General features: G+C 42.7%; 5 protein-coding genes across 5 annotated transcripts; all 5 read right to left on the reverse strand.

Annotated features, from left to right (window-relative positions):
- Positions 1-15083: 15083 nt before the first annotated feature.
- On the reverse strand, positions 15084-15872 carry LOC309552981 (olfactory receptor 10A7-like; the record flags this gene model as incomplete). Its single annotated transcript, XM_082253887.1, has 1 exon — positions 15084-15872. The coding sequence occupies one exon, from the start codon at positions 15870-15872 to the stop codon at positions 15084-15086; it is 789 nt and encodes a 262-aa protein (XP_082110013.1).
- A 21449-nt stretch (positions 15873-37321) lies between these two features.
- Positions 37322-38068, reverse strand: LOC309555071 (olfactory receptor 5G25-like; the record flags this gene model as incomplete). The annotated part of the gene is made up of 1 exon (XM_082256897.1): positions 37322-38068. One exon carries the CDS (start codon positions 38066-38068, stop codon positions 37322-37324), a length of 747 nt encoding a protein of 248 aa, XP_082113023.1.
- An 8284-nt stretch (positions 38069-46352) lies between these two features.
- Positions 46353-59609, reverse strand: LOC309552982 (olfactory receptor 10A6-like; the record flags this gene model as incomplete). Its single annotated transcript, XM_082253888.1, has 3 exons — positions 46353-46372; positions 49876-50072; positions 58963-59609. 3 exons carry the CDS (start codon positions 59607-59609, stop codon positions 46353-46355), a joined length of 864 nt encoding a protein of 287 aa, XP_082110014.1.
- Positions 59610-85033: 25424 nt separating this feature from the next.
- Positions 85034-110209, reverse strand: LOC309552174 (olfactory receptor 5G25-like; the record flags this gene model as incomplete). The annotated part of the gene is made up of 2 exons (XM_082252987.1): positions 85034-85630; positions 110060-110209. 2 exons carry the CDS (start codon positions 110207-110209, stop codon positions 85034-85036), a joined length of 747 nt encoding a protein of 248 aa, XP_082109113.1.
- A 6461-nt stretch (positions 110210-116670) lies between these two features.
- Positions 116671-117417, reverse strand: LOC309552450 (olfactory receptor 5G25-like; the record flags this gene model as incomplete). The annotated part of the gene is made up of 1 exon (XM_082253409.1): positions 116671-117417. One exon carries the CDS (start codon positions 117415-117417, stop codon positions 116671-116673), a length of 747 nt encoding a protein of 248 aa, XP_082109535.1.
- Between the last annotated feature and the right edge of the window lie 26762 nt (positions 117418-144179).

A 144179-nucleotide genomic window follows, 5' to 3' on the forward strand; every position in this document is an offset into this window, starting at 1 on the left:
TGATATACTGTATATATTAGTGCACTGTTTTATATGGAGTGAAGGGGTTAACTGGGGAAGATCAAGGGGTTAAAAGTTTATTAGGGAATAGGTGGCGGGTGCCCTAACCCTATCTGGGCTTAGCGCAAGTGCAAATTAGGGTCACTAGTGACACTAAATACAGTGATCAGTATTTACCTATATACTGTATTTAGTGCACAGAGTAATAGGTAGTGAAGGGGTTAACTGGGGCTGATCAAGGGGTTAAAACTTTATTAGGGGATAGGTGGCGGGTACCCTAACCCTATTTGGGCCTAACGCAGGCGCAAACTACGCTCACAAGTGACACTTATACAGTGATCAGTAAAATATCTGTATACCACTGTATATAGTGTTCACTGTGAGGGGTTTTGGGGGTGATCAGGGGGTGATCAGAGGTGATGAAGGGGTTAAATGTGCCTATGTGAGGTGTGTCAGTGTAGTGTTGGTGGAAACTCACGTTTTTGGTGTGTCTCTGTCTCTCTCCTGGAACCGAAAGGACTCCAGGAAGGACAGTGACATCACTTCCCCTGTCTGTGTTTACATTACACAGACAGGGGACAGATTGTCATTGGTGGGGACCGATCTCCAGACACTGACCAAAAATCATTGGTCAGTATCTGGTGATTGATCGGTTCCCTACCGAATGCGATCGGTATCGGGACCTGCGGCGCGCGGGAGCGCGCTCTGGAGCCGCGATCGCGCATGACGTTAATACTACGTGGCTGGACGGTATCGTGCCGCACTGCCGCAGTAGTATTACCGCGCGCGGTCGTAAAGTGGTTAAGGATAGTTGAAACAATATAGATATATGATATAAAAATGAATATAAAAGGTGTTACAACATAGATGAAAACTACTACATAGGTCTGATTATGGATCCATGAAGTATCAGAGCAGGAAAGCTCTAGTATGGGTTCAAAGTCACAGATGAAGTGATTAATGATGTTTGATCCACAGTAGTATAGACTGCACAAAGAAATCAACGAATGTCATTGTAAAGCCCAGTAACCAAATGGTAATCACTGAATCAATGAAAATTGATTGGTTATGTAGCACTACTCCCTTGGGAGCTGCTAGTTACGGATTCCCCTGGGTTACCCATAGCAACAACTTGACAATAAAGCATGTTCAAAGTGCTTGGCTCAGTCAGAAAACAGTCTAGGGGTTTTGGTTTTTTGTAGTTTTATTTGAGAACTTGGAAAGGAGAAGGGATGAGTGGGATACTCCAACTGAATAAACTATGCACAATTGCTGGGACTTTCTGTTTAGCTGAATGCGGCAAGGCCGCAGCTTCACCTTGCCATTAAATTGAAGAAGAATTTGTTGAACTGTACTGCACTGTGAATTACTCTTCAGGGTCCTACTTGGCACCCACTTTGTCCTAACTCTTCAGGGCTCTACATGACACCCCTTTTTCTGTAACCCTCTGTGTGAGCTGGCCCCTTGATCCCCTGACGTCGATGGAGTGGTCCCCCTTCCTGGGCAGACCCTTTGGCAAGTCCCTTAGTACTCACGGACACTGTTTTTCCAGAGAGACTCTGCCAGCAGCTCCACCGGCAGCTACACCGGATCCTTTGCATCTCAGCTCCACACCTGGTTCATTAGGCTGACTGCCTATGACCACCTTCCTCATACACAGCAGGAGGAGAGACAGCTGTCTGCCTTCTCCTGGGACTCTGCTTCCCACCAACAACACCCTCTCACATGTCCCCTCAGCTTTTATGAGCAATCCCAGGATGCACTGCAAGAATGCCCTCCCACTGGGACTCCCACAAAAGCTAATGTGTCACTGGCTGGGTTTTCTCCACTGTCCAACAAGCTCCCTCATTGGATACAGTGGGGACACTCCCTCAGACCCAGTGAATCACACCCGGAAACATGCAACAGGCAACCTAATAGATTCTGCTTTCCGCCAAAGACACTTTGTCACATGTCCCCTCAGCTTTTATGAGCAATCCCAGGATGCATTGCAAGAATGCCCTTCCACTGGGACTCCCACTAAAGCCAATGTGCCACTGGCTGGGTTTTTTCCACTGTCCAACAAGCTCCCACATTGGATACAGTGGGGACACTCCCTCAGACCCAGTGAATCACACCTGAAAACATGCAACAGGCAACCTAATAGATCTGGCTCCCCTGGAGCAGTAAGCAAGGAGCAATAGATGCTTTTGCCTAGCACCTACTACCTAGGAGGGTGCTACTGTTAATTTTAGAGTTTTAATGCAGGGGCTTACAAATAGCCAAATACCGATCTTAGGACATCACAGTCAGTAGAAAGCACTCTGAGACCTCAGCATGGGCAAATAAAAAGAACTGGATAAAACATCCAGCAAGAGACATGGTACATCCATCATGTAAGATGATATAAAGAAGGTTGGGAAGAATATCTGTAGACAGAATTATATCAAGCAATGATAGTTGGGTGATGAAGAGGTACATGGGAGACTGAAGTGTTTTACTCAGATGAAATAAAACCACAATAAAAAGATTTCCAGAAATAGTAACACAATATATGAAACAATAGTAACACAATATATGAAAAACAGCACCAAGAAAAATTTAATTTTGATGTATTTTAGATTCAGAAAACCTGTTAGTACAATATAGGTTATGTTATTGTAATAGAGAATAAAAAAATACATAATCCTTTAAGTTGTAAAACCAAAAGAAAATCCACTATGTTCAATTCTAGTGGATGGCAAAACAAAAACAACATTAAGGCCCCTTTCACACATATGGTCCGTTTGTCCGTTTTTCATCCATCGTTAACTGATGAAAAACAGACATCAATGTATCTCTATGTAAAAATGGATGACAACGGATGATCATTCGTTAACATCCATTTTCATCCGCTTCCGTCAATGTCCATTTTTTTGAACAGATGAATGCCCTATTTTTCATCCGTCAAAAAACGGATCGGACGAAAAACGGATGACAACGGATGAAAAACAGATGACAACGGATGAAAACGGATGGCAACGGATGAAAAACGGATGAAAAACGGATGAAAAACAGATAAAAACTGATGAACTGAACGGACCGTATGTGTGAAAGGGGCCTTAAGCCTCGTACACACACACCGATTGTTGGCCGACCGGTCGGCCGACTTTTGTCCAGTGTTGTTGTGTTGGTTGAAATGTGCTCTAGACTGCACACAAATTTTTTCGGCCAACAACAACAACCAACTTCAGAAGTGATGTCACGTGATGGTTTACTTTCCGTGTGTTTTTTCTTCTCTGAGCATGCCCAGTCTTGCTCATCTGATTTTTGTCGGCCGAAATCTGTACTGACTGACGAACAATCGGCCGTTCTGTTGACGGCCAACAAAAATTTTATAGCATGCAAACCAGATTTTGTTCGGCCGAAAAGTCGCAGTCGGTTGTCGGAAGCATCATACTAACAAGCCGACAATCGGCCGATTGGACGTTGGCCGAAAATTTACGGCCAACAATCGGTGCGTGTGTACGGAGCTTTAATCTGACATTCATCCATTCAATTTTGCTAAGATCATTTTCTACATAATTCTGTGCTACCAGCAAAACATGGTCACGCTGCTTTCAGCTAATTAACACAAAAATTAAAACAACCAGGTCAATATTGTCTTGCATTCTGATAGGTCACCTAATAAGAGGATGTCAAGTTATTGAAACTTTAGATTGAAACAACATATTCCTCCATGGTAGTCAGCCTCACACATATAAAGTGGTCTTGGTCTAGTGAAATCAGGTAAAACCAGAAACACTTCCCCTTCCATTTCATTATCCAAGATTTTATTTTGTGAAGATCCTTTTTTAAAGTGTTGAGTTTTAGGAATGCTCCCTAAATATCAGCAAAACTGGTTAAATTATCATTGACTTTATGCTCCAGGTAATAATTGCAAAGATTAAAAACAAATAGGCCTAATAATATTCATTGTGGAGTATATTTCCACCATACTGTCTAGCACAGTGTTTTTCAACCTTTTTTCAGTCAAGGCACCCTTTAAAATTATGGACAGTCTCGAGCCACCCTATTCTAAAATGTAAAAATCTATTCTAATAGCTTTACATAATGCAACAACATCCACACGTAGGACACCCAGTGTTAGAGGGGATGTATTCTTCCAAACCAAATACACTTTTTTTACACTGGTACTAACTAGTATTCAAATGTTTCTCTTCTCCCTTAATTTCTCTCCATCAGTCAGCTAATTTCACCCCAGTGCTGATGGAGAGTGGTACGGAGAGTGGTACAGGAGGGTCAAACAATGATGCTGTGGAGGCAGCAGACATCCTCCTCATTAACTGATGACATCCTTGGTGGTTAGGATGCCGATGTCTAAAAAGTCATAATGGTGCATAATGAAAACTTGTGGCTTTGTGTAACTAAAGAAGACTAGATCCTCCTGCTGGCTTGTATACAATTTTTGATAAATTTTTAGGCATTTTGCCAAGGCACCCCTGAAGAAATGTCAAGGCAGCCCAAGGTTCCTGGGAACCCTGGTTGAAAAAAGCTGCACTAGTATATGGGAAAATAAAGTAAAGTGTTTAAAAACTATTTGGCTTTGTGTTGTACTATTTAATGTCTTTATCACTATTCTAAAAATCTTAGGAGTTTGATTTATTTTTTCCTAGATTTCATGTTCTTGAAAACATTTTGTATTCAATGTTGACCTCCAGTCAGCTATAAATGGCACAAATAATGCAGCTCCCTAATTACTTACATGTTTCTAAATATATTTTTTTCTTTTAATGCAAGCATTGTAAGTATCTCAATTTAATTTTATTTTTCCCCTTTCAGTCTCTGTACAGCAGAACTTAAATAAGTGAGTAAGAAGCAACACAAGTATCAGGTAATAAACATCTAAAAAAGTGGAGCACAAATAAACTGATACTGTGTCTTTAAATCATACAAAATAAATCAATAAATGACAACTCAATAATAAATAATAGTGCTAAAAAATTATGAATGCACAATAAACATTGTCCATAGAAAGTCCAAAGGCACAAAATGTAGAATATATACTGAACAAAATTTTAAACGCAACACTTGTTTTTGCCCCCATTTTTCATGAGCTGAACTCAAAGATCTAAGAAAACCAAGATTCATCCGTGAAGAAAACACCTCTCCAAAGTGCCAGACGCCATTGAATGTGAGCATTTGCCCACTCAAGTCAGTTACGATGATGAACTGCAGTCAGGTGGAGACCCCGATGAGGATGACGAGCATGCAGATGAGCTTCCCTGAGATGTTTTTTGACAGTTTGTGCAGAAATTCTTTGGTTATACAAAAAGATTGTTGCAGCAGCTGTCCGGGTGGCCGGTCTCAGACCATCTTGGAGGTGATGTGGAGCTGGATGCAGCTGGATGTGGAGGTCCTGGGCTGGTGTGGTTACACGTGGTCTGCGGTTGTGAGGCTGGTTGGATGTACTGCCAAATTGCTAAATTCTCTGAAATGCCTTTGCAGACGGCTTATGGTGGAGATAAAAGAATCTTCATAGTGAGGTACCTTCCAGCAGTGTTTATTAATAAAATTAAAGGTTACACTTACACAAACAAAGAAAAACCGGACGCCTTGTATGTATTTCCTGGTAGTGGACACTGCTTCCGTGTTCTGGTACTTGGTGGCAAAACCCTTCTTGGCAATCAGAGAGGTCAGACATTTCTTGTAGTTGTCCACCAGGTTTGCAGACATCTCAGGAGGGATTTTGTCCCACTCCTCTTTGCAGATCCTTTCCAAGTCATTAAGGTTTCTAGGCTGACGTTTGGTAACTTGAACCTTCAGCTCCCTCCACATATTTTCTATGGGAATAAGGTCTTGAGACTGGCTAGGCCACTCCAGGATCTTAATGTGCTTCTTCTTGAGCCACTTCTTTGTTGCCTTGGCTGTGTGTTTTGGGTCATTGTTATGCTGATATACTCATCCACGACCCATTTTCAATGCCCTGACTGAGAGAAGGAGGTTCTCACCCAAGATTTGACAGTACATGGCTCTGTCCATCATCCCTTTGATGCAGTTAAGTTGGGCTGACCCCTTAGCAGAAAAACACCCCCAAAGCATAATGTTTCCATTTCCATGTTTGATGATGGGGATGGTGTTCTTTGGGTCATAGGCAGCTTTCCTCCTCCTCCAAACACATTGAGTTGATGCCAAAGAGCTTGATTTAGATTTTTCACCCAGTTCTCCTTTGAATCATTCCGATGTTCAGTAGCAAACCTCAGAAGGGCCTGTACATGTGCTTTCTTGAACAGGGGGATCTTGCGGGCACTGCAGGGTTTCAGTTCCTCATAGTGTGTTATCAATTGTTTTCTAGATCATTATGGTCCCAGCTACCTTGAGATCATTGACAATATTCTCCCGTGTAGTTCTGGGCTGATTCCTCACCATTCCTATGATAATTGAAGATGAGATCTTGCACGGAGCCTCAGACCGAGGGAGATTGACAGTTTTTTGGTGTTTCTTCCATTCGTGAATAATCGCACCTACTATTGTCACCTTCTCACCAAGCTGCTTGGCGATGGTCTTTTAGCCAATTCCAGCCTTGTGTAGGTCTCCAAACATGTCACTGACATCCTTGGACAGCTCCTTGGTCTTGGCCATGGTGGAGAGATCGGAATCTTATTGATTGATTAATTGCTTCTGTGGCAAGATGTCTTTTATACAGGTAACAAGCCCTTTAAGAGAGTGCTCCTAATCTCAGCTTGTTACCTGTATAGAAGACACCTGGAAGCCAGAAATCTTGCTGAGTGATATGGGATCAAATACTTATATAACTCATTAAAATGTAAATCAATTTATAACTTTTTTGAAATGCGTTTTTTGTATATTTTTATTGTTATTCTGTCTCTTGCTGTTAAAATAAACCTACCATTGAAATAAAGACTGATCTTTTTTTTTTGTCAGTGGGCAAACATACAAAATCAGCAGGGGATCAAATACTTTTTCCCTCACTATATATATATATATATATATATATATATATATATATATATTGTGAGGGATTAGCTCGGTGGTAGGCGTGGATGACCCCTTTGGGGGTGCGTTTTCACAGAGAGATAGCCGATTAGAGGTTGAAAACAAGACTGATTTATTCATGCAATTTACTTAACACAATTGCAAGCATCAAAACAGCCAAAATAAAATAAAAGACAAAATAAATCCTTGCCTCTGTGGGCGGCTACCTTCTCACAGCTGGAACCTACCTAAGAAGTCTTTCCAACCTACTGTTGGGCCGACACTGCTGATCCTACAGCAGACACTCAAATGTCCATTTGTTTGCTTTTCACACAGCACAAACATTGTCCATTGAACATGTCCCTTTGTTTCTTTCACATCAGCACATGTTCATTTATAACAGGATCCTTTACTCTTCAGATTCTTCATATTGAACACAGTTCATTTAACAGGTCCCTTTACTCTTCACACTCTTCACATGGAACACTTCTCTTCACACTCTTCACATGGAACACTTTGTCTTCTCACCTTTGAGACGTCTTCACTCGTGGTTACCCTCCTTAGCTTCACATCGCTTTAGGGGGTCTTCTCCCATGCTCACCAGCTTGTCGGGAGGCACACATCCGACTGTCCCCCTCTCCCAGCCCACACGGCGACAGGCGGCAGCAGTCCTTCTCCCATGCCCACACGGCGTCGGGAGGTACACGTATGTCTGTCCTCCTCTTCCCAGCTCACACAGCGACAGGAGGCAGCACTCAATAGATTTTCTCTGGACAAATTATAGAGTCCTTGATCTCCTCATTCTGAACAGCTGAATGGTTTTCAACTTCCTGCTGGCTCTCTCTGCAGCCAACACCCTATAGTATCAGTGAACTTTCAAAGCAGGTGGGAATGTGTCTCCTCTCAGTGACTACATTCCCAGATTTACCTGACTTCCTGTCACATACCCCCCCCCTCTTGTTTCAACCCTAGGGTTGGGACACATATTTCCAGGCACGCATGTGTCAGGCACTGCTGACTCACTGATAAGCCTCCTATTATCCTCAAGCTTCCGGATGAAACTGTTTTGTCATCTTCATTGACAGATTTCTCATAACTGCCACACAGTTTGTCTCTCATCTCATATACACATTCTTCAACTGCATTTTTGGCATCATTTTGCTCCTTCTCGTTTCTGTCATCTTCATTGACAGCTTTCTCATAAATGTCAGACAGCTTGTCCCTCATAACCGTCTGTCCAATCCACCATGGAGGACCGTGATCCATAGGCAACTCAATTGGGCTAGTCTTAATGTCTTCAACATTCTTAAGACGCCTCTCTCTGCAATCCATAAATGTTTTCCACAAAACTTTGAGAACCTTTGCTTCACTAAGCTTTGTTCCAAGTAGGGACTCTTGACATCCCTCTGTGACTTGAGTTGCCTCTCCATACATCTGTACACAATCATTGACTTTTTGTTGTAAAAGGGAATGATCTTCCTTCTTGAGCTTTGCTTGCTCTAAGATGCTGTGCAGAGGATTTTCCAATTGAGACAACAGGCTGTCACACATTTCTTCAAAGTGACCCCTGTTCCTTTTCCCAGAGATATCAATATCATTCACCAAACATTTCATATTCATAGGCAGATCTGAAGCATTTGCACTCATCAACTTCTTAAACTTTTCGCCCTCCTGAGCGAGTCGCAGTAAAGGCCTACTATTTGATTTGATATTCAGTTTATATTTCTTGCCAAACTCTTCACAGAAGAAGCCAACCAGAACATCATCAACTTTCCTTCCACCAACATAGGGGTCAAAGGCAACAACACAGTTGAACCCAGCGATCTGGGTGGTATCCATTATAGACCTCCTCTCTGCATCAGTGAAGAAGCATGGAACTGCAACACATTCTTTTACAGGTTTCTTCAATGCACTTTCTGCTGAACTATTTGACCGCTCAAGGTCACCTAGTTCTTTTTCTCTATCTGAATTCCACATGGAATGCATCTCAAGATCACGATCAAACTTCTGCCACCCGTCTTTCACCAGTTCCATTTTGGAAACACTCCCTGAAAGGCACTTATTCATTTGCTTCACGTTTTCACCAACAGCCTTAGTTTTCTCCACTAGGTTTTCAGCCTGAACTGAGAAATCACCACATTTCTTACTCAGCTCCTTTGTTTGCTGAAGTTCTAATGATACATTTTCCAATGCTTGAAGTTTTTGAAGGAACGGTTTATTCCAAAGGGGTGATTCAAGCCACGTGTCATCACATTTCTGAGGCTCACTCAGGACAGACCCCAAAACACTGATCCTTTTAAAAACTGCATCAGGCACACTATCCCCTCTTTGGGACAGATCCTCTGTTGCCTGGAATTCCTCTTCCAGTTCCTGCAACGGAATCTTCATCTCTTCTACTTGCTGTTCTAAGGCTCGTTTAGACTTTTCTAGCTCCTGAACTCTTTTCACAACATCATCCTTGGAGCTGACCAATTCTTCCATTTCTGTACGCAGCTGTTTGTCAACACTTTCTAGTTCAGCCTTACACTCTAGAGCTTCCTCCAAAGAGCGAGCCAAGAACAGGGCTTTGCTCTCGTTATCACGCACCTCCGTTTCTGCACGGGCGCGTTCTTCTGCATATTTTGCAGACACAGTCTTCTCTTCACCAAGCATCTGATCAAACTTCTTTTTCACATCTTCAACACACTGTAATGAACCAACGCTTTCTTCCATGCGTTTTTTCATATCCGCTATCTGAGCTTGCAATGTTGCGACTTGCTCTGATAGGTTTTTCTTTGCTTCCGCCTCCTCTTTTAATTGTTCCAGGAAGCCATTTTTCTCATCTTCCATTTGTTTGAGCTTTGTGCTAAAACTCAGCCTTTGACACCTCTCTTCCTGTAAGAGTTCCTGCGTGTCTTGCAGCTGCGATTCCAAGATAGAAAAATCTTCCGCAATTTCTCTAGATTTGCTGTCTGCTTGAGAAAGCTGATTTGTAACATTGTCCAACTCAACCTGCAGTCGGTTTGCCTTCTCTGACAGCTTAGCACACAATCGGTCACCTTCTGACACCTTGACTTGCGATTCCAGAAGCTGTGCCTCTACTTTTTCCCTCTTATGTTCACAATCTCCTTTTCCCTGCATAAGAGCCTTCACCTCATTGGCTAGCATCTGGGAATAAGAATGTAATTCTGCCACACAGGCTTCTTTCTCCTTTAACTGCTGCTGGACACGTTGGGCTTCCCCTTTCCAACTTTCACAGTCCGCACGCCATTCATTTACCACATTGCTCAAAGTAGTGAGCTCATACACAGTACTCAGTAATTTAGCCTCTCTTTCACTTTTCTCGTTGTCGCTGAGAGACAATGTCGTTTTCAGAGCGACATTCTGTTCCTGCGACTCCTGCAGGTCTATTTTTGTAGCTCCCAAAGACTGAAGACTTTTTTCCAGCTGATTACGCAACTCCAACATATCAGCCATACTTTGCTTCTGCAAAGTCTGAATTTCACTTTCCTTTTCCATGAGGATGGTATCTTTCTCCATTATAGTCTCTCTGCGTTTTTGCAACTCGACCAAAAGAAGAGCAGTGGATTCTTCCCACTGTAACACATGAGACTTGAGTAGTTCATTCATTTCCTGCAAGTTTCTATGCTCCATTTTAAGCAATTCCAAGGCTTGTTCCTTTTCTTCCATTTTCCGTTGCAAGGCATCCAACTCAGCCCTGCACACATACTCGGTTTCCTCCAAACCGATGGCCTCCATTGGCTGCTGGCGTCTCTGTTTCCAGCCTGCCATGCTCTCTTGATGAGCCTTTTGTTGAGCTGCAAAGCTCTGCTGAAAATCCGCATTTGCCTGCTGTTGAGCTGCATTTGCTTGCTGTTGAGCTGCATTTGATATAATCAGATGTTTCAACATCTCCTCCATTTTGAGCTTACTTTTCATCTGAGCACACTGCGTCTCCATAGCAGTTTCATCAGTGTTGCTAGGGACAACAACCTTCCTCTTTAGTAGACTCTCTTTAGGCATGGATGGGGCTGGTTCAGACGGCAACATCCCCTCCATCCAAAGAATCCGGTCTCTCATTTCATCTATCTTTGCATTTTTCAGGCGTTTGGACCGCCCCATCTTCAATAACTCCACAAACAAATTTTTCACAGTCCAGCAAACAATTTTCAGACCACTGTCTCTTCAACACATGTAGTTTTTCTCTCTCTTGCAGGATCTCTTTTCCTGCGCACACAGTTTGTGCAGTCACTTGCACCAGACACAACAAAGTTCATCAAAAAATTTTGAGACCCCTGTCTCTTTAAAACACTTTTTTTTTTTTTTTTTTCTTCTGTCAGGATCTTCTCTCCTGCACACATAGATTGTGCAATCTCATGCACCAGACAAAGTTCATCAAACATTTGCACTTCCTTGCAGGGATCTTGCTGCTTCTGCCCACTGCATACCTCCACCATATGTGAGGGATTAGCTCGGTGGTAGGCGTGGATGACCCCTTTGGGGGTGCGTTTTCACAGAGAGATAGCCGATTAGAGGTTGAAAACAAGACTGATTTATTCATGCAATTTACTTAACACAATTGCAAGCATCAAAACAGCCAAAATAAAATAAAAGACAAAATAAATCCTTGCCTCTGTGGGCGGCTACCTTCTCACAGCTGGAACCTACCTAAGAAGTCTTTCCAACCTACTGTTGGGCCGACACTGCTGATCCTACAGCAGACACTCAAATGTCCATTTGTTTGCTTTTCACACAGCACAAACATTGTCCATTGAACATGTCCCTTTGTTTCTTTCACATCAGCACATGTTCATTTATAACAGGATCCTTTACTCTTCAGATTCTTCATATTGAACACAGTTCATTTAACAGGTCCCTTTACTCTTCACACTCTTCACATGGAACACTTCTCTTCACACTCTTCACATGGAACACTTTGTCTTCTCACCTTTGAGACGTCTTCACTCGTGGTTACCCTCCTTAGCTTCACATCGCTTTAGGGGGTCTTCTCCCATGCTCACCAGCTTGTCGGGAGGCACACATCCGACTGTCCCCCTCTCCCAGCCCACACGGCGACAGGCGGCAGCAGTCCTTCTCCCATGCCCACACGGCGTCGGGAGGTACACGTATGTCTGTCCTCCTCTTCCCAGCTCACACAGCGACAGGAGGCAGCACTCAATAGATTTTCTCTGGACAAATTATAGAGTCCTTGATCTCCTCATTCTGAACAGCTGAATGGTTTTCAACTTCCTGCTGGCTCTCTCTGCAGCCAACACCCTATAGTATCAGTGAACTTTCAAAGCAGGTGGGAATGTGTCTCCTCTCAGTGACTACATTCCCAGATTTACCTGACTTCCTGTCACAATATATATATATATATATATATATATATATATATATATATATATATATATATATATGTATATATATATATATATATGTTCAGTTTGCAATCATTGCATGTAGTGTGAATTCTTAATATTTTTACTTTCCTATTTTTACTCTCCCAAATCCTTACCTTATTGAATGGTACATTTCCTCAGTTAGTGTACTCTGCACTCAATTCCGTGCAATCTGAAATTGCCTTACAGTGTGCAGTTGCCCTTTGCCCCTAATAATAGCGCGACCAAGAGCGCAGCTGTTGGCATAATGCCTTACCATTATTTTTAGGTTCGGGAGAGAGAATTCTCACAATTCATGTGGTTATAATTGATGTGGTTTTATTCATGTAATGCATTCATTCTTAAACTTATTTTAAATATATATTTTTTAAAAATTTATATTTAAAAATATTTTCTACAGATCCATTTATTTATACATTGTTAACGTTTTTGCAGAATCAGTGAAAAAATAGAGCTATTATAATATTATTGCCGGCATACAAAGGGTTAGTCACTCCACCATTTGTTGTAGTAAAAAGGAGATAGTGTGGTTGCTGATTGGACTTGAAAAAGGAGGCCAAGCCCTCAAAAATGCATCATCATAGAAACCACTAACAACCACTAGCTGATCAGCTTCCCTTAGCAGGTGTCTGGAACACTGGCTTTTTCCATGGTGCCAGGTATGCACTCGATACTTTAGGCCAAGGGTCTTCAAACTATGGCCCTCCAGTTGTTCAGGAACTACTAGTCATGTCTGTGAATGTCAGAGTTTTACAATGCCTCATGGGATGTGTAGTTCTGCAACATCTGGAGGGCCATAGTTTGAGGATCCCTGCTAGGCGGTGGTCTGTCAGTGTGGAGAGCGGCCACTCTTAGGCACTCCATCCTGCTCTTCTCAAGGAAGAGGAATGCAGAGCTAAAAGAGGATCCATCCGGTGTGTCTGAGGGACTATAAGCGGTGTGTTTACCTTGATGAGCTATACATAAGATGTTCAGTTGTAAGTGCATTGGCATCTGTGTTATTATTCATTAAATACATTTTTTAGGGTTGGTGCCCACCAGAGCCTACTTTTTCTTAGGGTTGGTGCGCTCTCCACTTTGTTTTTGTTTTTACAGTTACTGGTTCCCACTGACATTGAAAGCTGCATGACCCGAAGGTGGAATAATGTGCACACTGCTGTTAATACACATGAATTAGGACTTTTTTAATAATTGCGCAGGTTCAATTGTCTCATTATGTGACACTAAAAATAAGTAACAAACAAAATAAATTAAAATGAAAAATAAAATCAATGGTTAAAAAACAGAAAAGTGATAGCTAAGGGGAGAAGGAGAGTAAGGAGCTAATTAGGGCTGATTTAAAAAAGGCGTTTTTTTTGGGCATTTTTTGGGGTCTTTGGAGGCAGGCAAAACATCTGAACTTCTGTATAGGGGTATATATACACACACACTTATATGTATTTATGTATTTATACACATACACATATATAGGTGTGATAGGAGCGGAGACATATGCCTGTTAATTATTTCATTAGCGCAATCATAGTGTTCTGCTATTTTCACACCTATATGTGTGTAGGTGTATATATTCATACATGTGTGTGTATATATACCCCTATACAGAAGTTCAGATGTCATGCCTGCCTCCAAAGACACCAAAAAAATGCCACAAAAAAACGCCTGCAATAACACACCTGGGCGTTTTTTTTTGGTGCAGGCGTTTTTTTGGGCATTTTTTTGGGGTCTTTGGAGGCAGGCAAAACATCTGAACTTCTGTATAGGGGTATATATACACACACACCTATATGTATTCATACACTTACACATATATAGGTGTTATATATATGTGTAGGTGTATATATACATACATGTGTGTGTATATATACCCCTATGCAGAAGTTCAGATGTCATGCCTGACTCCAAACATGTCCTCAAAAAAGCCCTATAAACGCCTGCAGCAAAAAGCAGGGTGACAGGCGAGAAGTCATATCCCTGTTCTATAAGTGACCTAAGAGAAACGATCTTTTCTCTATAGCGGTCACCCTGAAATGGAAGGGTTTGGTCACCCTGCCATAGCAGTCAGAGTCAGTTCACCCTACACTACACTACGGTCACCCTGGCACTTAACACTTTCCTAGAAGAACTAGGAAATAACTAGATTTTTGAATCTAACTAAAGTGGAAAATAGCACCCTAACTACACTAGATATCCCTTTCCTCACACTAATAATTGCTAAATGACACTTTGAAGCAGAAGTAACAGAACTGCTTCCACTCTCTTCCTCAGCCCCTGTATTACAATGCTAGGAATTTGGCGGGGCTATCTTATATACCGGGGGGGCGTATTCACTAATGATTGGCCTCTGGACCCCCTAGTCACTCCAATCACATTCCTAGCATTCTCCTGCCCCCTCAATTGGCTTTTACTGATGGTTCTGGTCCAATCACTGGATTTTAAAGCCCATTTCCTGTCCCATTGCATTTTGGTCGGTTCTGGTTGGCGAATTCCGAATGTTTTCAGCAAAAAGTTCGGAATTCGGCCGAATTTCGAACACCCAATGTTCTGGTCGAACCGATGGTCGACCCGAACTGTTCAATCATCCCTAGTGTGGATTGCATCAGCTTGCAATGAGAAGTCCAAGCATGCAAGGCCTTATAGTTGGAGGGGGCCATCCTGCTCAAAGCAATATTTATGCTATTGTACAACAGTATATATAGTGTATGGAGGTCATAAAGAAGTCTGACTGGTGAGATGGGTTTATTTTTATATTTACTCATCTTTTACCTTTGCATTTTTTTTAAAGAAATTTGAATAAAGTATGACTTTCTCAAAAGCTTTCTTAAAATCCTTGTTCCTGAATGTATAAATGATTGGATTAAGCAATGGAGTGATTACAGTATAAAAAAGAGAGAGGACCTTGCTCAGAATATCCGATTGTCCTTGGGTTGGAAACAAATACACAGCAGTTAGAGTTCCAAAAAAAATGCACACTACGGTCAAGTGAGAGCTGCAGGTTGTGAAGGCTTTTTGTCTTCCTGTGATTGATTTAATTGTAAGGATGGTTATAACAATATAGATATATGATATCACAATTATTATAAAAGGTACAATGACGCTCAAAAAAATTATTACATAAGTCTGAATACGAATCCATAAAGTATCAGAGCAGGAAAGCTCAAGTATGGGTTCGAAGTCACAGAAAAAGTGATGAATGATGTTTGGTCCACAGTAGTATAAACTGCACAAGGATATTGAATCAACTAACGTCATTTTAAAGCCCAGTAACCAAATGATAATCACTGATTTAATGCAAATTGATCGGTTTATTATAGAGTTGTAATGCAGAGGCTTGCAAATGGCCAAATGCCGGTCATAGGACATCACAGTCAGTAGAAAACACTCACAGAACTCAGGGAAGGCAAAGAATGAGAACTGGGTAATGCATTCAGAAAAAGACATGGTACATCCATCATGTAAGATGATATAAAGGAGGTTGGGAAGAATATTTGTAGACAGAATTATATCAAGCAATGATAGCTGGGTGATGAAGAGGTACATGGGAGACTGAAGTGTTTTACTCAGGTGAAATAAAACCACGATAAAAAGATTTCCAGAAATAGTAACACAATATATTAAAAACAGCATCATGAAAATTTGAATTTTTATGCATTCTAGATTTGAAAAGCCTTTTAGTACAATATAGGTTATGTTATTGTGATAGCCCATCTTGTAAGAGAATATGAAAATACATAAATTAGATTTAGAAGAAAAAACATCCCCCATGTTCAACTACTCACAATTCTGATGGAGGGCAAAACAAAAACAAAAAAATATAATCTGCCATTTATCCATAATCTACATAATTCTGTGTTATTGCCAAAATTGGTAACATTCATTTTACACAAAATTAATGGAAAAATTAAAAAAAAAACAGGCCCTCCTTCATATTTGGAGGACCCGCCCAGTGCTGGGCTGTTTCTTGTCCAGGGTCTTTTCTTTCAAAATATTTTATTAAGTTTTGGCAAACACAAGATACATAACGACAAATGAAATACAAAGGTCACTAAGTACAAAACATGCATAGTACAGTAGTTGATGCAGCATAACCATAAGAGGTAACAAGAAAAATATGAAAGACCCAGTGTGACCAAGTAGGGGGCTAATGGGGGTATGCAGCGCTCAGAAGGATCCCTCCCAGGGCCCAGACACCCCCGTGGGGATCATTCTGTGTCCGGACCGTAGAAAAGACCTCCAGGACAAGGATAGGCCTTCCGTATGGTATTCAGTTAAGAAAGGGTCAAAGAGGGGGCCCCTCCCATGGCAGGGAGTGAAACTTGGATAGGGGGGGGCAAGATGATCAAGGGCCAGTATGGATGGCTTATTAAAGTAGGTCATCAGTAGGGGGTACCAGGTAGGAAGGAAGAAAAGGAAGGAAACACAGGTAGAAAAGAAAGGCCGGAGGAGAAAGAGGAGGAAATCAGATGTACTGAGGAAGTACTAAGGTATAGGGATGAGCATATAGGGACAAGGGAAAATAACTACACGACAGACACTAGAATTGTGATTTTCAACCTGCAGCTGTTAGTAGGGCGGATGGGGTTAAGTAGGTCCAGGGTCTTTTCACTATTACGCACATGACTTGGAATACAAATTTTGAATTTGGTCCAATTTGAATTTCTGGCTTCTAAACTCAAAATCACCAAAGCTTGGAAGAAGCAATTTACTCATTTCTCTGAAGTTGAATCTCGCCTTCTTTATTAATGAACAACTAACCAGCATTCTCTTTTTAAACAATTTTATTTGAGAATAGTAAAAAGTAGTACAATATAATATCGTCATGTGATATACAGAGAGTATGAACAGTTCTCAGAAAACATATCATAAGAAACACATTATAACCAATAAGCAGGTAACAATAAAACTGGTTAAAGTGTGGTGCAACAGTTATGTCAATAACATAGGATAACCACAGGAATTAGGAGTGGGCAAGATTGTGGGGTATAGTTGTGGACTCAAGTATAACCTGGGTAAGGGGCCCAGTCACACTGGGTACACGGAGTAGGTACAGGGCTGTAGAGGGTGATAGGAAAAAAAAGGGGGGGGAGGGGGGTAAGGAGGGAACTAGGGTGAGGGGAAGGGAGAGTGCAGAGGAGGGCATAGTGGGTGCCCGCAGAGAGTCCCGCTCCACCACAATAGGCTCTGGCAGGCATGTAGGGCATAATAGTGAGGATCATAGTTTAAGAAAGTACAAAGGAGTTGTCAAAGCCTTGAGGTAGCCAGTTGTCAATCCAAGGCCTCCAGAGTTTTTCGTAAGGGGTCAGTTTGTCTAACTAACCAACATTCTCATCAACAGCCATGATAAGTTCTTTAAAATCAGGAGCCCATGGTTCACATCCTGACACCCAAAAATGTCCTCGGCGAGTCTGTGAGAAGCTTGTCTATATGTTGGAACCCCCCCCACCCACATCAAAGTCTCCCCTCTTCCCACCCCCCCCCCCAATCCTTTTCCTTTTTCCTCTTCCTCTTCTTTTCATTTCTCCCCTTTTCCTCTCTCTTTTTTCTTAAACCCAATTTTTTTTACAACAAATTAATTCCACTTCAATTGTCTCAGTCAATTAACTATTTTAGCATTACAGTTCCCATTTTTCTCTGCCTCATACTGATTACATATGAATAATAACACATTGCTATTTGTATTACTCTTGATGTGATCAATATCTTGTTTATTTTTTAGCTGCAAGATTTATAGGCATCTACTTGTATACTTTATTTGTATATCTCTTTATGACAAAATGACAAACAAAATTGGAAAGAAATAACAACCAGGCCCAATATTATTTGTTAATGTGCTCCTCTCTACCATATGGTCTAGCATTCTGATAGGTACCTAACAAGGCAATGGAAACATATTATTATTTTAATTTAAAACAAGACATGCACCTATTATATGCAATCGCACAAAACATAAGTAGGCTTTGGTCCAGGGAAAAGAAAATGGAAAACATCAAAATTTCACCTGCAATAGGATTATCCAAGATTCAGTTTTGTCAAGATCCTTTTGTAAGTGTCACAATCCAATTGAGTTAAAAAAAAAAAAAAAAAAATCCCTGATTTCTGTAAAAAACAGCCATATTAGTCGATATTTTATTTAACAGGTAATTAATGGAAAGATTAAAAACAACACGGCCAAATTGTATTCAGTGTGGTGTACCAATCATCCAAATTGTCTAACATATGTGAACAAACAGAAAAGAAAGACTTGAAAAAAGAAAAAATGTCAGCTTTTGCTTATGTTTTCTGCTCTTTAACCCCTTTATGACCATCCTACACATACGTGGTGGCAAAAGGTTGGGCTTTAACATCCACAACCCGCACATATGTGTTGCTGGGTGACAAATGTTTGTATACTGAGAGAAAACTCATCCATTGGCTCATCCCTACTTCCCAACAACAGATGAAAGCAAATTATTCCCTAGCCATTCAATACTGGCCACTTTTACTCCCTTACTGCCCAGGCCAAGTTTCAGCTTTCAGTGCTGTCACACTTTGAATGACAATTGTGCAATCATGCAACACTGTACCTATAGGGTACACCATTTAGTGGGAACCTGCCGACTTGGTTGGCAAGTGGTTATCCACCATTTTTTTTTTGCTAAATAAACAGAAAAACAACTGAAAAGTTTGGAAAAGACCTATTTATCATTGTTTCTGTTATAAAAGTTTGCAAATAAATAATTGTTCTTCATAAATTTAGGTCAAAATATATTCTGCTACATGTCTTTGGTAAAAAAAAAACCCAAATCAGTGTATATTATTTAGAAAATTATAGGGTCAACAAACTATGGTATATATATATATATATATATATATATATATATATATATATATATATATATATATATATATATATATATATATATATCTGAAAATGTATCAACCCTGATGTACTGACAGCCTATCTCATTTCTTGAGGCCCAAACATGCTAGGATAGTAGAAATATCCCCCAAATGTCCCCCTTTTGGAAAGTTTACAGTCCAAGGTATTTATTAAGAGGCATGGGGAATTTTTTGAAGTTGTAATTTTTTTCTCACAATTATTTGGAAAATGAAGGAATGAAAAGAAAAATGTGAAAAAAATTGACATTTTTTTTCTACATACTGTTACCAGTCCAGTACAGCAATATCATGTAACTGGTGTGGTGGTGATCAGGGGCACTGACTGGTAAGAGTATGTAAAAAAATGTTTTATATATATATATATATATATATATATATATATATATATTACATTTTGTTTCTTTTTTTACATTTTTTTTTACCAAGAGCAATACAGTGTTATCATAATAGCACTGTACTGCTCTGGGGGAGTGATTAGGATTTTTTTTTTTATTTACACATTATGATTGCATATACCAATGAATTTCATTGGTACAGTATAAGCAAGCATTTTTACTGAATTAAACTAGTTAGTTCAGTGTCTTTTGTTGTGATTTAAAATATTTGGAACAAAAAAAGAGCTTGTTTCCCCCATACCCATCTTCTCAAGCATAAGAAAATGGGAGGGGTAGGCCTCGTAGATATCCCTGACTATTAGGTTGCTACGCAGATGTCTCAATTGAGACAATGGTTCCTCGCTGCCCCAGACAACCTATATGTAGACATTGAGTCTACCCGCAGTTACCTGCTACACACCTCAGACCTCAAATTGATCCTCTTACTGGACATGTGGAAATGTATTGATTTATCCTCTTTTCCCACTACAATAAAATCTGCAATTCTAGCCTGGAATGCCTTCACCCGCCACAATACAGACAACACATACAAATCCACAGCCCTCATCCGCTTTAGAATCTCTCATCCCTCACATATCTATGAAAAGATTGCGGAATGCAGGCATTCGCTGGGTAGAGAACCTTCAACAAGGAACACACCTCAAACCCATGGACGACTTAATAAAAACCCATCATATCTCCCCAAAAGGTTTCCTCACCTATATGTGTATCCACGGTGCATCTGATGGGCAATCCTAAACCACACCTGCAAATACATTCCTCAGCATGGGAGTGTTTTACAAGTCATAATCCCAAATCTAAAGGCATATCATTGTTCTACTCTACTCCACTCTCCAAAATAAAAAAATATTTTCCAAGACCCCTCCTATGCTCCAGTGGAAATCTGACCTCCAACAAACTTTTACTTATGCCCAGTGGAAAACAGCTATTCGCTATTCCCAGACTGTTACCCACTGTATTAACTATTGGGAAATGTCTAAAACGATTCTATCCCACTAGTACTTATCTCCATAGCATTTAGAAAAGTTTTCTCCTGAGATCTCCTCCCTTTGTTGGAAGGGATGTAAACACAATGGCACTCTTCCCCCATGTACTCTGGGCTTGTAATGCCTCGTTTCCACTGAGCAGTACGGTGCGGATTGGTACAGTTCAGTACTTTTTGGTACGGTACACCTTGATCAGGCTTGCATTTCCACTGCCAACAGTACCTGAGCTCAACAGTACCTCAACAGTATTGCTCCACCCTGTTGGCACGGTACTAATGTGCTTGGTACCCCAACGAAAGGGTACCAAAAAAGTGGTACAGTACGGTTCGGGAATTAGGGTACCATTTACAACTTTTGACAATGGAAACAGCAAAAATTGCATACCGCATCGAACCGAACCGTACCATACTACTCAGTGGAAACGAGTAAAAGTCTTACTAACTACTGGAATAAAGTCTTACAACTTATTTCCCAAATTACTAGAATTTTCACTAAGCCTAACCCAGCACTAGTTTTACTAAACTTAGGAATTGAGAACCTACCCACCCAACTCCGCAGTATCGTTCTCATGTCTGCTTAGATGCTCCTCACCAGACTCTGGAAATCTGCACAAGCGCCCAATGTATCTGAGCTAGTAGCTCTGGTAAACTTAACCTACAACTATAAAAGGGGAAAGGTCTTAGAACAGATTCTATCTCCAAATTCAATCAGATGTGGACATCCCAATGACATCTCTTCATAGTGCTTGATGCACTTTATGAATATGGTATTAATGTCGTTTACTTACTATGCAACTTATGTTTGCCTTATCATGCCTTGTTGAGTATTCTGTTAATAACCTGATTGCTCTATGTCCCTTACAATGTGCAAAACATGTATACTTTCAAAACCAATAAACATGGAATGTTGGAAAAAAAGAAAGCCTGAGTAATAATGTCTGGCCTCTGCCAGCATGCTGTAGACATGGATCCTCGCTCTCTGTTTGGAAGCTATGGTCTCTCTGCAGAGGTCTGATACAACCCCTGACATTCAGAGCTATTACTTTTTATCCAGCATGGATCATGCAATTTGCTGAATGTGGAACTTTAGGTCTGTCTCATCATGTTAGACCTCTGAAAAGAAATCACTGCTTCCACACAGAAGACCAGTGTCCTTTTCTGAAGCATGCTGGCAGGAGACAGGATTTTCTTTATAGTCTGTGGCTTCTTGCCAAAGGGAACCAACCAAGACTTGGAACATCTATTGTTTTGTATACACCTGAAAAGTATTTAGCTCTGAGCTGTCCAACTTGTAGCCCAAGGGCCTGCATGTGCCCTTAGACGGCTGTGAATGCGGTCCAACAGAATTAATTATTTAAATGGTATTTCCTCCCCCACGGTCCTCTTCTCCTGATTTCTCTGTCAACATAAACGGCACAACTATCAACCCGTCCACCCATGCCAAGGTCCTAGGTATAATCCTGGACTCTGAACTATCCTTTCAGCCACACATCCAGTCACTGTCCAAAGCTTGCCGCCTCAACCTCCGCAACATCTCCAAGATACGTCCCTTCCTAACCAATGATACCACAAAGCTTCTAATCCACTCCCTGGTCATCTCTCATGTTGATTACTGCAACTCCATTCTCATTGGCTTACCTTTAAAAAGACTATCCCCCCTTCAGTCCATCATGAACGCTGCTGCCAGGCTCATCCACCTTGCCCATCCCCCACAGTTATTACCTCTTGTATCTCTTGACCGTCCCTCTTAGATTGTAAGCTCTAACGAGCAGGGTGCTCTGATTCCTTCTGTATTGAAGTGTATTGTATTTGTACTGTCTACCCTCAAGTTGTAAAGTGCTGCGTAAACTGTCGGCGCTATATAAATACTATATAATAATAATAATAATAATAAGATGTCACATTGACTTAAACTTGAACACACATTTTTTTGCAATCTTATTCTATTACATTTTTAAATACAAAAAAAAGGAAAGAGAAAGACATTCTGACATATCCAAAAACAAATACTGTAGATAAATCATAAATTGAAAATGGAAAATGTGAGCATAAGTATGTGATATTCACCTACTATGCAATTTTCCATGAAATTATAATTTAGAATAAATTAAAAATTAACACTCCTTACCCACTTCCAGACCAGGCCTTTTCTGGCACTTGTTTACATGTGACAATCAGTATTTATTTTTTTTGCTAGAAAATTACTTAGAACCCCCAAACATTATATACATTTTAAAATGTATACACATTAAAATAGTGGGTGCTGCATTTTTTTTTTAATGTCACACAGTATTTGCGCATTGATTTTTCAAATGAAATTTGTTTGAAAAGAAACAATATTTTGAATTTTAATGCAAAAAAAAAAATACTCACAATACATAACCCTTTAAAAAAATAAATAAATAAATTAAATAAAAAGATGATGTTACGCCAAGTAAATAGATTCCAAGCATGTAATCCTTTAAAATTGTGCAAGGGCAGGGTTTTCCTATATGTGCACCCTCCCGTCCTATACTTGTGAGCACAATAATAATAATAATAATCCTAAAAAGATGTTACTGAACTATGTTGTTTTTCTGCCTTTCTATATAACAATACACTGGACTAAACATGTACAATTTGTTTTGTTACAATTTCGTTTTCGGATGAAATTCGGCATTTTTGTTCATTCATGAGCATCCGAATGAATGAAAGACTCTTTTGAAAAATGCGTATAAAAATTAATTGTGAGAATGAAAACCGGAAAGAATGAAAATCCAAAAGAACAAAAATCCGAAAATACAAAAATCCTAGGTAACGAAAAACGATTCAACCTACGAGTTTAAAGAATCGATTACATACAGATGATTTTGTTTTTCGTATTTTCATTCTTTCCGACTATTGGTTATTACTGGATATAAAGAAATTAATGATGATGGCGTTCATATTCATATTTCTTTTGGATATATTTGGATTAATTTGATTTTCGGATGGGCAGTGTTAGTGTGTTATCTCTGGCCATTGAGCTTGTCCCTTATTACGAATGATCTGAAGTAACAAATGCCGTATGTCAATGAATGGATCGGAACGAATGCGAATGCATCTGAAGTTACAAATGATCAAAGTAACAAATGCTAATCATAAGGAATGAACCAATAAAATATAAAAAAATAAAAAAAAATGAAACGAAAACAAAACAAAACAAATTTTTCGGTAGACTAGACCAGGAAAATACAGAACGTAAATACATTTGTTGAGTTGAGTTGCAAATTGTAGTACAATGATGGAAAATTAGTATATTGGGTGGTGAAGGAGGTTAGGGGGTTAGGGTTAGGGTTAGGGGTTAGGGTTAGGGTTAGGGTTGCCTATTGCCTATACTTCTTATACTCCCACAGTCCTTCATCAGTATGGAAGCACAAAGAACAAGTCTATAGTGTGCCTGTGTTACATTTATCTTCAAACAATTGGTATATACTGTAACTCGATTCCATGCACATTTTTAGAGATGATATCCCGATCTAATAGTCTACTATGAAAATCCCCAGCAAACAATGTCAGATCAGCCATATTTTTTTGTGGAAATTATTTATTTTCTGAGTTGATCTGAAAACCTTTTTTACATTAACTTCTCCTCTGTGTTTTGCATTGCTAATTAATCTAATAGCTAATATTCTTCTAGGAATATTTTTTTATTTGTACGCTGGATTTCTCCTGACACACACCCTTTATTAATCTTATTGCGATTGTAAAGTCTAATTTAAAAAAATAAAATAAAAAATAACAAACATGTTATACTTACCTGCTCTGTGTAATGGTTTTGCACAGAGTGGCCTGGATCCCCCTCTTCTCCAGTCCCTCTTCTGTACTCCTGGCCCCTCCCACCTGTTGAGTGCTCTCGCAGCAAGCAGCTTGCTATAGGGGCACCCGAGCCGAGTCACAGCTCCCTGTGTCCATTTAGACATTGAGCTGTGACCTGGCCCGCCTCTCTCTCTCCTGATTGGCTGATTGACTTCCCACATGGAAGAAAAATATATTTAAAATATATTTTTTTTAAAAATTCATTTTTTCCCCCAAATATATTGGAAATATATTTGAAATGCTACAATTTTGGCCATATTCAATATATTTCTAAACATTTTTCCCTAAATATATTGGAAATATATTTGAAATGCTACAATTTTGGCCATATTCAATATATTTCTAAAAAAAATTTCCCTAAATATATTGGAAATATATTTTTCTTCCATATGGGTTTGATTGACACAGCAGGAACTAATTATGCCACGCTGCTGTCTCAGCCAATGAAGAGGGGAGTCACAGGCAGCTGAGACACTCCTGCAACATCGCTGGATAAAGATGGGCTCAGGTAAGTATTAGGGGGACTGAGGGGGGCTGCTGCACTCAAAAGGTTTTTTTTTATCTTAATGCATAGAATGCATTATGACAAAAAAAAAAAAAGAATCTGCCTTTACAATCCCTTTCAGGTAGTTCTAAAGGCAGGAGGTTTTTTACCTAAAGTCATTATATGCAAAAAAAAAAACCTTCTGTGTGAAGCCCCCCCCCCCAGCTTCCCTATACTTACCCGAGCCTTGCTGCTCTCTTTTTTCTCCTCTCTGTCAGAGGCAGCAGCAGGGACCATTACCTACACCAACGGCCAGTAAGGAGGGAGCAGTGGGCAATGCCAAACAGCACTGTGTGTGTCAATGCCAAAGTGCAGATTGGAAGCAAGACTGCATGAGTGCCCCCATAGCAAGTGGCTTACTATGGGACACTAAGCAGGGGGAAGGAGCCAGAAGCACTGGCGGGGGACCCAAGAAGAGGGAGATCGGGGCAGATCTGTGGATAATCAACTGCACAGAGGAGGTAAGTATAACATGTTTGTTAGTTTAAAAAGATTTTTACAATCACTTTAACTTCTTCCCATCCGTGCTACAGCCTATATATGGCTGCAGCGCGGACTTGAATTTTCGGGAGGCCGTTTTTAAACTGCCTCCCAGAAGCAGTCTCCCCGCGCGCTCCCGCGAGCGCGCATCGGGGAAAATCTGTTTCGGCCGTGTCCCTTGGACACAGCCGATCACAGATCGTGGTGAATGGCCAATCACAGAGGCCATTCACCACGTGATTGGACCGTCCAATGAAAGATGATCTCATATGTAAACATATGAGATCATCTCTCATCGCCGGCGCTCCTTCCTCACACGGAGCCTGCAGTGTGAGGAAGGAGGGAGAGCTGCACAGAGCTGGGGACAGAACAAATGTAATCAGGGCACCGATCACCAGTGCCCTGATTACTAGAGGTAAAAAAAAGCATACACACAGTGCCCGCCATCAGTGCCCCCATCAATGCCCACAGTCAGTGCCCATAGTGCTGTCAGTCAGTGCCCATCAGTGCCTGCTCATCTAGGCACTGATGAGCACTGACTGGCAGCACTATGGGCACTGAGTGTGGGCACTGATGGTGCTGAGGGGGGAGAGAAGTGGCGCAAACAGACAGTGGAGTGACTGCAAAAATATACTGTGGACAGGTGGTGGAATGTAATCCAATCGCTGGACACTTGGATGGCTGCAGGCCATTACAACGAGCGTATGGCTCCAACGTCTTCCTCGACCCCTACCAAGAAAGACATTGGAGCCATACGCTCGTCGTAACGCGTATAGGGGGGCGGAGCTTGCGTGACCGACGCCGAACATCTCTCGAGTGACACACGCTATTACTATTGCCATAACAGCAGGCACGGTGAAGTGCCCTGTACATGTGAGTAAACTTCTATTTTCCTCAATAAAGCCTGATTGTTGAAATGGAGAGCACTATATTTTCCCTTTTATATTTTGCATCGCATGTTCCGTGTCTTGAGACCTCCGGAGGTGAGAGGCTGGAGTGTCTTTCCAGGAGTCTGATACCCTCAGTACATGCTTTTGCAAGGCCCGTCTGGGTCCTGTTTGGAGGTGAGAGGCCAATCTAGCAGGTGGAGGGATTTCACAGATTGGTGTGCACTTTTCACCAGATTGCATTTCTGATTTGGACACTTGGACACTAATGCACATTTATTGGATTTTGAGCACAATCACAGCTTGTATGGACTTCAGATATTGATTATATTAACATCATTTATGTTTATTGGTGCACGTCTGGCGCAGCACATTTTTTGTATTTATTTTGATTCATTGTGGGATGTGAACACGATTGGTGTTTGCTGCTGGCTATATTTGTTTTATGCACAGTGATATTCAAGTACTTTTTCTGTACATTATTCACGCACAGTGTTTTTACCTATTTTGAGTGTTATATCACATATTTGGTTTTGCGCTGATAGTTTTTTTGTTATATTAGTCTGTATCGGTACGTGTGAGATACACCTTTCCAATTTTTGGGGCTCATCTCATACTGCCGAGGATTGCAGGGTGCTTCAGTCTGCCTCCTGCCTGTTCCGAACTCCTCCTACTCCTCATCCTGCCTTTGGGGGTACAAAAAATAGTAATTTGGGCCTAGTCTGGGTCTGTACGTTTGAGATACATATACCTTTTGATATCATATTTTCTATTCCGCTATTCAATCTACACCTTTGGGGTAAAAACAATTAAATTGCGGGATAGTCTGTATCGGTACGTGTGAGATACACCTTTCCAATTTTTGGGGCGCATCTCATACCGCCGAGGATTGCAGAGTGCTTCAGTCTGCCTCCTGCCTGTTCCGAACTCCTCCTACTCCTCATCCTGCCTTTGGGGGTACAAAAAATAGTAATTTTGGCCTAGTCTGGGTCTGTATGTGTGAGATACATACACCTTTTGATATCATATTTTCTATTCCGCTATTCAATCTACACCTTTTTGGTAAAAACAATTAAACTGCGGGATAGTCTGTATCGGTACGTGTGAGATACACCTTTCCAATTTTTGGGGCGCATCTCATACCGCCGAGGATTGCAGGGTGCTTCAGTGTGCCTCCTGCCTGTTCTGAACTCCTCCTACTCCTCATCCTGCCTTTGGGGGTACAAAAAATAGTCATTTGGGCCTAGTCTGGATCTGTACGTGTGAGATACACCTTTTTATATCATATTTTCTATTCCGCTATTCAATCTACACCCTTTGGGGTAAAAAGATTTAAATTGCGGCATAGTCTGTATCGGTACGTGTGAGATACACCTTCCAAATTTTTGGGCGCATCTTCCACTGCCGAGGATTGCAGGGTGCTTCAGTATGCCTCCTGTTCCGAACTCCTCCTACTCCTCATCCTGCCTTTAGGGTCCAAAAAATTGTAATCGGGGCCTAGTCTGTGTTTGTATGTGTGAGATCCACCACCGTTTTGTAAAATTTTTCCTATTCCGGTATTCAATATACACCCTGTTTGAGTGTAAAAAATTAAATTACGGCATAGTCTGTATCGGTACATGTGAGATACACCTTTTTAAATTTGTTTGGCGCATCTCCTTCCACCGTCGAGGATTGCAGGGAGCTTCAGTTTGCCTCCTGTTCCCAACTCCTCCTACTCCTCTTCCTCATCCTGCCTTTAGGGTACAAAAAATTGTAATCGGGGCCTAGTCTGTGGTTGTACGTGTGAGATACACCGTATTATAACATTTTTCCTATTCCGCTATTCAATATACACCCTTTTGGAGTGTAAAAAATTAAATTACGGCATAGTCTGTATCGGTACGTGTGAGATACACCTTTTAAATTTGTTTGGCGCATCTCCTTCCACCGCCAAGGATTGCAGGGCGCTTCAGTTTGCCTCCTGTTCCGAACTCCTCCTACTCTTCTTCTTCATCCTCCCTTTAGGGTACAAAAAATTTTAATCGGGGCCTAGTCTGTGTTTGTACGTGTGAGATACACCGTTTTTTATCCTTTTTTCTATTCCGCTATTCAATATACACCCTTTTGGGGTAAAAAAAACTGTGAGATACACCCGTGCGATACTGTTGTTGTTTTGTTCCGCTATTCAATAAACACCTTTCTAGGGCAAGATCATAAATTACAGAAATATGAGGAGACCGTCAAATAGGGGCCGTGGCCTGGGTTGTGGTGCTGCTGGTAGAGCTCCTGTTGCAAGGAGAGGACGTGGTCGATCTGTGCCAGCTACACGCACAAGTGAAACACCTTCCTCAAGTGTGAGTAGGCAACAGAACCTGCAGCAGTATTTGGTAGGGCATCATGCGCCTCTAGAAGTGATGAGGCCAGAAGAAGTACAGGTGATAGTAGATTGGGTTGCTGACAGTGCCTCCAGTTCCTTCACATTGTCTCCCACCCAGTCTACTGCAGAAAGGTCAGAGTTGTCACCTGCAGCCAATGTCCAACCGTCTTTCACCTCACCCCCTTGCAAATCAGGCAAGCAGTCTGAGCCCCAAGTCATGCAGCAGTCTCTTCTTCTTTTTGATGACTCTGTCAGCAGGGTTTCCCAGGGCCATCCACCTAGCCCTTACCCATAAGTGGAAGAGATTGAGTGCAGCGATGCCAAACCACTTATTTCTCAAGATGAGTACATGGAAGGACCATCGCAGCACGTCTCCGATGATGACGAAACGCAGGTGCCAACTGCTGCGGCATTCAGAATTGTGGAGACCGACAAGGAGGGCAGGGTTGAAGACTGGGTGGAAGATGATGTGGAGGACGATGAGGTCCTCGACCCCACATGGAATGAAGGTCATGCAGGTGACCTGAGTAGTTTGGAGGAAGAGGCAGCAAGGGAACGAGCGCACCAAAGCGAGCTCAAAGGAGTTCTCTAGAGTGGAAGTTCTTCAGAAAATGTGCTGATGACAGGACACGAGTGGTTTGCACCCTGTGCAATCAGAGCCTGAAGCGAGGCATAAACCTTCTCAACCTGAGCACAACCTGCATGATCAGGCATCTAAGTGCAAAGCACGAGCTGCAGTGGAGTAGACACCTTCAAAACCAAGAAAGGTCTCTGGCTCCTCCTGCTTCCTCTTCTGCTGCAGTCTCGGCCTCTCCATCCACATCTGTAGTGATACCGGCACCTGCCACCCCGCAAACAGACGATCTGTCAGCAACACCACCACCTGGGTCACCAACCATCTCCACAATGTCCCGTGGAAGCGTTCAGCTTTCCATCTCCCAAACACTTCAGAGGAAGAGGAAGTACCCCCCTACCCACCCGCGATCTCTGGCCCTGAATGCCAGCATTTCAAAATTATTGGCCTTTGAAATGCTGTCATTCCGTCTGGTGGAGACGCACAGTTTTAAAAACCTTATGTCGGTGGGTGTCCCACAGTACGTCGTGCCCAGGCACCACTACTTTTCCAGGCAAGCCATCCCTTCCCTGCACAACCAAGTGAGGGAAAAAATCAGGTGTGCACTGCGCAACGCCATCTGTGCCAAGGTCCACCTAACTACCGATACGTGGACCAGTAAGCACGGTCAGGGGCGTTATATCTCCCTAACGGCACACTGGGTAAATGCAGTGGTGGATGGGCCTGAGGCGGATATCAATTTGGAGCATGTCCTTCCACCACCGAGGATTGCGGGGCGCTTCAGTTTGCCTCCTGTTCCTAACTCCTCCTACTCCGCTTCCTCATCCTCTACTGCCTCCTCATCCGGTCAGCGTAACACCTTCACCACCAACTTCAGCACGGCCAGGGGTAAACGACAACAGGCAGTTTTAAAACTTGCCTGTTTGGGGGAAAAACCACACACCGCGCAGGAGTTGTGGAGGAGCATGGAACAGCAGACAAATGAGTGGTTGCTGCCAGCGAGCCTCAAGCCCGGCCTGGTGGTGTGCGATAACGGGCGAAATCTCATAGCAGCTCTGGGCCTAGCCAGTTTGACGCACATCCCTTGCCTGGCGCATGTGCTGAATTTGGTGGTGCAGAGGTTCCTTAAAAATTACCCCAATATGTCAGAGCTGCTGCAGAAAGTGCAGGCCATCTGTGCGCACTTTTGGTGTTCTCATCCTGCTGCTGCACACCTGTCAGCGCTGCAGCGTAACTTCGGCCTTCCCGCTCACCGCCTCATATGTGACGTGCCCGCAAGGTGGAACTCCACCTTGCACATGCTGGAAAGACTGTGCGAGCAGCAGCAGGCCATAGTGGAGTTTCAGCTGCAGCAAGCACGCGTGAGTTGCTCTGCGGAACAGCACCACTTCACCACCAATAACTGGGCCTCCATGTGAGACCTGTGTGCCTTGTTGCGCTGTTTTGAGTACTCCACCAACATGGCCAGTGCCGATGACGCCGTTGTCAGCTTAACTATCCCACTTCTATGCCTCCTTCAAAAAACGATTCGGGCAATGATGGAAGAGGATGTGGCACAGGATGATGAGGAGGAGGAGGAGGAGGATGAAGAGGTAACATTTCCAAGGCTTTCAGGGCAGTCATGTGGCTCCGAGGGTGGGTTCCTGCACCCACAAACGCCAGGGACACAATTGTCCAGCAGGGGCACAGTTCTGGAGGATGAGGAGGATGAGGAGGAGGAGATGGAGGAGGAGATGGAACCATGTTCACAGCAGGGTGGCACCCAGGCCAGCTCATGGCCATCACTGGTGCGTGGCTGGGGGGATACAGAGGACACAGACGATACACCTCCCACAGAGGACAGCCTTTCGTTGCCTCTGGGCAGCCTTGCACACATGAGCGATTACATGCTGCAGTGTCTCCACAACGACCGCCGAGTTGCCCACATTCTAACTTGTGCTGATTACTGGGTGGCCACGCTGCTGGATCCCCGTTACAAGGACAACGATTCACTTAATTCACTCACTGGAGCGCGATCGCAAGATGCGCGATTACAAGCGCACGCTGGTAGATGCGATGCTGCTGGCATTCCCACCTGACAGCGGGGCCACAGTGGAAGCACAAGGCCAAGGCAGAGGAGGAGGAGGAGGAGGAAGAGGTCGCCAACGCAACCAGGGCACCGCCAGCACCTCAGAAGGCAGGGTTAGCATGGCCGAAATGTGGAAAAGCTTTGTCAGCACGCCACAACAAACAGCAGCACCAGCAGCTCATATGGAACGTCTTAGCAGGAGGCAGCATTTCAGCAACATGGTGGAGCAGTATGTGTGCACACGCCTACATGTAGTGAATGACGGGTCTGCCCCCTTCAACTTCTGGGTCTCCAAATTGGGCACATGGCCTGAGCTTGCCCTTTACGCCTTGGAGGTGCTGGCGTGCCCTGCAGCCAGTGTATTATCTGAACGGGTATTTAGCACGGCTGGGGGCGTTATCACAGACAATCGCAGCCGCCTGTCCAGAGACAATGTGGACAAGCTCACGTTCATTAAAATGAACCAGGCATGGATCCCACAGGACTTTTCCGTACCCTGTGCAGAATAGAGATGGATACAGACCTTACCCAGCCATTGTTCTATTTTTGATCTTTCTCACTCTTTTGGGGTGTACCCTCATTTAAAATGACTGAAAAAAAGCAGTGTTGGCTACCTCGTCCTCCTCCACCGCCGCTTCCACCTACACAGCCCATAGGTGTGTGCAGCCTATTGCATTAGGGTGTGTGCCCCAAAGTTTAAATACACATGCATGTGTTTGCCTACATGTATATGGCCCCGGTACATTACTCTCCCTGCTGGCAAAGTGAAATAGAAGTGTGTGGCACTTCTCTTATGGCAGATCAGGTAAGAGGGAGATCTTTCCCATCTCCTCACTGGCAAACAGAGCGATAATGCTAATGTGCCCTAGGTGATTAGGGTGTGCCCAGGCACACCCGGCACACCCTGTGCGCATGCCTATGACACCGCCACATCCACCACCACCTCAACCTCCCTCCTACTCCATATGGGCCTCGTCCTTCACAGATGAAGAACATTGTTTTATTTTTATGTTTTTTTTGTTGTTTTAAGTTATTTCCCTATCCACATTTGTTTGCAGAGCACTCCCCAGGCTCTTAACTACGTTTTGCTGCCATTTGCAGCACTCTAGCCCTTTCCATTGGTGTTTTAGAGCCATTTTAGTGCCTGAAAGTTCGGGTCCCCATTCACTTCAATGGGGTTCGGTGTCCGGGTAAAGTTCGGAAAAAGTCCGGGACACGGACCCGGACTTTTTTTCCAAGTTTGGCCGAACCCACCGAACACGGACATCCAGGTGTCCGCTCAACTCTAATTAGGACGTCTGCCTTTATACACATGAACTTTAATGGCATCCCTGTCTTAGTTCGTAGGGTTCAATATTGAGTTGGCCCACACCCTTTGCAGCTATACCAGTTTCAACTCTTCTGAGAAGGCTGTCCACAAGGTTTAGGAGTGTGTCTATGGGAATGTTTGATCATTCTTCCAGAAGCACATTTGTGAGGTCAGGCACTGATGTTGGGATGAGAAGGCCTGACTCGCAGTCTCTGCTCCCAAAGGTGTTCTATCGGGTTGAGGTCAGGACTCTTTGCAGGTCAGTCAAGTTCCTCCACCCCAAACTCATTTATCAATGTCTTTATAGACCTTGCTTTGTGCACTGAACATGTTGGAACAGGAAGGGGCCATCCCCAAACTGTTCCTACAAAGTTGGGAGCATGAAATTGCCCAAAATGTCTTGGTATGCTGATGCCTTAAGAGTTTCCTTCACTGGAACTAAGGGGCCAAGCGCAACTACTGAAAAACAACCCCACACCATATTCTCCCGTCCACCAAGTGATTGGGACCAGTGCACAAGGCAAGGTCCATAAAGACATGGATGAAGGAGTTTAGGGCGGAGGAAATTGACTTAAATGCACAGAGTCCTGACCTCAACCCAATAGAACACCTTTGGGATGAATCTGTGTGGAGACTGCGAGCCAGGCCTTCTCGTCCAAATCAGTGCCTTCTGGAAGAATGGTCAAACATTCCCATAGACACACTCCTAAAACTTGTGGACAGCCTTCTCAGGAGAGTTAAAACTGTTATAGCTGCAAAGGGTGAGCCAACTCAATATTGAACCCTATGGACTAAGACTGGGATGCCATTAAAGTTAATGTGCGTATAAAGGCAGGCACTTTTGGTATTATAGTGTGTGCATACATACATGTATGTATGTATATATATATATATATATATATATATATATATATATATATATATAGTGCATTGCAAAAGTATTCGGCCCCCTTGCACATTTCAACCTTTTGCCACATTTCAAGCTTCAAACATAAAGATATAAAACTGTAATTTTTTTGTGAAGAATCAACAAGTGGGACACAATCATGAAGTGGAACACAAATGATTGGATATTTCAAACTTTGTTAACAAATAAAAAACTGAAAAATTGGGCGTTCAAAATTATTCAGCCCCATTACTTTCAGTGCAGCAAACTCTCTCCAGAAGTTCAGTGAGGATCTTTGAATGATCTAATGTTGACCTAAATGACTAATGATGATAAATAGAATCCACCTGTGTGTAATCAAGTCTCTGTATAAATGCACCTGCACTGTGATAGTCTCAGGGGTCAGTTTAAAGCGCAGAGAGCATCATGAAGAACAAGGAACACACCAGGCAGGTCCGAGATACTGTTGTGGAGAAGTTTAAACCCGGATTTGGATACAAAAAGATTTCCCAAGCTTTAAACATCCCAAGGAGCACTGTGCAAGCGATAATATTGAAATGGAAAGAGTATCAGACCACTGCAAATCTACAAAGACCTGGCCATCCCTCTAAACTTTCAGCTCAAAATGTTTTGTTTTATTTTTGTTTCTCTTCGTTTACTGTCAGGAAATAATGTTCATCGATTTTGAGTATTTTATCCCATGATGAATATTTTTAAATATTTTTAAATATTGAATGGTTTTTATATCGGTTTTATATTTTCCTAATAATAAAGTGGAGGTTTGTATGGTTCTTCACTTCTTTCTAAGAGCCTCCTAGGATTGCCGCAATATAGATGGACTTCTCAGATTGATTTTAGAGAGAAAATTTGAGCACCGGAAGATTGGGGAAGTTATTTCCTGTCACGGTCCGGTGTCACGAGAAGTGCTTCCTGCTAGTGACCGCTGGTATAGGCTTGTAATGATACCAGAAGTGCGTCATAGCACTTCCGGGTCCCCGCCGTGGCCGCCCCGGAAGTCTCCATTCCTTAACTTATTTATGAGAGAGAACAGCAGCATGGCTTCAGCTCCAGTCCCAGAAGCTGACTTATTAGTGGAAACCTGTCGGGGGGAGCCAGCCGTGCTGCTATATGTCCCGGATCGCACTGCAGGCGACCGTGACTATATCGAGTGTATGCTGTATATCGTTTTGGATTTTGTAAGTGTTATTCCACTTTATTTTAACAATAAATTTGGAGGTAATGCACTATTAGTCTCTTCTTCTCTTTGGTATGATCTCCCTGGTGGCATCCTCACCCCTGGAAGCCTATAGATCCCCCTAACCGGGAAGCTGACGATTGATCCATTCCATTTGGGATTCCATTCCATCTAGATGACCAATTGGACTCTTGGATACCACAGTATATGCTTCCATCTCTCTCAAATGTGGTAAGAGTCCACTCACATAACCGGGTGTCATCACAAAATTGTATTTTTGTTTCAAGTCACTTTTTTGGATTGTTTTCTGGGAAGAGGTTACACCCACCCTTCATCACTTCCGAACATCCATCATTCATCAGTTGGTTTTCCTGTATTAATTTGGGAACACTTTCTCCTGGATGCAAAAGACTTTATTTCAAGTTGTTGATTCACTTTTGATTTCACATATATGGACAGTTTTGTTCTCTTGTTTCATATTAGCGCACTTTTGTAACTTATTTTATATGGTACATTTTTTTTGCATTTCTAATTATTCACAGTGCTGCTTTTAAACTTAGTCACATTGGATGGCGCACCTTTTTTTCATTCACAAATTATCACATACAAGGAGAAGACTGATCAGAGATGCAGCCAAGAGGCCCATGATCACTCTGGATGAACTGCAGAGATCTACAGCTGAGGTGGGAGACTCTGTCCATAGGACAACAATCAGTCGTATACTGCACAAATCTGGCCTTTATGGAAGAGTGGCAAGAAGAAAGCCATTTCTTAAAGTTATCCATAAAAAGTGTAGTTTAAAGTTTGCCGCAAGCCACCTGGGAGACACACCAAACATGAGGAAGAAGGTGCTCTGGTCAGATGAAACCAAAATCAAACTTTTTAGCAACAATGCAAAACGTTATGTTTGGCGTAAAAGCAACACAGCTCATCACCCTGAACACACCATCCCCACTGTCAAACATGGTGGTGGCAGCATCATGGTTTAGACCTGCTTTTCTTCAGCAGGGACAGGGAAGATGGTTAAAATTGATGGGAAGATGGATGGAGCCAACTACAGGACCATTCTGGAAGAAAACCTGATGGAGTCTGCAAAAGACCTGAGACTGGGACCGAGATTTGTCTTCCAACAAGACAATGATCCAAAACATAAAGCAAAATCTACAATGGAATGGTTCACAAATAAACATATCCAGGTGTTAGAATGGCCAAGTCAAAGTCCAGACCTGAATCCAATCGAGAATCTGTGGAAAGAACTGAAAACTGCTGTTCACAAACACTCTCCATCCAACCTCACTGAGCTCGAGCTGTTTTGCAAGGAGGAATTGGCAAAAAATTTAGTCTCTCAATGTGCAAAACTGATAGAGACATACCCCAAGCGACTTACAGCTGTAATCACAGTAAAAGGTGGTGCTACAAAGTATCAACTTATTAACTTAAGGGAGCTGAATAATTTTGCACACCCAATTTTTCAGGTTTTTTTTTGTTATTGCTGCAAAGGTTGAAGGGGTGAGGGGCCAACCTGTCAGTGTTTAGACCACTGCATCAAATTGGTCGTCATGGATGTCATCCCAGAAGAAAGCCTCTTCTAAATATCATGCACAAGAAAGCTCGCAAACAGTTTGCTGAAGACAAGCAGACTAAGAACATAGATTACTGGAACCATGTCCTGTGGTCTGATGAGACCAAGATAAACTTATTTGGTTCAGATGGTGTCAAGCCTGTGGCGGCAACCAGGTGGGGAGTACAAAAACAAGTGTGTCTTGTCTACAGTCAAGCATGGTGGTGGGAGTGTTGTGGTCTGGGGCTGCATGAGTACTGCCGGCACCGGGGAGCTACAGTTCATTGAGGGTACCATGAATGCCAACATGTACTGTGGCATATTGAAGCAGAGCATGATCCACTCACTTCAGAGACTGGGCCTCAGGGCAGTATTCCAACATGATAACGACCCCAAACACACCTCCAAGATGACCACTGCCTTGCTAAATAAGCCGAGAGTAAAGGTTATGGACTGGCCAAGCACGTCTCCAGACCTAAACCCTATTGAGCATCTGAGGGGCATCTTCAAATGGAAGATGGAGAAGCGCAAGTTCTCTAACATCCACCAGCTCTGTGATGTCATCATGGAGGAGTGGAAGAGGACTCCAGTGGCAACATGTGAAGCTCTGGTGAACTCCATGCCCAAAACGGTTAGGGCAGTGCTGGAAAATAATGGTGACCACACAAAATATTGACACTTTTGGTCCAATTTGGCCTTTTTTACTTAGGGGTGTACTCACTTTTGTTGCCAGCGGTTTAGACATTTATGGCTGTGTGTTGAGTTATTTTGAGTGGACAGCAAATTTACACTGTTATACAAGCTGTACACTTACTACTTTATATTGTAGCTTGAAGTGTCATTTCTTCAGTGTTGTCACATGAAAAGATATAATAAAAAATTACAAAAATGTGAGGAGTGTACTCACTTTTGTGAGATACTGTATATGTACTGTATGTGGTAGGAGGAAATGCAGCATAAAGAAGGCTGATTGCTGGGAAGAATTGTTTTAATATTTTTTTTTCGATCAGATTTGCATTTTATTTCTAAATTATGATTTTATTTTATCAAGAGCCTTTTTAAAGTCCTTGTTCCTGAATGTGTATATGATTGGATTAAGCAGTGGAGTCATCACCGTGTAAAATAGAGAGAGGACTTTGTTCAGAATATCTAGTTGACCTTTTGTTGGAATCAAATACACAGCAATTAGAGTCCCATAAAAAATGCACACTGCAGTTAAGTGGGAGCTGCAGGTGGTGAAGGCTTTCTTTCTTCCTCTAATTGATTTAATTTTGAGGATGGTTATAACAATATAGATATATGATAGAAAAATTAATATAAAAGGTGCCACCACACAGATAAAACCTACTACATAGGTCTGAATATGGATCCATGAAGTATCAGAGCAGGAAAGCTCTAGTATGGGTTCATAGTCACAGAAGAAGTGATGAATGATGTTTGGTCCACAGTAATATAGACTGCACAAAGAAATGGAATCCACTAATGTCATTGTAAAACCTAGTAACCAAATGGTAATCACTAATTTAATGCAAATTGATTGGTTCATTAAAGAGTTGTAATGCAGGGGCTTACAGATGGCCAAATACCGGTCATAGGACATCACAGTCAGTATAAAGCACTCTGAGGCCTCAGCATGGGCAAATAAAAAGAACTGGATAAAACATCCAGCAAGAGACATGGTACATCCATCATGTAAGATGATATAAAGAAGGTTGGGAAGAATATCTGTAGACAGAATTATATCAAGCAATGATAGTTGGGTAATGAAGAGGTACATGGGAGACTGAAGTGTTTTACTCAGATGAAATAAAAGCACAATAAAAAGATTTCCAGAAATAGTAACACAATATATGAAAAACAGCACCACGAAAAATATAATGTTTATGCTTTTTATATTTGGAAAACCTGTTAGTACAATATAGGTTATGTTATTGTGATAGCCCACCTAGTAAAAGAATATAAAAATACGAAACAATTTAGGTTGTAGGCAGAGGAAAATTCACTATGTCCAACTCACAATTCTGGTTGATGGCAAAAAAAGCAACATTTAATCTAACATTTATCCGTTCAATTTTGTTTGGATACAGTTTCAATATATTACTATCCAGATGAGTTTTAACCTTTCTACATAATTCTATGCTATCCTCAAAACAGGGTCACATTGCACTGTTTAATGTTTTAAGTACAAACCCAATTCCAAAAAAAATTGTGAGTAAAAAAGGAATAGACTAATTTACAAATCTCATAAACTTATATTTTATTCACAATATAATAACATTTCAAATGTTGAAAGTGAGACATTTTGAAATGTCATGCCAAATATTGTCTCATCTTGGATTTCAGGAGAGCTACAGGTTCCAAAAAAGTTGAGAAAGTTAGCCATAAGAGGCCGGAAAAGTTAAATGTACATATAAGGAACAGCTGGAGGACCAATTTGCCACTTATTCGGTCAATTGGCAACATGATTGGGTATAAAAATAGCCTCCCAGTGTGGCAGTGTCTCTCAGAAGTCTAGATGGGCAGAGGATCACCAATTCCCCCAATGCTGCTGCAAAAAATAGTGGAGCAATATCAGAAAGGAGTTTCTCAGAGAAAAATTGCAAAGAGTTTTAAATTATCATCATCTACAGTGCATAATATCATCCAGAGATCCAGAGAATCTGGAACAATCTCTGTGCATAAGGGTCAAGGCCAGAAAACCATACTGGATGGCGGTGATCTTCGGGCCCTTAGATGGCACTGCATCACATACAGGAATGCTACTGTAATGGAAATCACAACATGGGCTCAGGAATACTTCCAGAAAACATTGTCGGTGAACACAATACACCGAGCCATTCGCCGTTGCTGGCTAAAGCTCTATAGGCCAAAAAAGAAGCCATATCTAAACATGATCCAGAAGCGCAGGCATTTTCTCTGGGCCAAGGCTCATTTAGAATGAACTGTGGCAAAGTGGAAAACTGTTCTGTGGTCAGACGAATCAAAATTTGAAGTTCTTTATGGAAAACTGGGACGCCATGTCATCCGGACTAAAGAGGACAAGGACAACCCAAGTTGTTCTCAGCGCTCAGTTCAGAGGCCTGCATCTCTGATGGTATGGGGTTGCATGAGTGCGTGTGTCAAGGGCAGCTTACACATCTGGAAAGGCACCATAATTTCTGAAAGATATATCTAGGTTCTAGAAAAACATATGCTCCCATCCATCTGTCGTCTCTTTCAGGGAAGACCTTGATTTTCCAACATGACAATGCCAGACCACATACTGCATCAATTACAACATCATGGCTGCGTAGAAGAAGGATCCGGGTACTGAAATGGCCAGCCTGTAATCCAGAACTTTCACCCATAGAAAACATTTGGTGCATCATAAAGAGGAAGATGCGACAAAGAAGACCTAAGACAGTTGAGCAACTAGAAGCCTGTATTAGACAAGAATGGGACAACATTCCTATTCCTAAACTTGAGCAACTTGTCTCCTCAGTCCCCAGACGTTTGCAGACTGTTATAAAATGAAGAGGGGATGCCACACAGTGGTAAACATGGCCTTGTCCCAACTTTTTTGAGAGGTGTTGATGCCATGAAATTTAAAATCAACGTATTTTTCCCTTAAAATTATACATTTTGACTTCTGGTTCCGGCGCCTCATGTAGGAAGACGCGCGGGATGGCGGCTCCGATATCAAAGCCCATCCACAGCCCATCGCCGACATCTGCCTTCTCAGAGACCTTCCATCTATTCCCTAGACAAGGTTGAGATGGATAAGTTTGTCCTTCACGGCCCCTCATCGGCCTCTCAGGCCCCCCGAGGTGATCCACCCAATCAGGCCTCCACCGAGGCGAACATGGCGGACCTCACGCTGCCGCAGAAGCCCACCCCCTCCCACAGCCCGCAAGCCTCTCTGTTCCCGGAGGATCAGATCGCTAGTCTGGCGCAGGCAGTGGCGACCCTGCTGGCACCCACGATCTCAGCAGTGGTGGACAAAGCCATAGCGCAAGGACTCACCCACCTCCGGAAGGAGCTGGATGATCACTCCGGCAGGCTCAAGGAGCTGGAACACCGGATCTCGGACGTAGAGGATGAGGTGCAAAGTTCTTTCTCCCACGATCAGCGGGCCAGACAGACACAGACCTACATCCTTGAAAAGCTGGACGATCTTGAAAATAGATCCCGGCGTAATAATTTGCGGATCATTGGCCTGCGAGAGTCCTTTAATGCGGACTCCCTCCATGACATCTGCATGACAAGGATCCCTGCTGCCTTGGGGATTGCATCACCCTGTACAGTGGAAAGAGCTCATCGTTTGGGGGCCCCCTCTAACGAACGCCGCTCCCCCTGACCTGTGATAGTTCGTTATCTCAACTACATGGACAGAGTAAACCTCCTCAAGTCCTTCAGAAACTCAAAATCCCTACAGCTTGATGGCCACAAATTGTTGATTTTTGCGGACTATTCGCAAGAAGTGTCCAAGAGGAGAAAGGCCTTTCAGCCGCTATGTCAGGCTTTATACCAAAAGGCTATCAAATTCACTCTTGCCTACCCAGCCACTCTTCGTTTCTCTGATACGGCGGGAGAGCAGAAATCTTTCACTCACCCTGAAGAAGCGAGCCATTATATGCAATCCTACCTGCACATCCCACTGGAATCTCCACGGAGCGTTCAGCAACCTTCCCCAAGTTCCAGGGAGCAACGCAGTCCCAGGAGAAATCCCGCCAAGAAGCAATGTCTGTCCGGACCCACAGGTCGCCCTAGACCTTGAAATCTATCCTTTCAACTACACCCCCCTTATTAGGCCATTGTACGCAGCTCTCACTACTCCATGCGCACTATTGTAAACGAGTCTACCTGTCCCATCCTGCTCGGGGACTACTTATGTGTCTGCTGCAGGTTGCTGTGGACTATTTTACTTGCTCTCTAATATTCTTCCTTAGCGGTTTGCTCTTTTCTGATGTATTCCTGATTGGATGATTTAATGTGTTAATATGTTTATTTCTGTGTCCAAGGGTTGTTAACGTTTTCACTTTCATCCTGGTTACAGCCTTGCCGTGTGTCAGTACTCTGTTCGCCCCCCTACCTCTTCTTCGATGTGATCTTCACTCTAGAGAATGCCGCACTTGATCCTGCCAACTACCATGGGCGCAATTTGACAGACAATCGGTAACGCTTACCCGGGCGACAGTGACGCTCACATGAGGAAAAAAGCGAAGTCGCGGCTTCACTTGGTATGTACCCTGTTCTGTGATCCCCCAAGCCCCTGTTGGGTTTCTACCTCTCCCTACCACCTTTGTAACCCCTGTTATAGTACGTCACTTTCACACGCACAGATACTCCCTCACACATGGCTGAGTCCCATCACTGCTGGTTCACTTAACTACGATCCCATCTACCTGCTCCTTTATCCTCCCCAACACTCTCTATGACATTAAAGGTCCTGAGCTGAAATGTTAAGGGTCTAAAGTCCCCCAATAAGCGGATGGCTGTCCTCAGACACCTGAAGCGTCTGAGGGCGGACATCGCTGTCCTCCAAGAAACCCACCTGGCCTCAGCGGATCTTGTCCATCTGCGTAAACTCTGGGTGGGCAAGGTGTATGGCTCCCCGGCTATTAAGGGTAAGGCGGGGGTGGCCATCCTAGTTCACAAACGGCTAACTTGCACCGTAACAGAACATTACCGGGATGACGCTGGGCGGGTTCTGGTCGTGAACATCGCCGGTGCCTCAAATACCTGGGCATTGGCGGGTGTTTATGCCCCGAATGCTCCCACGAAATCCTTTTTCCAAACCCTCACCTCTGCTCTAGCTCCTGTGGCGCACCTTCCCCTGCTGGTTGTGGGAGACTTTAATACTACCATACATGCAGATGAAGACAGGTCGGGGGCAGCACAGTGCCCCTCCCATCGCCCACCTGCACCTGCCTCTTTACTCCAGACCTTTGCGGACGGCATGTGCCTGACAGACTCATGGCGCCTGGCACACCCCACTGAGAAGACCTACACATTTTTCTCTCACCCCCATAATTCGCTATCCAGGATTGATTACATCCTCCCCAACACCAGGTTGCTCCCCCACACTTCTCACCCTGACATCCACGACATAGCTGTCTCTGACCATGCCCCTGTGTCCATAGACCTACTCGACCTGACCCCCCCACCACTAAACCCTCATGGCGATTCCCCTCTTATCTTGCCAAGGACACGGGTCTCCAACAACTCATCCGAGATTAATGGAAGGCCTTTCTGCTCGCTAATTCCTCTCCTGACTGTTCGCCCACGCTCCTTTGGGAGACGGGCAAGGCAGTCTTGAGGGGACTTATCATTTCTTATGCCTCAGCTTATAAAAAGAGAATTAACAAAGCCTACACCGAGGCGAGTGCCTCACTCAGGGAGGCACAAAGACTGCTAAACTGCTCCAACATCCCTGCAGCCAGGGACCTGTGGTCGAAGGCCAAGTCCAATTTTGACATGGGCTGAGGCACAGGAAACCATGTTCGCCAACCATCGAGACTGGAAATTCCATAAATATGGCAACAAGCCAGGTAAATTACTAGCTACACTGTGCAAACCACCATATACTCCTACCCTGGTGACATCCCTACTGGATGCACAGGGTAAACTAGTAGACACCCCGCAAGATGTCCTACATACATTTGAACAATTCTACCAATCTCTATATGCCCCGGACCCTATCAATGTCCCAGCAGCCGAATCTTTGTTGACTTCGGTTGCCCTTCCCTCCGTCTCGGAGGCTCAGTTGTCGTCCCTGAATGCCCCTTTTTCACTGACGGAACTCACATCGGTGATCAAATCTCTGGCCCCGGGAAAGGCCCCGGGACCTGACGGTTATACATCCGAATTCTACAAGCTGCTCCTAGACCCTTTGGCCCCTTCCCTTCTAGACCTTTACAACTCCATTTATCAGGGAGGCAAGTACCTGCCCACTGGCTACCAAGCGTTCATAAAATTGATCTACAAACAAGGGAAAGACCCCACCAACCCGTGCTCCTATAGGCCTATATCATTGTTGAATTTAGATGCCAAGATTCTGTCCAAGCTGGTGGCGAACCGTTTGGCCGCAATCTTGCCATCCCTAATCCACCCTGCCCAAGCTGGCTTCACTCAGAGGAGGTCGGCTACCTCAAATATTAGGAAGGTACTGACTGCTTTGGAATATGCCAAGGCCAATCCAGCCGCGGATACTGCCATTGTCACACTAGACGCTGAAAAAGCTTTCGATAATGTCAGTTTCCGCTGGCTGGATATGGTCCTTCTCAAAATGGGCTTTGCAGGCCCTTTCCTTCATTTAATTCGGGAAATGTACCTATCACCCACTGCACAAGTGGTGGTGGCCGGCCTCACCTCAGCAGTATTTCAACTACACAAGGGCACCAGGCAGGGCTGCCCTCTCTCCCCTCTCCTGTTTAACGTAGCTATTGAACCAATCTCCAGAGTTTTATCTTTCCACCCTGACCTTAAGGGCATCCCAGTGGGTGACCAACAACTACGTACGGCGCTATTTGCTGACGACGTACTCATTTTCACGTCCGATCCCCCTCATGATTTGCCTTTAATCCAAACCCTCTTTGACACTTTCAGGTCCTGCTCAGGGTTACGCATTAATTTCTCGAAAAGTGAAGTACTACCCTTGTATTCCTCTCACCGCCCACATTGGGCATCTTGCTCCACGTTTAGTATAGTTCAATCTCACATCAAATACCTTGGCATTAAAATTGGAAAACATCCTTCTTCCCTCTACTCCCTAAATTTCACTACGGTGGTGGATAAAATCATTGCCGAACTTCACAATTGGCAGAAACTGCCCCTCTCCTTCAGGGGCCGATGTCACCTTTTCAAGATGGCCAGCTTTCCGAAACTGCTTTACCCCATGCAAACGCTACCTCTCCTATTGAAACACGGTGACATCCAGCGCCTTAACAGAGCAGTTACACAATTCATTTGGCAAGGTAGGCGTCCTCGTATTGCTTTGCGCAGACTCTACCTTCCAAAGGACCAGGGGGGGGGGTGAGCCTCCCTGATATACGATTGTATAACATAACCTGTCTTCTCCGCGGAGCCCTAGATTGGATCTCTAAATGCTCTAGTTACACTAACTATGGTCTAGAATCTCAAATGGTTCGACCCTATGACCTGGTGGCCCTGCTGCACTGTAGGAATAGAGACATCCCCCAAGACATCCGCCACAACCTCCTGTTCACAGACACAGTGATCGCTTGGAGGGAGGTTCGGAGAAAGTTGGGAATCCCTCACAGGATCTCCAGGTTCCTGCCCATTCGATGTCATCCTCTTTTCCCCCAGGGGCAGCAGGGCCAGATATTTACTCAATGGGCGGCATGGGGTGTAACAATGTTCTCTCACCTATATGATTGCGACATGGGTCGACCGTTATCTATTACAGACTCGGGCACCAAGTATGGAATACCACGGAACCACTATTTGTATTTACAACAATGTGTCAGTTTTATATGTTCCATGGAAGTACAGAGAGCTGCCCGTTTTAAGTACTCTGTCTTGGACGCATGGGTGGCGAGGGGAGCTCACAAAATATCGCACATCTACCCTTCCCTCTGCCAGGAACTATATGCCCCAATAGCGTCACAGGTAGCTACTATATGGAATTCTATCTTCTCTTCTCCCACAGCCAATACCAGGATATTGCAAGGATACAATGATACCTGCCTATTCGTGCACAACGAATTTTGGAGGGAGCAGCAACTTAAAATTGTGCATGGGGCCTACATTCCATGCCTCCGATGGTCATCCGCTCCAGCTCATTCTACATGTACTCTTTGTGGTCAACAGCTGCCCTCCCTGATCCACAAGCTGTGGTCATGTACGAAGGTATCGGCCTTTTGGGACGTGGTCCTATGCTATGTTTCTCGAATTGTGGATCTTATACTGCCTAAAGATGTTTACTTCCTCCTCTTTGGGGATGTGCATGCTGCCATCTCCGCCTTGCCCCACCGCCAAAAATCACTGTTACGACAGCACACACCTTGGCTCTTGAGTACTCTGATGATAGCCAGACGGGTGATACTCAAACATTGGATGGACACTAGTCCCCTTACCCTGCGGGAAGTCAAAGGGGAACTGCGCGTGCTCCTTAGGAGGGACTTGGTTGACTTCCACCAACTTAGATCCACCTCCCCAACAAAGTTCCTATGGAAATGGACTGCCTACCTGCGAAACGAGGGCACTTTCTCCACAATTTCACAGCTTATATGCCCCCGTGACGTTCCACAATCCTTAAGAGTGTTGGGCCCTTGAGGCCAGCTATTTACAACTTGTATAGAGCTAGTACTTACAGTGAAATGATGGGTTTCTAATATTGAATCGATCAAACATATGACTCACCAGGTTGACAATACGGGGATTCATTATCCCCTGTGATGTACCAGTTGTTTCGGATAAGTTGATAATATGCTATCCCCCCTCCTCCCCACATCCCCCATCCTCTACCTCCTTTCCACCCTTTACCTTCTCCCCTCCTCCTCCCCTTCCCCCCTCTCCCCGCCTTATCTCCCCCTGGTCCCCCTCTTTCTTTCCTCTATTCCCTTACACCCTCTCCCGCCTCTCCCCATCTTCAGCCCTCCCATGTCATTCCCTCCCCACCGTACAGTTTAAGGAAAAATTTTCTCCAGGTTTTCTGTATTGGAATGTTTTACCTTCTAGTGACCATGTACCTGGAGGGGTTGACACAAGTCTCTTGAGGTACAATCTTTGGGTTCCACCGACCCACATTTGTTGTTCTGTTTCACTTGTTATATGACCCTGCTCGAAAGTTTCTTGTATTATGGTTTGTCAATCTTCAATAAAATATTGTCAAAAAAAAATAAAAAATTATACATTTTCTCGGTTTAAACATTTGATATGTTGTATTCTGAATAAAATATTGAAATTTGAAACTTCCACATCATTGCATTCTGTTTTTATTTACAATTTGTACAGTGTCCCAACTTTTTTGGAATCGGGTTTGTAAATTAACACACACAAAAAAAAAAAAAAACTAGGCTTAATATAATTTGTTGATGTACAACTCTCAACCATATTGTCTAACATTCTGATAGGCCACCTGAAAAGTGAATATAAAGTTATTAATAATTTTGTTTGAAACAAGATACTCATCCATGATAGTCAGCCTCACACAACTAAAGTGGGTTTGGTCCAGTGGAACCAAACAGAAAAAAAAAAACACGGAATAATTTCACCTGCCATTTGATTATCCAAGATTACATTTTATGAAGATCCTTTTGTAAAATGTCCCTATCCTGTTAAATTTTAAGAATGTTTAAAAGGTTTGCCATACATTACCAGAAAAATAATTTAAAATTTGCCCATTTCAATTTTTTTTTTGTTTGTTTTTTGTACAATTATTGTGTGGTAATTGAAAATCATTTTAGACTTTAGAGACCCAAAAAATTCAATGAAAAGTTTGGATATTTTTTGCCCAATGAACGAGAAAACTAAAAATGAATGTGTTTCTCCGTCAGCAAAAATCATTGTGTTTGTAAAGCGCATGTCAGAGAGAACTAACCTGAAGTTCAACATTTGTGTGCACAAACGTTCATTCATAAAAACAACAATCTATAAACATCAACACTACAGAAAGACTTAAGGCTACATTCATACCTGAGCGTAGCGTTTTTCGTGCGGTTTTTACCGCGATTTTACCGCGATTTTTACCGCGATTTTACCACGATTTTTGTGCAGGCGTTTTTAGATTGAATAGAGACCAATGGAAAACGCCTGTAATCTGCCCAAAGAGAAGCTCATGTACTTTTTTGAGCGTTGGGCGTTTTGTATACAGCATCAAAATGCTCAGATGTGAACAGGGGCCATTGAAATGAATAGGATTTGTCTTGTTGGGCGTTTTGAGAGCTGATCCTAGAGCAGAAAAACTCCCCAAAAACGCCCCAAAACGCCTACATGTGAACGGAGCCTAAGACATGTATATGACCACACACAGCAACTAAACAAAAAATTAAATATCAAAAGAGTGTTTAGTCCAGCAACATGCTATACAATATGTCAAAACAGGCGAAATTTTAAATCCACAATTTTCTTACATAATGCAATATTTTTAATAAACATTATTAGAAAAAACACCAATGTACACAATCTTTTTTGTAAAAGTCATCACTGATATTTTCATTATTTATGGTCATTTTGTTTAAAAAAAGAAAAAAAAAAAAGAAATTGTAGCAATAATTTCTATAACAGTAGCATTTTTTATTGTTCTAATTTACATGAATGTAGTCTGCCTTTCATTTAAATAGCCTCCCTGACTGTTTGTCAGATTTGCAATAGGATTTCTTTTTACATATGGGTCATGAAATATCCATACGTCACAACTGGTGAGTGGCTTTGCATACACAGAAAGACAAGGAGAACACATTGGAGTGCGTTTATTAAAAACTGGAGCACACAGACCTTTGTATATAGCAGAATACAAATTGGCCTAAAAGGATAAAACATTTTGATTTTTAACTTTTTTTTTTTGGGGGGGGGGGTGTTATATAGCAGAATGTGAAAAATATAGTTTTTTTGTTTTTTTTTAGAAATTTCGCTCTTTTTTTGTTTGTAGCATAAAAAATAAAAATCGCAAAGGGGATCAAATGCCACCAAAAGAAAGTTCTATTTGTGGGGAAAAAAGGACATCCATTTTATTTCGGTACAATGTTGCACAACCGCGTAATTTTACTTTTAAATAACGCAGTGCCGAATCGCTAAAAATGGCCTGGTCCAGTCCAGAACTGGTTAAAAACATGTATAAATTAGCAAATAGCCAACCACAAAAAATTGTAAATATATTACACTTAATTAGGGTATCAACAACATCTAACAAACTTTGTACTACACAAGCCAAGTAGTTTTCTCCAGTTCAGCTGTGCATTTTTTATATGTCAGAAAATTATATTTGTCCGGGGACCCTTTTTAAATTGTGGTCTTCACAGGGTGGATTGGCTGAAAAAATAAAAGGGACTGTAAATAAAGCTTGGTAACATTATAACTGTGTGCGTGATGTGTATGTTTGTTGGGATATACAAACCCGATTCCAAAAAAGTATACAAATTGTGAATAAAAACAGAATGCAATGATGTGGAAGTTTCAAATTTCCATATTTTATTCAGAATACAACATAGATGACATATCAAATATTTAAACTGAGAAAATGTATCATTTTAAGGGAAAAATACATTGATTTTAAATTTTATGGCATCAACACATCTCAAAAAAGTTGGGACAAGGCCATGTTTACCACTGTGTGCCATCCGCTCTTCTTTTTATAACAGTCTTTAAACGTCTGGGGACTGAGGAGACAAGTTGCTCAAGTTTAGGAATAGGAATGTTGTCCCATTCTTGTCTAATAGAGGTTTTTAGTTGCTCAACTGTCTTAGGTCTTCTTTGTCGCATCTTCCTCTTTATGATGCGCCAAATGTTTTCTATGGGGAAAAGATCTGGACTGCAGGCTGGCCATTTCAGTACCCGGATCCTTCTTCTACGCAGCCATGATGTTGTAATTGATGCAGTATGTGGTCTGGCATTGTCATGTTGGAAAATGCAAGGTCTTCCCTGAAAGAGACGACGTCTGGATGGGAGCATATGTTGTTCTAGAACTTGGATATACCTTTCAGCATTGATGGTGCCTTTCCAGATGTGTAAGCTGCCCATGCCACACGCACTCATGCAACCCCATACCATCAGAGATGCAGGCTTCTGAACTGAGAACAACTTGGGTTGTCCTTGTCCTCTTTAGTCCGGATGACATGGCGTCCCAGTTTTCCAAAAAGAACTTCAAACGTTGATTCGTCTGACCACAGAACAGTTTTCCACTTTGCCACAGTCCCTTTTAAATGAACCTTGGCCCAGAGAAAACGCCCGCACTTCTGGATCATGTTTAGATTTGGCTTCTTTTTTGGCCTATAGAGTTTTAGCTGGCAACGATGAATGGCACGGTGGATTTTGTTCACAGACAATGTTTTCTGGAAGTATTCCTGAGCCCATGTTGTGATTTCCATTACAGTAGCATTCCTGTATGTGATGCAGTGCCCTCTAAGGACCCGAAGATCACGGGGATCCAGTATGGTTTTCCGGCCTTGACCCTTATGCCCAGATTTTGTTCCAGATTCTCTGAATCTTTGGATGATATTAAGCACAGTAGATGATGATAACTTCAATTTTTCTCGAGAAACTCCTTTCTAATATTGCTCCACTATTTTTCGCCGCAGCATTGGGGGAATTGGTGATCCTCTGCACATCTTGACTTCTGAGGGACACTGCCACTCTGAGAGGCTTTTTTTATACCCAATCATGTTGCCAATTGCCAATCGAATAAGTTGCAAATTGGTCCTCCAGCTGTTCCTTATATGTACATTTAACTTTTCCGGCCTCTTATTGCTACCCATCCCAAGTTTTTTGGAATGTGTAGCTTTCCTGAAATCCAAAATGAGCCAATATTTGGCATGACATTTCAAAATGTCTCACTTTCAACATTTGATATGTTATCTATATTATATTGTGAATAAAATATAAGTTTATGAGATTTGTAAATTAGTCCATTCCTTTTTTACTCACAATTTGTACAGTGTCCCAAATTTATTGGAATTGGGTTTGTTCCTGTTCTGATAATATTCTCAGTTGACAATTCTTTTTTATCTTCTAAATCCACATAGCATTCACCTGTGGGTAAAGCTGGGGTATCCTTGTTGTCATCTTGTAGTGGATTTACATTATTACCAAAAATGTTATATTTATTTTTGGACACGTTTTTCCTGTAAATTGTTTAAGAGAATTTGGTTAATGAAATTAGTCAATGAAAACGACAAATTGGTATGCTATTAGTCTAAAATGTTGTGGTCATTACTCAAATTATGCAAGTAACTTTTGAATAAAAAGTTGCAGCATGTTAATACCTCTGAATATACCATCATGAATCTGATGATGGACCCAAACCACACTTGTTCTGTATAAATTGCATAAGTTCAACATACATAATAGAACAAAATTTACCATTAGATATTAATTTTTCAAGACATTGATGATGGCTTTTCAGATTTCAGGAATTATGCGCCCCAAAGATTGCACTGAAATTTCCGTACTGAATTTTAGGTCCTCCAAACTCTTACCCGTGGACAGAAAAGGTAAGGCAGCGAGGCTTTGGTCTGGAATTACGGAACATCTCAAGACTGTGTCCTGTTTGGTAGGTGCTAAAAGCAATCATCTTGCAAACGTAGGTAGTACCAAAAGTCATCAGGAGTTCTCTTTTAATTTCTTCAATAATTCAATGTGTGAGAATTTATCTCAGCCACTCCTTGATCCAAATTCTTCTCTTTTTTTGTATTCTCTGCTAATCATATAGCCAACACTCCAAGCATTGCAATAGCAATATTTTTCTGTGTTTTGTCCACACATTCCATTGTGAAGACATGAAGATTCCCCTTTGGAAAGTGCACTGCTACAACAAAAGATCGGCCAACCCCACAGGAAATATACTGCTGTGAAAGGTCAAACATTGCATCACTTCCCACAACCAAATATTCAAACGCTAAATAGTCACATGTGTTCTGCATTCAAACAATTTATTGGTCAAAATTTGGCACCTGCGCAATGGTGGAGTCATTTAGTCTAAATGAACAATATTTTGTTTATACTGTGCTTGACCAAACTATTTTTCTGCTAGTGCATGGCCAGCAAAACTGAAGAGAATGGGGAATAAAGAAGGTGTGTGGAAACCAGCCGGCCCTTAGTTTGATATAATTACCCACCAGTCTGCTAACAAACCAAATAAACCTGTCTAACAAAATAGGTTAAAAACAGGGGTTTAGTTAACACACATTTGCAAACGCATGTATAAGCTGCAAGGCCTCACCACAGCACCTTGTGTATCTTGCAGTCCTAAAACTTCCTAACACTACTCAACCCGAGTGTCTCCACAATGGAAGCACATGAATGCTGATGGATGGATGGGAAACAGATTGGCCAGGATATGGCCCAATCCTCCCCCAACCTGCTCCCATCCAAGACTGGTAATGAAAAACTGATAGCAGTTTTGCAAATTTGCGCATACTTGTGGAATGGAGCCAAACTTCGGTACTTAAAAATCTCCATAGGTCATGCTTTAATTTTTTTTTTACAGGTTACCAGTTTAGAGTTACAGAAGAGGTCTTGGATTAGAATTGTTGCACGTGCTGTAACGCTCACGGTGATACCTCACATGTGTGGTTTTTAATCGTGTTTACATATGGAGCCGTATGCATTCGTGAGCATGTGGGATCAGGGGCACTTTATTATTTTTTTTGTATTGTTTATTTTAATATTATTATTTTATTTTTACACTTTTCCTTTCATTTTTATTATCACTTTTATTCCTACTACAAGGAATGTACAAATTCCTTGTAAAAGGATTAGGGCATGAAAGTCCTCCTTATGGAGAGATGTGGGGTCCGAAGGTCATAGAGACTTCTGGGGACCATCTGAACTTCGGTATTCTCTATGATAAACTTCTGTCACTGGCAGATTCCTTCTCTGGCTTGCCCATCGTACTGGCGAGCCGGTAGAAGCACCGAAGAATGGAGAGAGGGAGGGAAGGACATCCCCTCTGGTCACCTGTAAAAACAATAAAGCACCTGAATAGCCACTGTGACTTTTGTACGGTGCAGGGCATTATCGGCAGAAAAAAAAATTATATCTCCACTCAAAGTCCAGGATGTCATATGACGGCCTTGGGTGGGAAATGGTTAAAAAAACCAACCATGGGATTTCAACCTTTTTTTGCATTCTTGTTGGTCTCCAAGCCCTACTCAATCAGTACAATTGTTTCCATACCTTGCACTGATGGCTGCCAACAAGTCTTAACAGTTTGGAAAAATGCTTTATAATATTGGGCTTGGTTTCTGCTGTACACCAACAGGTCTAGATGTACAGTTGGCCAGATGAGCGTAAAGAAATTATTCTTATAAAATGAGGTAATCCTGTTGTTTTTGGAATATGTGAATAAATGAAATATGGGAATACCTTTTCTTCTACAAAGACATTTTTGTGATGTTTCTATATAACCATACATTTTGGAGGGATACAACGTTAAAGAACATTGAAGTGTTTTTTAACTAGTTTATATTCATTGGTTATAATGATAACCCCCTAATGAGCCGTTGGGTTTGACAGGCCCTCCCAGTTTTTTTTCCTAGTGCACTGGCTGTCTACTTCCCCAAATCCCTCACCAACCCATCAGCAATGGCTGAAATCTACTCTGTCAATCTTTGCTTGAAGCAATTGGCTCAAAGTCAAGGAGAGATAAAGTACGGTTTACTGTACAGGATACCTCAAACATAGCAGCAATGGATTCTCCCTGCTTGAAAATATTCCAAGTCCTTCTAAAAGGCTGGTAGAGGATGTACGCTCTAACCAAAACTGGCAATTGACTGAGTAATCTTTGATTCCTGAAGTTGCTTCCAGGCCCAAGCATAGGCATATTCATATTAGCTATATGCTAGGGCTAGTGCTTTTTTGCCAGCAAGGAACATGAGTTTTGCTAAATTAGGAACCAAAAGTTTTGTCTCGACAGGGGACATGTTAGACCTCTGCAGGGAGATATGGCGCTGGAACAGTTTTCTTCACAGGCAACAGGTCTGAAATAATAAATAAAATGCTGGTGTGGTATGATCCAAACAAGGGCCCTACCACACCTATTAAAATATTGGGATTGTTGAGGGGGCTGCTAAGATTAGTGCAGGTGAACATAAGACATCAACACAGATAACATATAGTAAACAAAGAAATCATTTTATTATTATTATTTTATAGGATCTAAAATATCACAAAGCTAAAAATGAATAGACTAGGCACGGCTCTGTCTAATCTTAGCTATAACAATATAATAAAGCCACAAAGGGACAATAATTCATAAATAGTCATAGCCAAAAAGGGATGGGTCAGACGCGTTTTGCTGAACCGCACAGGTTCACAATAGCTTCTTCAGAGACCCTTTTTGAATCCCAGGCGGACTTTACAGAGAAAAGACAATTACAATATATCACCTTCTTCATATCATTTAATTTCATAAATGTTAAACAATACATAAATGCTTACCAACAATACATAAAGAAAAAACGCATAACTGAGAATTCAAGATACGAGATGCCCTGGATACGTGCCATGGATATCCCATGAGGGCTACAAGATGGGCTCCAAGGACTATGTCCAGGAATCCAGGTGGGGAGGTGTCGAGTCTCACAATCTCAACTATAGGGGATACTTCACTCCAAATAGGCCAAAGCTAAGTGTGGGCAAAGAAAACCAAGCAGTATATGGACACAATCTGAAAAGGTAATAATGGTATATGTATAGGGATAACTGGGCATAAAGCACATGATAATGGCACATAATAGGTTATATGCTCATAGATAAGGTGCCTGCATGTATGTATGAAGGAGAATTACTGCAGGTGTGGGGGAAGAAAGGCAGAGGGGAGATATGATGACAGAGATCCTTGGTATAAAATACAGTCAAGAGAGGGATATAGGGACATTATCCCCCCCCCCAAATACCAGAGGCCACCACATAAAGTCTGCATACACCCAAAGGACTGAACGCCAAAGTAAAGACATGCTATCACCTTTATGTTGCCGTGACTAGCCATGGCGATGCCTGGGTGGCATTAGTAATACCGCCATAGTTCAGGCCACATAGCACAAAATAAGGGGCGATTTACACCCTAGCCAGTGATACTAAAGTCAAAAGGCCAGTGTGTCAGTCCCAATATAGTAAGAACAGGGCCCCCTCAATCACACCATAAGTCCTACATGTAGTGCAGCGCATCATCAAACTGGACTTACCTCCAATATTGTTTTCTTCACAGGCAACAGGTCTGGGAGGTAAAGGACCTTTGTATTCATCTCACCACCCTCAGGCAGCATGCTGGGGAGGCTATGGAATGAGCATGTAAAGTGGTTGCAAAGGAAGAAGGTTTTTTTATCTTAATGCATTCTATGCATTACGATAAAAAGCCATCTGTGTGCAGCAGCCCCCCTCAGCCCCCAATACTTACCTGAGCCCATCTAGATCCAGCAGTGTTGCAGGAGTGTCTCGGCTGCCCGGGACTACCCTCCTCATTGGCTCAGACAGCAGCGCAATGCCATTGGTTCCCGCTGCTGTCAATCAAAGTTAGTCAGCCAATAAGAGAGAAAGGGGGCAGGGCCTGGCCTCAGCTCCATATCTGAATGGACACAGGGAGCTGTGGCTTGGCTCAGGTGCCCCTATAGCAAGCTGCTTGCTGTGGGGGCACTCAACAGGAGAGAGTGGCTAGGAGCACCAAAGAGGGAGACGAGAAGAGGAGGATCGGGGCTGCTCTGTGCAAAACCACTGCCCAGGGCAGGTAAGTATAACATGTTTGTTATTTTTTACTAATAAAAAAAAGCAAAACTTTAGAATCACTTCAAACTGACATCCTTTCCAGGCCAAGCCTGGGAGGCAAACTCCTTTCTAGAAGGTCTCTTTGTATCCTTATTTCCTTCCCCAGGCCTCATGATTGGCAAAATACCTCCTAGTAAATGGTCAGGGTAAAATAAATACTCATAACCCCTAACGTTGTATATTTTGTATCATAATGCTCTTTTTTTGCTGTTTTGGGCCAGTTTTTCTCTGATAATAAAAAAAAAAAAAAGAAAAAAGAAAAAAAAATAGCTAGTTTTGCAAGGTTTGGGTCAAAGGTTGGGTTCAAAAGGCAGGGCCAGTATATTTTTGGTAGGGTTATTTTTTTTCCAAAAGCATTTTTTTAAATTAGTGCCAGTGTCAGTTGAGTGTCAGTGTGATTTAGGTAGGATAAAGCAAAGCAAAATGTGCACCATTGTTTCTGGGCCATTCTACAGGTACAAACAACAAATAAAGTAAACACATGTGGTATCGCCGCAATCGCCAGGAGCAGGAAAATGTATTTTGTTTTATTCACTGGTGAAAAATGATGGTAATAGGAAGAAATATACATCTAAATTTTGTTTAAAAAATGCTCTTTTTTTACTATTTTGGGCCAGTATTTTTATAATAAAAAAAGAAAAAAAAATAGCTAGTTTTGCAAGGTTTGGGTCAAAGGTTGGGTTCAAAAGTAGGGACCAGTATATTTGTGGTATGTTTTTTTTTTTTTTCAAAAGCTCTTTTTTAAATTAGTGTCAGTGTCAGTTGAGTGTCAGAGTGTTTAAGGCTACATTCACACCTGAGCGTAGCGTTTTCGCGCGTTTTTTACCGCAATTTTTACCGCGATTTACAGGCGTTTTACATTCGTTTTTTGTGCAGGCGTTTTTAGATTGAATAGAAACCAATGGAAAACGCCTGTAATCTGCCCAAAAAGAAGCTCATGTACTTTTTTGAGCGTTGGGCGTTTTGCTTACAGCATCAAAACGCTCAGATGTGAACAGGGGCCATTGAAATGAATAGGATTTGTCTTGTTGGGCGTTTTGAGAGCTGATCCTAGAGCAGAAAAACTCCCCAAAAACGCCCCAAAACGCCTAGATGTGAACGGAGCCTTAGGTAGGAAAACAAAGCAAAATGTGCACCATTCTTTCCGGGCCATTCTACAGGTACAAACAACAAATAAAGTAAACATATGTGGTATCACTGCGATCGCCAGGAGCAGGAAAACTTATTTTGATGTATTCTTTGGTGAAAAACTATGGTATAGAAATATACATCTACATTTTTTTTTTTAATGCTCTTTTTTTTTTTTTTTTACTATTTTGGGCCAGTTTTCCTTTAATAATAATTAAAAAAAAGAAAATCAGAAGATATCTGTTTTTTACACTTTTTTACACAATTTTTCCACCAAAAAAAAGCCCAATCTGTCCGAAAAAAAAAAAAAAAACAAGGTATATTTCACCTGGATACAGAAAGTAGTTGTGATGATATGTACAGATTTACTAACACATGTCAAAGTTGCAAAATCATTTTTCAAGCATTACCACTTCAGTCACTAAGGGGTTAAAAAGAAACTTCAATTGCAAATTATTTTATGCAAAAAAATAATAATGTGCAATGTTTGTTTTTACTTGACAAGAATTTGAACATATATTTAAAATGTTAATTTTTAAATTCCTGAGCATAAATAAAGACATTAAATGCGAAAAAAGATATTTCCCCTAAAGGAAGGAAGAAAAGACAGCAGATAGTCGGGAATTTAGATGACTGGGCATCGGCAGGTAAAAGTATTTCAATGTGAGGAATATTACACTGAACCAGAAAAGCTCAAATTCCAATTTAGTTAAGTTGCAAATGATTGTATAATAATTGTAAAATACCGGTTACATTGGGTGGTGGAGAGAGCCCCTGAAGCATATATAATGTTATACATCTACAGTTCTTCATCTGTATGGAAACACAAAACAGCAATTCTATGATGGATCTATGTTCTCATGTATCCCCAAACAAATGTTACATACTGCACCTCAATTCCGTGCACATTTTTAGAGATGACGTCTGGATGTAATAGTCTACTTTGCAATTCCCCGACAAACAATGTCCGATCAGCCATCATATATTTTAGTGGAAATAATATAGATTACAGTAAATTATTAGTCTCTGGTATTTACTGAGTGAATCTGAAAACCTTTTATACATTTTCTCTTCCTTGGTGGGCTGTTTTTTGCACAGCTAAATTAGCTGATAGCTAATAATCTTTTAGGAATTATTTTTAGATTTTATTTCTCCTGACACACACCCTTTATTATACTTAAATTGAAAACACTCCATGATTATTTTTATAGCTTTGATCCACTCATCTATTTTCTACTATTGCTTCTGCACATTTTAAAGTAATTGTAAAGCCTATTTTTTTTTTAAATAATAAACATGTTATGCTTACCTCCGCTGTGCAGTTGGTTTTGCACAGAGTGGCCCAGATCCTCCTATTCTCGGGTCCCTCTTCGGTGCTCCTGGCCCCTCCCTCCTGTTGAGTGCCCCCCACAGCAAGCAGCTTGCTATGGGGGCACCTGAGCTGAGCTGCAGCTCTGTGTGTCTATTCAGACACAGAGCTGCCAATCAGCTCTGCCCCCTCTCTCTCCTGATTGGCTAACTGACTTTGGTTGACAGTCGCTGGAGCCAATTGAGCCACAGCTTTGTCCCAGCCAATCAGGAAGGAGAGTCCCGGGCAGCCGAGCGACTCATGGACATCGCTGGACAGAAAAGGACCTCAGGTAAGTATTAGGGGGTGCTGGGGGGGGGGAGTTGCTACATCCAGAAGGTTTTTTATCCTAATGCATCTCCTGTACCATGCCCACAGCCTCTGCATCTCCTGTACCATGCCCTCAGCCTCTGCATATCCTGTACAATATCCACACAGCCTCTGACATCTCCTGTACCATGCCCTCAGCCCCTGCATCTCCTGTACAATATCTACACAGCCTCTGACATCTCCTGTACCATGCCCACAGCCTCTGCATCTCCTGTACCATGCCCTCAGCCTCTGCATCTCCTGGACCATTCCCTCAGCCTCTGCATCTCCTGTACCATGCCCTCAGCCTCTGCATCTCCTGGACCATTCCCTCAGCCTCTGCATCTCCTGGACTATGCCTGAACAGCCTCTGTATCTCCTGTACCATGCACGCACAGCCTCTGACATCTTCTGTACCATGGCCGCAGCCTCTGCATCTACTTTACCATGCCTACACAGCCTCTGACATCTTCTGTACCATGCCTGCAGCCTCAGAATCTCCTGTAGCATGCCTGTACATCCTATGACATCTGTACCTTGCTTTCAGCATTTGCACCTCTCCTGTACCATGCACAGAGCCTTTGTATCTCCTGTACCTTGTCCACACAGCCTATGACATCTCTTGTTCCATGCCCACAGCCTCTGTGTCTCCTGTACCATGTTGACAGTCTCTGCATCTCCTGTATCATGTCTGCAACCCCTGCATCTCCTGTACCATGCCCGCAGCCTCTGACATCTCCTGTACCATGCCCGCTGCCTCTGACATCTCCTGTACCATGTCTGCAACCCCTGCATCTCCTGTACCATGCCCGCAGCCTCTGACATCTCCTGTACCATCTCCATAGCCTCTGACATGTCCTCCTGTACCATGCTTGCAGCCACTGCATCTTTTGTACCATGTCTGCAGCCTTTAAATTGCATGGTTTTCCCTTTTATGAACAAGAAAATAATGATGTAATGCTGTTGGGCTGGTATAATAATGCTATGGGGCTGGTATGAAATTTATTTCCAGTGCTGAATGTTATTCCCAGTCCAGCCCTGGGTCCAGGTATCGCCCCATGCTATTAATAGTGACACTGACCATAGCCAAATGCAAAACTACTAAAAAACAGTCCGAAAAATTGAGTAGGGAAAATACATTTCAGTGGCCTCCACCTGTAAAACCATTCCTGTTTTGGGGGTTGTCTCATTGTTGTCCATCCAGTGCACCTGACTAGCAACCCCTCTACCACTTAACTGACCAGATCAATATCCCAGGATTTTATTTGACTTGATGCTATACTCTGATTTATATACGTGAACTTGTGTGCAGTCATGTTGGAATGGAAAGGGGCCATCCCAAAACTGCTCCTACAAAGTTGCCAGCATGAAATTGTCCGAAATGTCTTGGTATGCTGATGCTTTTAAGAGTTCCTTCACTGGAACTAAAGGGCCAAGCCCAACCCTTAAAAAAAAAAAACCCACACCATAATCCTCCCAGAATATCTAGTTGTCCTTTTGTTGGAATCAAATACACAGCGATTAGGGTCCAATAAAAAATGCACTCTACAGGCAAGTGAGAGCAGCTGGTGATGAAGGATTTTTTTCTTCCTGCAATTGATTTCATTTTAAGGATAGTTGAAACAATAAAGATATATGATATAACAATTAATATAAAAGGTGTTACAACATAGATGAAACCTATTACATAGGTCTGATTATGGATCCATGAAGTTTCAGAGCAGGAAAGCTCAAGTATGGGTTCAAAGTCACAGAATATGTGATTAATGATGTTTAGTCCACAATAATATAGACTGCACAAATAAATGGAATCAACCAATGTCATTGTAAAGCCCAGTAACCAAATGGTAATCTCTGATTTAATGGAAATTGATTGGTTCATTATAGAGTTGTTATGTAATGGCTTACAAATAGCCAAATACCGGTCATAGGACATCACAGTCAGTAGAAAACACTCTGAGACCTCAGCATGGGCAAAGAAGGAGAACTGGATAATACATCCAGCAGGAGACATGGTACATCCATCATTTAAGATGATATAAAGAAGGTTGGGAAGAATATTTGTAGACAGAATTATATCAAGCAATGATAGTTGGGTAATGAAGAGGTACATGGGAGACTGAAGTGTTTTACTCAGATGAAATAAAACCACAATAAAAAGATTTCCAGAAATAGTAACACAATATATGAAAAACAGCGGGGGGCGTGGCTTGGCGCTGATCGTGGATGGCCGCCTGATCTCCTAGCTCCCGGCCAGCTCGAGAGTTTTCAGCTATAAGAAGAGCGATCTTTCTTCTGCTGCACTCCCAAGAAGGATGAGTAGATCCAGCACCCGCTCCTCTCCCTCACGATCTCGCTCCCCGAGAGATTTGACGCCCGTCCGCACCCGCAGCATACCGGACCTATTCCGCCAGCCCCAACTACTACGCGAGGCCCCGGCTTCAAATCAGGCCTACGCGGACGCGGCTCGAGGAACCCCGACTCTCTCCAATACGAGAGAACACACGGCACCACTACCCCAAGGCAACATGTCCTCAGCCATGGACACTCTGGCACTGGCGACTACCCCTCCTCCTCCACCGCCTGTCACCCTCCCGGACCTTCGCTCCATTGCAGATGAGCTGAAGGCCTCACTAGCCATGGCAGTGATAGAATTGAAGGGTGAAATATCTTCTATCAATCTGAGAGTAACAGATGTCGAAGAGAAAGTTACAGCGCAAGAAGAATCCATTCAATCCCTGACTGACACAATGCATTCTCATGATGCCCAATTTAGGGACATGCAAAGACAACTTGAAGATCTTGACAACAGGGGTCGGCGCCATAATTTAAGAGTAAGGGGCCTGCCTGAATCGGTAGATCAAACACAAATCACAAGAGCTACTACCGCCATCTTTAATGATGTCCTGGGAAGACCTCTAGACACACCTATCGAGTTCGAACGTCTCCACAGAGCCCTGAGACCCAAACCAAGAGACACGGACCCCCCAAGGGACATCATTTGCTGCGTAGTCAACTTCAGACTGAAGGAAGATGTCCTGAGGAGGACAAGAGATCGTCGCTCCCTCCTATACCATGGCACGGAAATAAAAATCTTCCAGGATCTTTCTCCGATAACCCTACAACGTAGAAGAGACCTGCGACCCCTATTGGATTCTCTAAGATCCAGAAATATCCAGTACCGATGGAAATTCCCGTTCTGCCTATCTGCTTCGGCAAACGGTCGTACCATCAACCTGAGGGTCCCGGAAGAACTCGCTAATTTCTGCAACGCACTGAACATACCGCACATTAACCCGCCTGATTGGTACAGACCTCTCAACACCCAAAGGCTGCGAAGATCAAATTCAATGGATGCAGTTCCGGAAAGGGATGACTTCCAAATCAGACGTCCCAGAACATCATCGTCTAGCAACGGTTCATCCAACCTACACAGGAGCCAAGATTTCCTGAGCCCTACGGCTTCCCCAGCGCACCGTCGCCCAAGACAAGAATGAAGTACCTCATCCCAAATGGTCTGACTCTCCTACACCCTTTGTCACCCCCCCCATGCCCTTTCTCTTACTTTTTCGCTTTCTCTCTCTAGCCCTGTCCACACTTTCTACCTGCCCCCGTCTGCTTCTTCCCAACAGATTTTGAACTGCACCTGAACAGAAGCCCGGATCTGCGCCAGCAACATCACCTCAACCTATATTCATCCGGACACACACATCTCCTTCTATTCCCGAAGATCGTGGTTAAGGATGGGTAATGTACTTTACACCACACGAACAACCTCAGTAAATGGATGTACCCCTCCCCTTTAAGTGCACTCCTTATAACAGAAACTACCACGCCACTGTCCACCATATCTCCACATGCCCTCCACTTCCCCTCCCCCCTCCCCCCTCTTTTGCTGCTTTTTTTTTTTACTTTTTTTTTTTTTTTTTGGGGCCGAGTTTATTTTATTATAGAGTTTATTCTAAGGGGTTTACCTATTTAGCCCTAACTGAATGTTTTCATCTCTTACTTATGACACACATGATATGCTTTGGTTAAAATGTACCCTACTTCTGAAGCCTCTTTTCAGGATGAGAGCGATGGGAGAGGGAGGGGGGGGGAAATAAAAGCCCCTTGGAAAGAAAAGGGACGGATTTTCAGAGAGAGAAAAGAAAGGAAAAAAAAAAAAAAAAGAAAAAAAAAAAAAAAAAAAGGGGGAAATAACCTTCTTTACATATACACACCTCTAAAATAGCCTCGCCCTGTGTACAAGCGTTGTCCATAAGCAGCTACACCTCGAACGTCCACCTAGAAGGGTGGGCAAGAACATCCCGGATCAAATTGCCACACGTCTCGTGCCACTCATGGTCTCAATCCTAAAAGCACACTCCCATTTGCCCGGTCTTCTACTATACAGAAAGGAGTAAGTGATTTCGCTCCCCTCTCTCTCTGACGCTCGCTCCCCACACCCAGGAGAGGATTCCCAGGGAACCTCTTCTTACCATGCACACTTCAGACTATTTCGATGTAATCCAATCAGACATTTTATGGCATTATGTTATAATTTATGGTATAATCTTTTATGGTATTATTGAAAGTTCAAAGTATTATATGTTCATGCCAATGTCTTTGTCTTTCTCCACTCTAAACCTATCCAACTTACCGCTTCTACCACAACCTGCGATCAAGGCTACACCACCTCAATCGGCAGTGTGCTGACTGACCAACCTATCTCACCCCCAATAACCCTGACATACCTAGTGGCTCCCAATTCTTTTTTTGTTTTTTTTTCCGGGCTCCCCATGATGCATATGATATTTTTCTTCTCCCCTAACGGCTTCTAGTCTATTTTTTATCCCCTCCCTGCATTAATGTCTCTGCTGGGTCTGTTTCCTGAATACCCATAATCTCACTTCCTTCACCTCTACTCCTGATAACACGAAAGATCATCAAATTCTTTCTTTCCCTTACCTCTCGAGCCGGCCGGCTCATGTTTCCTTAATTTTCACGTACCTCGATCGACTACCAACCATTCACCCCACAAGACAGACAGAGTTGATCTGATCACCTCATCTGTCAACACTTCCGATACCTGTATATTTGGATAGGTGTGATTGTATTTCACACTCTATACTTCGGTTCTCCCCCTCCTCCTAATAACCCCACCCCTCTCCCCCTTCCCCTCTGACCTCCCCATCCTCCTACATCCTTCTCCCCCCCATCCCCTTCCCACATCGGTCTCTACCTCCCAGACACATTAAGCCTACCTTACCAGACCACACCCACAACACCCCCCAGTGGTAGGTACCTGTTCCAACTTCATGATGAATTCTCCACAGACTCCCTCCAATTCACTCCAAATTAAGGTAGTGTCATTAAACGTAAAAGGTTTAAATATACCCGAGAAACGTAGCCAAGTCCTCGAGATTATGCACAAATCAAAGGCGGATATAGTATACCTTCAAGAGACTCACTTTCTTTCAAAAAACACCCCGAAACTTAGCAACTTCAGATACCCCACAGCTTACCTGGCCACTAATCCTTTAGGAAAAACGAAGGGAGTTGCAATTCTCATATCTAAAAACCTTGATTGGAAATGTACTGACTCCCTCATTGACCCTGACGGGCGATACATTATCCTGAAAGGATTCTTGGCACAAAAACCCATCACTCTAGCTAATATTTACTCCCCCAACTCTGCGCAGGTACCATTTTTTAGGAAAATTGCCTCCTTACTGGCTGAAAACCAAAAGGGAATCACAATCCTGGGAGGGGACTTCAACGTAGCGTTGTATCCTATCCTAGACTCCTCCTCAGGCATATCATCCCTCCCGTACAAAGCCCTCAAACAAATTCGTCAATCCCTCCAAGAACTACTCCTACACGATACCTGGCGTACTCTAAACCCCTCCACAAAAGACTTCACATTTTTCTCTTCTCCTCACCAAAGATATTCCAGGTTAGATTACCTCTTCCTATCACAAAAAGACCTACCCCTGATCAAAAAGGCCACAATTGAACCAATGCTAATCTCTGATCACCACCCAGTATCCCTGACAATCGCAATCCCTGGAGATTTCTCGTATAACAAGTTCTGGAGGCTAGAATCGACGCTTCTCACTCATGAACCCGACATCCAGTATCTGAGGAAAAAGATTGCGGAATACTTCTCTGAAAATACCACTAGCGATATCTCCCCCATCACGATTTGGGAAGCGCATAAATGTGCACTAAGAGGAGTTCTTATTTCTCTCAAATCCTCAAAGAAGAAAGCGCACCAAGCACATACTCAAGCAATAATTACCAAAATTCAAAACTTAGAAAAAAATCACAAAAGCACCAGAGCACATCTCACATACCTTGAACTAGTACATAACAGACAACTCCTCCTAGACGAGCTTCACATTAAAATAAAACGTAAATTTCTCCTCCAACAAAAATTATTCTACGAGTTCGGGAACAAGAGTAGTAAATTCCTCGCCAAAGCCCTCCAAGAAAAAAGAGCAAAGTCCTCCATACATTCGATCAAAGACACCCAAGGAAACACCTTTGTCAAAACCCCAGACATCGCAACCCAATTTGAGAAGTACTACACCCAGCTTTATAATCTAGATCATCCAATCCCGATTCCAACCCAGAACTCCCTCATACAAGATTTCCTCCAGAAATCCTGCATTAAAACTCTTAATAACTCCCAATCCCAAAACCTGGAACAGCCCCTATCAGAGGAAGAGCTCAAATTAGCTATTTCTCAACTAAAAGCAGGCAAAAGCCCAGGCCCAGACGGTTTCACAGCCCCATATTACAAAACCTTCACAGACCTTCTATCATCTCCGTTACTAAAAGCCTTTAACTCGCTGGCTTCTCCCCCATATCCCCATCACAGATTGCTTGACGCCCATATAACAGTGATACCAAAGGAAAATAAGGACCCAACCTCAGTAATTAACTACAGACCCATCTCTCTACTTAACGTCGACATCAAACTTTTCACCAAAATTATCGCGAATAGATTACTGCCCCTGGTTCCGATACTAATAGACAAAGATCAGGTGGGATTCGTCCCTGGCCGCGAAGCTCGTGACAACACGGTTAAAGCCATTAACATCCATCACTGGATGACCTCTCATAAAGTAAAGGGCTTTATGCTATCCCTCGACGCCGAGAAGGCGTTCGATAGGCTCGACTGGAATTACATGAGACAGGTTCTGCAACACATTGGCATCCCGGACCGATTACTCACTCTAATATTGTCTCTGTACTCCACACCTACGGCATGTGTCAGAGTCAATGGAAGCCTGTCGGACGCCTTCTCCATAGGAAACGGGACTAGGCAGGGATGCCCCCTTTCCCCAATTCTGTTTGTCCTTACCTTAGAACCTTTTTTACGTACACTTGACCTAAACCCAAACATTTCTGGAATTACCATCTCCCATCGTACGTATAAGATAGCGGCTTTTGCCGATGACATTTTACTGTTTCTTAGCGACCCTCTCCTCTCCATCCCGTCACTTCTACAAGAATTTAAATTCTTTCAGAAAATGTCCAATTTCAAAATAAACTTCTCAAAGTCAAACGCCCTCAACATTACCCTATCCAAAAGATTAGTAGACCAATGCAAGTCTAACTTTCCATTCCAATGGGCTCAATCTTCCATTAAATACCTAGGCATTCACTTAACGAATAATCTGAACGATCTGTTCCCCACTAACTTTCTCCCAGTATTACAAGCAATCAAAGACGACATTAAGAAATGGTCCAGACCACATTTCTCCTGGTTCGGACGAGCCGCCATCCTTAAAATGAATGTCCTACCACGCCTATTATTCCTCCTTCAAGCTATCCCCATTAAAATCCCAAAATCCTTCTTCAACTCCTTCAAATCTTTATGTTCCAAATTTCTTTGGTGCCAAAAAAAACCCAGGCTCTCTTTCACATTACTTTCCAAACCCAAACTAGATGGAGGCATTGGCCTACCAGACTTACAAAAATATTATTGGGCATGTCACCTAACTAGAATTTTAGATTGGTTTCTCCATGAACCCAATAAAGACTGGGTAATACTTGAAAAAACCTTCTGCAATATTCCCCTCAAGACCTTACTGTGGCTCAATCCTGAACACACACCCATGTCCGTAAAGAAACATCCCCTCTTGAATACCACCCTAACGTCCTTTAGAGATACCTGCAAACAAGCATCTATCTCCTCAACCCCAGGTCCCCTGACACCAATCAAACACAACCCAGACTTTCCTCCGGGTATGTCCGCTTCATTCCTACGAGGATACTGGAAGGATGACTCCATCGGAGCTTTCCGCTTCTTCGACAAAGGATCCCTCTTGGAACGCCTGCAGATCAAGTCACCCGCCTTGCCTTCCCCCATACCCAACTGGACCTACTTTCAAATTAGACACTTTCTCCAATCCCTGAACCATAATGGGGCCCTTTCCAGAGACCTTACCCCATTCGAGAAGCTTTGTATAAGCACCACACCAAAACGCCACCTCATTTTGGTAACATACAATCTCCTGGTTTCGGAGGTCCAAGAACACACCAATAAAGCTAAGCCCAGATGGGAATCAGACCTCAACCTCTCCTTGTCTGAAAAAGAATGGCAAAATCTATGCCATATTGCCCACAAAAGTTCCCTCAATGTTTCCACACAAGAAAATTGCTACAAGCTGCTAACGAGATGGTACAGGACACCTGCAATCCTACATAAATACAACCCAGACATCACTGACATTTGCTGGAGATGCCACTCTGATATAGGGACACTCATCCATATCTATTGGTCCTGCCCAAAAATACAACCATTCTGGCTATCTATCCATGATACCATTTCGAAAGACCTAAATATCGATATTCCTTTTTCTCCTGCACAATATCTCCTAAACTATACTACTATCCCACCTCACAGGTACTGCAAATCTCTCTCCCCACACCTACTCAATGCAGCCAAAGCATGTATACCGATCCACTGGAAATCGGATATAACTCCACATAAACGGGAATGGCTAAACAAAATGGACAAAATTGCTAGATTAGAAGAGCTAATTGCGATCGCTCGAGATAGAACGGTCTCCTATGCTCACACTTGGGCTCCCTGGAAGTCATTTCTAGACCCGCAAAGCCATACATCTCCAGCCGACACTCCCACCTCTACAGCTGTTCCATCAGTTGCCACCCCGTGACTTTCTCTCTATCGAATACTTTGCCTCATGCATCATGACAACCCTTGGCTTCTCACACACACACCAAGATTGGTAGCACAACGGTAAGCCCCTCTCACCCCTAAACAAGGGCTGTAAGTGAGAGGGGTTTACGGAGCACAACGCGGCAAGCCCAACACCAACCCCACATATTACCATCACTCACTATTGGTCTTTATAACGTTTCTAACTCCCCAGACTGGCAAGGCGGAGACCGATGACTCCTTACCCTCCTTCCCCCTTCCTTTCCCTTCCCTCCTCCCCCCCACCCCCTACGTTTTTCTCCCAAAATTTGATGAATAGGTGTCCTCTTCTCCCCGGAGTGGACACCTCCCACCAAATCGTCTTACTCCTACATATAGTCTTAAATATTTGTCATTTTTCCTCCTTTTTTTTTTTTTATCATATCAACATTTCTCTAACAATTCAGTTGATATCCTGCAACATACCCCCTGTGTTGTACCTCAAACTCACGCACACCGAGATTTGACTACAGTTCCATACCTTATTGTTCTATGGTTAGAATAGTTCTCCCAATTTGGCAAAACTAAGCTTCAAGTTGACACTCGCTTTGTCTTCAGTTTCTCTATTGACTTAATATTGATGGACACTCCTGTTGAGTCTCCCGTTTCTTAAAAGGTCGAACCTCTCAATACGTGCCTTACATTTACATTTGTTTATTCTCAGTTTTTTTTTTGTCTTTTTTTTTTTTTTTTTTTTGTAACAACTCTCAAAATAAGCTATGTTGCTGTACATTGTACGTACTGTTTATACGTTGATTTATAAGAGACTGTATGTATTCTTAATGTTTTTATAATTCTTTCAATAAAAACTTTTTGGAAAAAAAAAAAAAGAAAAACAGCACCAAGAAAAATTGAATTTTGATGTATTTTAGATTCTGAAAACCTGTTATTACAATATAGGATATGTTATTGTGATAGACCACCTGGTAAAATAATAAACAATACATAATACTTTAAAGCGGAGTTCCACCCAAAAGTGGAACTCAGCTTATATTCTTCCTCCCCCCCCTCCGGTGCCACATTTGGCAACTTTCAGGGGGGAGGGGGGGAATGGGTACCTGTTTTTGACCCTTCCCCACTTCTGGGAGGCACTGTCCCTCAAAAGTTCGGCCCCCTTCTTTGTCCTCCGCCGCTGGGCCAATTACAAAGTACAGGGCGTTTCCCGCATTTGCAGGAGGGAACCAGCAGTGAAGCCGAAAAGGCTTCCCTGCCGGGTTCCCTTACCCTGGATGGCGGTGGCAGCACCCGAGAGCCGATATGAAAATCGGCTTCGGGTGCCGACATCGCGGGCTCCCTGGACAGGTAAGTTCCACTATTTAAAAGTCAGCAGCTACAGTATTTGTAGCTGCTGACTTTTAATTTTTTTTTCTGGGGGGGTGGAACTCCGATTTAAGTTGTAACTCAAAGAAAATCCACTGTGCTCAATTCTGGTGGATGGCAAAACAAAAACAACATTTAAGCCCCGTACACACGTAGCGATCGTCGGCCAAACGATCGGCCGTCTTTTGTCCTGGGCTGTCGTGTCTGTTGAAAACTGCAAAAGACTGCACACGAATTTTGTCGGCCAACAACATCCGACTGCAGAAGTGATGTCATGTGATGGTTAACTTTCCTTGTCTTTTTTCTTTTCTGAGCATGCCCAGTCTTGCTAATCTGCTGTCTGTCGGCCGAAATCTGTACTGACTGGTGAACAATCGGCCGTTGTGGTGTTGGCCAACAAAAATTTTAATGCCTGCACGACAGATTCTGTTCGGCCGAAAATGCGCTGTCGGCTGTCGGAAGCATCATACTAATAAGCATACAATCGGCTGATCGGTCGTCGGCCAAATATTTACGACCGACAATCGGTACGTGTGTACGGGGCTTTAGTCTGACATTTATCCATTCGGTTTTGCTAAGATCATTTTCAATCTGTTGCTATCCAGCTGAGTTTTATCCTTTCTACATAATTCTGTGCTATCAGCAAAACATGGTCACACAGCTTTCAGTTAATTAACACAAATATGGGGGGCGGAGCCGGCTAGCGAGGTGAATGGCAGCTTGAGCCTGCAGCTCCTCGCCACGCAGACAGACCGGAGCATATTACAACGGAGAGGGTCACTCCACGCTACCACAGCTACACTCCGGACGCCTGCGAACCTCGACCGGACATGTCCCACAAGCGGAAAGATCGTGGAAAGCCGGGTAAGATGTTGAACTTCTTCACCCCGAGCACCAGGCCGCGCAGACAAGATGGCGCCGGCCCGCCACGCTCATCACAGCCCCAACGCTTACCATCCCCAAGCTCCAGAGACAGTGGGAATCCCTCGGGCATGCAAAACAGCGAGGGGGGCCACCTGCCACAGTCCTCCCCGACGTCTCAGTCTAATAGCCCGGTGAAGTCCAAACAAAAAACGGACCATGCCGCCGCAGTTCCTTCACAGGGCATCACCATTAATGACACCCTGGAATTCCAGGAGACTATGGCAGCTCTCCCTGCAGGTGATCAGCCTGTGATGGCCTCTATGTTAAGGGACATGATGCTCTCACTGCGCTCTGCTATACACTCTGACATGCTGCAATTAATGTCTCAATGCAATACTGCAGTGGTTGCTGTGACTGACAGAGTGACAAAAATTGAAGACAAGATGGGGGAGTTTGCCAACACATTTAACGACATGGTAGATGCCCATAAAGACCACGATGACGAAATAATATGGCTTAAATCTAAAGTGGCAGACCTTGAGGATCGTTCCAGGCGGAACAATATCAAAATCTGGGGTATACCCGAATCGGTTAAACCTCAAGATCTGTCTGAATACTTCACTTCCATTATGCAGGACTTGTTACCGAATGTTGCACCCACTGACCTAGCAATTGACAGGATCCACAGGTTACCGAAACCTAAACACATTCCAGACGAATACCCCAGAGATACTATCGCCAGAATACATTTTTACACTGTGAAGGAGAGGGTCATGGCACGGATGAGGAAGGCAGTGGACCTCCCGGCCAGCGTGCAAGGCCTGTCACTATATGCAGACTTATCTGCTCACACCATGAACAGGAGAAGAAATTTGTTAACCGTAACAAAACCCTTGAGAAACCACCATATCCAGTATCGCTGGAACTATCCGGCAACACTTCTGGTCACTAAAGGGGACAAGGAATTCAAAATAACAACCCTGGAATACGGCATTAACCTGCTCCGTCAGTGGGGTATACTGGACTCTGATGATACAGATGTGCGACGCCATTCTAGGGGCCCTGATCGTTCTCCATCCACCTGATTGAGGACTCCTACCAGCAAATATACGCGTGCTTCATATGGGAGTTGACCCTCCATTCATTAAACCGTCAAGTTATGAATATCCGGCAGTTCTGTTCGGCTGCTTATAGTATTTTTGTACTAATTGCCCCAAGTTAGCAGATTCTATTCTGCTCAGATTTCCACCCGGATATCGTCTATTTTTTACCTACAGGCGCCAACTGTTCCTAGCGCCTTGTGTTGTGTGTGTTTACCCCTTTTATCACTCTTCATATTTTGTTTCTGTTCTTTTTTTTTACTATTTTTGACGTTCGCACCTTGCTGTGCTCACTCAGTTTCAAAACACCATGTCTTTCAAACTGACATCATTGAACGTTCGAGGTCTTAATAGTCCGTTTAAAGTCATATGCTATACAGAGAACTTAAAGCACAAAAATGTGATGTCATGCTCATTCAAGAAACCCACTTCTGTGCAGCTACTCACCCCATGCTCAAGTTCAAGCAATTCCCACATGTCTATTATGCCAATGGCCCTAAGAAAAGAGGGGGAGTGGCCATCCTCATTAAAGACTCTGTGGATTATAAATACATTTCACACCACTCTGACCCTGACGGACGTTTCATCCTGTTGAAGTGCACGTTAAACTCAGTCACATATTCCATCATCAACGTCTATGCCCCCAATACTAACCAAAATTATTTTTTAAAGAAGCTATGGAAAAGCATGGAAAAGCATTAAACCGGATCTCTCAGGATTTGTGTTGCTGGGAGGGGATCTGAACTTAGTACCTAAATGTCACCAGGACACTTCAAGAGATCATCCAAAACATCCCCGCAGAGCGGATTTATCCAAATTTTTGATTTCCTCAGACCTGCAGGACATCTGGAGATGCCATCACTCCTCGGAGAAGGACTTTTCCTTTTTTTCCAAAGTTCACTCCTCATACTCCAGGATTGATGTAATCCTCTCTGATAAATTTTTGCTACAACAGGTAGTGGAATCTACTATAGGCCAAATTACCTGGTCGGATCATGCTCCAGTCTCAGTGACTATAGGCCCTCGGGTCTGCTCCACGAGAGCCAACAGATGGAAAAACGATATCAATATCTTTTGTGACCCGAAGACTTCCTCCGAGGTCCAAGTGGCCCTGGAGGAATTCTTCCGCACCAATGACAATGGGGAAACTTGCCCGTTTACAATATGGAACGCCCATAAGGCATTTATGCGAGGTTTCCTCATGTCTAAAAGTGCAGCTAAACGGAGGCAGAGGAGGCAGCAGTTGGAAGACATATTACAAAAAATACAACAGTTAGAATCTCTTAACAAACAAAATCAACTTCCGCATATTACTGACCAATTGACGCAGGCCCAAAACGAGTTGCGCTTGCTGCTACTTGGACAGCATCAAACTCAAATTCGTAAACTGAAAGCTAATTTTTTTGCTCACGGAAACAAGGCTGGCAAACTTTTGGCTAACCACCTAAAAGACGAACGCATCCGACAGCGTATTTCTAAGCTGACTCACCACTCGACTGGCCAGACTTTGACCAACCCCAAAGACATCGCAGATGCCTTCAGCCATTACTATGGCTCCCTATATAATTTGAAGGATGACGTGTCCACCCCCCAGCCGTCCCCGGAGGACATAGACAATTTTCTAGCCTCAGTCTCCCTACCCAAACTGACTCCATCAGCACTATCGGACTTGAATCTCCCTATTTCAGCGACGGAAATCTCCACTGCAATCCATTCCCTACCCTTGAAAAAAGCTCCGGGCCCTGATGGGTTCTCATCAGAATATTATAAACAATATGTGCAAATTTTGGCACCAAGACTTCAAGATGTGTTCCGCAGAGCTGCCTCGTCTGCCTCCTTTCCTCCAGAAATGTTGGAGGCTACTGTGATAACGCTTCCTAAGCCGGGGAAACCCCAGGACTGTGCGAAGAATTTCAGACCCATATCGCTACTGAATGTGGATCTGAAGGTCTATGCAAAAATTTTGGCCAACAGGTTGGCTAGGTTCCTGCCTGACATCATTAAACAGGACCAGGTAGGTTTTGTGCTGGGCCGTCAGGCTACTGACGCTACAAGGCGCCTCCTGAATCTCATCCACCATGCTGAGTCCACACGTACGCCCGCAGTGTTCCTGTCCCTTGATGCCGAAAAGGCTTTTGACAGGATTCACTGGGGATATCTCCACAAAGTTTTGCAACGTTTCGGCATGGGGGGTGAGATTTTGGACGCAATTATGGCCCTTTACACTAAGCCTTCAGCCTACGTCTACACGGAAGGTATGTTTTCTACGAAATTTGATATCACAAATGGGACCAGGCAGGGATGCCCACTTTCTCCGCTGGTCTTCGTTCTCCTGATGGAGCCTCTGACAGAAAGGATTAGAAATCACCCGGACATCAGAGGTCTGGACATCCACGGTATCCCAAATAAGATATCATTGTTCGCGGACGATGTTATCTTATCCATGACAGCCCCGGATACATCCCTTGTTGCGGCTCAGGAGGTTCTTCAGGAATTTCACTCCATTTCATACTACTAGAACAATGACACTAAGTCACACATGCTAGGGGTGGGACTCAATGATAAACTGCAAACAGAGATTACACGCCTGGTACCCTTCCAGTGGAGCCGGGGCCCCATCGACTATTTGGGAATTAAACTGGCGAGCAATATGAGGGATCTGTTTAAAGTTAACTTTACCCCATTTATGGACACCTTGACAGGTGACTTTGAAAGATACGGTAAACATTTCCTCTCATGGTCGGGCAGGAATGCCGCATTTAAAATGATAACATTCCCGAAGCTCCTGTACCTATTCAGGGCGCTTCCCATCTGGATCCCCCAGGCGTTTTATCGTAAAATACACTCCGTGGTCTCCAGGTTCTTGTGGGCCGGGATGAAACCCCGATGTTCCCATAGGAATCTGGTTAGACATCCCCTAGTGGGGGGCATGGGGGTTCCGGATGTGAGGGATTACCATATAGCAGCTATCCTCACACAATCCATTCATTGGTTGAAACCGGAACAGGCTCCCAACTGGACCCAGCTGGAACAGTCAGAGGTATCACAAGGGTCCCTAACTGACTTGATACTGAGCACCCCTCTAGCTAGACGCACATTATCCACACCGCACCCAACTATAAGTGCTACAATACAGGCCTGGCAGTACTTTTTTACCCACAGTGCCACGATAGGTGGCAGAGTAGATGTTCCTGTCCCACTGACGTCCCTCTCCTTCCTCTCCCCGGATCTGAAGGTGAGCCACTGGCCGACTTTTGGCTTACGTACTATCCAAGACTTTAAGCAACATCAGGGTGAATCTTCCTTTGCCACCAGGTGTGCGAGGTTCCCCTCCTTTGCCAGGGAGTTTCTCACGTTTCAGAGGGTAGCACGATTGATCTCTACTCTAGACAAAACCAGCATCTCTATGCCTGCACAGGTTGACTCTCTGTGTTTTGGGCCTGGCGCAAGGCTCAAGGGTATAGGCACATTCTATACAGCTCTCCAAGATAAAGGGTCATTTATCAAAAACACCCATCATCTCAAATGGGAGGGCGAACTCAATCAAGAATTCACCACTAAACAATGGCTAAACTCATATAAGCTTACCAGAGCACACACTAGGTGCTCCAACTTCAGGGAAGGGCTTCAAAAATTGCATCTCAGGTGGTATAAAACACCATACATTATTGCCAAATACTCTCCTGAGGCATCTAACCTATGCTGGAGGGGGTGCGGTCAAGTGGGCACCTTGCTACATGTGGTGTGGTCCTGTGTATCTCTGAGAAGTTTCTGGGCCTCTGTATCCAAACTTATTGCTTCCATCACAGGAATTCTAAACAAAGTTACGGTTGAGCAGGCCATCCTGGGTATTAATGTAGACAGGTACCCCCCCCAGTTTAGGACTGTTGTTCAAAATATCCTTTTCGCTGCTAGACTATCCATAGCTCGTAAGTGGAAATGTGCAGAGGTTCCCTCGCAGAGGGAGGTCATCCAACTTGTGGGAGAATCTTTTATTTATGAAAAAACCCTAGCATATACTGAACTTAAAGTGAGACAATTTCAGGCCAATTGGTCGATCTGGAACGATTATTTTCCCAAACATAGCATGAGCTGAGCCCAACTATAAGTGGGCGGCGGTTGCGGGGTGGGCAGGGCGGAGGGAAGCTGGACTCAACGCGGGGGGTGGCAGCAAGTTCCCGGGACGGGGCACCCCTATCGAGCCATACAAAAATTACTACTTAAGGATAAAGTGTAGAAATGGGTCGCATGTCCCTCCGCCCTCTCCTTTCTCCTCCTGATCAGGTATTGTAGTAGCATACATTCAGATGTTGGCTAACGAGTTTGTTTACTACAATTATCCCCACAAATGTTTCCAGTACGGGGCGGTAGGCCTCATATGTGTGTTTTCTAGATGGCATTATATATTACTTGTTTGTTTGATGACATTGCAATTCTTTCTTCTTTTTCTTTTTTGTTTTCTCTATTGAATGCAAAGTTGTGATATGTACATTGCTTCGTTTTATCGTACATGTATGTTATTCCTGTGTTTTATTTTATTATCTGAAAACCAAATAAAAAGATTTAAAAAAAAAAAAAAATTAACACAAATATGAAAACAACCAGGCCCTACATTATTTGTTGTTGTACACCCCTCAACAATATTGTCTTGCATTCCGATTGATCACCTAATAAGAGGATGTAAAGCTATTAAAACTTTAGAATGAAACAGCACATTCCTCCATGGTAGAAACACTTCCCCTTCCATTTCATTATCCAAGATTTTATTTTGTGAAGATCCTTTTTGAAAGTGTCGTTGAGTTTTAGGAATGCTCCCTAAATATCAGCAAATATTTTTTTTTTATTCTCCAGTTAATAATTGCAAAGATTAAAAATAAACAAGCCTAATAATATTCATTGTGGAGTATATTTCCACCATACTGTCTAGCACAGTGTTTTTCAACCTTTCATCAGTCAAGGCACCCTTTAAAATGATGGACAGCCTTGAGGCACCCCATTCTAAAATGTAAAATAACTATTCTAATAGCTTTACACAATGCAACATCATCTACACGTAGGACACCCAATGTTAGAAATCATTTATTCTTCCAAAGCAAATACACTTTTGCACACTGGTACTGACTAGTACTCCAATGTTTCTCTTTTCCCTCAATTTCTCTCCATCAGTCAGCTAATACCAGTGCTGATGGAGAGTGGTACGGAGAGTGGTACAGGAGGGTCCAACAAGGATGCTGTGGAGGCAACAGACATCCTCCTCATTAACTGATTACATCATTGGTTGTTAGGATGCCAGTGTCTAGAAGGTCATAATGGTGCATAATGAAAACTTGTAGCTTTGTGTAACTTAACCTCCCTGGTGGTATGATTCTTTCGGATTTTAGGTGCTGAAAGCGGTACCATTATTTTGCATGTAATTCTTAAGAATGAGCAGCCCAAACCAACTATTTACACATGATTTTTTTTTTTACTGTGCGTTCTTCTTTATAACATCTCGGGTATGATAAAGTTTGAAACACAAAATCATAAATTATAATATAATAAAAAACGATAAATAAGTTAAAGTATATATATATATATATATATATATATATATATATATATATATATATATACACATATATATACACATACAAAGTACAGTAAAACTGCAGGAAAGGGCACTGGGGGGCAAACTAATGTGATTTTTTTTTAAAATTTTGTAATGTATCAGTGTGTTTGTTGTGTTTTACTTTTGAATTTGCCACCGGTTCCACCCCCCTGTGAACGTCACGTCGCAGGAGACGGAAGCCGGGGCACGGAGAGCATTGGGAGGAAGATCCGCCGTCAGACACCGCCGAGATACATCGCTGGATCCCGGTGACAAGGTAAGTAACCCCACTTTCAGGATACAGCGATCTTCCTATCGGTACCCCGAGTGTGGCTCGGGGTTACCGCTTTTGGCTCTGAAATTTAACCCCGAGCCACGCTCGGGAATACCGCTAGTAAGGTTAAGAACACTTGATCCACCTGCTTGCTTGTATACAATTTTTGATCAATTTTTAGGCAATATGCCAAGGCATCCCTGAAGAAACCTCAAGGCAATGTCAGAACTATTGGGACTAAAAGGAATCATATGAGACCCATACATATTATTTTACATATTGTTATATGGGCATCCTGGCAGCCATCTTTGTCATGAGGTGAATGCAAGTTCATTATCCTAGGGTGAACACTTTTACAGAAAATTTTAGAGGCTTAGCAATGTAGCACTGCCCCCTAGAGAGCTGCTGAGATATACACTTTCTGGATTCCCCTGGGTTACCCTTAGCAACTGAGAGCAAAAAAATGGCATTGAAAGTCCTTGGCTCAGTCAATAATCAATCCAGGGGATGTTGGTTTTTGTGTTTTTATTATTATCAATCTTTGGGACAACCAACTGTAGTGTGCGGCAAGGCCGCTGCTTCACCTTGCCACTGAAGTGAAGATAGTTTGAAAGGTTCCTGCTTTAGTTACTCTTTTCAGGGTTCTGAAACTGGCACCCCCTTTACTCTCAATACCGGTTTGCTGACACCTGTCCATTGACCCTAGCTTCTGAAGTGGTCCCCTTCCTGCCAGACCCCTGGGCAAGTTCCTCTGTACTCACGGACACTGTTTTTCCAGAGTCACCGTTGCCTCCAAACTCCACTTGTCAGCATGCACTGGACCTCTGCATTCAGCAATACCTCCAGATTCACCAGGCCAACTGCCTGTGACCACCTTTCCCAGCTGCAGAAGGAGAAACAGCCATACTCTCCTTCTTGGACTTGGCTTCAAGGCCCAAAGACTCCTGCCACATGTGCCCTGGCTTTTATAACATATCCCAGGATGCACCACTGCTTGTGCCAACCCACTGGGACAGCCACAAAAGCCTGTGTGTCACTGGCTGGGTTTCCTCCACTGTCCAACATGTTCCCCTATTAGACACAGTGGGGACACTCCCTCAGACCAGATGAATCACACATGGACACATGCAACAGGCCTGACTAGAAATCCTGCTCCCCTGATAGGCAGAACGAGCAACTAGGTTTTACCTGCCACTCTCCTGATAAGCAGGCAGAGCAAATTACACTCCCTACCTAGCACCTATCTAGGAGGGTGCTACAGGAAAGACCTTCTCAGGCCAATAAATTAAAGGGGCCCAGACAACACACCAAGGTAAGAACTAGCCATGGTGCCAGGCTGGGTTATAATGAGAGTGATGCATTTCTTGTCTTAATTTCAACAATGGACAAGAGATCAGGATGTTTCATTTCTTTTTAAGGGCTCATTTAAATCTGCTTGTGGAAACATTATTATTATTTGTAGTAATTGTATTAGCAACAATATTATTGTATCATTGTATTATATGAAGCATATACATAGGCCTACTTGATTGAAAAAGTTCAAGGAATGTTGTATATGCATTTACTTTTAAAATATTCAACCAATAGTATTATTATTATTATTATTATTATTATTATTATTATATTATTATATATTATTATTAATATTATATAGAATGGGGTGATATGTATATCATTTTCTTTTTGTGCATAAAGAACTAAGTGGTATATGGATTTTACTTTAAGTTACTTCACTTTCAAGGAATGTTAATTGCTGTGGTTTCAGACCCCGTTCAGGCAATATATATATATTGAGGTAGCCAGTAATCTTGACAGAAGTGACATGGGGGTAAACATCCATAAGAGTTAAGTTTTTCTCCAAGGCTTAAGTCAGAAGGTTATCTTTGAGAAAATAGTTGAGATAAACTAAATTTACCAAACTTTTATACAGGCAAACGGTGCCCCTTTTTATGATGACGAGATGGGGTATTTAGTAAGATGATGCCCCACCTGAAGTGTTTTCAGGTGGAAAACAAAATCCACGCCTACATTCCCATAGAATAAAAGTTTAATGTAAGTTAGGAAGAGAGAATTGGAAAGATCAAGGAGGAGGAAGGAAGTAGATATAGTCTGAGAATGTTCTGACACTGATGGGAGACATTTGAAACTGATGGCAGGCTATTCAAACGGGACATCTCAGACAACAGATATGGGAGTTTTTGGTAAAGTATGAATTTCTATTTTTCTATAGGTAATTTGCTTGCCATATACATCTGACTGAACCATTAGCATCAAGATTTGAATTTAGATCATTCTAACTGCGGTATGACCAGTCTATTTTCCAATCTTGGGATATTATACACATATGTATAAATCCCCTTGAGACTGATTTCAGTTTGTAGTAAATGGTGCAGTTGTGATGTAATCTTAAAATAAATTAACTTTGTGGAAATTATCTTTATCCCAAAAACAATCTTGACTTCTAGCAAGGCTGGGTGCATGGTGTAATCATTTTTGTCCATTTTTAAACATTGAGTTGTGAACATCTGTTGGCTGAGAGAGGTCACGTGTCAAATCCGTCAAATTTTGTTTCCATGTTTTTGTGAGCTATTAACTACCTCACAACTTGTTCCCCTATGGGGTGCCTGGGGCTGGGAAAAGGTACGGCCCACCGTTCAATTAGCCCTCGTAATTAATTATACTCGTTTTTGCCAACCTCTACCTATTGTTTCTGTTTTATCTCTTGTATTCATTCATACAAACCTGTATTATGTACGACATGGTGTGATAATTATTGTTTATCTTCCTTCTGATGTTACTACCTGAAAAATCCAATAAAAATGTTGAACAAGAGAAGCTATTAATTACATTCTAAAGTTATGGTTTTGGTTACATTGATATTCTGTAATAATATCCTTTGACCGTATTTCTCACATTACCTGTGTGATACAAATTATTGATTTTTGTTCCACATTTTGTGTTTTTTACCAGTTATATTTTGACATTATTCTGCATTGATTTTATTTCATAAATACAGTGCATTGCGAAAGTATTCGGCCCCCTTGAACTTTGTGAACATTTGCCACATTTCAGGCTTCAAACATAAAGATATAAAACTGTAATTTTTTGTGACGAATCAACAACAAGTGGGACACAATCATGAAGTGGAACGAAATTTATTGGATATTTCAAACTTTGTTAACAAATAAAAAACTGAAAAATTGGGCGTGCAAAATTATTCAGCCCCTTTACTTTCAGTGCAGCAAACTCTCTCCAGAAGTTCAGTGAGGATCTCTGAATGATCCAATGTTGACCTAAATGACTAACGATGATAAATAGAATCCACCTGTGTGTAATCAAGTATCCGTATAAATGCACCTGCACTGCGATAGTCTCAGAGGTCCGTTTAAAGTGCAGAGAGCATCATGAAGAACAAGGAACACACCAGGCAGGTCCTAGATACTGTTGTGGAGAAGTTTAAAGCCGGATTTGGATACAAAAAGATTTCCCAAGTTTTAAAACATCCCAAGGAGCACTGTGCAAGCGATAATATTGAAATGGAAGGAGTATCAGACCACTGCAAATCTACGAAGACCTGGCCATCCCTCTAAACTTTCAGCTCATACAAGGAGAAGACTGATCAGAGATGCAGCCAAGAGGCCCATGATCACTCTGGATGAACTGCAGAGATCTACAGCTGAGGTGGGAGACTCTGTCCATAGGACAACAATCAGTCGTGTACTGCACAAATCTGGCCTTTATGGAAGAGTGGCAAGAAGAAAGCCATTTCTTAAAGATATCCATAAAAAGTGTAGTTTAAAGTTTGCCACAAGCCACCTGGGAGACACGCCAAACATGTGGAAGAAGGTGCTCTGGTCAGATGAAACCAAAATCTAACTTTTTAGCAACAATGCAAAACGTTAAGTTTGGCGTAAAAGCAACACAGCTCATCACCCTGAACACACCATCCCCACTGTCAAACATGGTGGTGGCAGCATCATGGTTTGGGCCTGCTTTTCTTCAGCAGGGACAGGGAAGATGGTTAAAATTGATGGGAAGATGGATGGAGCCAAATACAGGACCATTCTGGAAGAAAACCTGATGGAGTCTGCAAAAGACCTGAGACTGGGACGGAGATTTGTCTTTCAACAAGACAATGATCCAAAACATAAAGCAAAATCTACAATGGAATGGTTCACAAATAAACATATCCAGGTGTTGGAATGGCCAAGTCAAAGCCTAGACCTGAATCCAATCGAGAATCTGTGGAAAGAACTGAAAACTGCTGTTCACAAACGCTCTCCATCCAACCTCACTGAGCTCGAGCTGTTTTGAAAGGAGGAATGGGCAAAAATTTCAGTCTCTCGATGTGCAAAACCGATAGAGACATATCCCAAGCGACTCACAGCTGTAATCGCAGCAAAAGGTGACGCTACAAAGTATTAACTTAAGGGGGCTGAATAATTTTGCACGCCCAATTTTTCAGTTTTTTATTTGTTAACAAAGTTTGAAATATCCAATAAATTTCGTTCCACTTCATGATTGTGTCCCACTTGTGGATTATTCACAAAAAATTACAGTTTTATATCTTTATGTTTGAAGCCGGAAATGTGGCAAAAGGTCGCAAAGTTCAAGGGGGCCGAATACTTTCGCAATGCACTCTATATATATTTTTGCACATAATTGTATTCCTCTTGTCTTCAAGCTAGCGCCAATAAACAATCTCGAGTTTTTGTTGATTTATGGAAATAAGTTGAGAGTCTCCTTAAATATAGGTCCTTGCTTATTTGCATAAATAGGCACTGTTTATCAGAGCAGTATAAACATTCTGACAGCACCCCAGGGTGCATGGAAACCTTGGTTGAAAAAGGCTGGTCTAGTATATGGGAACAGGAAGTAAAGTGTTTAAAAACTATTTGGCTTTGTGTTGTACTATTTAATGTCTTTATTATTATTCTCAAAATCTTAGGAGTTTGATTTCTTTTTTCCTAGATTTCATGTTCTTGTAAACAGTTTGTATTCAATGTTGACCTCCAGGCAGCTATAAATGGCACAAATAATGCAGCTCCCTAATTACTTACATATATCTAAATGGATTTTTTTTTTAAAGGCAAGCAGGGTATGTACCTATATTTAATTGTATTTTTGCCTCTTTCAGTCTCTGTACAGCAGAACTCAAATAAGTGAGGAAGAAGCAACACAAGTATCAGGAAATAAATATCTAAAAAAGTGGAGCACAAATAAACTGATACTGTGTCTTTAAATCATACAAAATAAATCAATAAATGGCAACTCAATAATAGTGCTAAAAAATGATGAATGCACAATAAACAGTGTCCATAGAAAGTCCAAAGACACAAAATGTGGAATATATACTGAACAAAATTATAAACACAACACTTGTTTTTGCCCCCATTTTTCATGAGTTGAACTCAAAGATCGAAGAAAACCCAGATTCATCCGTGAAGAGAACATCTCTCCAAAGTGCCAGACGCCATCAAATGTGAGCATTTTTCACTCAAGTCAGTTACGACGATTAACTGCAGTCAGGTGGAGACTGAGGAGACCGATGAGGACAACGAGCATGCAGATGAGCTTCCCTGAGACCAGTTTGTGCAGAAATTCTTTGGTTATGCAAACCGATTGTTGCAGCAGCTGTCCGGGTGGCTTATGGTAGAGAAATTAGCTCTCAATTTATGGGCAACAGCTCTGGTGGACATTCCTGCAGTCAGCATGCCAATTGCACGCTCCCTCAAAACTTGCGACATCTGTGGCATTGTGCTGTGTGACAAAACTGCACATTTTAGAGTGGCCTTTTATTGTGGCCAACCTAAGGCACACCTGTGCAATAATCATGCTGTCTAATCAGCATCTTGATATGCCACACCTGTGAGGTGGATGGATTATCTTAGCGGAGGAGAAGCGCTCACTAACACAGATCTAGACAGATTTGTGAACAATATTTGAGAGAAATTGGCCTTTTGTGTACATAGAAAAAGTCTTTGATCTTTGAGTTCAGCTCATGAAAAATGGGGGCAAAAACAAAAGTGTTGCATTTTTTAAATTTTGTTCAGTATAATAGTGTGCACCTTCAAGGAAAATACAATGGATAGATATATAAAAGGTTCCAAATAAATCTGTGTTAGGTTTGGAAAGGAATCCAGGGATAGCCGATGTGACACCGAAGATACCCTCACCAGAGGCTTACCGGAATGCTGGCGATCCTGCTACCCAGGGTGGTCAAAATGCACTTGGTTAACCACTTGCCGACCGCTCACATTGAGCGTACTGCGGCAAAGTGGTTCGTTATCGTCCAGCGACGTAGACCTACGTCGCTGGACTCCTCCCCTTGTGGCTTGAAGCTTGCTCCCGCTGTATTCAGTCAGGGCCAGGGGAGGAGCAGCAGTGATCACCGCCGCTCTTCCCCGATCGTCGGGGATCAAGTGTGGAGATCTGACTGCTTGTTTAAACAAAGCGGGTGGATCTCCTAAGTGACAGGCAGGGTCAGATTGCAGGATTCAGCATAGCTGAACCTGCGATCTGTGCCTGTGTCACACAGTCCCCTCCCCCCACACACGTTAGTAAGCACCAGGCATACATTAACCCCTTGATCACCGAAAAAAGTTAACCCCTTCCCTGCCAGTGTCATTACAGTAACAGTGCATATTTATAGCACTGATTACTGTAGTAATGTCACTGGTACCCCCAAAAGTGTCAAAAATGTCAGTCAAGGGTCTGATCTGTCCGCCGCAATGTCGCAATTCCGCAAAAAAAAACGCAGATCGCCGCCATTATTAATTTAAAAAAAACCAATAAAAATTACATAAATTTCCCGTAGTTAGTAGTTGCGATAACTTTTGCGCAAACCAATCAAAATACGCTTATTGCAATTTTTTTACCAAAAATATGTAGAAGAAAACAAATTGGACTAAAAAATTTTGTTTTTTAAAATTTTTTTTTGGGGGGGGGGGAATTTCATATAAAAAAAATGTAAAAAATATTGTTATTTTTTCAAAATTGCTCTTTTTTTGTTTATAGCGCAAAAACTAAAAATCGCACAGATGATCAAATACCACCAAAAGAAAGCTCTATTTGTGGAGAAAAAAAAGACATAAATTTAATTTGGGTACAGTGTCGCACGACTGCGCAATTGTCCGTTAAAATAACGCAGTGCCGAATCGCAAAATATGGCCTGGTCAGGAATGGGGTAAAATATTCCGGTCTTAAAGTGGTTAAAAATACGCTCATTGAGAATTTTTTTGTCAAAGACATGTAGCTAAATACATTTTGGCCTAAATATATGACAAAAATTGAATATATTGGATATTTTTTAACTTTCAACGTAGAAAAATATTGATATTTTTTCAAAATTGTCGCATTTTTTTATTAATATCGCAAAAAACGAAAAACGCAGAGATGATCAAATACCACCAAAAGAAAGATCTATTTGTGGGAAAAAAAGAACGTAAATTTCGTTTGGGTACAGCGTTGCATGACCGCGTAATTGTCAGTTAAAGTCGCACAGTGCCGAATCGCAAAAAGTGGCCTGGATGTAAAGCAGGAAAATCCTCCGGTGGTAAAGTGGATAAAGTAGAGATATACTCCATAGCAGGGAAATGGGACATGAGGTTTAAGGGAAGCCCTGTCATCAACTCGCCCTCAACCAGGTATGTGACATCAGGGAATCAGTCAGGAATATTGCTAGGAGCATGCTAATAGCAGAAGAGAAGAATGACATAGAGATAGGTGCTTCAGTCTGCTGCTTATAGTCATTTCTTCCTTCCAAATTTTATTACAATCCTTGTAATTCCTTAATGTTGTTTTTGGTATCATCAGCCAGGATTTATTTAAAACTATAATCCGGTCATACATTCTTGCTGGTCCTCAAGCCCTGCTCAACAGAGACATTCAGCTGGTGGAGCCTGTATGCCGTTTTTTGCAACTTTTTAGTTGTAAAATCAACACCACATCCCAGAGAAACTTTTTTAGAAGTGACAATAGGACTTTAAGAGATGTTGAGACCTTCATTCAGAATGATTCACCAATACATTTTTATAATAAAAACTTTTTTATTACAGTATCAATTCATTAAAATGATTTGTACAGGATAATTATCCACTAAAAACATACGCAAATTTGGGCACATCCTGTTTATAATTGCAACCCCAAAATGGAAGTACTTCCCTAAACATTGACATATACAAGATTTATTTAAATTATACTATCACATACACTATATTACCAAAAGTATTGGGACACCTGCCTTTACATGCAAATGAACTTTAATAGCATCCCAGTCTTGGTCCGTAGGGTTCAATATTGAGTTGGCCCACCCTTTGCAACAGCTTTAGCTCATCTAGGAAGGTTGTCCACAAGGTTTAGGAGTGTGTCTATGGGAATGTTTAACTATTGTTCAAGAATCGCATTTGTGAGGTCAAGCACTGATGTTGGAGAAAAGGCCTGGCTCACTATCTGTGCTCCAATTCATCCCAAAGGTGTTTTATTGGGTTGCTCCACCCCAAACTCGCTCATTCAAGTCCTTATGGACCTTGCTTTGTGCACAGGTGCGCAGTTATGTTGTAACAGGAAGGGGCCATCCCCAAACTGTTCCCATAAGGTTGGGAGCATGAAATTGTCCAAAATGTCTTGGTTTGCTGATACCTTAAGAGTTCTCTTCACTGGAACTAAGGGGCCAAGCCCAACTCCTGAAAAACAACCCCACACCATAATCCCCCCTCCACCAAATGATTGGGACCAGTGCACAAAGCAAAGTCCATAAAGACACGGATGAGCAAGTTTGTGGTGGAGGAACTTGGCTGGCCTGCACAGAGTCCTGACCTAAACCCGATAGAACACCTTTGGGATGAATCAGTGTGGAGACTGCGGGGCAGGCCTTCCCGTCCAAATCAATGCCTGACCTCACAAATGCGCTTCTGGAAGAATGATCAAATTCCCATAGACACACTCCTAAACCTTGTGGACAGCCTTCTCAGGAGAGTTGAAGCTGTTATAGCTGCAAAGGGTTGGCTAACTCAATATTGAACCCTACAGACTAAGATTGGGGTGCCATTAAAGTTCATGTACGTTTAAAGGGCAGGCGTTCCAATACTTTTGGTAAAATAGTGTGTATATATATATATCTGGGAAGAATTGTTTTAAGATTTATTTTTCTATCATATTTGCATTTTTTTTTTCTAGATTATGATTTTATTTTATCAATAGCTTTTTTAAAGTCCTTGTTCCTGAAGGTGTATATGATTGGATTAAGCAATGGCGTCATCACAGTGTAAAAGAGAGAGAGGACCTTGTTCAGAATATCTAGTTGACCTTTTGTTGGAATCAAATACACAGCAATTATTGTCCCATAAAAAATGCACACTGCGGTCAAGTGGGAGCTGCAGGTGGTGAAGGATTTTTTTCTTCCTGTAATTGATTTAATTTTGAGGATGGTTATAACAATATAGATATATGATATAACAATTAGTATAAAAGGTGCTACAGCACAGATAAAACCTACTACATAGATCTGATTATGGATCCATGAAGTGTCAGAGCAGGAAAGCTCAAGTATGGGTTCAAAGTCACAGAAGAAGTGATGGATGATGTTTGGTCCACAGTAGTATAAACTACACAAAGAAATGGAATCAACCAATGTCGTTGTAAAACCCAGTAACCAAATGGCAATCACTGATATAATGCAAATTGATTGGTTCATTAAAGAGTTGTAATGCAGGGGCTTACAGATGGCCAAATACCGGTCATAGGACATCACAGTCAGTAGAAAACACTCTGAGGCCTCAGCATGTATAAATAAAAAGAACTGCATGATACATCCAGCAAGAGACATGGTACATCCATCATGTAAGATGATATCAAGGAGATTGGGAAGAATATCTGTAGATATAATTATATCAAGCAATGATAGTTGGGTGATGAAGAGGTACATTGGAGACTGAAGTGTTTTACTCAGATGAAATAAAACCACAATAAAAAGATTTCCAGAAATAGTAACACAATATATGAAAAAAAGCACTAAGAAAAATATAATTTTTATGCTTTTCATATTTGGAAAACCTGTTAGTACAATATAGGTTATGTTATTGTGATAGCCCACCTAGTAAGAGAACATAAAAATACGTAATAATTTAGGTTCTAAGCAGATGAAAATCCACTACGTTCAACTCCTCACAATTATGGTTGATGGCAAAAAAAAAGCAACATTTATTCTGATGTTTATCCAGTCAATTTTGTTAGGATACGTTTTCAATACATTGCTATCCAGATGAGTTTTAACTAGTGTTGAGCGAACACGGACTGTGTTATTCGGGTTCGTACCGAATAATTGGATTTTTGCTACCCAGACACGGACCCGAAAACTTTACTGTATGTTCGGGTTTAAAATCCGTGTTCGGTAATTTTATTTCCTGTTTAGTATGTAATGGCGCGCTTTTAATGGCGGGCTTTCAACAGCCAATCAACAAGCGTTTAACTGGTGTGCCTTAAGTCATCCCAGCCATGCCTACTAATGTATTAGTAGCTGTGATTGGCCATCTGAAGAATGTGACCCATGTCTTTATAAGTTCGAGAGACCCAGCGCGGTGCCTCATTCTGCTGTAGTGTAGGGAGAGAGCACACATCATACGTGCTGGCTGCTGCTGATTAGAGACAGACAGGGAAAAATTGTGCCCGAAAAGAATGCAGGGACAGGTCGGAGTGTAGGCAGGGAAAGTTATTTGAGCATTTTAGGGACAGGCTGGAGAGATTAGGCAGGGACAGTCTACATCGATTTTGCTGTGTGGGGGGTGGTGCAGTGAACGATCTTTTTGAGCATTTTAGGGACAGGCTGGAGAGATTAGGCAGGGACAGTCTACATCGATTTTGCTGTGTGGGGGGTGGTGCAGTGAACAATTTTGTTGCCCTCACTTGAGCCCACTGAGGAGGAGGAGGGAGAAAAAAATCTATTTTTATCAGTCTGTTGTGTGCAGCGTTCAGCTATTTTTTACTACAGATTGCTGTTCTAATCTGCTGTTTAAAAATTAAGTTAAAGGGGATTTTTTTTTTTCCCCTTCATAGCCTGCTTGCTGCTGAGCTGACCGTGACATAAGACACTGCTGTGTTCACATGTGCTATTGAGTGATTTTCAATTTTATATACTTTTTTCTATTCCACTATTCAATATACACCCTTTTGGGTTAAAAAAAAATTAAATTGTGGCATAGTCTGTACTAATCTGCTATTTAAAAATTACAAAGTTAAAGGGGAATTTTTTTTTTTCCCTTCATAGCCTGGTGCAGAGCTGAAAGTGACATAAAACATAAGACACTGCTGTGTTCACATGTGCTATTGAAAAATCACCAATTTTATATCATATTTTCTATTCCGCTATTCAATCTACACCCTTTTGGGGTAAAAAAAATTAAATTGCGGCATAGTCTGTATCGGTACGTGTGAGATACACCTTCCAAATTTTTGGGGCGCATCTTCCACCGCCGAGGATTGCAGGGTGCTTCAGTTTGCCTCCTGTTCCAAACTCCTCCTACTCCTCATCCTGCCTTTAGGGTACAAAAAATTGTAATCGGGGCCTAGTCTGGGTCTGTACATGTGAGATACACCTTTTTATATCATATTTTCTATTCCGCTATTCAATCTACACCCTTTTGGGGTAAAAAAAAATAAATTGCGGCATAGTCTGTATCGGTACGTGTGAGATACACCTTCCAAATTTTTGGGGCGCATCTTTCACCGCCGAGGCTTGCAGTGTGCTTCAGTTTGTCTCCTGTTCCGAACTCCTCCTACTCCTCATCCTGCCTGTAGGGTACAAAAAATTGTAATCGGGGCCTAGTCTGGGTCTGTACGTGTGAGATACACCTTTTTATATCATATTTTCTATTCCGCTATTCAATATACACCCTTTTGGGTTAAAAAAAAAATTAAATTGTGGCATAGTCTGTACAAATCTGCTATTTAAAAATTACAAAGTTAAAGGGGAATTTTCTTTTTTTTCCCCTTCATAGCCTGCTGCAGAGCTGACCGTGACATAAAACATAAGACACTGCTGTGTTCACATGTGCTATTGAAAAATCACCAATTTTATATCATATTTTCTATTCCGCTATTCAATCTACACCCTTTTTGGGTAAAAAAAATAAATTGCGGCATAGTCTATATCGGTACGTGTGAGATACACCTTCCAAATTATTGGGGCGCATCTTCCACCGCCGAGGATTGCAGGGTGCTTCAGTTTGCCTCCTGTTCCGAACTCCTCCTACTCCTCATCCTGCCTTTAGGGTACAAAAAATTGTAATCGGGGCCTAGTCTGGGTCTGTACGTGTGAGATACACCTTTTGATATCATATTTTCTATTCCGCTATTCAATCTACACCCTTTGGGGTAAAAAGAATTAAATTGCGGCATAGTCTGTATCGGTACGTGTGAGATACACCTTTCCAATTTTTTGGGCACATCTTACACCGCCGAGGATTGGAGGGTGCTTCAGTTTGCCTCCTGTTCCGAACTCCTCCTACTCCTCTTCCTCATCCTCATCCTGCCTTTAGGGTACAAAAAATTGTAATCGGGGCCTAGTCTGTGTTTGTACGTGTGAGATACACCGTTTTATAAAATGTTTCCTATTCCGCTATTCAATATACATCCTTTTGGAGTGTAAAAATTTTAATTACGGCATAGTCTGTATCGGTACGTGTGAGATACACCTTTTTAAATTTGTTTGACGCATCTCCTTCCACCGCCGAGGATTGCAGGGCGCTTCAGTTTGCCTCCTGTTCCGAACTCCTCCTACTCCTCTTCCTCATCCTCATCCTGCCTTTAGGGTACAAAAAATTGTAATCAGGGCCTAGTCTGTGTTTGTACGTGTGAGATACACCGTTTTATAAAATTTTTCCTATTCCGCTATTCAATATACACCCTTTTGGAGTGTAAAAAACTTAAATTACAGCATAGTCTGTATTGGTACGTGTGAGATACTGGGAAGCTACGGTTCACTTCCGGCAGTCAGAATATCTGTTCATCACCTTCAGTGGGAAGAACATGGGACTTCGGGCTTCCTCAAGGTCTATTTCTTCTTGGATCATCCAAGCTATTCAATGGGCTTACAGGGCTAAGGGCTTGACTCCTCCAGTGGCGGTTACGGCTCACTCAACTCAGAGTGTTTACACTTCCTGGGCAGTCTCCAGACATGTTGCTCCTGAATTGATTTGTAGAGCAGCATCCTGGTCTTCTATAAATACCTTTTTGTGGGGCGTGTCCGGCCGGCGAGCGTGATGGCCGCGTGAAGTGTGAGATCCAGCATACTCCGTGACGCAGCAACTCTCAGCGATGAACGGACAGTGCAGAAATCACCTACCCTTACCGCCTCGGCAGCCTACCTCCTTGGGAAGCCATGTCCAAGAGGAGAAAAGCGACCAAACCGCCCCAACGGTTGACTGACTTCTTCCCGGCGGCGCCACCTCGGGGTAAGCTGCACTCAATCCTCAGCGATATGGAGGAGGAAGAGACCCACACATGGAGGACATTACTGATATGGGGACATTGGAGGAAAGCTCTCCAGCCTCCTCTCCCACAACCTCCAGCCCTGCTAAATCTAAGCAGCGCTGCAATAGCGGCGATATTTCTCCCTTCTCGCAGCCTGCAACAGACCAGGCCCCGCGGCCTCCCAAATCACCAGGCCTTTCCATAGATCTATTCCCTGCCTCAGACCAGCCTATCTCGGAAGCGACTATGAAAAGGATGCTTCTGTCATTCAGGAGCACAATTCATGCTGACTTTGATGATATGTTTGCTGACATAAAGGGCCGGGTTCAGACACACGATCATAGAATTCACCATCTAGAGACCAAGATGGCGGATCTCTACACCTCACACACAAAAACTTGGTAGATGCCTACACTGACCAGGAGACTGAACTGCAGCGCCTCCAAACTAAGATAGCTGACTTAGAGGACCGCTCTCGTCGGAATAACATTAAGTTTAGGGGGATCCCTGAATCTATACCTCACAGTGAACTGACCCGCTTTGTGCAACGCTTGATGAAGGCCCTCCACCCTGCCTTAAGTGACTTTGAGTTGTGTGTGGATAGGGCCCACCGTATCCCGAAGCCTAAATTTCTACCTGACACGACCCCCAGGGACACTCTGGCACGCATCCATTATTACCATGTGAAAGAGCGTGTTATGATGGCGGCAAAACAGAGCCCGGCCGTACCTGAAGAATTTATGGGCATCTCCCTCTATACGGATATCTCGCAAAAAACTGTGATTAACCGAAAGAAGCTAGCACCCCTTACTAAAATGTTGCGCAACAATAAGGTGGTTTACAAGTGGGGCTTCCCCACGAAACTTCTGATCACCTGGAAAGACCTATCTGGTCTACAGCATGGAGAAAGGAATTCAGCTTTTTAAGCAGTGGCATCTGTTACCTGCTGAAGACCCGCTACCTACTGTCCCTCCATTGGAACGTCTACAAGCTGACTGGTCCTGATCTGCTGAGAGGCTCTCCATCCTGCTAACTCCATCATCCCTCAACTACCCGGAGAACTGCCGTGAGCTTCACTGTTTGCTATTTTTGATTTTTGTTTTTTGTTGTTTCTTCCCCGCTTCATGGAACCGGGCTGTTTTTTGCCTGGTATGACCCTATTCAACCTGTGGAGGCTCAGCATGTTGCTGAGCATTTCTAGACCCCCCTCGGCCACAGTGGCTTTTTTGGCTGCCCATCATGCCTGCTTTTTCAGTCAGGCTTTTCTTATGTGTATGTTGTCTGTCTTGTTTGTCTTGTCGTCTCCCCTTTTTCTTGCAGCTCCCTTATCCCAACCTTCCACCTGTCTGGATTCAAGACACCTCTCCCATCCTGCACACTTGAACAGCCTGCTGTTGCCGGTGACTACTGGAACTGGATATCCCTCCTGCGCTCCAATCGCTCTCTTTCATCCCCTGCTGACGCTTACCTATCTGCGAAAATCTGTATTAAGGTACTGTTCACTGCCCAGAGTGGGCCCTACCGACGGTAGGGTCATCATGGCCCCTGCATCTTCTTCCTCTCCAATATGCCTTTACGAATAGTCTCCTTGAATTCGAAGGGGCTCAATAGCCCCTATAAGAGATCAGCATTGCTTAGAGAAGCCAAACTTCACAAAGCTGATGTCCTTTTTGTTCAAGAATCCCATTTTGTTGCCCACAAATGTCCAAAAGTGATTCTCCCTCATTTCTCGCATGTTTATATGGCTAACGCCCTGAAAAAGGCGTGTGGCGTCTTTATTGCTATCAGAGACTCAGTGGCCTTCAAGTACATTGACTCACTTACTGACCCTGAAGGGAGGTATATTGTATTGATTTGCCAACTCAACAATACTGTTTTCACCCTACTTAACCTCTATGCCCCGAACACGCAGCAACGAAAGTTTTTGACCCCGTTACTCTCGGTGACTATGAAGGTGTTGCAAGGCACCCTCCTCATAGGGGGGGATTTTTACACTGTCCTGGTCCCAGCCATGGACTCCACCTCGCAAACTAGGAGACCACCCCAATCCATTGTTTCCCTATTGCACACTCATGAGTTATATGATGTATGGCGATGTTTTCACGGTTCCGAAAAAGATTATACCTTTATGTCTGCACCACATTCCTCATACTCCCGCATAGACCTCTTCCTCACCACAAAGGGATCCTTGCAGAGTGTGACTAATGCTCACATTGGCACGATTTCTTGGTCGGATCACGCACCGATAGTTCTGGAGTTCGATGACAATTTACGCAACTCCCCTCCCCCAGTGTGGAGACTGAACTCTGCGATACTGGCGGACGAGAAGCTGTGCCAATCAATTTTGCAGGAACATAGCAATTTTTTTGAATGGAATGATGGTCCTGAGGTTAATAGGTTTACCTTGTGGAGTACCTACAAGGCCTAAATGCTTGGAGTCCTGATTAAAATGTCTTATAAGCTACGGAAGCAGAGGAGGAAGCAGGTTGAGGACTTACTGTTGTCTATTGAAACCAAAGAAAAGGAAAACAAAACTAACCCTTCCCCTCATCTCACACAACTCCTTGTATCTAAATGGCAGGCTCTTAGGTCGCTCCTCTTATATAAGTTCGAAAACCACCTTAAGTACATGAAGGCTCAATATTATGCTCTTAACAACCGGGCAGGAGCTTGGCTGGCTCGGAAGGTCAAATTAAAGCGACTTAAGCAGAAAACTGTATCCCTGACCTATCCATCCCCAGCTGACCTCCTGACCAACCCTAAAGATATAGCAGATGCCTTTGCGTCCTACTACCAGAAATTATATGACCTCCGTAATGATAACTCCACACCCCAGCCTACCCCTGAGATTATTGGCAGTTTCCTTTCCAAAACAGCATTGCCTACCCTGTCTTTCGGAATTACTGCAATCTATATCACGGCCCATTACCTCGCAGGAAATATGCTCAATCATTTCCAAACTCCCTAACAACAAATCGCCTGGGGAATACGGTTTTTCCAATGAATATTATAAACACTTTGCCTCTGAAAGAGCACCTCACCTGCAGTCCGTCTTCTCTCTTGCCTCCTCCACTGCTTCCTTCCCTCATGACATGTTACGTGCTGTTAAAGTTACGATACCGAAACCAAATAAGGACCCCTCACTGCCTGCAAATTATAGACCTATATCACTGCTCAATGTTGATATTAAAATATATGCCAAGATCTTAGCCCTTAGATTACAGAAGGTGCTCCCTCTTCTGGTGCACCCAGACCAAGTGGGATTCGTGCCTGGTCGCCAGGCCCCTGATGGCACTAGACGTCTTATTGATTTAATTTCCCGTGCGGGGGCCTCTCGAACGCCTTCTCTGCTCCTATCCCTGGATGCGGAGAAGGCGTTTGACAGGGTCCACTGGGGCTACCTACAACAAGTCCTGGATAAATTTGGCATTCGAGATTGGCTGCAATCCACTATTCTATCCCTTTATTCTAATCCATCCACCGTCGTCCTTACTTCGGGAATTAAATCGAAACAAATACACATCACCAATTGCACCCGACAAGGATGTCCCCTTTCCCCCATTATATTTACACTTCTTATGGAACCCCTGGCTCAAAGAATCCGATCCTGTCCTATTATCACTGGCCCCTGCGTTGCTGGCATGGAGCATAAGATCAGTCTTTTCGCAGACGATGTTTTGCATGTTGACCAATCCAGCTTTGTCTCTCCCTGCAACCTATGATCTCTTGCAAGAATTTAGTACAGTCTCCTACTATAAATTAAATGCTAGTAAGTCCCAAATCCTTGCTTTGCATATACCCCCCGCCCTTCGCCAGTCATTATCGCGCAATTTCCCCTTTACCTGGGTTACCAGCTCCCTAGGCCTTCTAGCTTTCTAGGCATCCACCTTACCCCGCTCCCCTCCCAACTCTATGCCCATAACTTAAAGCCCTTGTTGGATTATTTGCCCCGAACATTGGCGTCCCTCAAAACGCAGGAACTCTCTGTGATGGGCAGAATAGCTACGTTCAAAATGATAGTCCTTCCTAAACTTCTTTACTTTTTCCGCACGGTAATTATTCCCCTACCACGAAGCTTCTTTACGGCCCTTCAAAGCATAATTACTAAATTTATCTGGGACCATAAACCCTCGAGATGCTCTTTGTCCATCATGTCTAGACATAGATCCCTGGGGGGGATGGGTGTCCCTAATCTCCTTGCGTACTATAAAGCCTGTGTCCTTGACCTACTTAAGTATTGGTGGACGTCCTCATCCAACAAAACTTGGTCACACGTAGAAGCTGCCTCAACCCCCCATAAGAATCTCCAACTGCTACTACCAAATTGGGAGCCACACCCCCGCCTTCACTACTCCCTTCGGTACAAATTTCGTCCCAAATCTGGAAAGAGATACCTCTCACCCAACGACCGGGGGCCACAAAATTATGATTCCATTAACCATATTGTCATATTTCATCCCCAATCTAGATTTAACATTATGGACGCCTAAGGATTCCCCACAAATGCACGTCCATGACCTTTATCAGGGCACCTCGCTCTCCTCTTATGCAGACTTGGTTAAAAAATTTAAACTACCTCTGAAGACATTCCATACCTACCTCCAAATAAGATCCTTTTTGCGCTCTCAAACCGTCCCACAGTATATTGTACTCCCTACCTCCATTCATGAGTACCTTCAGGAACCTCCAGGTTCCTGTAAAGGCATAACCCTCTTCTATAAAACACTCGCCCAACAGGGTCCCTTCTCAAAAACGCACACCATGATTAAGTGAGAGCAGACTTTACAAAAAAACATTTCCTTCTTCTCATTGGTTGAAAGCATTCTCGTCCACATACTCTGCCACTAAATGCATAACACATTGGGAACAACATGTCAAGTTAACGCACCATTGGTATTTAACGCCATACCGGCTATCCAAAATGTATCCCTCCCATCCGACCTCGTGCTGGAGGGAATGTGGGGACTGCGGTACTCTATTCCACATTATGTGGGCCTGCTTGTCACTCAGGTCCTTCTGGAACAAGATTTTTAGCCTGCTTTCTGAACTATGCAACCAACAGGTGACACCCGATCCGGAACTGGCCCTTTTACACCTTACTATTCACAACTTCCGGCTCGCATATCGACTGGTAATAATCCACCTTCTCCTAGCAGCTAAATTCACGATCACTAGACTATGGAAATCCACCAAATCCCCTTCAATAGAGGACACCATTGACACGTTGAACCAACAATGCTATATGGAACGCATATTTTCACGCATCTCCCTAACTATTGAGTCCTTCCGCAGGAAATAGGATATCTGGCTCCAACACCCTAAATGTACAGTTACCATCTGATGTAAGATTGATTGCTTAGTGGAATTTATGGTGGACACCTTGCCCCCGTCCTTTCCTCTAACTCCCTCGCTCCTCATACCCACTTTATTGTACCCCCCCCTCCTCGTGTGTCTTCCCTTTCCACCTCCCACATTTCTCAACATTCCTTGCCTCTCACTCTTGCAGTAATCCTAGCGTGCTAAGTGAAACCTGCATGTTGTTTAATCGTGTTATCTATATCTAGGTGGGCATCCCCCCCTGTGACACAGTTTGTTCCCATGGGGGTGCCTGGGTCAGGGATGTCCTCCTTCATAATAGGCGGTTGTTAAAACACCTTTATACATGAGTTTCGTTGTGAGGTCACATGTTGACCACTGCTTGTTATATCTTATTATATGAGTACTTTGCTTTGTTATCTATATCCTCTATTGCATGACAGAATTATTTGTTTGACTGCTTGCTTAACGCTTGTTGTACCATTTTAAAACTAATAAAAATTATTGAAACTAAATACCTTTTTGTCTCATTATTGTGTTGAGCCGGCGGCTCTTTCTTCTGTTAATTTTGGTTTACAAGTCCCATTAGTTGACAGAGTAAATTAAACTTTTGTTCAGCACCTGCCCACCCTGTTTGTGTACGGTGAGTTATTTCCCGATATGAATGCTGACTTGGAGTCTGTCAAGAAAACTGAAAAATTATATCAAATACTTACCGTATTTTCCTTTCCTGATGGACTCCATGGCAGCAGGAGTTCCCTCCCAGTTTCTAAGGAGGATAGTTACAGAACACGTGTGCTGAACAGGTGCAAAGATTTATGGGAGTGGATGTCCTATAGGGTAGGTTTGGAGGTGGGACTAAACCCGATACGTATGCTGCCATGGAGTCCATCAGGAAAGGAAAAATACGGTGAGTATTTGATATCAATTTTCCGTTATTTTCACCTGCCTTTTGATTATCCAAAATTACATTTCATGAAGATCCTGTAACGCCGAGTAATAGATACCTTACATGTAACACTTTAAATTTGCACACACTTGTGGAATGGCGCCAAACTTCGGTACTTAAAAATCTCCATAGGCGACGCTTTAACATTTTTTACAGATTACCAGTTTAGAGTTACCGAGGTGGTCTTAGACTACAATTGTTGCACTCACTCTAGCGCTCATGGCGGTACCTCACATGTGTGGTTTTAATTTCATTTACATATGTGGGCGCGATGTACGTATATATTCGTGAGCACGAGGAAAGGGGGCGCTTTAAATTGTTTTTTTTTTTTTGTTTTTTTTTTTATGTATTGTTTATTTTAATATTATAATTTTATTTTTACACGCCCGGACCTCCGAAGGTCATAGAGACTCCTGGGGACGATTTGGTCCATTGGTTTTCTCTATGATAATCTTCCGTCGCTGGCAGATTCCTTCTCTGGCTCGCCGATCGCACGAGTGAGCCGATAGAAACACAGAAGGATGGCTGGAGGGGGAGGGGCATCCCGCTGCCAGTAAAAACAACCAAGCTGCTGAATAGCCACTATGATTGTTTTTACGGTGCAGGGAATTGCTGGCAGAAAAGAATGATATCTCCACTCAAAGTCCAGGATGTCATATGACGGCCTCGGGATTTCAACATTGCATTCTTGTTGGTCTCCAAGCCCTACTCAATCAGTACAATTGTTTCCATACCTTGCACTGATGACTGCCAACAAGTCTTAAACAGTTTGTGAAAAATGCTTTATAATATTGGGCTTTGCTTCTGCTGTACATCAATGGGTCTAGATGTACGGTTGGCCAGATGAGCGTAAATAAATTATTCTTTTGAAATGAGGTAATTCCATTGTTTTTGGAATATGCAAATAAATGAAAATTGGGAATACCTTTTCTTCTACAAAGACATTTTTTGTGATGTTTCTATATAACCATAAAATTTGGAGGGATACAATGTTAAAGAATATTGAAGTGTTTTTAACTTGTTTATATTCATTGGTTGCTTGGGCTTTCATACTGTAATGATAACCCCTTTATGCGCCATTGGGTTTGACAGGCCCTTCCAGTCTTTCTTCTAGTGCACTGGCTGTCTACTTCCCCAAAACCCTCACCAATCCACCAACCCATCAGGAATGGCTGAAATCTACTCTGTCAATCTTTGCTTGAAGCAATTGGCTCAAAGTCAAGGGGAGAGAAAGTATGGGTTTACTCTACAGGAATCCTCAAATATAGCATTCCTCCGCTTGGAAATATTCCAAGTCCTTCTAAAAGGCTGGTAGAGGATGTATGCTCTAACCAAAACTGGCAATTGACTGAGTAATCTTTGATTCCTGAAGGTGCTTCCAGGCTCCAGCATAAGCCTATTCATATTAGCTTTTTTGCCAGCAAGGAGCATGAGTTTTACTAAATGTGGAGCTATAGGTCTGTCTCGACAGGGGACATGTTAGACCTCTGCAGAGAGATATGGCACTGGAACAGTTTTAGTCACACGCAACGGGTCTCTGAGGTAAAGGGCCTTTGCACTTGGCTCACCACCCACAGGCAGCACACCGGGAGGCTATAGAATGAGCTTGTAAATTGGAGTGGTTGCAAAGGTAAAGGGTTTTTTTTTTTAATCTTAATGCATTCTATGCATTAAGATAAAAATCCTTTTGTGTGCAGCAGCCTCCCTCAGCCCCCCTAATACTTACCTGAGTCCATCTCGATCCAGCAATGTTGCAGAAGTGTCTCAGTAGCCTGGGACTCCCCTCCTCAATGGCTCAGACAGCAGCACGACACCATTGGCTCCCGCTGCTGTCAATCAAAGTCAGTCATCCAATGAGAGAGAAAGGGGTGGGGCCGGGTCTCAGCTCTATGCGTGAATGGACACAGGGAGCTGTGGCTTGGCTCGGATGCCCCTATAGCAGGCAGCTTGCTGTGGGGGCACTTAAGAGGAGGGAGGGGCTAGGAGCACCGAAGAGGGACCGGAAAAGAGTATAACAAGTATAACATGTTTATTATTTTTAACTAAAAAACTAAACTTCAAACCGGCATCCTTTCCATACCAAGCCTGGGAGGCAAAGTCCCTTCTAGAAGGTCTCTTTGTATATTTATTTCCTTCCTCATGATTGGCAAAATACTTCCTAGTAAATGGTCAGGATAAAATAAATACTTATAACCCCTAACATTGTATCTTTTGCTCTATATGCTGGAGAACACTCCCCAACAGCAGGCAAAAGCAAACAATGCCCTAGGCTTAGGGCGATGTAGAAACTTACAGCACTAAGTCCGACCACAGCTTAGCTGCCCACCAAATTTCTATCTACACTATCTTATCAAAAGTATTGGGATGCCTCTCCTTATACACACATGAACTTTAATGGCATCCCAGTCTTAGTCCGTAGGGTTCAATAATGAGTTGGCCCACCCTTTGCAGCTATAACAGCTTCAACTCTTCTGGTAAGGCGGTCCGCAAGGTTTGGGAGTGTGTCTATGGGAATGTTTGACCATTCTTCCAGAAGCACATTTGTGAGGTCAGGCACTGATGTTGGAGAGTGAAGGCCTGGCTCGCAGTCTGTGTCCTAATTCATCCCAAAGGTGTTCTATCAGGTTGAAGTAATTTGGTGGAGGGGGGATTATGGTGTGGGGTTGTTTTTAAGAGGTTGGGCTTGGTCCCCTTAGTTCCAGTGAGGGAAACACTTAAGGTTTCAGCATAGCAATACAATTTCATGCTTCCAACTTTGTGGGAACAGTTTGGGGTTGGCCCTTCCTTTTCCAACATGACTACGTAGCAGTGAACAAAGCAAGATCCATAAACACATGGAATAGCGAGTTTGGGGTAGAGGAACTTAACTGGTCTGCACAGAGTTCTGACCTCAACCCAATAGAACAATTTTGGGATGAATTAGAGCAAAGACTGTGAGCCAGGCCTTCTCTCCAACATCAGAGCCTGACCTCACAAATGCGCTTCTGGAAAAATCATCAACCATTCTCATAGACACACTCCTAAACCTTGCGGACAGTCTTCCCAGAAGAGTTAACGCTGTTATAGATGCAAAGGGTGGGCCAACTCAGTATTGAACCCTACGGACTAAGACTGAGATGCCATGAAAGTTCATGTGCATGTAAAGGTGGGTGTCCCAATACTTTTGGTAATATAGTGTATATGGTCTGTGGCTCCTTTCCAAAGAAAACCAATCAAGGCTTTACCCGATTTAACCCCTTTCTGTCAATGGTACGCATATATGTGGCCTCACTGAACTGGCCTTTTTTCCCTTGGGCTGCAGATGTGTGTACCTCTCTTTGTGCTGGGAGCTAATGATCACACTAATGTTCAGGATTTGGGACTCCCGGTTCCGGGTCATCTGTGATAGCCTCTTATTGACTATTACAGTGATGAGTTACTGTGCAACCCTCCCCTGTGTTTACTTCCTTTTCTGAATGGGGAGGAAAATACATTGTATCCTCCTGCCCTTGCAGAAGTGGAAGCTGTTAGTGCCCGTTCACATACGAGCGACACTACTTCGCACCGCGACCTCCGAGGTCGCGGTGCGAGCAGCGCGCCGCGACCTCGGAGCGGCCGCCACGGACTTTATAACATTGAAGTCTATGGCGGTCGCCTCCTGGTCGCCCCAAAGAAGCTCCGGACCCTTTTTCTAAGTCGGAGCGACTTGTGTCGCTCCTATTAGAACGGGTCCGCAGCTTCCCTATGGGAGGCGACCTACGGCGACCTGTGAGACGACCAGGTCGCCTCACAGGTCGCCTCAGTGTGAACCGGGACTAAACAAAAAAAGTGTGTAAAAAAAAAAAAAAATAAATAAAGAAAAATAAATAGCTAGTTTTGCAAGATTTTTTAAATTTTATTTAAAAAAAAAAATGCTCATTTTTTTTTTTTTTTTTTTTTACTATTTTGGGCCAGTTTTTCTTTGATAAGAAAAACAAATAAAAATAAAAAAAATAGCTAGTTTTGCAAGGTTTGGGTCAAAGGTTGGGTTCAAAAATCAAAGTCAGGGCCAGTATATTTTTGGTAGGGTTTTACTTTTTCAAAATATTTTTTTTAAATTAGTGCCAGTATCAGTGTATTTTAGGTAGCAAAATGTGCACCATTGTTTCTGGGCCATTCTACAGGTACAAACAACAAATAAAGTAAACATATGGGGTATCTCTGCAATCCCCAGGGGCAGAAGAATTTTTGGTAAGTTTTTTTTTTTTTTTTCAAAAGCATTTTTTTAAATTAGTGCCAGTGTCAGTTTCAGTGTGATTTAAGTAGGATAAAACAAAGCAAAATGTGCACCATTGTTTCTGGGCCATTCTACAGGTACAAACAACAAATATAGTAAACATATGTGGTATCGCTGCGATCGTCAGGAACAGGAGAACTTAATTTTGATGTATTCCTTGGTGAAAAATTACGGTATAGAAATATACATCTAAATTTTGTTTAAAAAAATGCTCTTTTTTTTTTTACTATTTTGGGCCACTTTTTCTTTGATAATAAAAAATGAAAAAAAATGGCTAGTTTTGCAAGTTTTGGGTCAAAGGTTGGGTTCAAAAGTCAGGGCAAGTATATTTTTGGTAGGGTTTTTTTTCAAAAGCATTTTTTTAAATTGTGTCAGTGTCAATGTATTTTAGGTAGCAAAATGTGTGCCATTGTTTCTGGGCCATTCTACAGGTACAAACAACAAATAAATTAAACATATGTGATATCACTGCAATCGCCAGGAGCAGGAAAATGTATTTTGTTTTATTCACTGGTGAAAAATGATGGTAATAAGAAGAAATATACATCTAAATTTTGTTTAAAAAATGCTCTTTTTTTACTATTTTGGGCCAGTATTTTTATAATAAAAAAAGAAAAAAAATAGCTAGTTTTGCAAGGTTTGGTTCAAAGGTTGGGTTCAAAAGTAGGGACCAGTATATTTTCGGTATGGTTTTTTTTTTTTTCTAAAGCTCTTTTTTAAATTAGTGTCAGTGTCAGTGTCAGTTGAGTGTCAGTGTGGTTTAGGTAGGATAAAACAAAGCAAAATGTGCACCATTGTTTCTGGGCCATTCTACAGGTACAAACAACAAATAAAGTAAACATATGGGATATCGATGCGATCGCCAGGAGCAGGAGAACTTATTTTGATTCATTCTTTGGTGAAAAACTATGGTATAGAAATATACATCTAATTTTTTTTTTTTTTTTTAATGCTCTTTTTTTTTTTTTTTACTATTTTGGGCCAGTTTTCCTTTTATAATAAAAAAAAAAAAGAAAATCAAAAGATATCTGTTACAATTTTTCTACCAAAAAAAAGCCCAATCTGTCCGAAAAAAAAAAAAACAAGGTGTATTTCACCTGGATACAGAAAGTAGTTGTGATGATATGTACAGATTTACTAACACATGTCAAAGTTGCAAAAAATGTTCAAGCATTACCACTTTAGTTACTAAGGGGTTAAAAAGAAACTTCAATTGCACATTATTAAATGTAAAATAATAATGTGCAATGTTTGTTTTTACTTGACAAGAATTTGGACATATTTTTAAAATGTTCATTTTTTTTATCCCTGAGCATAAATAAAGACAATAAATACAAAAAAAAAAAAAAAGAAATTCCCCTAAAGGAAGGAAGAAAAGACAGCAGATAGTCGGGAAGTTAGATGATTGGGCATTGACAGGTAAAAGTATTTCAGATACAAAATGTGAGGAATATTACACTGAACCAGAAAAGCACAAATTCCAATTTAGTTAAGTTTCAAATGATTGTACAATAATTGTAAAATACCGGTTACATTGGGTGGTGGAGAGAGCCTCTGAAGCATATATAATGTTATACATCTACAGTTCTTCATCTGTATGGAAACACAAAACAGCAATTCTATGATGGATCTATGTTCTCATGTATCCCCAAACAAATGTTACATACTGCACCTCAATTCCGTGCACATTTTTAGAGATGACGTCTGGATGTAATAGTTTACTTTGCAAATCCCCAACAAACAATGTCCGATCAGCCATCATATATTTTAGTGGAAATAATATAGATTACAGTAAATTATTAGTCTCTGGTATTTACTGAGTGAATCTGAAAACCTTTTATACATTTTCTCTTCCTTGGTGGGCTGTTTTTTGCACAGCTAAATTAGCTGATAGCTAATAATCTTTTAGGAATTATTTTTAGATTTTATTTCTCCTGACACACACCCTTTATTATACTTAAATTGAAAACACTCCATGATTATTTTTATAGCTTTGATCCACTCATCTATTTTCTACTATTGCTTCTGCACATTTTAAAGTCATTGTAAAGCCTGTTTTTTTTTTTTTTTTTAATAATAAACATGTTATACTTACCTCCGCTGTGCAGTTGGTTTTGCACAGAGTGGCCCAGATCCTCCTATTCTCGGGTCCCTCTTTGGTGCTCCTGGCCCCTCCCTCCTGTTGAGTGCCCCCCACAGCAAGCAGCTTGCTATGGGGGCACCTGAGCTGAGCTGCAGCTCTGTGTGTCCATTCAGACACAGAGCTGCCAATCAGCTCTGCCCTCTCTCTCTCCTGATTGGCTAACTGACTTTGGTTGACAGTCGCTGGAGCCAATTGAGCCACAGGTTTGTCCCAGCCAATCAGGAAGGAGAGTCCCGGGCAGCCGAGGGACTCATGGACATCGCTGGACAGAGAAGGACCTCAGGTAAGTATTAGGGGGTGCTGGGGGGGGGGAGCTGCTACACCCAGAAGGTTTTTTATCCTAATGCATCTCTTGTACCATCTCCTGTACTATGTCTGCAGCCTCTGACATCTCCTGTACCATTCCAGCAGCCACTGCATCTCCTGTACAATATCCACACAGCCTCTGACATCTCCTGTACCATGCCCACAGCCTCTGCATCTCCTGTACCATGCCCTCAGCCTCTGCATCTCCTGGACCATTCCCTCAGCCTCTGCATCTCCTGGACCATGCCTGAACAGCCTCTGTATCTCCTGTACCATGCACGCACAGCCTCTGACATCTTCTGTACCATGGCCGCAGCCTCTGCATCTACTTTACCATGCCTGCACAGCCTCTGACATCTCCTGTACCATGCCTGCAGCCTCAGAATCTCCTGTAGCATGCCTGTACATCCTATGACATCTGTACCTTGCTTGCAGCATTTGCATCTCTCCTTTACCATGCACAGAGCCTTTGTATCTCCTGTACCATGTCCACACAGCCTATGACATCTCTTGTTCCATGCCCACAGCCTCTGTGTCTCCTGTACCATGTTGACAGCCTCTGCATCTCCTGTATCATGTCTGCAACCCCTGCATCTCCTGTACCATGCCCGCAGCCTCTGACATCTCCTGTACCATGCCCACTGCCTCTGACATCTCCTGTACCATGTCTGCAACCCCTGCATCTCCTGTACCATGCCCGCAGCCTCTGATATCTCCTGTACCATGTCCATAGCCTCTGACATGTCCTCCTGTACCATGCTTGCAGCCACTGCATCTTTTGTACCATGTCTGCAGCCTTTAAATTGCATGGTTTTCCCTTTTATGAACAAGAAAATAATTACGTAATGCTGTTGGGCTGGTATAATAATGCTAGGGGGCTGGTATGAAATTTATTTCCAGTGCTGAATGTTATTCCCAGTCCATCCCTGGGTCCAGGTATCGCCCCATGCTATTAATAGTGACACTGACCATAGCCAAATGCAAAACTACTAAAAAACAGTCAGAAAAATTGAGTAGGGAAAATAAATTTCAGTGGCCTCCACCTGTAAAACCATTCCTGTTTTGGGGGTTGTCTCATTGTTGTCCATCCAGTGCACCTGACTAGCAACCCCTCTACTACTTAACTGACCAGATCAATATCCCAGGAGTTTATTTGACTTGATGCTATACTCTGATTTAAAAGTGTTCCTTTAATTTTTTTGAGCAGTATATATATATATATATATATATATATATATATATATATATATATATATATATATATATACATATATATACACAGTATACAGTATAATAATGTGTTAATCCAATTGGCGCTGCTAAAACTTAATTAAATATACCATATAAAACACACAAAAAATGAATGAATACAAGTCAAAACAAATATTCTAACAATCCTGTGTTTCCAGCTGTGACACTTTCAGATGTATTCACCTCACCCCCATAGCTTAGTATATATATATATATATATATACACACTATATTACCAAAAGTATTGGGATGCCTGTCTTTCCCTTTACACACATATAATATTGAGTCACACCCTTTGCAGCTACAACAGCTTCAACTCTTGTGGGAAGGCTGTCCGCAAAGTTTAGGAGTGTGTCTATGGGAACATTTGACCATTCCTCCAGAAGTGCATTTGTTAGGTCAGGCACTGATGTTAGATGACAAGGCCTGGCTGCATTCTAATTCATCCCAAAGGTGTTCTATCGGTTGAGGTCATTTGGTGGAGTGGCAATCATGGGAGGATTATGGTGTGTTTTTTTTTTTTTTTTTTAAGGGTTGGGCTTGGCCCCTTAGTTCCAGTGAAGGAACTCTTAAAAGCATCAGCATACCAAGACATTTCAGACAATTTCATGCTGGTAACTTTGTAGGAGCAGTTTTGGGATGGCCCCTTTCCATTCCAACATGACTGCACACCAGTTCACAAAGCAAGGTCTATAAAGACATAAATGAGCGAGTTTGGGGTGGAGGAACATGACTGGCCTGCACAAAGTCCTGACCTCAACGTAATAGAACACCTTTGGGATGAATTCGAGTGCAGACTGCGAGCCAGGCCTTCTCTCCAACAACAATGCCTGACCTCACAGATGTGCTTCTGAAAGAATGGTCAAACATTCCCATAGACACTCCTAAGCTTTGCGAACAGCCTTCCCAGAAGAGTTGAAGCTGTTATAGCTGCAAAGTGTTTGCCAACTCAATATTGAACCCTACTGACTAAGACTGGGATGCCATTAAAGTTCATGTGCATGTAAAGGCAGGCATCCCGATACTTTTGGTAATATAGTGTGTATATATATATATATACTGTATATATATATATATATATATATATATATATATACAGTCACCAGTCACTTTATTAGGTACAATTGTTTATTTGTAGAAATTCCTTGATTGTTGAGAATATATATATATATATATATATATATATATATATATATATATATATATATATATATTTTTTTTTTTTTTTTTTGTTTAATTTTCTATTACCTTTGCATTTTTAATTTACAGAGGATTAAAATATTTATTTTTTCTCAATAGCTTTTTTAAAGTTCTTGTTTCTCAATGTGTATATGATCAGATTTAGCAATTGAGTCATTACAGTGTAAAAGAGAGAGAGGACCTTGTTCAGAATATCTAGTTGTCCTTTTGTTGAAATCTAATACACAGCGATTAGGGTCCCATAAAAAATGCACTCTACAGGCAAGTGAGAGCAGCTGGTGATGAAGGATTTTTTTTCTTCCTGCAATTGATTTAATTTTAAGGATACAAAAAAGAGAAAGAGGGCCAGCTCATAAAAAAAAAATTTAGAATGAGAGCACCACGTCCCAATAAGGATGTTTAAATAAAAAAAGAGGAAAGTTGGGCGTCTAAAGAAGGGGACTTTTAGATTTGGGGTGCTGGGTATATATAGAAAATAAAGATGCAAAAGGTAAAAAAGATATAAACTTTATTGAAACACCAAAAGAAATATATAAAATGTATACTGTGTATTACAGGATACAACAATAATCAGATATATTGTAATTCTAAAAACAATTGCAGTTTACAGCCATGTTCATTATAAATCAATATAGGTAAATATCGGATCCTACACAGGGGTGAGTAATGATTACTGTATACCCATTTATGATCCAGAGGAGTGATATCTGTGCAGAAAACGAAGTTGCCCACAAATATTTAACCCGACATGTTTCACGGCCGTATAGCCGCTTCCTCAGGGGTATTTGGGGGTTCTCACTATATATCTCAAATGAAAACGCTAAGATGGAAAAGGAAAAAAAGAGGACCGTAAGCATATATAATTAGGTATATCAATAAATGTATAACATAACAGCATTTATATGTGTCAAAGACAACCTTCTGGTAAGTCTGTAACATGGTATTAAAAATATGTCCATTGAGCATAAGAAACAATGTGATCATAAAACAGCGCACCTGTCTGGCATCTGATCAAAAAGCCCGGCAGTATGGATCCAGGACCACAAGGTAAGGGAAGACCCCCCCGGGGCGAACACGGGAGACTGACCAAAATCAAGGCAGGACTACAAATACAGGGTACTAATGTCTGAGAGTTCAAAGAAGAGGAATAAAGTGTAATGAGCAAGAATATCTCAAAAAATATCTTTGAAAAAACATCGGGAGACACAGGAATGAAAGGCCTAGTCTATAAAATATATGGAAATCTTACCCAAATAGTTCCCAAAGAATATGTAGGCAGGGACCGGGCAAGAGTATCTTGTGACTGATATAATAAATATCAGTCCACAGCAGATCCAAGAATACTGCCTAGAAAAATAAATTATATATATATTTGCCAGTCAGATAGATGATCACTATAATGAGTGGGGCAACATATATTAGTATTGGGGGCTGAACGGCATTGAAAAAATTCCCAACTAGTTGGGTGGTGAACAACATGGACAGATGGTAGTAATTTTGAGAAAATAGTAATTAGTGCATATTTAGGGTGTATCGGGAAGATCCCATGCCATTTCAAATATATAAAGCATATACAAGATGTCCATAAGGTGCTCAACAACCCAGAGAAGGGAATGTTTCCAGTCCATAAAATATCCAATAGCCTATGAAAAAGAGGGGAAAAAGAATGTTCCTCAAATTTGTATTTTGAAAAAGAACTATTACCTGCCGCAGTATCTAACTCGCACGTCCCGTCCCTGCAAATGCAAGGAGAGACGCCGAGTTGCCGCTTATATGGCCAGAGAGCTCCGCCCGGATGACGTACATGACGAGGTCATGACGAACATCCAGGCTGGCGTCAGGAGTATGCACGCTGTACTGCGCAAGCGCACTAGTCGGGCGTCAATCAACCACACCAGTGGCCGCGAGCGCACATCCGGGGGAGGCGCTACGTGAGCGGAACAGGGGTGGCAGAGTCGGCCCAGCATATCGCCCCGACCACAACAGAGGGAGGGGCCATACCTGACATCACATGTCCGCCGTCGGGGGAGACACCCAAAGTAGTCTCATCCATATAACATAGATGGAAAAGCCGATACTTTACTGAGCCAGAGCCAAAAGGTTTAGCATGATCCATTGTTGCAAATGGTCAAAATGAACAACAAGAAAATATAAAACAATGCATGAATACATACAATACATTAATCGCCTAGTACATGTTATACATACAGCAAGGCAACTAACATTAGGTAATCTAAACAAAAATAATATATTGTACAGAAATCAGAATACTTTAAATGTCATTAGACGCTAGAGATATTATTCTCAATAAGCACAAATACTGGCTTAGGCCAAGGTAAATCCTTGGAAAACCCAGCCAGGGTATATCTTTGTAACAATAGGTTACTTAGATCGAACATGGATCACTAGTGAAGAGCAAAATTAGAAATAGAAAAAACAAACAGGGGAGAGAGAAGGGAAAGGAAAAAGGGAGGGGAACGCAAAGGAAGGGAGGGGGAGGGGGGGAAATTCAGTTGAGGAGCTAACTCACAAAAATGGTTTATATGAGTGGGCTTCGTTGAGTCCCGGAGGTAAGGTGGCATCTAGTCTCTCTATCCATAGAGTTTCACGTTGCAATATTCGCTGGTCCCAGTTTCCTCCTCTAGGATCTGGAGATATGATCTCCAGGACCCTAAAGGATACACAGGAACTATCAAACCTATGATGTAACCCAATGTGTCGGGTGACCGGGGTGAGGATTTTACCCCCACCTGAGTAATAGACATGATCACCTACTCTTTGGCCGAGCTGCCTAATTGTTTTGCCAACATAGAAGGCTGAACATTGGCACTTCATGAGGTATATTACACCACGTGTGGAGCAATCTGCAAATCCACGCAATTTGTGGGTTGAACTGTTAGGTAATTCTGTAACAGGACCCTCCTCAATCCAAGGGCAGCGAGAACAACCACCACATTGGTATGTCCCAAATCTGCTCCTGGATTGTGGGAGGTCCTTAGTATAGTGACTTTTAATGAGGAGGTCCCGTATGGACGTCGCTCGTCTGAACACTATTTCAGGATATTCTTTAACGTGTTTAGAAAGAGTGGTCTCCTCACTGAGGAGATGCCAATGCTTTCGAAATATGGCTCTTAATTGTTGGTAATTATCAGAGTATTGAGTGATAAGTTTGACTGTCTGATTGGGATCTGCTCTATTCGTTTTTTGAAGTATGTCACTTCTATTGAGTCCCTTAGCCTTGTTAAAGGCCCTTCTCAAAATGGTGCGGGAGTAGCCCCGCGAAAGTAGTCTATTTTGTAGTTTTTTAGCTTCCCCAAAGAAATCCCCATCCAATGAACAATTTCTCCGTATGCGCAAGTATTGCGCGTATGGGATACTATTCTTCAAAGGAGTGGGGTGGGCGCTGGATGAATGTAAGAGCGTGTTTCCGGCGCTCGGTTTCCTATAGAGGCTGGTGATAATGTAACCATTGGTATCTTTTTTAATTTCTGTGTCCAAGAATACAATGTACTCGAGATGAAAATTATAACTAAATCTTAAGTCAAAGTCATTTGAATTCAGTGAGGATAGCATTTTCTCGAGTTCACATTGTGAGCCTGTCCATATTAGGAACAGGTCATCAATATAACGGAACCAATGTGTCACATGTTTCAACCACAAAGCATAGGAGTCGCAAGAGAAGATGTGCCTCTCCCACCCTCCTAGGAATAAATTTGCATAGGAGGGTACGCAACATGTTCCCATTGCGACTCCTTGTTGTTGTAGGTAAGTAGTTTCCATAAAAGTGAAAAAATTATGTGTCAAAATAAATCTCAAGAGGGACAAGATGAAATCGTTATGTGGCCACGTACGTTCATCCTATTCCTGTAAAAAGGAACCAACCTGCCGGATGCCCTCCTCGTGCGGTATGCTTGAGTACAAAGCCTCAATATCCACCGCCACGAGGAGGGCATCCGGGGGTACCTGGATGCCGTCAATGTGTCTCAACAGATCTGGAGTATCCTGGATAAACGATGGTAATGTCTGAACAAAGGGACGCAAGAAAAAGTCGACATACTTGCTAGCATTCTCCGAAATAGAGCCTATCCCAGAGACAATGGGTCTACCCGGAGGTTTTTTTGGATTTTTGTGTACTTTGGGTAGTGAGTATAGTGTGGGGGTCCTAGGGTGTTTCACTATTAGAAAATCATGTACATCTTTATCAATAATACCTGAAAGAAAAGCTTCCAGGCACAAATTCTTGAGCTCGTTTTGAAAATTGACTGTCAGGATGAATAGGAATGTACCATTGGCGGTTGTTTAATATGTCAAGGCACATAGTCTGATACTGTTCATGTGTCATTATAACTACGTTACCCCCTTTATCAGAGGGTTTAATAACGTAGTGAGGATTCTTTTGTAAATGCTTGAGAGCTAAGTTCTGAGATGGTGTGAGATTGTCTGATATTGGTTGCCAACGTGTTCGTTTAAGCTCCCTTATAGTCTGGCAAACAAAGGACCAGATATGAGGGCAAGTGGATAAATCAGGGAACCGTTGTGATTTGGGTTTAAATACTTTCTGAGGAGGTTTATTCAGGATTTGGGGTTCCACAAGAGAGGACACGGGTTCCGCAAGGTCCGTTGATCCCTCCTCATACAACAGCATGAGATCCCTCAAAGCCCGAAATTCCTCCATGGTATAATGTTTGAGTTGTTCAATGAGTTCTATTTCCAATCTTTTTTGTTGGCGACTCTGATCGAAAATAAATTTGTATGTGAGATTTCGGGCAAACAGATAGACGTCCTTGATAGTGTCAAAGACATCTATCTGCTGTGCCGGACAAAAACCCAACCCCAATTGTAGTACTTGGACCTGATCTGGTGTAAGTGGAAAATTGGTGAGGTTGATAATATTCAGTGCATTAGAATTTTCTTCTAAGGGGCTGTGGTGGTTGTAGGAGCTTGTGTGACAAATCCTAATTTTAAGGATAGTTGAAACAATAAAGATATATGATATAACAATTAATATAAAAGGTGTTACAACATAGATGAAACCTACTACATAGGTCTGATTATGGATCCATGAAGTTTCAGAGCAGGAAAGCTCTAGTATTGGTTCAAAGTCACAGAATATGTGATTAATGATGTTTAGTCCACAATAATATAGACTGCGCAAATAAATGGAATCAATCAATGTCATTGTAAAGCCCAGTAACCAAATGGTAATCTCTGATTTAATGGAAATTGATTGGTTCATTATAGAGTTGTAAAGTAATGGCTTACAAGTAGCCAAATACCGATCTTAGGACATCACAGTCAGTAGAAAACACTCTGAGACCTCAGCATGGGCAAAGAAGGAGAACTGGATAATACATCCAGCAAGAGGCATGGTACATCCATCATGTAAGATGATATAAAGAAGGTTGGGAAGAATATCTGTAGACAGAATTATATCAAGCAATGATAGTTGGGTGATGAAGAGGTACATGGGAGACTGAAGTGTTTTACTCAGATGAAATAAATCCACAATAAAAAGATTTCCAGGAATAATAACACAGTATATGAAAAACAGCACCAAGAAAAATGGAATTTTGATGTATTTTAGATTCAGAAAAACTGTTAGTACAATGTTGGATTATGTTATTGTGATAGACCACCTGGTAAAAGAATAAACAATACATAATACTTTAAAGCGGAGTTCCACCCACAAGTGGAACTCAGCTTATATGCTTCCTCCCCCCGCTCCGGTGCCACATTTGGCAACTTTCAGGGGGAGGGGGGGAACGGGTACCTGTTTTTGTCCCTTCCCCACTTCTGGGATGCACTGTCCCTCGGAAGTCCGGCCCCCTTCTTTTTCCTCCGCCGCCAGGCCAATTACAAAGCGCAGGGCGCTTTGTGCATGTGCAGAAGGGAACCAGCAGTGAAGCCGAAAGGCTTCCTTGCCGGGTTCCCTTACCCTGGATGGCGGTGGCAGCACCCGAGAGCCGATATGAAAATCGGCTTCAGGTGCCGACATCGCAGGCTCCCTGGACAGGTAAGTTCCACTATTTAAAAGTCAGCAGCTACAGTAACAGCAACTCCGCTTTAAGTTGTAACTCAAAGAAAATCCACTGTGCTCAATTCTTGTGGATGGCAAAACAAAAACAACATTTAGTCTGACATTTATCCATTCGGTTTTGCTAAGATCCTTTTCAATCTGTTGCTATCCAGCTGAGTTTTATCCTTTCTACATAATTCTGTGCTATCAGCAAAACATTGTCACACAGCTTTCAGTTAATTAACACAAATATGAAAACAACCAGGCCCTACATTATTTGTTGTTGTACACCCCTCAACAATATTGTCTTGTATCCCAATTGATCACCTAATAAGAGGATGTAAAGCTATTAAAACTTTAGAATGAAACAAGATATTCCTCCATGGTAGTCAGCCTCACACAAATAAAGTGGTCTTGTGAAATCAGGAAAAAACAGAAACACTTCCCCTTCCATTTCATTATCCAAGATTTTATTTTGTGAAGATCCTTTTTGAAAGTGTCACTATGTCATTGAGTTTTAGGAATGCTCCCTAAATATCAGCAAATATGATGAAATTATCTTTTTTTTTAAATTCTCCAGTTAATAATTGCAAAGATTAAAAACAAACAAACCTAATAATATTCACTGTGGAGTATATTTCCACCATACTGTCTAGCACAGTGTTTTTCAACCTTTCATCAGTCAAGGCACCCTTTAAAATGATGGACAGCCTTGAGGCACCCCATTCTAAAATGTAAAATAACTATGCAACATCATCTACATGTAGGACACCCAGTGTTAGAAATCATTTATTCTTCCAAAGAAAATATCCTTTTGCACACTGGTACTGACTAGTACCCCAATGTTTCTCTTCTCCCTCAATTTCTCTCCATCAGTCAGCTAATACCAGTGCTGATGGAGAGTGGTACGGCGAGTGGTACAGGAGGGTCCAACAAGGATGCTGTGGAGGCAACAGACATCCTCCTCATTAACTGATTACATCATTGTTTGTTAGGATGCCGGTGTCTAGAAGGTCATAATGGTGCATAATGAAAACTCATGGCTTTGTGTAACTTAAGAATACTTGATCCACCTGCTTGCTTGTATACAATTTTTGATCAATTTTTAGGCAATTTGCAAAGGCATCCCTGAAGAAACTTCAAGGCAATGTCAGAACTATTGGGACTAAAAGGAATCATATGAGGCCCATACATATTATTTTACATATTGTTATATGGGCATCCTGGCAGCCATCTTTGTCATGAGGTGAATGTAAGTTCATTAGCCTTGGGTGAAGACTTTTACAGAAAATTTTAGAGGCTTAGTAATGTAGCACTGCCCCCTAGAGAGCTGCTGAGATATACACTTTCTGGATTCCCCTGGGTTACCCTTAGCACCTGAGAGCAGAAAAACGGCATTGAAAGTCCTTGGCTCAGTCAATAATCAATCCAGGGGATGTTGGTTTTTGTGTTTTTATTATTATCAATCTTTGGGACAACTAGCTGTAGTGTGCGGCAAGGCCGCTGCTTCACCTTCTCCTCGGCCCGGCCCGCCCCGCCCCCTTCTGCTCTCGGCGATGCTTCCGGGCCTTTTTTTTTTAAATATTGGCGTATAACACGCACTGCTGCTTTTTTCCTCCATTTTTAGGAGGAAAAAGTGCGTGTTATACGCTGATAAATACGGTACTTACATATATCTAAATGGATTTTATTTTACATGCAAGCAGGGTAAGTACCTATATTTAATTGTATTTTTGCCTCTTTCAGTCTCTGTACAGCAGAACTCAAATAGGTGAGGAAGAAGCAGCACAAGTATCAGGAAATAAACATCTAAAAAGTGGAGCACAAATAAACTGATACTGTGTCTTTAAATCATACAAAATAAATCAATAAATGGCAACTCAATAATAGTGCTGAAAAATGATGAATGCACAATAAACATTGTCCATAGAAAGTCCAAAGACACAAAATGTGGAATATATACTGAACAAAATTATAAACGCAACACTTGTTGTTGCCCCCATTTTCCATGAGTTGAACTCAAAAATCGAAGAAAACCAGGATTCATCCGTGAAGAGAACACCTCTCCAAAGTGCCAGACGCCATCGAATGTGAGCATTTTTCACTCAAGTCAGTTACGACGATTAACTGCAGTCAGGTGGAGACCCCGATGAGGACTACGAGCATGCAGATGAGCTTCCCTGAGATGGTTTCTGACAGTTTGTGCAGAAATTCTTTGGTTATGCAAACCGATTGTTGCAGCAGCTGTCCGGGTGGCTTATGGTAGAGAAATTAGCTCTCAATTTATGGGCAACAGCTCTGGTGGACATTCCTGCAGTCAGCATGCCAATTGTACGCGTCCTCAAAACTTGTGACATCTGCGGTATTGCGCTGTGTGACAAAACTGCACATTTTAGAGTGGCCTTTTATTGTATCCAGCCTAAGGCACACCTGTGCAATAATCATACTGTCTAATCAGCATCTTGATATGCTACACCTGTGAGGTGGATGGATTAGCTCGGCAAAGGAGAAGTGATCACTAACACAGATCTAGACAGATTTGTGAACAACATTTGAGAGAAATCTGCCTTTTGTGTACATAGAAAAAGTCTTTGATCTTTGAGTTCAGCTCATGAAAAATGGGGGCAAAAACAAAAGTGTTGCATTTTTTAAAATTTTGTTCAGTATAATAGTGTGCACCTTCAAGGAAAATACAATGGATAGATATATAAAAGGTTCCAAATAAATCTGTGTTAGGTTTGGAAAGGAATCCAGGGATAGCCGATGTGACACCGAAGATACCCTCACCAGAGACTTACCGGAATGCTGGTGATCCTGCTACCCAGGGTGGTCAAAATGCACTTGGTTAACCACTTGCCGACCGCTCACATTGATCATACTGCGGCAAAGTGGTTCGTTATCGTCCAGGGACGTAGACCTACGTCGCTGGACTCCTCCCCTTGTGGCTTGAGGCTCGCTCTCGCTGTATTCAGTCAGGGCCAGGGAAGGAGCGGCGGTGATCACTGCCGCTCTTCTCCGATCTTCAGGGATCGAGTGTGGAGATCCGCCCGCTTGCGTAAACAAAGCGGGCGGATCTCCTAAGTGACAGGCAGGGACAGATTGCAGGATTCAGCATAGCTGAACCCTGCGATCTGTGTCTGTGTCACACAGTCCCCTCCCCCCACACACGTCAGTAAGCACCAGGCATACATTAACCCCTTGATCACCAATAAAAGTTAACCCCTTCCATGCCAGTGTCATTTTTACAGTAACAGTGCATATTTATAGCACTGATTACTGTAGTAATGTCACTGGTACCCCCAAAAGTGTCAAAAATGTCAGTCAAGGGTCCGATCTGTGTGCCGCAATGTCGCAATCCCGCAAAAAAAATCGCAGATCACCGCCATTACTAATTTAAAAAAAAAACAATAAAAATGACATACATTTCCCGTAGTTAGTAGCTGCGATAACTTTTGCGCAAACCAATCAAAATACCCTTATTGCGATTTTTTCTACCAAAAATATGTAGAAGAAAACAAATTGGCCTAAAAAATTTTTACATTTTTTTCTTTGGGGGGGGGGGGGGGATTTCATATAAAAACATTTAAAAAATATGGATATTTTTTCAAAATTGTCGCTCTTTTTTTGTTTATAGCACAAAAACTAAAAATCACACAGGTGATCAAATACCACCAAAAGAAAGCTCTATTTGTGGGGAAAAAGATGAGTCATTAATTTGGGTACAGTGTCACACGACTGCGCAATTGTCCGTTACAATAACGCAGTGCCGAATCGCAAAATATGGCCTGGTCAGGAATGGGGTAAAATCTTCCGGTCTTAAAGCGGTTAAAAATACGCTCATTGAGAATTTTTTTGTCAAAGACATGTAGCTAAATACATTTTGGCCTAAATATATGACAAAAATTGAATATATTGGATATTTTTTAACTTTCAAAGTAGAAAAATATTGATATTTTTTCAAAACTGTCGCATTTTTTTATTAATATCGCAAAAAACGAAAAGCGCAGAGGTGATCAAATACCACCAAAAGAAAGCTCTGTTTGTGGGAAACAAAAGGACGTCAATTTCGTTTGTGTTGCGGCGTCGCACGACCATTCAGTTGTCAGTTAAAGTCCCACAGTGCCGAATCGCAAAAAGTGGCCCGGATGTAAAGCAGGAAAATCCTCCGGTGGTAAAGTGGATAAAGTAGAGATATACTCCATAGCAGGGAAATGGGACAAGAGGTTTAAGGGAAGCCCTGTCATCAACTCGCCCTCAACCAGGTATGTGACATCAGGGAATCAGTCAGGAATATTGCTAGGAGCATGCTAATAGCAGAAGAGAAGAATGACATAGAGATAAGTGCTTCAGTCTGCTGCTTATAGTGATTTCTTCCTTCCAATTTTTATTACAATCCTTGTAATTCCTTAATGTTGTTTTTGGTATCATCAGCCAGGATTTATTTAAAACTATAATCCGGTCATACATTCTTGCTGGTCCTCAAGCCCTGCTCAACAGAGACAGTCAGCTGGTGGAGGCTGTATGCCGTTTTTTGCAACTTTTTAGTTGTAAAATCAACACCACATCCCAGAGAAACTTTTTTATAAGCGACAATAGGACTTTAAGAGATGTTGAGACCTTCATTCAGAATGATTCACCAAGACATTTTTATAATAAAAACTTTTTTATTACAGTATCAATTCATTAAAATGATTTGTACAGGATAATTATTCACTAAAAACATACGCAAATTTGGGCAAATCCTGTTTATAATTGCAACCCCAAAATGGAAGTCCTTCCTTAAACATTGACATATACAAGATATATTTAAATTATACTATCACATACACTATATTACCAAAAGTATTGGGACGCCTGCCTTTACATGCAAATGAACTTTAATAGCATCCCAGTCTTGGTCCGTAGGGTTCAATATTGAGTTGGCCCACCCTTTGCAACAGCTTTAGCTCATCTAGGAAGGTTGTCCACAAGGTTTAGGAGTGTGTCTATGGGAATGTTTAACTATTGTTCAAGAATCGCATTTGTGAGGTCAAGCACTGATGTTGGAGAAAAGGCCTGGCTCACTATCTGTGCTCCAATTCATCCCAAAGGTGTTCTATTGGGTTGAGGTCAGGACTCTGTGCAGGCCAGTAAAGTTCCTCCATCCTAAACTCACTCATTCAAGTCTTTATGGACCTTGCTTTGTGCACAGGTGCGCAGTTATGTTGTAACAGGAAGGGGCCATCCCCAAACTGTTCCCATAAGGTTGGGAGCATGAAATTGTCCAAAATGTCTTGGTTTGCTGATACCTTAAGAGTTCTCTTCACTGGAACTAAGGGGCCAAGCCCAACCCCTGAAAAACAACCCCACACCATAATCCCCCCTCCACCAAATGATTGGGACCAGTGCACAAAGCAAAGTCCATAAAGACAAGGTTGAGCAAGTTTGTGGTGGAGGAACTTGGCTGGCCTGCACAGAGTCCTGACCTCAACCCGATAGAACACCTTTGGGATGAATCAGTGTGGAGACTGCGGGCCAGGCCTGACGTCACAAATGCGCTTCTGGAAAAATGGTCAAACATTCCCATAGAAACACTCCTAAACCTTGTGGACAACCTTCCCAGAAGAGTTGAAGCTGGTATAGCTGCAAAGGGTGGGCCAACTCAATATTGAACCCTACAGACTAAGACTGGGATGCCATTAAAGTTCATGTACGTGTAAAGGGCAGGTGTTCCAATACTTTTGGTAAAATAGTGTGTATGTATATATACATACTGTATATGTGTATATATATATATATATATATATATATATATATATATATATATATATATATATATATATATATATATATATATATATATACTGTATATATCTGGGAAGAATTGTTTTAAGATTTATTTTTCTATCAGATTTGAATTTTTTTTTTCTAAATTATGATTTTATTTTATCAATAGCCTTTTTAAAGTCCTTGTTCCTGAATGTGTATATGATTGGATTAAGCAATGGCGTCATCACTGTGTAAAAGAGAGAGAGGACCTTGTTCAGAATATCTAGTTGTCCTTTTGTTGGAATCAAATACACAGCGATTAGCGTCCCATAAAAAATGCACACTGCGGTCAAGTGGGAGCTGCAGGTGGTGAAGGATTTTTTTCTTCCTGTAATTGATTTAATTTTGAGGATGGTTATAACAGTATAGATATATGATATAACAATTAATATAAAAGGTGCTACAGCACAGATAAAACCTACTACATAGATCTGATTATGGATCCATGAAGTGTCAGAGCAGGAAAGCTCAAGTATGGGTTCAAAGTCACAGATGAAGTGATGAATGATGTTTGGTCCACAGTAATATAAACTACACAAAGAAATGGAATCAACCAATGTCATTGTAAAACCTAGTAACCAAATGGCAATCACTGATTTAATGCAAATTGATTGGTTCATTAAAGAGTTGTAATGCAGGGGCTTACAGATGGCCAAATACCGGTCATAGGACATCACAGTCAGTAGAAAACACTCTGAGGTCTCAGCATGGGCAAATAAAAAGAACTGCATGATACATCCAGCAAGAGACATGGTACATCCATCATGTAAGATGATATCAAGGAGATTGGGAAGAATATCTGTAGATATAATTATATCAAGCAATGATAGTTGGGTAATGAAGAGGTACATGGGAGACTGAAGTGTTTTACTCAGATGAAATAAAACCACAATAAAAAGATTTCCAGAAATAGTAACACAATATATGAAAAAAAGCAGCAAGAAAAACATAATTTTTATGCTTTTCATATTTGGAAAACCTGTTAGTACAATATAGGTTATGTTATTGTGATAGCCCACCTAGTAAGAGAACATAAAAATACGTAATAATTTAGGTTCTAAGCAGATGAAAATCCACTATGTTCAACTCCTCACAATTATGGTTGATGGCAAAAAAAAAGCAACATTTAATCTGATGTTTATCCAGTCAATTTTGTTAGGATACGTTTTCAATACATTGCTATCCAGATGAGTTTTAACTAGTGTTGAGTGAACACGGACTGTATTATTCGGGTTCGTACCGAATAATTGGATTTTTTCTACACGGACCCGAAAACTTTACTGTATGTTCGGGTTTAAAATCCGTGTTCGGTAATTTTATTTCCTGTTTAGTATGTAATGGCGCGCTTTTAATGGCGGGCTTTCAACAGCCAATCAACAAGTGTTTAACTGGTGTGCCTTAAGTCATCCCAGCCATGCCTACTAATGTATTAGTAGCTGTGATTGGCCATCTGAAGAATGTGACCCATGTCTTTATAAGTTCGAGAGACCCAGCGCGGTGCGTCATTCTGCTGTAGTGTAGGGAGAGAGCACACATCATACGTGCTGGCTGCTGCTGATTAGAGACAGACAGGGAAAAATTGTGCCCGAAAAGAATGCAGGGACAGGTCGGAGTGTAGGCAGGGAAAGATATTTGAGCATTTTAGGGACAGGCTGGAGAGATTAGGCAGGGACAGTCTACATCGATTTTGCTGTGTGGGGGGTGGTGCAGTGAACGATCTTTTTGAGCATTTTAGGGACAGGCTGGAGAGATTAGGCAGGGACAGTCTACATCGATTTTGCTGTGTGGGGGGTGGTGCAGTGAACAATCTTTTTGCCCTCACTTGAGCCCACTGAGGAGGAGGAGGAGGGAGAAAAAAATCTATTTTTATCAGTCTGTTGTGTGCAGCGTTCAGCTATTTTTTACTACAGATTGCTGTTCTAATCTGCTGTTTAAAAATTAAGTTAAAGGGGATTTTTTTTTTTTCCCCTTCATAGCCTGCTTGCTGCTGAGCTGACCGTGACATAAGACACTGCTGTGTTCACATGTGCTATTGAGTGATTTTCAATTTTATATACTTTTTTCTATTCCACTATTCAATATACACCCTTTTGGGTTAAAAAAAAATTAAATTGTGGCATAGTCTGTACTAATCTGCTATTTAAAAATTACAAAGTTAAAGGGGAATTTTTTTTTTCCCTTCATAGCCTGCTGCAGAGCTGACTGTGACATAAAACATAAGACACTGCTGTGTTCACATGTGCTATTGAAAAATCACCAATTTTATATCATATTTTCTATTCCGCTATTCAATCTACACCCTTTTGGGGTAAAAAAAATTAAATTGCGGCATAGTCTGTATCGGTACGTGTGAGATACACCTTCCAAATTTTTGGGGCGCATCTTCCACCGCCGAGGATTGCAGGGTGCTTCAGTTTGCCTCCTGTTCCGAACTCCTCCTACTCCTCATCCTGCCTTTAGGGTACAAAAAATTGTAATCGGGGCCTAGTCTGGGTCTGTACGTGTGAGATACACCTTTTTATATCATATTTTCTATTCCGCTATTCAATCTACACCCTTTGGGGTAAAAAGAATTAAATTGCGGCATAGTCTGTATCGGTACGTGTGAGATACACCTTCCAAATTTTTGGGGCGCATCTTTCACCGCCGAGGCTTGCAGGGTGCTTCAGTTTGTCTCCTGTCCCGAACTCCTCCTACTCCTCATCCTGCCTGTAGGGTACAAAAAATTGTAATCGGGGCCTAGTCTGGGTCTGTACGTGTGAGATACACCTTTTTATATCATATTTTCTATTCCGCTATTCAATCTACACCCTTTTGGGGTAAAAAAAATAAATTGCGGCATAGTCTGTATTGGTACATGTGAGATACACCTTCCAAATTATTGGGACGCATCTTCCACCGCCGAGGATTGCAGGGTGCTTCAGTTTGTCTCCTGTTCCGAACTCCTCCTACTCCTCATCCTACCTGTAGGGTACAAAAAATTGTAATCGGGGCCTAGTCTGGGTCTGTACGTGTGAGATACACCTTTTGATATCATATTTTCTATTCCGCTATTCAATCTACACCCTTTGGGGTAAAAAGAATTAAATTGCGGCATAGTCTGTATCGGTACGTGTGAGATACACCTTTCCAATTTTTTGGGCGCATCTTATACCGCCGAGGATTGGAGGGTGCTTCAGTTTGCCTCCTGTTCCAAACTCCTCCTTCTCCTCTTCCTCATCCTGCCTTTAGGGTACAAAAAATTGTAATTGGGGCCTAGTCTGTGTTTGTACGTGTGAGATACACCGTTTTATAAAATTTTTCCTATTCCGCTATTCAATCTACACCCTTTTGGAGTGTAAAAAATTTAATTACGGCATAGTCTGTATCGGTACGTGTGAGATACACCTTCCAAATTATTGGGGCGCATCTTCCACCGCCGAGGATTGCAGGGTGCTTCAGTTTGCCTCCTGTTCCGAACTCCTCCTACTCCTCATCCTGCCTTTAGGGTACAAAAAATTGTAATCGGGGCCTAGTCTGGGTCTGTACGTGTGAGATACACCTTTTGATATCATATTTTCTATTCCGCTATTCAATCTACACCCTTTGGGGTAAAAAGAATTAAATTGCGGCATAGTCTGTATCGGTACGTGTGAGATACACCTTCCAAATTTTTGGGGCGCATCTTCCACCGCCGAGGATTGTAGGGTGCTTCAGTTTGCCTCCTGCCTGTTTCGAACTCCTCCTACTCCTCATCCTGCCTTTAGGGTACAAAAAATTGTAATCGGGGCCTAGTCTGGGTCTGTACGTGTGAGATACACCTTTTGATATCATATTTTCTATTCCGCTATTCAATCTACACCCGTTGGGGTAAAAATAATTAAATTGCGGCATAGTCTGTATCGGTACGTGTGAGATACACCTTTCCAATTTTTTGGGCGCATCTTACACCGCCGAGGATTGGAGGGTGCTTCAGTTTGCCTCCTGTTCCGAACTCCTCCTACTCCTCTTCCTCATCCTCATCCTGCCTTTAGGGTACAAAAAATTGTAATTGGGGCCTAGTCTGTGTTTGTACGTGTGAGATACACCGTTTTATAAAATTGTTCCTATTCCGCTATTCAATATACATCCTTTTGGAGTGTAAAAAATTTAATTACGGCATAGTCTGTATCGGTACGTGTGAGATACACCTTTTTAAATTTGTTTGACGCATCTCCTTCCACCGCCGAGGATTGCAGGGCGCTTCAGTTTGCCTCCTGTTCCGAACTCCTCCTACTCCTCTTCCTCATCCTCATCCTGCCTTTAGGGTACAAAAAATTGTAATCGGGGCCTAGTCTGTGTTTGTACGTGTGAGATACACCGTTTTATAAAATTTTTCCTATTCCGCTATTCAATATACACCCTTTTGGAGTGTAAAAAACTTAAATTACAGCATAGTCTGTATCGGTACGTGTGAGATACTGGGAAGCTACGGTTCACTTCCGGCAGTCAGAATATCTGTTCATCACCTTCAGTGGGAAGAACATGGGACTTCGGGCTTCCTCAAGGTCTATTTCTTCTTGGATCATCCAAGCTATTCAATGGGCTTACAGGGCTAAGGGCTTGACTCCTCCAGTGGCGGTTACGGCTCACTCAACTCAGAGTGTTTACACTTCCTGGGCAGTCTCCAGACATGTTGCTCCTGAATTGATTTGTAGAGCAGCATCCTGGTCTTCTATAAATACCTTTTTGTGGGGCGTGTCTGGCCGGCGAGCGTGATGGCCGCGTGAAGTGAGAGATCCGGCATACTCCGTGACACAGAAACTCTCAGCGACGAACGGACAGTGCATAAATCACCTACCCTTACCGCCTCGGCAGCCTACCTCCTTGGGAAGCCATGTCCAAGAGGAGAAAAGCGACCAAACCGCCCCAACGGTTGACTGACTTCTTCCCGGCGGCGCCACCTCAGGGTAAGCAAAATGGCGCCGGACCCGGCGCTGCACTCAATCCTCAGCGATATGGAGGAGGAAGCGACCCACACACGGAGGACATTACTGATATGGGGACATTGGAAGAAAGCTCTCCAGCCTCCTCTCCCACAACCTCCAGCCCTGCTAAATCTAAGCAGTGCCGCAATAGCGGCGATATTTCTCCCTTCCTGCAGCCTGCAACAGACCAGGCCCCGCGGCCTCCCAAATCACCAGGCCTTTCCATAGATCTATTATCTGCCTCAGACCAGCCTATCTCGGAAGCGACTATGAAAAGGATGCTTCTGTCATTCAGGAGCACCCTCCATGCTGACTTTGATGATATGTTTTCTGACATAAAGGGCCGGGTTCAGACACACGATCATAGAATTCACCATCTAGAGACCAAGATGGCGGATCTCTACACCGCACACACAACGACTTGGTAGATGCCTACACTGACCAGGAGACTGAACTGCAGCGCCTCCAAACTAAGATAGCTGACTTAGAGGACCGCTCTCGTCGGAATAACATTAAGTTTAGGGGGATCCCTGAATCTATACCTCACAGTAAACTGACCCGCTTTGTGCAACGCTTGATGAAGGCCCTCCTCCCTGCCTTAAGTGACATTGAGTTAGCCTAAATTTCTACCTGACACGACCCCCAGGGACACTCTGGCATGCATCCATTATTACCATGTGAAAGAGCGTGTTATAATGGCGGCAAAACAGAGCCCAGCCGTACCTGAAGAATTTATGGGCATCTCCCTCTATACGGATATCTCGCAAAAAACTGTGATTAACCGAAAGAAGCTAGCACCCCTTACTAAAATGTTGCGCAACAATAAGGTGGTTTACAAGTGGGGCTTCCCCACGAAACTTCTGATCACCTGGAACGGAAAGACCTATCCGGTCTACAGCGTGGAGAAAGGAATTCAGCTTTTTAAGCAGTGGCATCTGTTACCTGCTGAACACCCGCTACCTACTGTCCCTCCATTGGAACGTCTACAAGCTGACTGGACCTGATCTGCTGAGAGGCTCTCCATCCTGCTAACTCCGTCATCCCTCAACTACCCGGAGAACTGCCGTGAGCTCCACTGTTTGCTATTTTTGATTTTTGTTTTTTGTTGTTTCTTCCCCACTTCATGGAACCGGGCTTTTTTTTGCCTGGTATGACCCTATTCAACCTGTGGAGGCTCAGCATGTTGCTGAGCATTTCTAGAACCCCCTCTGCCACAGTGGCCTTTTTGGCTGCCCATCATGCCTGCTTTTTCAGTCAGGCTTTTCTTATGTGTATGTTGTCTGTCTTGTTTGTCTTGTCGTCTCCCCTTTTTCTTGCAGCTCCCTCATCCCAACCTTCCACCTGTCTGGATTCAAGACACCTCTCCCATCCTGCACACTTGAACAGCCTGCTGTTGCCGGTGACTACTGGAACTGGATATCCCTCCTGCGCTCCAATCGCTCTCTTTCATCTTCATCCTCTCCAATATGCCTTTACGAATAGTCTCCTTGAATTCGAAGGGGCTCAATAGCCCCTATAAGAGATCAGCATTGCTTAGAGAAGCCAAACTTCACAAAGCTGATGTCCTTTTTGTTCAAGAATCCCATTTTGTTGCCCACAAATGTCCTAAAGTGACTCTCCCTCATTTCTCGCATGTTTATATGGCTAACGCCCCGAAAAAGGCGTGTGGCGTCTTTATTGCTATCAGAGACTCAGTGGCCTTCAAGTACATTGACTCGCTTACTGACCCTGAAGGGAGGTATATTGTATTGATTTGCCAACTCAACAATACTGTTTTCACCCTACTTAGATCAAAAACGAAGGGATTTCCAGTCACTTCTTACCAACCAGCCAGCCAAACAGCCAAATTAAATGGCAGCGAAGGTGTCAGTGCGTTGCCTGACCAATATAAACGTTATACGATATTGCAAAAAGTGGTCACCTCCTCCACCTATAACTGGTCTAGATAGTAAGGAGCACTGGAAGGGCAAACGCAGATCAAAAACGAAGGGATTTCCAGTCACTTCTTACCAACCAGCCAGCAACCAGCCAAATTAACCTGTCTAACAGTATGCGTTAAAAACAGGGGTTTATTTGCACACATTTGCAAATACATGCGTAAGCTGCAGGCCGCGCCAAGGCACCCTGATATCTGCAGTCCCTAACTCTACCTTTAAAGAGTCTCCACAATGGGAGCACATGCATTCTGATGAGATAGATGGAGGACAGGTGACTAGAGGGGGCCCACCCCTCCTTAAAGGCGCAGGGTCACACTGAACACCCAGCACATAGCACAATGGCAGCGAAGGTGTCAGTGCGTTGCCTGACCAATATAAACGTTATACGATATTGCAAAAAGTGGTCACCTCCTCACCCTACTTAACCTCTATGCCCCGAACACGCAGCAACGAAAGTTTTGACCCCGTTACTCTCGGTGACTATGAAGGTGTTGCAAGGCACCCTCCTCATAGGGGGGGATTTTAACACTGTCCTGGTCCCAGCCCTGGACTCCACCTCGCAAACTTGGAGACCACCCCAATCCATTGTTTCCCTATTGCACACTCATGAGTTATATGATGTATGGCGATGTTTTCACGGTTCCGAAAAAGATTATACCTTTATGTCTGCACCACATTCCTCATACTCCCGCATAGACCTCTTCCTCACCACGAAGGGATCCTTGCAGAATGTGACTAATGCTCACATTGGCACGATTTCTTGGTCGGATCAGAACCGATAGTTCTGGAGTTCGATGACAATTTACGCAACTCCCCTCCCCCAGTGTGGAGACTGAACTCTGCGATACTGGCGACGAGAAGCTGTGCCAATCAATATTGCAGGAACATAGCAATTTTTTTGAATGGAATGATGGTCCTGAGGTTAATAGGTTTACCTTGTGGAGTACCTACAAGGCCTACATGCGTGGAGTCCTTATTAAAATGTCTTCTAAGCTACGGAAGCAGAGGAGGAAGCAGGTTGAGGACTTACTGTTGTCTATTGAAACCAAAGAAAAGGAAAACAAAACTAACCCTTCCCCTCATCTCACACAACTCCTTGTATCTGAATGGCAGGCTCTTAGGTCTCTCCTCTTATATAAGTTCGAAAACCACCTTAAGTACATAAAGGCTCAATATTATGCTCTTAACAACCGGGCAGGAGCTTGGCTGGCTCGGAAGGTCAAATTAAAGCGACTTAAGCAGAAAACTGTATCCCTGACCTATCCATCCCCAGCTGACCTCCTGACCAACCCTAAAGATATAGCAGATGCCTTTGCGTCCTACTACCAGAAATTATATGACCTCCGTAATGATAACTCCACACCCCAGCCTACCCCTGAGATTATTGGCAGTTTCCTTTCCAAAACAGCATTGCCTACCCTGTCTTTCGGAATTACTGCAATCTATATCACGGCCCATTACCTCGCAGGAAATATGCTCAATCATTTCCAAACTCCCTAACAACAAATCGCCTGGGGAATACAGTTTTTCCAATGAATATTTTTAAACACTTTGCCTCTGAAAGAGCACCTCACCTGCAGTCCGTCTTCTCTCTTGCCTCCTCCACTGCTTCCTTCCCTCATGACATGTTACGTGCTGTTAAAGTTACGATACCAAAACCAAATAAGGACCCCTCACTGCCTGCAAATTATAGACCTATATCACTGCTCAATGTTGATATTAAAATATATGCCAAGATCTTAGCCCTTAGATTACAGAAGGTGCTCCCTCTTCTGGTGCACCCAGACCAAGTGGGATTCGTGCCTGGTCGCCAGGCCCCTGATGGCACTAGACGTCTTATTGATTTAATTTCCCGTGCGGGGGCCTCTCGAACGCCTTCTCTGCTCCTATCCCTGGATGCTGAGAAGGAGTTTGACAGGGTCCACTAGGGCTACCTACAACAAGTCCTGGATAAATTTGGCATTCGAGATTGGCTGCAATCCACTATTCTATCCCTTTATTCTAATCCATCCACCGTCGTCCTTACTTCGGGAATTAAATCGAAACAAATACACATCACCAATGGCACCCGACAAGGATGTCCCCTTTCCCCCATTATATTTACACTTCTTATGGAACCCCTGGCTCAAAGAATCCGATCCTGTCCTATTATCACAGGCCCCTGCGTTGCTGGCATGGAGCATAAGATCAGTCTTTTCGCAGACGATGTTTTGCTCATGTTGACCAATCCAGCTTCGTCTCTCCCTGCAACCTATGATCTCTTGCAAGAATTTAGTACAGTCTCCTACTATAAATTGAATGCTAGTAAGTCCCAAATCCTTGCTTTGCATATTCCCCCCGCCCTTCGCCAGTCATTATGGCACAATTTCCCCTTTACCTGGGTTACCAGCTCCCTAGGCTTTCTAGGCATCCACCTTACCCCGCTCCCCTCCCAACTCTATGCCCATAACTTAAAGCCCTTGTTGGATTATTTGCCCCGAACATTGGCGTCCCTCAAAACGCAGGAACTCTCTGTGATGGGCAGAATAGCCACGTTCAAAATGATAGTCCTTCCTAAACTTCTTTACTTTTTCCGCACGGTAATTATTCCCCTACCACAAAGCTTCTTTACGGCCCTTCAAAGCATAATTACTAAATTTATCTGGGACCATAAACCCTCGAGATGCTCTTTGTCCATCATGTCTAGACATAGATCCCTGGGGGGGATGGGTGTCCCTAATCTCCTTGCGTACTATAAAGCCTGTGTCCTTGACCAACTTAAGTATTGGTGGACGTCCTCATCCAACAAAACTTGGTCACACGTAGAAGCTGCCTCAACTCCCCATAAGAATCTCCAACTGCTACTACCAAATTGGGAGCCACACCCCCCCTTCACTACTCCCTTCGGTACAAATTTCGTCCCAAATCTGGAAAGAGATACCTCTCACCCACCGACCGGGGCAACAAAATTATGATTCCATTAACCATATTGTCATATTTCATCCCCAATCTAGATTTAACATTATGGACGCCTAAGGATTCCCCACAAATGCACGTCCATGACCTTTATCAGGGCACCTCGCTCTCCTCTTATGCAGACTTGGTTAAAAAATTTAAACTACCTCCGAAGACATTCCATACCTACCTCCAAATAAGATCCTTTTTGCGCTCTCAAACCGTCCCACAGTATATTGTACTCCCTACCTCCATTCATGAGTACCTTCAGGAACCTCCAGGTTCCTGTAAAGGCATAACCCTCTTCTATAAAACACTCGCCCAACAGGGTCCCTTCTCAAAAACACATACCATGATTAAGTGGGAGCAGACTTTACAAAAAACATTTCCTTCTTCTCATTGGTTGAAAGCATTCTCGTCCACATACTCTGCCACTAAATGCATAACACATTGGGAACAACATGTCAAGTTAACGCACCATTGGTATTTAACGCCATACCGGCTATCCAAAATGTATCCCTCCCATCCGACCTCGTGCTGGAGGGAATGTGGGGACTGCGGTACTCTATTCCACACTATGTGGGCCTGCTTGTCACTCAGGTCCTTCTGGAACAAGATTTTTAGCCTGCTTTCTGAACTATGCAACCAACAGGTGACACCCGATCCGGAATTGGCCCTTTTACACCTTACTATTCACAACGGTAATAATCCACCTTCTCCTAGCAGCTAAACTCACGATCACTAGACTATGGAAATCCACCAAATCCCCTTCAATAGAGGACACCATTGACACGTTGAACCAACAATGCGATATGGAACGCATATTTTCACGCATCTCCCTAACTACTGAGTCCTTCTGCAGGAAATGGGATATCTGGCTCCAACACCCTAAATGTACAGTTACCATCTGATGTAAGATTTATTGCTTAGTGGAATTTATGGTGGACACCTTGCCCCCGTCCTTTCCTCTAACTTCCTCGCTTCTTAACCCACTTTATTGTACCCCCCCCTCCTCGTGTGTCTTCCCTTTCCACCTCCCACATTTCTCAACATTCCTTGCCTCTCACTCTTGCAGTAATCCTAGCGTGCTAAGTGAAACCTGCATGTTGTTTAATCTTGGTATCTATATCTAGGTGGGCATCCCCCCCTGTGACACAGTTTGTTAGGCGGTTGTTAAAACACCTTTATACATGAGTTTCGTTGTGAGGTCACATGTTGACCACTGCTTGTTATATCTTATTATATGAGTACTTTGCTTTGTTATCTATATCCTCTATTGCATGACGGAATTATTTGTTTGACTGCTTGCTTAACGCTTGTTGTACCATTTTAAAACTAATAAAAATTATTGAAACTAAATACCTTTTTGTCTCATTATTGTGTTGAGCCGGCGGCTCTTTCTTCTGTTAATTTTGGTTTACAAGTCCCATCAGTTGACAGAGTAAATTAAACTTTTGTTCAGCACCTGCCCACCCTGTTTGTGTACGGTGAGTTATTTCCCGATACGAATGCTGACTTGGAGTCTGTCAGGAAAATGGAAAAATTATATCAAATACTTACCGTAATTTTCCTTTCCTGATGGACTCCATGGCAGCAGGAGTTCCCTCCCAGTTTCTAAGGAGGATAGTTACAGAACACGTGTGCTGAACAGGAGCAAAGATTTATGGGAGTGGATGTCCTATAGGGTAGGTTTGGAGGTGGGACTAAACCCGATACGTATGCTGCCATGGAGTCCATCAGGAAAGGAAAAATACGGTGAGTATTTGATATCAATTTTCCGTTATTTTCACCTGCCTTTTGATTATCCAAAATTACATTTCATGAAGATCCTGTAACGCCGAGTAATAGATACCTTACATGTCACACTTTAAATTTGCACACACTTGTGGAATGGCGCCAAACTTCGGTACTTAAAAATCTCCATAGGCGACGCTTTAACATTTTTTACAGATTACCAGTCTAGAGTTACAGAGGTGGTCTTAGACTACAATTGTTGCACTCACTCTAGCGCTCATGGCGGTACCTCACATATGTGGTTTTAATTCCATTTACATATGTGGGCGCGATGTATGTATACATTCGTGAGCACGAGGAAAGGGTGCGCTTTAAATCGTTTTTTTTTTTTTTTTATGTATTGTTTATTTTAATATTATAATTTTATTTTTACATTTTTCCTTTTTTCCTTTATTTCTATTTTTTTTTATCACTTTTATTCCTATTACAAGGAATGTAAACATCCCTTGTCATAGGAATAGGACATTACAGGTCCTCTTTATGGAGAGATGTGGGGTCCTATAGGCAGGAAAGACTGAAGAAAAAAAAAAAAAAAACACGTCATAACATCACGCCCGGACCTCCGAAGGTCATAGAGACTCCTGGGGACCATCTGGTCCTTGGTATTCTCTATGGTAAACTTCCGTCGCTGGCAGATTCCTTCTCTGGCTCGCTGATCGCACGAGTGAGCCGATAGAAGCACCGAAGGATGGCTGGAGGGGGAGGGGCAACCAAGCGGCTGAATAGCCACTATGATTGTTTTTACGGCGCAGGGAATTGCTGGCAGAAAAGAATGATATCTCCACTCAAAGAATTTATTGGAAGGTTGGGAAGGAAGGATTTTCCGGCACATAAATTCTTAAAAAATCAATTTTATTCAAATAACATAACACAAAAAGCAATCATGAAAAACACACAAAACATATAAACAAACAAAACAGAAAATATTGATTAAAAATTGACTGGAGCCAGAATGGGTTAACCAGTCAGAAATGAATAACATACAGCAGTTCTATTTGATGTGGTCATACACATATTCATATTATTAGTCACATAATGCGACTACATGTACATATTTATATACTTAGAAACATGATGACAGAAATTAGTAGTACGCTTGATCAGGTTGCTCTACATGTTTCGCCTCATAAAGAAGCTTCGTCTGGAGCCTGCTTGTGATCAAAGAAAATGGTTCTATATAGGATGGAAACATACAGAATTACTGATGGTATAGGTAGTTTTCAAACTTTGTATTATGATAATGAACATCTAAAATCAGAGAACTACATGCATGTTCATGGTGGCGTATCCAGTCACCGGCTGGGTCAGTGCAAACCAGGCGAGCGGCGAAACTCCATGGGCGCAATGGGCAGTGCACCCCGGAGGTCACCCATAGAATCACATGTGGGGGGCCACGCAATACTTATTTTATCTATTGGATATAAGGAGGTGGTATATATACCAATAAATAGCTGGGTTCATACATACCTGTATAATTGTTATGCAGGACAACTGTCACCGCAGACAAATGGTAATGAATAACGAAGGGACAATCATGGATAGGTACAGAGCTCGGTATATATAGAGAGAAGATTAACCCAGGGGTAGTGGAGCCTGGGAGCCACCTGGATAAGGATGTAATAGCATACCCATTAATACTAGTGTTAGGTAATATATATTGTCTATAAGGACTTATAGAAGGTTGTGGAGCCATAAGTAAGTATATAGGTGAATCGTGATGAAAGACTGATATACACCTCCCAAGAAAAACCGTGTGGAGACATATAGGAGTAAACAAGCACACACAGTAGTATCTTACCAAACAAATTGTACTATGGAAGCATCTCTCCATATATCACATGGAGGAAGGCCATGTGGATATGCCAACAGGTGTTAGTATGTCAAAATCCTAGGTAGATATAAATAAACTCTTTAGGGTATATTCTATAAGTTTCAAAGGGTCAGAGAAGGGATAGTTAGACTTGCCGAATAAAGATGGCGTATAGAGGTGGTGTATACCTTTCATTGGCTTTGTCCTAAAGTTCCATGATGTCTCCTCCGGATGGGGAACCACTCAAAGTCCAAGATGTCATATGACGGCCTCGGGATTTCAACATTGCATTCTGGTTGGTCTCCAAGCCCTACTCAACCAGTACAATTGTTCCATACCTTGCACTGATGGCTGCCAACAAGTCTTAAACAGTTCGGAAAAAATGCTTTATAATATTGGGCTTTGTTTCTGCTGTACATCAATGGGTCTAGATGTACGGTTGGCCAGATGAGCGTAAATAAATTATTCTTTTGAAATGAGGTAATTCTATTGTTTTTGGAATATGCAAATAAATGAAAATTGGGAATACCTTTTCTTCTACAAAGACATTTTTTGTGATGTTTCTATATAACCATAAAATTTGGAGGGATACAATGTTAAAGAATATTGAAGTGTTTTTAACTTGTTTATATTCATTGGTTGCTTGGGCTTTCATACTGTAACGATAACCCCTTTATGCACCATTGAGTTTGATAGGCCCTTCCAGTCTTTCTTCTAGTTCACTGGCTGTCTACTTCCCCAAATCCCTCACCAATCCACCAACCCATCAGGAATGGCTGAAATCTACTCTGTCAATCTTTGCTTGAAGCAATTGGCTCAAAGTCAAGGGGAGAGAAAGTATGGGTTTACTCTACAGGAATCCTCAAACATAGCCTTCCTCTGCTTGGAAATATTCCAAGTAATTCTAAAAGGCTGGTAGAGGACGTATGCTCTAACCATAACTTGCAAATGACTGAGTAATCTTTGATACCTGAAGGTGCTTCCAGGTCCCAGCATAAGCCTATTCATATTAGCTTTTTTGCCAGCAAGGGGCATGAGTTTTGTTTAATGTGGAGCTATAGGTCTGTCTCGACAGGGGACATGTTAGACCTCTACAGAGAGATATGGCACTGCAACAGTTTTAGTCACAGGAAACGGGTCTGGCAGGTAAAGGGTCTTTGCACTCATCTCACCACCCCCAGGCAGCACACCGAGGAGGCTATGGAATGAGCTTGTAAATTGGAAAGTGGTTGCAAAGGCAAAAGGTTTTTTTTTTTTTTAATCTTAATGCATTCTATGCATTAAGATAAAAATCCTTTTGTGTGCAGCAGCCTCCCTCAGCCCCCCAGTCCTTACCTGAGCCCATCTCGATCAAGCAATGTTGCAGGAGTGTCTCAGCTTCCTGGGACTCCCCTCCTCAATGGCTCAGACAGCAGCACGACACCATTGGCTCCCGCTGCTGTCAATCAAAGTCAGTCATCCAATGAGAGAGAACGGGGTGGGGCCGGTGTCTCAGCTCTATGCGTGAATGGACACAGGGAGCTGTGGCTTGGCTCGGATGCCCCTATAGCAGGCAGCTTGCTGTGGGGGCACTTAACAGGAGGGAGGGGCTAGGAGCACCGAAGAGGGACCGGAGAAGAGTATAACAAGTATAACATGTTTGTTATTTTTTTTTTTTTTGTGCAGCAGCCAGGAACCGAACCCGGGGCTCCCCTAATGGTAGGCGAGAACGCTAACCATAGAACCAGCGTACCACTGCATGTTTGTTATTTTTAACTAAAAAAACTAAACTTCAAACTGGCATCCTTTCCATACCAAGCCTGGGAGGCAAAGTCCCTTCTAGAAGGTCTCTTTGTATATTTATTTCCTTCCCCAGCCCTCATGATTGGCAAAATACTTCCTAGTAAATGGTCAGGATAAAATAAATACTTATAACCCCTAACATTGTATCTTTTGCTCTATATGCTGGAGAACACTCCCCAACAGCAGGCAAAAGCAAACAATGCCCTAGGCTTAGGGCGATGTAGAAACTTACAGCACTAAGTCCAACCACAGCTTAGCTGCCCACCAAATTTCTATCTACACTATCTTATCAAAAGTATTGGGATGCCTCTCCTTATACACAAATGAACTTTAATGGCATCCCAGTCTTAGTCTGTAGGGTTCAATAATGAGTTGGCCCACCCTTTGCAGCTATAACAGCTTCAACTCTTCTGGGAAGGCTGTCCGCAAGGTTTGGGAGTGTGTCTATGGGAATGTTTAACCAATCATCCAGAAGCCCATTTGTGAGGTCAGGCACTGATGTTGGAGAGTGAAGGCCTGGCTCGCAGTCTGTGTCCTAATTCATCCCAAAGGTGTTCTATCAGGTTGAAGTAATTTGGTGGAGGGGGGATTATGGTGTGGGGTTGTTTTTAAGAGGTTGGGCTTGGTCCCCTTAGTTCCAGTGAGGGAAACACTTAAGGTTTCAGCATAGCAATACAATTTCATGCTTCCAACTTTGTGGGAACAGTTTGGGGTTGGCCCTTCCTTTTCCAACATGACTACGTAGCAGTGAACAAAGCAAGATCCATAAACACATGGATGAGCGAGTTTGGGGTAGAGGAACTTAACTGGTCTGCACAGAGTTCTGACCTCAACCCAATAGAACAATTTTGGGATGAATTAGAGCAAAGACTGTGAGCCAGGCCTTCTCTCCAACATCAGAGCCTGACCTCACAAATGCGCTTCTGGAAAAATCATCAACCATTCTCATAGACACACTCCTAAACCTTGCGGACAGTCTTCCCAGAAGAGTTAACGCTGTTATAGATGCAAAGGGTGGGCCAACTCAGTATTGAACCCTACGGACTAAGACTGAGATGCCATGAAAGTTCATGTGCATGTAAAGGCAGGTGTCCCAATACTTTTGGTAATATAGTGTATATGGTCTGTGGCTCCTTTTCAAAGAAAACCAATCAAGGCTTTACCCGATTTAACCCCTTTCTGTCAATGGTACGCATATATGTGGCCTCACTGAACTGGCCTTTTTTCCCTTGGGCTGCAGATGTGTGTACCTCTCTTTGTGCTGGGAGCTAATGATCATACTAATGTTCAGGATTTGGGACTCCCGATTCCGGGTCATCTGTGATAGCCTCTTATTGACTATTACAGTGATGAGTCACTGTGCAACCCTCCCCTGTGCTTACTTCCTTTTCTGAATGGGGAGGAAAATACATTGTATCCTCCTGCCCTTCCAGAAGTGGAAGCTGTAAACAAAAAAAGTGTGTAAAAAATAAAGAAAGAAAGAAAGAAAAATAAATAGCTAGTTTTGCAAGATTTTTTCAATTTTATTTAAAAAAAAATGCTCATTTTTTTTTATTTTTTTTTTACTATTTTGGGCCAGTTTTTCTTTGATAAGAAAAAAAAAATAAAAATAATAAAAAAAAAAATAGCTAGATTTTGCAAGGTTTGGCTCAAAGGTTGGGTTCAAAAGTCAAAGTCAGGGCCAGTATATTTTTGGTAGGGTTTTATTTTTTCAAAATAATTTTTTTAAATTAGTGCCAGTATCAGTATGTGTTAGGTAGCAAAATGTGCACCATTGTTTCTGGGCCATTCTACAGGTACAAACAACAAATAAAGTAAACATATGGGGTATCTCTGCAATCCCCAGGGGCAGAAGAATTTTTGGTAAGTTTTTTTTTTTTTCAAAAGCATTTTTTTAAATTAGTGCCAGTGTCAGTGTCAGTGTGATTTAAGTAGGATAAAACAAAGCAAAATGTGCACCATTGTTTCTGGGCCATTCTACAGGTACAAACAACAAATATAGTAAACATATGTGGTATCGCTGGGATCATCAGGAACAGGAGAACTTAATTTTGATGTATTCCTTGGTGAAAAATTACGGTATAGAAATATACATCTAAATTTTGTTTAAAAAAATGCTCTTTTTTTTTTTTACTATTTTGGGCCACTTTTTCTTTGATAATAAAAAATGGGAAAAAATGGCTAGTTTTGCAAGTTTTGGGTCAAAGGTTGGGTTCAAAAGTCAGGGCAAGTATATTTTTGGTAGGGTTTTTTTTCAAAAGCATTTTTTTAAATTGTGTCAGTGTCAGTGTGTTTTAGGTAGCAAAATGTGTGCCATTGTTTCTGGGCCATTCTACAGGTACAAACAACAAATATAGTAAACATATGTGATATCACTGCAATCGCCAGGAGCAGAAAAATGTATTTTGTTTTATTCACTGGTGAAAAATGATGGTAATAGGAAGAAATATACATCTAAATTTTGTTTAAAAAATGCTCTTTTTTTACTATTTTGGGCCAGTATTTTTATAATAAACAAAGAAAAAAAATAGCTAGTTTTGCAAGGTTTGGGTCAAAGGTTGGGTTCAAAAGTAGGGACCAGTATATTTTCGGTATGTTTTTTTTTTTTTTCAAAAGCTCTTTTTTAAATTAGTGTCAGTGTCAGTTGAGTGCAGTGGCGTAGCGTGGGTTGTCAGCAAGGCAAGTAATTTGCGCCCCCTAACCCACGGGATTTTAGCACTTGAGTCTCTTCCACTAGATTAGTTAAAGAAACCCTTACCCCCTAAGCTTTAGAGAAGGTCCCTATAGATCACCTTTTAGAGCAGGGTCCCCATAGATCCCCCTTTAGAGAATGGTCCCCATATAATCTATGGGGACATTTCTCTAAAGTGGGGAATCTATGGGGACCCTGCTCTAAAGGGGGATCTATGGGGACCCTGGCCTGGTCTAAAGGGGCTCTATGGGGACCCTGGCCTGCTCTAAAGGGGATCTAAGGGGATCCTGCTCTAAAGGGGGGATCTATGGCATAGATCCCCTTTAGAGCAGGGTCCCTATAGATCCCCCTTTAGAGCAGGCCAGGGCAGGTCCCCCATAGATCCTCCTTTACAGCAGGCCAGGGTGAGGTGAGGTCCCCCATATAGATCCCCCCTTACAGAAGGCCAGGGTGAGATCCCCCATATAGATCCCCCCTTACAGCCGGGCAGGGTGAGGTGAGATCCCCCATATAGATCCCCCCTTACAGCAGGCCAGGGTGAGGTGAGGTCCCGTCCCCCATATAGATCAACCCCTTTACAGTAGGCCAGGGTGAAGGGGATCTATATGGGGGACCCTGGACCTCACCTCACCCTGTCCTGCTGTAAGGGGGAGATCTATATGGGGGATGGGACCTCTCCTCACCCTGGCCTGCTGCAAGGGGGGATCTATATGGGGGACCTCTCCTCACCCTGGCCTGCTGTAAGGGGGAATCTATATGGGGGACCTCACCTCACCCTGGCCTGCTGTAAGGGGGGATCTATATGGGGGACCTCGGACCTCACCTCACCCTGGCCTGCTGTAAGGGGGGATTTATATGGGGGACGGGACCTCACCTCACCCTGGCCTGCTGTAAGGGGGGATCTATATGGGGGACGGGACCTCACCTCACCCTGGCCTGCTGTAAGGGGGGATTTATATGGGGGACGGGACCTCGCCTCACCCTGGCCTGCTGTAAGAGGGGATCTATATGGGGGACGGGACCTCATCTCACCCTGGCCTGCTGTAAGGGGGATCTATATGGGGGACCTCACCTCACCCTGGCCTGCTGTAAGGGGGGATCTATATGGAGGACCAGCCTATCATGACAGAGTGAGTGACATGACACTGCGGAGCGGATGCGCCCCCCCCCCCCCGATGTTGCGCCCGGTGCGTCCGCCCCCCCCCCCCTGCACCCACCACGCTACGCCACTGATTGAGTGTCAGTGTGGTTTAGGTAGGATAAAACAAAGCAAAATGTGCACCATTGTTTCTGGGCCATTCTACAGGTACAAACAACAAATAAAGTAAACATATGAGATATTGATGCGATCGCCAGGAGCAGGACAACTTATTTTGATTCATTCTTTGGTGAAAAACTATGGTATAGAAATATACATCTAATTTTTTTTTTTTTTAATGCTCTTTTCTTTTTTTTTTTTACTATTTTGGGCCAGTTTTCCTTTTAAAATAAAAAAAAAGAAAATCAAATGATATCTGTTACAATTTTTCTACCAAAAAAAAGCCCAATCTGTCCAAAAAAAAAAAAAAAAAAACAAGGTATATTTCACCTGGATACAGAAAGTAGTTGTGATGATTAGGGTTGAGCGGACACCTAGATGTCCGTGTTCGACGGGTTCGGCCGAACTTTAAAAAAAAGTCCGGGTCCGTGTCCCGGACTTTTACCGAACTTTTCCCGGACACCGAACCCCATTGAAGTCAATGGGGACCCGAACTTTAAGGCACTAAAATGGCTCTAAAACAACAAAGAAAAGGGCTAGAGTGCTGCAAATGGCAGCAAAACGTAATTAAGAGCATGGCAAGTGCTCTGCAAACAAATGTGGATAGGGAAATAACTTAAAACAACAAAAAAAAACAGAAAAATAAAACAATGTTCTTCTTCATCTCTGAAGGACGAGGCCCATATGGAGTAGGAGGGAGGTTGAGGTGGTGGTGGATGTGGCGGTGACATAGGCGTGCGCACAGGGTGTGCTGGGTGTGCCTGGGCACACCCTAATCACCTAGGGCACATAGCATTGCCAGTGAGGAGATGGGAAAGATCTCCCTGGGACCTGCTCTGCTCTATTTCTCCTTGCCTACAGGTACATGGCCCCGATACATTACTCTCCCTGCTGGCAAACACATGCATGTGTATTTCAACTTTGGGGTGCACACCTTAATGCAATAGGCTGCGCACACCTATGGGCGGTGTAGGTGGAAGCGGCGGTGGAGGAGGACCAGGGCCGGATTAACAGCATCATGGGCTTGGTGCTGAGGATTTTGAAGGGCCTTAAGGGCCGTGCCTTGCCATGCACCCAGAGGAGGAAGGGTGCAGCCATGCATGCCTAATTCAACATGGGATGCTGTCTCTGAAGCCCATAAACACATCCATGCATCGCCAACTGTCCCTCCTTGTCCGGCCTTCACGCTGTGTGGGGAGGTTCTGAGGGTGCTGCCTGGGGAAGCGAGCATAGAAGCCAGACTTCTGTGTTTACAAGTGACAGAAGAGCGGTAACAGTGAATATGGCCAACCCGGGGCCTATATAAAAGGTAGGGGCCTGGAGCTGCAGCTCCAATAGCCCCTACATTAATCTGGCCCTGAGGAGGAGGACGAGGTAGCCAACACTGCTTCTTTTCAAAAATTTTAAATGAGGGTACACCCCAAAAGAGTGAGAAAGAGCAAAAATGGAACAATGGGTGGGTAAGGTCGGTATCCATTGCTATTCTGCATAAGGTACGGAAAAGTCCCGTGGGATCCATGCCTGGTTCATTTTAATGAACGTGAGCTTGTCCACATTGTCTCTGGACAGGCGGCTGCGCTTGTCTGTTATAACGCCCCCAGCCGTGCTAAATACCCGTTCAGATAATACACTGGCTGCAGGGAACGCCAGCACCTCCAAGGCGTAAAGGGCAAGCTCAGGCCATGTGCCCAATTTGGAGACCCAGAAGTTGAAGGGGGCAGACCCGTCATTCACTACATGTAGGCGTGTGCACACATACTGCTCCACCATGTTGGTAAAATGCTGCCTCCTGCTAAGACGTTCCATCTGAGCTGCTGGTGCTGCTGTTTGTTGTGGCGTGCTGACAAAGCTTTTCCACATTTCGGCCATGCTAACCCTGCCTTCTGAGGTGCTGGCGGTGCCCTGGTTGCGTTGGCGACCTCCTCCTCCTCCTCCTCTGCCTTGTGCTTCCACTGTGGCCCCGCTGTCAGATGGGAATGCCAGCAGCATGGCGTCTACCAGCGTGCGCTTGTACTCGCGCATCTTGCGATCGCGCTCCAGTGAGTGAATTAAGGACGGTACGTTGTCCTTGTAACGGGGATCCAGCAGCGTGGCCACCCAGTAATCAGCACAAGTTAGAATGTGGGCAACTCGGCGGTCGTTGTGGAGACACTGCAGCATGTAATCGCTCATGTGTGCCAGGCTGCCCAGAGGCAACGAAAGGCTGTCCTCTGTGGGAGGTGTATCGTCCGTGTCCTCTGTATCCCCCCAGCCACGCACCAGTGATGGCCATGAGCTGGCCTGGGTGCCACCCTGCTGTGAACATGGTTCCATCTCCTCCTCCAGCTCCTCCTCCTCCTCATCCTCCTCATCCTCCAGAACTGTGCCCCTGCTGGACAATTGCGTCCCTGGCGTTTGCGTGTGCAGGAACCCACCCTCGGAGCCCCTTGCGAATGACTGCCCTGAAAGCCTTGGAAATGTTACCTCTTCATCCTCCTCCTCCTCCTCATCCTGTGCCACATCCTCTTCCATCATCGCCCGAATTGTTTTTTCAAGGAGGCATAGAAGTGGGATAGTTAAGCTGAGAACGGCGTCATTGCCACTGGCCATGTTGGTGGAGTACTCAAAACAGCGCAACAAGGCACACAGGTCTCGCATGGAGGCCCAGTTAAATTAAATAGCGGAATAGAAAATATGATCCAAAAAAAGTGTATGTATATCACACGTACACAACCACACTAGGCCCCAATTACTATTGTTTGTACCCCTAAAAGGCTAGATGAGGAGTAGGGGGGGTATGGAACAGGCAGCACCCTCAAACCTTCAGAAGTATGAGATGAACCCCAACAACTTGGAAAGGTGGATCTCTCTCACACGTACCAACACAGACTATCCCCCAATTTAACTGATCCCCAAAGGTTTTTGATTAAATAGCGGAATAGAAAATATGATCCAAAAAAAGTGTATGTATATCACACGTACACAACCACACTGGGCCCCAATTACTATTGTTTGTACCCCTAAAAGGCTAGATGAGGAGTAGGGGGAGTATGGAACAGGCAGCACCCTCAAACCTTCAGAAGTATGAGATGAACCCCAACAACTTGGAAAGGTGGATCTCTCTCACACGTACCAACACAGACTATCCCCCAATTTAACTGATCCCCAAAGGTTTTTGATTAAATAGCGGAATAGAAAATATGATCCAAAAAAAGTGTATGTATATCACACGTACACAACCACACTAGGCCCCAATTACTATTGTTTGTACCCCTAAAAGGCTAGGAGTAGGGGGAGTATGGAACAGGCAGCACCCTCAAACCTTCAGAAGTATGAGATGAACCCCAACAACTTGGAAAGGTGGATCTCTCTCACACGTACCAACACAGACTATCCCCCAATTTAACTGATCCCCAAAGGTTTTTGATTAAATAGCGGAATAGAAAATATGATCCAAAAAAAGTGTATGTATATCACACGTACACAACCACACTAGGCCCCAATTACTATTGTTTGTACCCCTAAAAGGCTAGATGAGGAGTAGGGGGGGTATGGAACAGGCAGCACCCTCAAACCTTCAGAAGTATGAGATGAACCCCAACAACTTGGAAAGGTGGATCTCTCTCACACGTACCAACACAGACTATCCCCCAATTTAACTGATCCCCAAAGGTTTTTGATTAAATAGCGGAATAGAAAATATGATCCAAAAAAAGTGTATGTATATCACACGTACACAACCACACTAGGCCCCAATTACTATTGTTTGTACCCCTAAAAGGCTAGATGAGGAGTAGGGGGGGTATGGAACAGGCAGCACCCTCAAACCTTCAGAAGTATGAGATGAACCCCAACAACTTGGAAAGGTGGATCTCTCTCACACGTACCAACACAGACTATCCCCCAATTTAACTGATCCCCAAAGGTTTTTGATTAAATAGCGGAATAGAAAATATGATCCAAAAAAAGTGTATGTATATCACACGTACACAACCACACTGGGCCCCAATTACTATTGTTTGTACCCCTAAAAGGCTAGATGAGGAGTAGGGGGGGTATGGAACAGGCAGCACCCTCAAACCTTCAGAAGTATGAGATGAACCCCAACAACTTGGAAAGGTGGATCTCTCTCACACGTACCAACACAGACTATCCCCCAATTTAACTGATCCCCAAAGGTTTTTGATTAAATAGCGGAATAGAAAATATGATCCAAAAAAAGTGTATGTATATCACACGTACACAACCACACTAGGCCCCAATTACTATTGTTTGTACCCCTAAAAGGCTAGATGAGGAGTAGGGGGGGTATGGAACAGGCAGCACCCTCAAACCTTCAGAAGTATGAGATGAACCCCAACAACTTGGAAAGGTGGATCTCTCTCACACGTACCAACACAGACTATCCCCCAATTTAACTGATCCCCAAAGGTTTTTGATTAAATAGCGGAATAGAAAATATGATCCAAAAAAGTGTATGTATATCACACGTACACAACCACACTAGGCCCCAATTACTATTGTTTGTACCCCTAAAAGGCTAGGAGTAGGGGGAGTATGGAACAGGCAGCACCCTCAAACCTTCAGAAGTATGAGATGAACCCCAACAACTTGGAAAGGTGGATCTCTCTCACACGTACCAACACAGACTATCCCCCAATTTAACTGATCCCCAAAGGTTTTTGATTAAATAGCGGAATAGAAAATATGATCCAAAAAAAGTGTATGTATATCACACGTACACAACCACACTAGGCCCCAATTACTATTGTTTGTACCCCTAAAAGGCTAGATGAGGAGTAGGGGGAGTATGGAACAGGCAGCACCCTCAAACCTTCAGAAGTATGAGATGAACCCCAACAACTTGGAAAGGTGGATCTCTCTCACACGTACCAACACAGACTATCCCCCAATTTAACTGATCCCCAAAGGTTTTTGATTAAATAGCGGAATAGAAAATATGATCCAAAAAAAGTGTATGTATATCACACGTACACAACCACACTAGGCCCCAATTACTATTGTTTGTACCCCTAAAAGGCTAGGAGTAGGGGGAGTATGGAACAGGCAGCACCCTCAAACCTTCAGAAGTATGAGATGAACCCCAACAACTTGGAAAGGTGGATCTCTCTCACACGTACCAACACAGACTATCCCCCAATTTAACTGATCCCCAAAGGTTTTTGATTAAATAGCGGAATAGAAAATATGATCCAAAAAAAGTGTATGTATATCACACGTACACAACCACACTAGGCCCCAATTACTATTGTTTGTACCCCTAAAAGGCTAGATGAGGAGTAGGGGGGGTATGGAACAGGCAGCACCCTCAAACCTTCAGAAGTATGAGATGAACCCCAACAACTTGGAAAGGTGGATCTCTCTCACACGTACCAACACAGACTATCCCCCAATTTAACTGATCCCCAAAGGTTTTTGATTAAATAGCGGAATAGAAAATATGATCCAAAAAAAGTGTATGTATATCACACGTACACAACCACACTAGGCCCCAATTACTATTGTTTGTACCCCTAAAAGGCTAGATGAGGAGTAGGGGGGGTATGGAACAGGCAGCACCCTCAAACCTTCAGAAGTATGAGATGAACCCCAACAACTTGGAAAGGTGGATCTCTCTCACACGTACCAACACAGACTATCCCCCAATTTAACTGATCCCCAAAGGTTTTTGATTAAATAGCGGAATAGAAAATATGATCCAAAAAAAGTGTATGTATATCACACGTACACAACCACACTGGGCCCCAATTACTATTGTTTGTACCCCTAAAAGGCTAGATGAGGAGTAGGGGGGGTATGGAACAGGCAGCACCCTCAAACCTTCAGAAGTATGAGATGAACCCCAACAACTTGGAAAGGTGGATCTCTCTCACACGTACCAACACAGACTATCCCCCAATTTAACTGATCCCCAAAGGTTTTTGATTAAATAGCGGAATAGAAAATATGATCCAAAAAAAGTGTATGTATATCACACGTACACAACCACACTAGGCCCCAATTACTATTGTTTGTACCCCTAAAAGGCTAGATGAGGAGTAGGGGGGGTATGGAACAGGCAGCACCCTCAAACCTTCAGAAGTATGAGATGAACCCCAACAACTTGGAAAGGTGGATCTCTCTCACACGTACCAACACAGACTATCCCCCAATTTAACTGATCCCCAAAGGTTTTTGATTAAATAGCGGAATAGAAAATATGATCCAAAAAAAGTGTATGTATATCACACGTACACAACCACACTAGGCCCCAATTACTATTGTTTGTACCCCTAAAAGGCTAGGAGTAGGGGGAGTATGGAACAGGCAGCACCCTCAAACCTTCAGAAGTATGAGATGAACCCCAACAACTTGGAAAGGTGGATCTCTCTCACACGTACCAACACAGACTATCCCCCAATTTAACTGATCCCCAAAGGTTTTTGATTAAATAGCGGAATAGAAAATATGATCCAAAAAAAGTGTATGTATATCACACGTACACAACCACACTAGGCCCCAATTACTATTGTTTGTACCCCTAAAAGGCTAGATGAGGAGTAGGGGGAGTATGGAACAGGCAGCACCCTCAAATCTTCAGAAGTATGAGATTGTGTTCACTGTACCCCACAAAGATTGAGTTCACTGCAACCCACAATGATTGTGTTCACTGCACCCCACAAAGATTGTGTTCACTGCACCTCACAAAGATTGTGTTCACTGTACCCCCCAAAGATTGTGTTCACTGCACCCCACAAAGATTCTGTTCACTGTACCCCACAAAGATTGTGTTCACTGCACCCTAAAAGGATGTTGTTCACTGCACCCCACAAAGATTGTGTTCACTGCACCCTAAAAGGATGTTGTTCACTGCACCCCAAAAAGATTGTGTTCACTGTACCCCCCCAAAGATTGTGTTCACTGCACCCCACAAAGATTGTGTTCACTGCACCCCAAAAAGATTGTGTTCACTGTACCCCCCAAAGATTGTGTTCACTGCACCCCAAAAAGATTGTGTTCACTGTACCCCCCAAAGATTGTGTTCACTGCACCCCACAAAGATTCTGTTCACTGTACCCCACAAAGATTGTGTTCACTGCACCCCAAAAAGATTGTGTTCACTGTACCCCCCCAAAGATTGTGTTCACTGCACCCCACAAAGATTCTGTTCACTGCACCCCACAAAGGATTTTGTTCACTGCACCCCAAAAAGATTGTGTTCACTGCACCCCAAAAAGGATTTTGATCACTGCACCCCAAAAAGGATGTTGTTCACTGCACCCCAAAAATGATTTTGTTCACTGCACCCCACAAAGATTGTGTTCACTGCACCCCAAAAAGATTGTGTTCACTGTACCCCCCAAAGATTGTGTTCACTGCACCCCACAAAGATTCTGTTCACTGTACCCCACAAAGATTGTGTTCACTGCACCCCAAAAAGATTGTGTTCACTGCACCCCAAAAAGGATGTTGTTCACTGCACCCCAAAAAGGATGTTGTTCACTCCACCCCAAAAAGATTGTGTTCACTGCACCCCACAAAGATTGTGTTCACTGCACCCCAAAAAGATTGTGTTCACTGCACCCCAAAAATGATTTTGTTCACTGCACCCCAAAAAGGATTTTGTTCACTGCACCCCAAAAAGGATGTTGTTCACTCCACCCCAAAAAGATTGTGTTCACTGCACCCCAAAAAGATTGTGTTCACTGCACCCCACAAAGGATTTTGTTCACTGCACCCCAAAAAGATTGTGTTCACTGCACCCCAAAAAGGATGTTGTTCACTGCACCCCAAAAAGGATTTTGTTCACTGCACCCCAAAAAGATTGTGTTCACTGCACCCCACAAAGGATTTTGTTCACTGCACCCCACAAATATTGTGTTCACTGCACACCAAAAAGGATTGTGTTCACTGCACCCCAAAAAGATTTTGTTCATTGCACCCCAAAAAGATTGTGTTCACTGCAGCCCAAAAAGATTGTGTTCACTGCAGCCCAAAAAGATTGTGTTCACTGCAGCTCACACACAGAAAAATGGATGTGGATCACTGACACCTGCCTATCTCCAATCCCACACCACACAGCAATATCGATTGTAGTTTGTAGAACACAGTTTCCCTAAAATTCAGCAGACTCTGTCCCTAACAGGATTGAGAAGAGATTGTAGATCAGGATTGAGTGCAGATTCACCCCACCCCCCACACAGCAATATCGATTGTAGTTTGTAGAAGACACTGACCCTATAATTCAGCAGACTCTATCCCTAAAATGCCTACAACTCGCCCTGCCTAAACACTCCGACCTGTCCCTCAATTCTATCCGGACACAAATGGTTTTTTCCTGCCTATCTTTCCCTAATCAGCAGCCAGCACATTGATGTGTGCTCTGTCCCTTAGCTAAGCAGCAGAATGACGCTGCTGCGGCGGCTGCCTCGAACTTATAAAGACTTGGTCACATGCTTCAGACGGCCAATCACAGCTACT

Source organism: Pelophylax lessonae (genome assembly GCF_965119305.1).
Source record: "Pelophylax lessonae genome assembly, chromosome: 4".
Lineage (NCBI taxonomy): Eukaryota > Metazoa > Chordata > Amphibia > Anura > Ranidae > Pelophylax > Pelophylax lessonae.